This window comes from Hemicordylus capensis, chromosome 5, assembly GCF_027244095.1.
Source record: "Hemicordylus capensis ecotype Gifberg chromosome 5, rHemCap1.1.pri, whole genome shotgun sequence".
NCBI lineage: Eukaryota > Metazoa > Chordata > Lepidosauria > Squamata > Cordylidae > Hemicordylus > Hemicordylus capensis.
Genome location: NC_069661.1, coordinates 9,830,988 through 9,975,166, shown reverse-complemented (window position 1 = coordinate 9,975,166; position 144,179 = coordinate 9,830,988).

Below are 144,179 nucleotides of genomic sequence, written 5' to 3'. Positions count from 1 at the left end.
AAGATGTATAAAGACCAGTGATTTCCAAATCATGTGATGCAAGCAAGACCCAAGCATACCTTGAAAAATTAAACCACTGTGTCAGATGCATCCTCTTCTGTGTGCCCCATAAAAAAGGAAACTAAAAAAAAAAAAGAAAATTAGTCCCATCCTTCCCACCCCCCCTGCCAATATATGGCAATCACATCATTTGGAAAAAGGGAAATTCCAAAGGAGTTGACCTGTTTAGTCTGTTGCAGTGAAGGATGCCAATCTTCTCCAGTTTGACTCACAATTGCTTCAGTTTTTTCAAGCTTTTTTCCTTTGCACTTTTTATTTTTCATTTTTGCAGAAAAGTATAAAAGGAATTTTTTATTACAAAAATTCCGCTTAGAAACAAATACAGTATAACACTTCCATTTTTAAAATTATTACTCCACGTAATCAGTTTCAAATATTTTTAAATACAATTATGAAATTAAAAAATCATAATTGTGTGCTTTATTGTAAACTGCCCAGAGACATAAGTTTGGGGCAGTATATAAATTTATTTATTATTTACTATTTAACATATTTTTATATGGTCCAAAACAATTACAACAAAATTGTTTACAACAAAATAAATGATGACAGAAAAATGTAAAACATTCATTAAAATAAATGACAGCAAAGAAGCTAAGACATTACAACAATTTAAATTTTTAAAACAATGTTTTAAAACAATGTTAAAATTATTTAAACAATATTGAATTAAAAGCCTGGGTAAACAGATTATCTTTAAAGATTTTTTAAAAATTGTCAGAGATGGGGAGGCTCTTATTTCACAGGCAGCAGCGGAGAAGGCCTGTCTCTGAGTAGCCGCCAGACAAGCCAGTGGCAACTGCAGATGGACCTCTCCTGATGATCTGAAATTTGTTAAATAAAATAAAATAAATTATTCAACTTTTCAGGTTTTGTATACACATTTTTTTGGCATCAATAAAATTTTAAAAGGGTCGCCAATGTTCCAGAAAGAAAAATTTATAACTGGGATAAGCAGAGCCTTTTAGTCGGGAAGGGAGCTTGTCCATTACCAGCAATTCTCATGTTGTATCAAACAACATTTAGTTTTTGGAGGGCTCTTCTTCTCCCATTCCTTGGCAATGCAAAATTTTGCTGCCAATAATAGAAGCAGAATCAGTAACTCGCCTAAAGCAGACACTCAAAGTAGGCACCTCAAAGTAGGGCTGTGCAGAAATGGACTTCCATTTGATTCAAACAGGCCTGGTTTGAACAGTTCGAACTTGAACCGGAACGGCTTTTTTAAAAAGGCAGCTGGTCTGAGTTTGAACCAGATACAGAGGCTCTTCTCATGATTGGTGAGAAGAGCCTGGGGAGGGTTAGCGGGGAGAGCGGGCTTAGCCCACTCTCCCTGCACACGAGCAGTCAGTCTGCTCCGGGCAGCAGAACCAGATGCCCACACGACTACCAGCTCTGTTACGGAGCCAGCGGGGGCTGGGAGGATTGGGGGCCGCACGTCCCCCGGAAGCTCCAGCATGCCCTGCATGAATGCGCAGGGCATGCCGGAGAGACCCCCGAGCCAGGAGGCTGTTTTTCAGCCTCCCGGTCGGGGGTTTACTCGTGAGTTGCCGCACCACAGAGCTGCGCCGCAGCAACTCACAATTGAAAAGCTCGGGTTAGCAGAGCACTCACTCCGCTAACCTGGGGTTGGTGGGGGGGTTTGCTTTAGCAGGTGATCCGCTTTCTTGGGCCCAGGCTCGGCTGCGGTGGTTCTCACGGGCATACAAAATCAGGCTAGGCTCCTGTAGCCCAATTTTGTATGACCGTGAAAATAGCCTCCCAGACTGCTTTGACCCCATTTGACCCAGTTTGAGGGCTATGCTTGTAAAGGGGAATGCGAGTGAGGATTCCCCTTTACAAGCAAATGGGTGGGGGAATCCTTTAAAAGTATTCTAAGGGTGGTTGAGGGGGCATAAAGAGGGCATCTTCTCAGTGCCAGCGGCTGCAGTGTGGCAGCTCCTCTAAACCCTGCGGGTGCTCCCCGCAAGCAGCACTTCCCCCCACAGCAGCAGGGTGCATTGTGGGATGTACGAGGACTTCCTCCTCCCAATCCCATGTTGGCGGCCACAGCCACACTGGTCATTTGGGTTCGAGAGAGGCAGCACCCCAGAGGAGCAAAATTGTATGGGGGAAGGTAAGTGGGATTCTGCTCCCCACCCCCAGCTCTCCCCAGCAGTGGTCTCTCTAATTTTCTTCATCTCTGTGCAGAATGAGATTTTGTCTGGGCTGCAGTAGCAAGGCACTGTGTGTGCACCTGCATTCCGAATGGGGCCTTCCTGATTCAACCTGAGTGGGATCTAAATTGAACTGAGCGGACATCCAAAAACTTGTGAGCATGTGCATGTGCGCATGCCTTAGAGGGAACAGTGCTTCCCAGCTCCAACAGTTGTGTGAATGCAGGGCTGTCCTTAGGGCATGGCAAGCCGGGCGACCGCCCCAGGGCCCGCTCTTTTAACCCCCATTACAATTAACTGGAAGGGGGCCCCACACTGGCTGATTTGCCTTGGGCCCTGCACCCTGCCAGGGCTCTCTAAGGACAGCCCTGCATGAATGACACTAGAGCAGCAGGGAAGCAGAGGGATTGGCAACCCCTAAAGTGTAAAAACCTGAACAAATACAGTTTTAAGTTGCTGTTTTTTTAAAGCAGCCACAGATGTCAGAGAACAGACTCCTCGTGGGAGAGCATGATGCACATGATAAAGACTTGCTGGCCCTATACTGCTTCAGAACTGTAAAACTGGGATTCCTTATTAAAACACTCTCCAATTTAACATCTCATTGCACACAGATATGTAGCACATCAAAGAGAATTCTTCGAGCTTAGCCCTCTCTCTGTTTGACTTATTTTCTAAATGCAGAGAATTGTTTTACGTAGCGGAGCTTTACCGGGAGTCAGAGATGCTATTGAGGCTATTCCCACAAGCAGCAAAAATCGGGCTAGCAGAGCCTAGCCCAATTTTTGTGGATCGTGTAAACCATCGGGCTCGCTAGCCCGCTTAGGTAGCCCGCCCCTTAAACCGGGTTCGTGGAGCAAGCGCTCCGCAAACCCGGTCTTTAAAACCATGAGTAGCCGCGGCGCGGCTCTGTGCCACAGCTACTCATGAGTAGACCCCTGACCGGGAGGCTGAATTTTTGCTGATCATGTAAACCAATTGTGTAGCCCGATTTTTGCTGATCATGTAAACCACTGGGCTTGCAGGCGAGCCCGGTAGCTTACAAGCGGATAGCCTGCTAAGGTAGCCCACCCCTTAAACCGGGTTTGTGGAGCAAGCGCTCCGCAAACTCGGTTTTTAAATTGTGAGTAGCCACGGCAGGGCTCTGCGCCATGGCTACTCGTGAGTAGACCCCTGACTGGGAGGCTGAAAAGCAGCCTTCCGGCTCGGGGGTCTCTCTAGCATGCCCTGCGCACTTGCCAGCTCTGTGACAGAGCCAGCAGTCATGTGGGTGGCCACCCAGAGCAGACTGCTGCTCGTGTGCGGGAGAAGTGGGCTTAGCAAACCCCCTAGCAGTTCTTCTCACTAATCGTGAGAAGAGCCTCATTGTCTTTTACCAGGAGTCAGCAATGGTGCCAGGGCTGCTCAACTTTGGCCCTCCTACAGATGTTGGCCTACAACTCCTATAATCCCTGGCTATGGGCCACTGTGGCTGGGGATGATAGGAGCTGTAGTCCAGAAACAGCTGGAGGGCCAAAGTTGAGCAGCCATGGTATAGACTCAGCAATGCTGCAGATTCAGGAGGTTATCTCTGAACCCTGAAAGCCTTTGTAGTAAGACAGTGGTTCTCAGACCTTGGTCCTCAGACACTGGAATATATCTTTCCATTATCCCCATCCACAATGGCCTTTGGGAATGATGGGGGTGGGGGTTGTAGTCCAACAAGATCTTGTGGCCCAGATTTGAGAACCTCCCCGGAAAGGAATGGGATTTTTGGAGTACAGCACAGCAGCCACCACAGACTATTTTGTGAAGAGTAACGGCGGAATGGAAGTCCTCAGGGTGTTGTTATGATGGATTAGTAATTGCAAAGCCCATCAGGAGTCTTGTGAAAGTTGATGCATAAGATATTAAATGGTTAGAGCTGAAGCTCTGAAAAAGCCACACATTTAGCAGCAGCAAATCAAATAAAATAATGTATCGCTCATCCATAAATCTATTTCATCAATGTTGCAGTGCTCGCCCCCTGTAGCACTTTCATTGGCAATCAAAGAAGGTCTATGCAGGTTAAATTGAGTGAGTGGAACATTATTAATTTCCAGGCTTCGACCTTTCACGTTGTTAGATTATTTCAAGCTTGCTTTCTTCATTTCCTTGTCCTCACCTGATGTCTCCTCTACATCTCTGTCCCTCTGAAAAACATGGGGAACTCGACCACATTTCTTTAATTCCAGCTAGGAATATCTCTTGACCACCATGCCTAACAAAGTGCCTAAATCACCCTCAGTGTCAATCCGTTCCACTTATTTGTCCTGACACTTTCTGGGAGATTCTCCTCCATTTCAAATTTGTGCCTCTTCATTATTTCCCAAGCTATCCTTCCAGGCAAGGATGCTGCAACTGTCCAAAATATGAGCAGTGGAGGCTCAAGACCTTTGTGCCCAAGGGTGTTGCAGGGTTGGAACAGGCCCAAGGACAAGTTTTAAAAACTGCCCTGCTCCTGCCTGCCTCTCCTTCCTCAGCCCTGCCCCCATCTCTTTGCCACCGCAGAACTTTAAGGACAAGTGCAATATTGTGTAGCAGCTTAACACAGGAGATGACAATTACAAGAAGCTGAACCCATTCACGGTGTGGTTCCGTCAGGAGTCTCCTCCACATCGCAAGCTTATAGGAGTGGTTTCAGTTCTGACTAATACGGAATGATGACCGGTTGCACACAAGCAAAAATCCAGCAATCACCCACCACATCCTGTTCCAGGTTGGAAGCAAAAGGAATACCTCTCATGTTCTTCACTGGATCTCTCCAGCTACATGGCGTAGGAGAAGGGCAGTGCTCAGGGCCTGAGCAGCTTCATTTGATGCATTCCTCTCTGTGGGAATGGAAAGTGGATCTGCCCCAAAAGAGTGGGGTGGGCTGGTAGATAGTGCCTAATGGGTGGAGGCTACCACCCGTCCCCTCAGAAGTTTTTCTGAAGGGATGTTATTCCCGTATTTTCTGAGATGTGAATTCTCATTCTATGATAGCAAATGAGATTTTTTTTCAATTAAACAACTCTCATGACCCCACTTTCACTTTTTCACACTCTCATTTACTAAGGATATGATGAATGGATCAATCTAGCACACTGCACCTTATGAAGAAAAACCTCAGAAATTCACCAAAATTCAGCCCTCTGCCCAATCACTCTGAAATGGGGGATGGGTGGTAGCCTCCACCCATTAGGCACTATCTACCAGCCCACCCCACTCTTTTGGGGTAGATCCACTTTCTGCCCCCAATCTGCCCCAAAGACACCAAAACTTCAAAAATTCCCAAAAAATCAGACCTCTGCCCAATCCCCCTGAAATTGGGGTGGTAGCCTGCACCCATTAGGCACTACCATCCCACCCCACTCTTTTTCCCCAGATCCCATGCTATGCCCCCGAACTGCCACAAAGTCACTAAAACTTCAAAAATTTCCAAAAAATCGGTCATGAGCCGAATCACCCGAATTTTTCAGCCATGAAATTTGGGTGATTCGGCTCGGCCCCAAAAAATATCGGGGGGCATCGGGGGTGATTTGGTTCAGCCCCGAATCACCTGAAATTGCTCATTTCGGGCACAGATCGATCGCAATTTTTTGCACATCCCTAGCAGCCACGCTCCTTGGCTCAGGGGTCCCTCCAGGATGCACCGCACACTCAGACAGGGCATTCTGGGACTTCCAGGGGCTGAGTGGCCCCTGATCCCTGCAGCCCCTGCCGGCTCCGTGAAGGAACCAGCAGTTGTGTGAGCAGCCGATCTGCCCCCCCCCCCCCGGGCTGCTCTTTGATTGTCTGCAGGGAGAGCGGGCTAAGCCTGCTCTCCCCATAGACCCAACAGAAGCTCTTCTCACAGACTGTGAGAAGAACTTCCATTAGTTTTTCATTGCATCTTTGCCAAGGGGGGAAAATCTTCATTTTTTTTCTTAAAAGGTTTTTTGTCAGAACAATTTATGGGAGTAATGCTAAGGGTCTTTTAAAGCCTGATATTGTTTAGGGCCACAGCATGCCATAATCTGGCCCTGATAAAATAATATGAGGTGATTCTCACAATCAGTGGAAAGGGGGCTAAGGAAGTTTGGCCCGCTTTCCATGGACCATGGGAACCACTGGGCTTGCAGGCGAGCCCGGTTTCCCCAAAGCAGGTAACCCACTTAAATACCCCGCCCCTTAGCCCAGTTTAGCGGAGCGAGCACTCCACTAACCCGGGTTTTCCAATCGTGTATTGCTGTGGCATGGCTCCCTGCCATGGCAACACACAAGGAGACCTCCATCACGAGGCTGCAAGCAGCCTCCTGGGCTTGGGGGTCTCTCGAGCATGCCCCATGCACTCGTGCGGGGCATCCTGGAACTTTCGGGGGCCACACAGCCCCCGCCGGCTCCATGACGGAGCTGGCAGTCATGTGGGCGGCCGATCCACCCGAGGCTGCAGCCTTGATTGTCTGCAGGGAGAGTGGGCTAAGCTGATAGTGAGACTCACCTCTATGTTTTCTGAGTGCCACACTTTTTTTAAAAAAAAGTCCAGAACATGTATCCCCCCCCCCACGCCAAATAGGGACTTTGGTGAGGGTCTGAATGCTTTCATTCAAGTGGGGTTTGGGGGGTCTTTATGCCAAATATCTGACCCACAAATGGGTGATCAGTGCAAGGAAGTGGGTTTTCTTCTTTTTTTGCACTTTATTTTTATTAGTTTTCTACATTACAATGTGACTTTCCATTCATCTTTAAACACAGTTATACTACAACATCCATATTTGCTATGCAAGGAAGCGGGTTTTCAAAAGTGAATTTCTGGAGGTGAAGGAACAACAGGCAGAGAACTGATGTGATGCTAAGCTTAAAGTGGGAGGGTATTTTAGATACAGGATGTGGCAGAACTCCATAGCAACACTTGGACACACACACACACACAGCATTTAGCTTATGATGGGGTGCCATGAAATGAAATAATTCCCCAGTGGTATCTTTTTAAAGAATCTGGCTTGAAGCCCTATTTCTGCATTATCTTAAAGAGAGATTTGTGCTTAGAGTGCAATCCTGATACCAATTTCCTGCATGTAAATTGGAAAAACAGATCTGCCTGGTTTTTTAATTTTCAATCGACACTTTCATTTGGGGATAGGAAATTTTTGCCACTATCAGGACTACAGTCTACAGCCGGTTCTAAACCTGGCGCATGTGATAGGGACTCTATTGCCATCCAGACACATACAGTAGCCATAGCCATGCAGCAAAGTCTAGGGTCTATTCGGGATTAGGCTTCAATCGAGAATGAAGTAACTGTGGGTACAGATATTGGGGCTATTCTCACGAGCAGCAAAAATTGGGCTAGGAGAGCCTAGCCTGATTTTTGCTGCTCATGTAAACCACCGGGCTCGCAGGCAAGCCCAGTGGCTTACAAACGGCTAGCCCGCTTTTGTAGCCCTCCCCTAAGCCTGGGTTTGCAGAGAGAAAAGCCGCCTCCTGGCTCCAGGGGTCTCCCCAGTATGCCCTACGTGCTCATGCATACTGGAGCTTCTGGGGGCCGCATGGCCCCCGAGCTCCCCAGCCCCCACCGGCTCCATTACAGAGCTGGCAATCATCAGCTCCGTCACGGAGCTGGCAATCCCGCTGTGATCGTGAGCAGGGAGAGCGGGCTTAGCCAATGGAGCCCGCAATCGTGTGGGCAGCTGCTGCAGCCGCCCAGAGCAGACTGTCTGCTCATCTGTGGGGAGAGCGGGCTAAGCCCTCTCTCCCCACTAACTCTCCCCAGGCTCTTCTCACTAATTGTGAGAAGAGCCTCATTGTTGGCATGAGTTCTCACAATCATGTTAATGTCGGTAACCCAGACTGAACCTGAATTCAAACGATTGTGTGAAGCAGGTCATTGCTTACTCCTCATTTCCTCTTGCAAGTATCTATGCTTGTTGGCTAGACTAAAAACCAGTTGCATGTGGAGAAAATGCCCTGGAGATTCTGATCAGGATAACATGTGAAAACACTCACTCAGCTGATTTGATCTGTATGAAAGTTTATTGCTCAAATGGTATGAGTTATTCTGAGATCCTTTATCTTTTGAGTTCCTTAAAGAGACAACCCAGGGCTACATTCTTTTATATCTTCTAGTTCTGTCAGGGGATTCTTTGACATTTTCCATTTCTGCAGAGATGCTTTTTCAGCCACAAAAGAATGCAGGTCTTGGCTGTTTCAAGATCGGGTCTTCTTATTTTGTCCTTTTTCTTTCACTTGCTTTCTTTATCACAGCCCACAGATCACATCATTTGGTTACCATGACAGTTTGTAGTACTGAAGCTCTGGTAGCAGAATAGGCTGCAGAATGAAGCTCAGGAACGCCGTCTTCTTGCCAAAAATCCACAAGAACATATACAATGTTATTGAAGCCTCCAGAGGAAACATCATCAGTTGTTTCAGGTTACAGTGCACTAGGAAGAAGTAGATCAAGGTAGACAGCCTACCTTTAAAAAGCATGGATACGTCTATAAATAGCTATGAGTGGATTGTGCACATCAGTGGACTTCGGAAGCTCAGGAGAAACTACATCCCTCAGGCATCCTTGCAGTTCCCAGCTGCCCTGAGCAAGTACCCATCTTTCCCTTTATCTCTCCCTGCCACCCTGTGAAGATTTTGAAAAACCCATGAGATTTTGAAAAAAAATCTCATTTGCTATCATTGAATGAGAATTCACACCTCAGAAAATAAGGGAATAACATCCCTTCAGAAAAACTTCTGAGATGTGAATTCTCATTCAATGATAGCAAATGAGATTTTTTTCAATTAAAGAACTCTCATGACCCCACTTTCACTTTTTTCACACTCTCACTTACTATGAATATTGAATGAATCAATCTACCACACTGCACTTTATGAAGAAAAACCTCAGAAAATCAACAAAATCCAGCCCTCTGACCAATCACTCTGAAATTGGGGATGGGTGGTAGCCTCCACCCATTAGGCACTATCTACCAGCCCACCCCACTCTTTTGGGGTAGATCCACTTTCTGCCCCCAATCTGCCCCAAAGACACCAAAACTTCAAAAATTCCCAAAAAATCAGCCCTCTGCCCAATCCACCTGAAATTGGGGTGTTTGCCTCCACCCTTTAGTCACTACCACTCCACCACACCCTTTTGGGGCAGATACACTTTCTGCCCCCAATCTGCCCCAAAGACACAAAAACTTCAAAAATTCCCAAAAAATCACCCCTTTGTCCAATCCCCCTTAAATTGGGGTGGTAGCCTCCACCCATTAGGCACTACCACCCCACCCCACTCTTTTTGGCCAGATCCCATGCTATGCCCCCAAACTGCCCCAAAGTCACTAAAACTTCAAATATTCCCCAAAAATCAGCCCTTTGCCCAATCCCCCTGAAATTGGGGTGGTAGCTTCCACCAATTGGGCACTACCACCCCACCCCAAAATTTTGCCCCTGGGCCCTTTCCCCCCTGAATAGATTAGGATTCGGATTCGGGTTCAATCTGAATCCGAACCGAATCAAGGGTGATTCGGGTGGCCCATATTCGGGTGGCCCATATTCGGGTGGCCCATAGGGAGCCCCTGGTGGTGCAGTGGTAAAACTGCCACCCTGTAACCAGAAGGTTATAAGTTCGATCCTGACCAGGGGCTCAAGGTTGACTCAGCCTTCCATCCTTCCGAGGTCGGTAAAATGAGTACCCAGAATGTTGGGGGCAATATGCTAAAATCATTGTAAACCGCTTAGATAGCTCCGGCTATAGAGCGGTATATAAATGTAAGTGCTATTGCTATTGCTATTCGGGCACAAAACAGAACAGGGGTGATTCGGTTTGGGTCCCAAACCGAATCACCAAAAATCCGAATTGCACACCCCTAGTAGGGATGCACATGAACCAAGGATCGTGCACTAGTTCAACTATGCGGGGAAAGAAATGACGAGCAGGATCTTTTAAAAAGAGGATAGCAGGTCCTTACCTACCCTCGGCTGCTGCATGCAGCTTCTTGCTGTGACGGCATGTGCAGACACCATGTGCGTGCCAGGGCTGCATGCAAGTTTTGCGGGGCAGCGCCATCACAGCAGGAAGCAACATGTGGTGGCAGAGAGAAGGTAAGGATCTACTTTCCTCTTTTTTAGTGATCACGCTTACAGCTTCCCTCTCCATGGTGCTGAACCTATGCACAACCCTCGGTTCATGCACATCCCCACTAAATTGGAAAGCTCTTCTCACAATCAGTGAGAAGAGCTAATGACGGGTCTGCTGGGAGTGTGGGCTTAGCCCGCTCTCCCCGCAGACGAGCAGCCTCCAAGCCCTGGGTGGATGGATCGGCCAACCACATGACTGCCAGTTCCATCACGGAGCCAGTGGAGGCCGCGGGGATTGGGGCTGCCCGGCCACCAGAAGTTCCAGGATGCCCTGCGTGAGCACACAGACATTCTGGAGAGACCCCCGAGTCTGGGAGGCTGACTGCAGCCTCCCAGTCAGGGGTCTATTTGTGCATTGACACACAAGCAAAAAAATGAGTTAACGAAGCACTCACTGTTAACCTTATTTAAGGGGAGGGGGAATTAGGTGGGCTAGCTGCCTTGGAACTACTGGGCTTACCCACGAGCCCAGTGGTTCCAACAATCAGTAGAAAGCAGGCTAGGTTTCCATAGCCCACTTTCTACAGATTGTGGGAATAGCTTCTGGATCTCTATGGCTGCTTTCTCACAGAGTGAATGCAGCCCACTATGGCTGCATTCTGGTCCTGGTTATCTCCCCTAGCTAAAGGTGGCCTAACCACACATCGGTTTGGCCAGGATTGCCCAGGAAATCTGCATTCTCACAACCAGTTCAGTGAGGCTCAGCAATCCTGGTCAGCTCTTTGACCAGGATTGCCGTGATTGTGAGATCACAGTATATATAAAAGTCACTGCACTTCTCAGTACTAATTGTGGGCAACCACTTTGAGGGGGACGCCACCATATTCTTATCTTGCTTATGAGCTTTCAGAAGCACTCCGACAAACAAGCACTTTTTATTATCTTAGATGCTTCTTCTACAGTGCCACAGAGAGTGAGAAAAGAAAGGCAGACATGGTTGGTGGCTCTTCATATTTTGCACATCATGCTACATCATGCAGTGTCGTATAATGGTGACTTGTCTGTCATTTTTCATTGTTTCGTTGCCTTTAAAAAAGAATGTTTTTCATTCTTATGACAAGGGAGGGAAGCTTGAGCAGGAGACTGAGCTGTAGATTTGCTGCGGAAAGAAAGAAAGAAAGAAAGAAAGAAAGAAAGAAAGAAAGAAAGAAAGAAAGAAAGAAAGAAAGAAAGAAAGAAAGAAAACATGGGTTGGGTGTTATAGTTCTGTGACCTATAGGCCAAAGACTAAAGACTTATAAGCCATGTTGAAAATGTCAATGAGGCAAGTCTCACAATCAGTGAGACCCACCTTAAGGGGGTTTGCGGGGAGAGCGGGTTTAGCCCACTCTCCCTGCAAATGATCACAACTGCAGCCCTGGGCGGCCAGATCAGCCGCCCACACAACTGCCAGCTCCGTCATGGAGCCGGTGGGTTCTGTGGAGATCAGGGGCCACACAGCCCCCGGAAGTTCCAGGATGCCCCACGTGAGTGTGCGGGGCATGCTGGAGAGACGTACTTTGGGAGGTTTGCTGCTGGGAGCCGCATGGCTCCCATTGCAGCTTACGATCAGCCAAAATTGGGCTAGGCTCCCTTAGCCCGATTTCAGCCAATCATGAGAATTGCCTCACTGTCTTTGATGGCAATATTTATGTCACCTTTACATGAACTTGATGTATTCCCATAGCCAATATTGAATGGGAGGGGGCTGCAAATGCCTGGTGCCAAGACTCTCTGGGGCTATTCTTATGATCACAAAAATCGGGCTAGGAAAATCCTAGCCCGATTTTTGTGATTGTAAGAGCCACCGGGCTTGCAGCCGAAGCCGGTGGTTCTGGAGCGGCTAAACCGCTCCTGTAGCCCACCCCTTAGCCCGGGTTTGCAGAGCGAGTACTCCGCAAACCCGGGCTATCTGCTTGTGAGTAGCCACAGCGCAGCTCCGCAGCGTGGCTACTCATGAGTAGACCCCTGGCCGGGAGGCTTAAAAGCAGCCTCCCAGCTCGGGGGTCTCCCCAGTATGCCCTGAGCGCTCACGCAGGGCATACTGTGTCTTCCGGGGCCCGCACGGCCCCCAAGCTCCCCAGCCCCCTCCGGCTCCATCTCAGAGCCGGCCATCATGTGGGCGGCCGATCTGGCCGCCCAGGGCTCCCGTCCCGCTCACTTCCCTAAACCAGGTCTCACAGATTGTGAGACCTGGTCCTCTGTGCATCTCCAGAGCTACCCCTCTCATTTCCCCCGTGCTGGCCATTCGGGCCCACATGTGATCTGTTATATATGAGCTAGAAGCGTGCAACTCTGAGCTGCAACAACTCCATGAGCTTCAAGGTGCACCTTCCAGACTGTAGGAGCTGCTGTGGGTGAGATGTATCAGCTGCTGACCCCCATGGGGCGAGATTCAAGGACCTCTGTATCGGGAGACAGAAACCTCAGTCAGCTGAGCAACCTGAAAGGCCAAATATATACAGCACATGGTTACTTTCCCCAGCCTACCTGAAAGACATCCTATGCTCTTTTGGGCTTCTAGGATGGCCTTCTGATTTGTTGAATATATGACTCCATCTGGGAAATAGCACAACTACATTCTGAATATTGTGTTGGTGACATGGCCAGCAAATGAGACTGTTCCACTGTGATGTTTCTTCTTCACCTTTGCCAATCACTCACCTTGCTAAGGATTGGCTCTTTAGATTTTTACTGTAAGCATCTGCAAGCTCCAATCTACCTAATCCTCAGTCCAGGGCTGTCCTTAATGAGCTCTGGTGTGGTGTGGGGCCTGGGACAAATAAGCCAGTGTGGGGCCCCCTTCCTGTTAATTTTAATGGAGGTTAAAAGAGCGGGGCCTGGGGTGGTCGCCCTGCTTGCCATGCCCTAAAGACATTGCATCAGATCTTGCCACCAGATAACCTAAACCTGCTCCAGCATACCAACCTTGCATATGGATATTACACAAGTAACTACTTCAAGCTGCACCTTGAAGAAGCAAGATAGAAAAAGCATTGACGCTTTTGAACTTTGGTGCTGGAGAAGACTTTTGAGGATACCATGGACCGCCAGGAAAACAAACAAATGATCATAGGACAAATCAATCCAGAATTTTCACTCAAGGCACAAATGGCCAGGCTCAAACTATCATACTTTGTACACAATATGCAACGACCCAGCTCCCTTGAGAAGTCCATAATCCTGGGGAAAGCAGAAGGAAAGAGAAGATGAGGATGACCAGCAGCAAGGTGGGTGGACCCGATTACGACAGCAATGAATGCACCACTGAGCCCTTAAAGGCCAAGTTGAAGACAGATCATCCTGGAGAGAATCTATCTATGTGTTCTCTAAGAGTCGACACCGACTTGACGGCACTTAATCAATCAATCAATCAATCAATCAATCAATCAATCACCACATTACACAAGTAACCTGATTCATTTGGAGAAGGATGCACCTGAAATCACAATCCAAATCCACTCTTGGGCTCTTTTCTGTGATTCCCGAGACATTACACTACCCTGCTTCAAATCACAGCAATTAGGGATGGAAAAGAAACTCCAGCTTGGTAGTGCTGTATATCGCCAACTCCTGCAATGCTCCCTGGAGTATATTCAGTGCTGCAGTGTAAATATTTCAAGCCACAGGGCTCTCGGTTCCTTGGGAGATATTAACAGAAGCCTCACTGCTGGGATGCTATTACTGCCATTATTTCTCTTAGCTGCATCCCATTAACTTGAACAGCTCATCCCATAGCTCTCTTAAGATGTTTGCTGATTGTTCATATTCTATTGCAGTAGCACCTAGGTACATTCATCAAAGGACAATTCATTGCATCTTCTGCCCAGAGATGGACTACGGAAAAACAGAGCGGAAATAATAACAATGATAGAAGAGCAATCCAACTGGATTAGACCAGAGGTCCATCTATTCCAGCATCCCATTTTCCCCACATTCTATTTTCCCCACAGACCTTCAATATGAAGGTCATAGCCTTCTACTGAAGTTTATCCCCAGTAATTGGTCATTAGTGGTACACTGCTTCTGAGCATGGAGGCTCTGCATAGCTATTAGGATTGATAGTCATTGGCAGACCTTCTCCTCCATGAACATGTCAAAGCCCCTTTAAAGCTAGTGGCCATCAGATCATCTTGTGACAGCAAATGCCATACATCAATGAAGTATTAATGTCCCCTGCTAACTAGACAAAGAGACACCTCTCTTTTCTTTATTTAAATGTGGTGATTCTCTTTATTGAGCAGGGGGAGAGCAACTGGCCCTATTCACACCCAGCACAGGATCCCTCCAGTGGCTGTTGCTGGTGTTGATCTTAAGTTTCTTTTTAGATTGCAAGCCCTTTGGGGACAGGGATCCATCTTATTTATTTAATTATTTCTCTATGTAAACCACTTTGGACACTTTTGTTAAAAGGTGGTATATAAATATTTGTTGTTGTTGTATTATATGCAAAAATATTGTCCAAATCAACAGCTGATTTCATTGACAAGAGCTATCCACACGCTATGTTCAACACTCTCTATGGTACACAAGAACAGATCTGTACAATTGTACAGTATACAGAGATATAGATCTGTATATAGATACAGTTATTCACTTGTTACATTGAATACAATTACAGTGCAGCAGTAAGAGGTGCACCTAGATAATTTTGGAGCCTGGACCTAAAGGCCTTCGGAGGCACCCCACTGCAAATTAAGCATCATTTTTTAACACGCAAGTTCTTGAGTGTGCATACCACACCACCCAGGACAGACTAACAATGATTTGGGGGTCCCCAGGGGGAGTGGAGACCCAGGACCTTGGCCGCAAAGTCCAGTGGTAAGAGCACCCCTGACAGCAGTACGCTTCGAGGTTATTCACACGATTGCAGAAAATCAGGATAGCCTCTGCTCGCCTGATTTTCTGCAACTGTGAGAACCACCGGGCTCGGCTGCAAGCCCCGTGGTTCTTGAGTGGGTAACCCTCTCAAGTCGCCTGCCCCTTAAACCGGGTTTGCAGAGCAAGTGCTCTGCAAACCCAGTTTTTTAAAATCATGAGTAGCCATGGCGCAGCTCCGTGCCATGGTTACTCATGAGTAGACCCCCAGCGGGAGGCTGAAAAGCAGCCTCCTGGCTTGGGGGTCTCCCCAGTATGCCCTGTGCACTCGTGCAGGGCGTACTGGAGTTTCTGGGGGCCGCACAGCCCTCGAACACCCCAGCCCCTGCCAGCTCCATCATGGAGCCGGCAATCGTGTGGGTGTCCGATGTGGCTGCCCAGGGCTCCAGCTCTGATCATCCGTGGGGAGAGCGGGCTTAGCCAGCTCTTCCCACTGAGCTCCCCAAACCAGGCCTCATTGATCATGAGACCCGGCTCACCTTATCTGTACTGTGCATTTGAGGACCCTGTACCCAGACTATCTATTAAAATGAATGCAGGTCCAGTCATTTACACAAACACATGTACAAATTGTACAGGCATCTGTACACTTGTAGAACATAATGTGGTCATTTGCACAATCAAATACTGTGTTCTACTCTGTTTGGGAACTGTGTGAGCACTCCGCGAACCTGTTTTTTTAAATCGTGAATAGCCACAGTGTGGCTTCGCGTCGTACCTACTCACTAGTAGACCCCCAGAGGGAAGGCAAAAAGCAGCCTCCCAGCTCCGGGGGTCTCCCCAGAATGCCCTGCACGCTCATGGCCACTGAGCTCCCCAGCCCCCTCCGGCTCTGTCTTGGAGCCGGCAATTGTGTGGGTGGCCGATCTGGCCACCCAGGGCTCCCTCCCCGCTCACCACCCCAAACCGGGTCTCACGGACTGTGAGACCCAGTCCAATCACTTCTACCTTGCTTCCACACAACCAAAAATTGAGAGAACACACACACATTGGGAGGTTTTGATTGTGTGCATGACCTCATTGAGGTTATTCACACACACGTTCAAAACCGGGCTAAGGGAGCCCAGCCTGGTTTTGCACATGTGTGTGATCCACCAGGATCACATCTGATCCCGGCGGCAACATAGCGGCAAGCGGGCTTGTGGAGCCTCCCCTCAAAATGGGATTAGGAGAGTGATCACTCTCCTAACCCCATCTTTCCAATGGCGTGTCAGCCAAGGTTGCTTGCAACTGGCAAACTTGTGGGGGGGGCACCCAATAAAGAACCATGCAGTCATGTGGTACATTACTGAAGCTCCAGGGGCGGGGGGGGGTGCATCCCAGCACCGCAACCCTTGGAACTACCGGCAGGAACAGATGCACATCTGGAGGAAGAACTGCTCATCTGCAGGGAAGCTAGGTTTAACCAACCTTCCCCGCAGCCCACCCTCTAGCCCTTCTCGCTGGTCGTGAGAAGAGGCTCATTATCTTGAATCCAGACTTAGCTATCCATTTTCTAAATTTAAAATCCCAAATAGTTCGAATTCTGATTAAAAAACCCAAACCCCCAGACACTGACATCTCTTACTCAGCCAAACTGTGAGGCGGGTCTCATGATCAGTGAGACCTGCTTTTGCCGGGTTTGCGGGGAGAGTGGGCTAAGCAGACAATTGGGCAGACCTGCCTGGGCAGCTGGATCGGCCAGCCACATGACTGCCGGCTCCGTGACAGAGCCAGCAGGGGCTGGGGAGTTTGCGTGAGCCTGCAGGGCATACTGGGGAGACCCCTGAGCCAGGAGGCAGCTTTTCAGCCTCCTGCCAGGTGTCTACTCATGAGTATCCATGGCGTGCAGCTGCGCCGTGGCTATTCACGATCCACAAAACTGGGTTTGTGGAGTGCTTGCTCCACAAACCCGGTTTAAGGGGCGAGCTACTTGAGCAGGTTACCCGCTCAGGAACCACCGGGCTCGCAGCTGAGCCCGGTGGTTCCCAAAGTGGGACAAAATCGGGCTAGCGGAGGCCAGCCTGCTTTCGTCCCATCATGTGAATAGCCTCTGTGTCAGGTAAACATGTAATGTGGAGATGAGGTGGAACTTTCTCTTGGAACTATTAGAAGCCCGATTGGAAGGGAAGAGTAATGACCTTCAGGAAATATTTGAATGGAAAAGGCAGGTTTCAGGAGCACTGAGGAAGGCAAGATGCAGAGAAAAAAGAGGACTCGAAAAAGAAAAAGGAAATGCCTACGTGGCTGAAACAAAGACAGTCAGGTGACCACCTATTGCACAGAGATACAAAGAGGAACCAGCAGAGAAGATTTAGCAGCAGTCACAGCTTGAGAAGCAATAAGAATATAAAATAACCCAGGGTGTTTGGAGAGAGGAGGTACTGAGAGAGACTAACTTCAGGGTCAACAGCATCACTTCTGTCGCAGAACTGAGAACTCTGCTTCTTGACGAGGGAAGAAGCTTCTTCGGTTGTTAAATTGTTATATTAGTGATAGTAGCACATCGAAATAAGGCCAGGGAGGTGTGAAATTCCCCCTTCCCCCACCCCTTGAGGGATTTTGCTAGTTTCACCAAAACTATTGTAATTCTACTTAAAATGCTTTCTGTTTTGTCAGATGGCCAGATTGCACACAGTCTTAAAGATCTAGAGGAGATTCTCACGATCGGGCAAATTGGGCTAAGAGAGCCTAGCCCACTTTTGCCCCATCGTCTGCTGCCACGGAAGCCACGCAGCTCCCAGCAACAAACCTTCCTAATTCCCCTTCCCCTTAGAAGAGCTTAGCATAGTGAGCGGAGGCAGCTGCCTAGGTTCCTATATTCCTAAGTCCAACATCCATGAGACAAGGCAGCAGATGACTGGGATGCCAGCAAGGTGCCAAGACGCCATTGCCATTGGAGCAGCTCTTGGGGACCAGACTGACCCTTGTGAGGTTTGGAAGGAGCACTCATTGCAAAGCTCTCAAGAAGCATGAGGAGAAAAGAGGAGGCTACTGGCAACCTTCCTTTCACCCTGCCCTCCCATGCAGTTTCAAAGTTTGGAAGGGGGCTGGCCCCGACCAGGTCATGGGGCAACACAGGAGTTTGCACTTCACCTCCAGTGTAACAATAACATGGGCCACCCCTGTCAACATCTGTTTTGAACAATGGTGAGCCACTTTCCCCAGGAAGTACACAAAGCCAACACCCTTTCTGCAAAGTCTGCCTTCCAGTAATTGATCCACAGGATTATGTGGGCAAACAGACCTGGGTCCCCAGGTCCATGCCTAACGGTGCCCCTGTCAGGATAATACTGCCTCTGAACATGCAGGTTCCAACAACAGTTAAGGTTGATAGATCTATCATCCATGAATACATCTAATTCCTTTTAAAAGCCATATAAGCCCGTGGCCATTGCCACATCGCGTGGCAGTGAATTCCATAAGTTAACTAAGAGGCTCTCCACATGAGCAGTGTGGAGAGCCGGAAGGGCTTGTGTGGGAAGAGTGGGCTTGATGAGCATTCTGCCCTCCCTGGGCTGCCAGATTGGCTGCCTACACGATTACAAGCTCCATCACGGAGCCGGTAGGGGTGGTGGGGATTGGGGGCTGTCCGGCCCCCAGAAGTCGCAGTATGCCTTGCACAAGTGCACGGGGCATTCTGGGAATACTCCTGATGCTGGAAGGCCTGTTGTAACCTCTGGGTTGGTGGTCTCCTTGTGAGTCGCCGCTGTGTGGAGCCACATCACAGTGGGGCTATTCAGATGATCAGTAAAAATTGGGCTAGCCTCTGCTAGCCTGATTTTTGCTGATAGTCAGAACCACCGGGCTTACAGCCGGGCCCGGTGGTTCTGGAGCAGTTAACCCGCTCTGGAACCCCTGGTAAAAAGCAGGTTTGCGGAGTGAGCGCTCCGCAAACCTGCTTTTTACAATCGTGAGTAGCCGTGGCATGCCTTTGTGCCGCGCCTACTCATGAGTAGACCCCCAGTTGGGAGGCAAGAAGCTGCCTCCTGGCTCGGGGGTCTCCCCAGGATACCCTGCGCACTCGCACAGGGCATACTGGGGCTTGCGGGGGCTGCGCAACCCTGAGCTCCCCAGCACCCACTGGCTCCGTCTCGGAGCCGGCAATCGCGTGGGCAGCCGATCCGGCTGCCCAGGGCTCCCTCCCCGCTCACCCAAAGAAACCGGGTCTCACGGATCGTGAGACCCGGCTCAGTATCTCACGATCGAGAAAACATGGTTAGCGGAGCGCTCGCCCCACTAACCTCATTTTAGGGGAGGGCTACTTTGGTGGGCTAGCTGCCATTGAACCACTGGGCTCACGTACAAGCCCGGTGGTTCTCACGATGCGGGGGAAACTGGGCTGGGCTCCTTGGAGGAAAAGTGGGATATTCTATATTATTAATTCTTCTAGATGGGCCATGCGCCCTGCGGGGCGGCTGGAAAGCAGTTTGACAGTTGAATTGGGGGTGCTGTGAAGCGGCAGGGAGCTCGGAGGCTGGGGGCAGCTTCGGGAGCTGGACAGTTGGCTCTGAGGGCTAGGGGCGGCAGACGGTTGGCTGAGCTGCGCCGTGAAGCGGCAGGGAGCTCGGAGGCTGTCAGGAGAGAAGGCGACAGTCCCTGGCAGTGGCCGGGGGAAGCAAGGACTGCGAGACAGAGATAGAAAAATGGAGGACAAAGAGCACGAGATGTGCGGGGGGGGATAGACTTGCGGGGAGCGAGCGGGGGTGGCGAGAGTGAGCGAGAGTGTTGCAGGAGTGGTGAGAGACGTGCGGGGGCGAGCGGGGGTGGCGAGAGTGAGCAAGAGCATTGCGGGTTGCAATGCCACAGGCTCAGTGCAAGACCACACAGATGCTCTGTGCAGGGTCAGCTAGTAAAATGTGAAATGAATGAATAGTATGACATGTGTCTGTCAAACTATTCCCCTTAGGGGATAGGGGTGCTATAGGAAGAAGGATTTGAGCTCCCTGCCTGGCATCTCCCAGTCAGGCTGAGCGGGAATCCTGCCTGAGAGCCTTGGGACAGTACTAAGCTGGATGGACTAATGGTCTGACTCAGTGGAAGGCAGCTTCCTATGTTCATATTTTCCCTTGGGCTCATTTGCAAGGTGCCTGCCACTTTAAGGAAGCTCAGTGCTGTTTGCTGGACAGGCTTTCCCCAAGCAAATTTCTGCTGTGCTTTGCAGCTCACTCTGTTATCCAGGCTCTATGGTATCCCGGGGGAGGGAGCCTCAAGCAACGTCCCACGGCGTTCCGTGGCTCCACATGGGCACTGGGAGGGGATAGGCAATCTCCCCTGCTTGCTGAACCTGGTTTTAGAGGAGGGGCTGGGAACTGGGTGACCCTCTTTTGACAGAGCCCTGTTTGAGAGTTTGCTGAGGTTCCACACAGTAGTGCTAACCCCACCTTCAGACCTCAAGCCCTGTTTTTGCTGGTCGTGAGAATAGCTTCTATCTGTTCCGTGAAAAATCACTTCCAAGGCTCAGCTCCAAACTACTGTCAGTCAACTTCACTGAATGACCCCACAGTATAGTGTTACATGAAGGGGTGAAAAATACTTCTCTCTCTACTCTCCTTCAATCATGTTGGGTTACACATTCTTTTAAAACTCCAGGTTTTAAAAGGACAGCACAGACTTTACAAATGTGTCAAATGCTTTGGTGGTTTGGTGGGTTTTTTTTTAAGTTTAGCCTCGGGCGAAAATGATTTTTGTTCCCCTGGACAGGAGGCTAAAACATAGAAATTATTTAAGAGCCAAAAGGTATTGTAAAATTAATAACAACTATGAATAAGTAAAAAACAAAGAGCAATTAAAAAGTAATGCAAGTAAAAGTACTGCAATGCGGAATAATTTAACCTCCATTTCAAGTTGTGGTATGAATTCAGGAATTAAGGATGAATTCAGATCTACCATTTCAAAGGATTGGGTTGGATTAGTCAAAAAGGTGCCAGATAATATACCGTTCAACTAGGCATAATGGCTATTCTATGGTATTAGCTCCAAGCCAAAACATGCCAACACTATGGGGCTATTCTGCCGATCATCAGAACCATCGGGCTTGGCTGCAAGCCCGGTGGTTCTCGAGCGGTTAACCTGTTCCTGTAGCCCTCCCCATAGCCCGGGTTTGCGCTCTCCGCAAACCCAGACTATCTGGTTGTGAGTAGCCGCAACACGGCTCCGCGCCACAGCTACTTGTGAGTAGACCCCCGGAGCGGAAGCGAAAAGCTGCCTCCCGGCTCCGGGGGTCTCCCCAGTATGCCCTGCATGCTCATGTAGGGCATACTGGGGCTTCCGGGGCCATACGGCCCCCGCTCCCCCTGCCCCCGCTGGCTCTGTCACAGAGCTGGCAATCATGTGGGCGGCTGATCCGGCCGCCCACGGCTCCCTCCCTGCTCATCTGCAGGGAAAGCAGGCTTAGCCCACTCTCCCCGCAGTTTTGCAAAAAGCGGGTCTCACGGATCTCTACTGTATGTTTGGGTTCAGTATAGGATCCTCAAATACAGGGAAAGGATGTGAAATAGCAAGTTACTGGCCTGTGCTTTAAATGAGGAGAGCCGATGAATGAGCACCAGTTGGACTAGTTAGCTGGGCAAAATAGCCCCAGCCAGGTGTCTGCACCAGCCAAGAGACAAAATGGCCAGCAGTTTTCTAGCCCTATTTGCTGACCATGAAAGTGTTTCAGCTATTGTGAGTGTGCAGTGATTTTTAGGGTGGATCTATGTCATTGGATCATTTCCAGGCATTTGGGGAAAACAATACATCAGGACCCTATGCTATCCTCACTGCTAAATTCACCTGGATTCCTCCTGGAGCCATGGCAGCAATGCCAGCCATGCCATCGGCCACAGCCTGGTCTGGAGGGCAAAGCTGCCTGGTGTTATCATGAGCTTTGTTTTGCCTACCACCCTCACTACTTTTAGGCCAGGTCTGAAAACCACCAAAAAAGGAAAATGAAAGTAAAACAAAAGGAAAGCGGGAAAGAAAACAAGATGTGGTGACAGTCAACAACCCAGATGGCTTTTAGAGGGGTTTGGATAACTTCATGGAGGAGAGGTCTATCAATGGCTACTAGTCGGAGGGATATAGGTCACCTCCAGCCTCAGAGGCAGGATGCCTCTGAGTACCAGTTGAAGGGGAGTAACAGCAGGAGGGAGGGCACACCCTCAACTCCTGTCTGTGGGCCCCCAATGGCATCTGGTGGGCCACTGTATGAAACAGGATGCTGGACTAGATGGGCCTGGGGCCTGATCCAGCAGGGCTGTTCTTATGTTCTTAAAAAAGAAAAAGCAGCTAGTCCTCCACTGGAACCTCTTCTTCTGGCCTGAATTCTAGACCATCTCCAACTTCCCATCATACTGCAGTAATTGCTTGCCATCCTGGCTAAAGAAGTGCCAGTGCTTTGTGAGATGTCCCAGTGGAGCAGACAAGTTCCCAACTAATGCAACACCAGTATTCATACAAGGGGAGCAAATTTTGAAAATCTTCCTTTCCCCAGAAGTTCTCTGTTACCCAAAGATGTTCTCTTGGTTGCCTCTGGGCTGTGTGGTCACAGGACATATGTTTGGGTGATGCAGGACATATGTTTGGGGGACACAGAGAACTTCCAGGGGAAGGGACTGGGAGGTCATTGGAATCCGTTCTCAAATGCACTGGTGCTGGTGCTGCATTCATCATTTGTGTCGGCAGCCCTGGTACACTTAATGAAGCACCAGTGCTTGGTTAGTCAGGACATTTACCATTGGCCATAAAAAAGTACAGAAATAAAATAGCAATTGGATAATTAGCGCAGATGATTAATCAATTGAAAATGAAAGCCTGACTAGAAAGATGTTTGCATCAGTTGTGTGCATCACCTTTTTGGCGTATCCTGTCATGTCCGAATCCACTCTCCAATTGAGGATAGCTGCAAGCTGAAATGAGCCTCTTTAGAAAGTATCACCAAAGAATTATTACATAAATGTTGGGCTAGTTTTACATGCTGTACAGATGTAGCAGGCACTTTCCATCATGATTATACTGACCAGTGTTTCATTATTGCTCTCTGCGCCACCATTTTTCATCTCAGCAGTTCAATGGCTGGCTTTTTATGAACATAATTTTGTGCACTGCTTCTACACCACCCTGAGCATGGAGAAGTCTTGTTCTGTGACTTAAGTGGTGCAGATACACCTTTTGGTTCATGCTTTGCATTAGATGAGTTGCACTGAAATAATGAGACCTGCCTGATTCCATGGACTGTTACAATTTCAAGAATCAGGCCAGGCATGCCAAAACATTCAGCGAGGTTTGTTAAACACATTTTCAAAGTCCCTGGCCAATTTAAAATTTCATGTTATGGCGGCTCTGCAAAGCTTTGATGGACACAGCGTCATCCAAAATTCATGCCCTTCAGTAGACTTTGCTCCCCACTTGGAAACGTCGAGGATGCCGAGTGAATGTGAATCAACCTCAAGCAATGCAGAAACACACACAACCCTGAGTTCTGAAATGTCTTAACTCTTAACTCTGTATCTCCTAAAGCGTTGAGTCAACCTATGAATGGCAGGTAAGGCTAAAGTTAGGGATCCCCAATCAAGATAGTTCCCCCATTTCTCCTTCTGTCATTGCAAGTTCAGATTCACCACATGCCCTCCATCTTGTTATGAGGAAAAAGAGGTACACTCTGTTTCACCCTGAAGTGTGCATCCGGACCATTTGTTGCCATATTCCATTTAATTATGTACCACTAGTACTAATTTCTGCACACTCACCCTACATGTATGTTTTCTTCTCCCAGACCTGCATGTTCATCACCTCCTAAGTGCTGAATTTGTGCAAGTCACTCAGAACTCACTTATCTTGATAGATGTAATGCCAGCCATCAACTATAATAAGTCTGAAATGAGATTATGCAGTAACCAGCCTCTGTTATCATGAAATAGGAAGGAGTTGCTTGTGCAAGGCTGCAGACAACAGTGGTACAGGTGAACCCATTGTGGGTTTTAACCTGGTGTCATTGTTGGGCAATGGTTTGCTACAGTGTAAGAACCAAGAATCTAGAATGAGAGCCATGAAGGGACTACCTGAGGAACGGTAGGATGCTTCTTTGGTCCTTGTATCAAGGAGGCAATATTTAGACCACTTTTGAAGAAACCTGCATTGGATCCCTCAGAGCTAAGTAATTATAGAGCTGCCTTCAATCTTCCATTTTGGGGCAAGGTGACTGAGAGGGTGGACAGTTATCCCGGGTAAAGGATGCACTTGTGCCCTTAAACATAGCTAGCCCATGGGCTCCCTATGTGTGTTTGCCAGTGAGGCACTGTCAGAAACCACGCAGTTCTCGGCAGTTCTGACGGGCAGCCAAGCCTCTTGGTGGCTTGTGAGAGCAGCCTCTGTATTTATCAAAATCCGAGACTAGGTTTCCCCCTAGATTATTTGATGTTAGAAATCAGGGGGTTATCTTAAACTCAGACAACATGTCTTTTGGGGTACATGTAGGTAGAGCCAGAACCTCTATTTTTAAGGGGGCTCATCTTAAGTTCAGAGTTGACTTGCATTTGAATAAATACATCTAGTCCAGTATTGTCTGCTTTGTCTGGCTTCCTGGGGTTTAGGCAGGATTTTTTTCCCCCAGTCCCACATGGAGATGTCAAGGATTTTATCTGGCCTGTATCTGTGGTGCTGACTCCTCACACGTTTCTGGAAGCATATGTTCTTCAACCCTCCGTTCACCTGGCTGCTTCTCCCACTGCTGAAAGGTTGCTTGTGTGCTCCTCGAGACCTTTCTTGGTTATCATGCTTAGCTTGCAAAGCAATTTGTAGTTTCCCAAATGACTCTTCCACCCATGCTGAGTGTCCATTGGTTCCTTCTGACTTGGTGTGGAGCCATAGCTCAGTGGTAGAGCATCTGTTCCTCATTATCGTGAGACTCTGCCTATGTAAGTTCTTTCCTAACTGCCACTTATCATGTTACTCTGTATGTACTTTGTACTTTCATCACACAGCTACCTTCCATCCTAATTCCCCCTGAATACGTCATAATTTCCATGAAAAAGAGGAATGTCCTTGTGGTAAGGCAATCTGCATCCTATTTGTCTGCCTCCATGTGTGAAGTGTCTGTCAGACCTAGCCCTCTTAGAGCTAGTAGCCAGGTCTACCAGTTCACAGAGGCCAGAGCCACCAGTCTAGGAAAGAAAGCTTGCAGGTAGAAAACTGGCTACATTTGTGCCAGTGGCCAGACCTACCCTAGCATGGACAACCAGGTCTACTCACTGTAAAGGAGGCTCTAGATAGACCTGGACTCCATTGCTCCAGTGGCCAGGTTTACTGAGCAGGTGAGGGGAGGAGTGCCTCAGAACAATAAGTGGACCTGACATGATAGGTTTGGGCCCAGAGTGGACCTCCCAACACTCCAGAGGCTAGGTCTAATGCCACTGTTGGCCCACTCCAACTTGCGTTCATAGACCTGGTCTCTGTCATACCAGCAGCCTGGTCTACTGACACTGTAATAGGTGCCCCAAGCCTAGTCAAGCCTCTGTACTTTCATTTTCATTTTCATTTTTAAGAAAAAGGCAGTGGCAAGTGTGTCATTTCTAACTGAGGCTGATGTGTTAACTTCAAAACGTCTGTTTTAAAGTTTCCCCCCAATGTTTTTTCTAAGGTTTTAATTCTATTTTATGCAATAAAGAAGGTCTGAAGAGGAACAAAGTGGTAGATTTATCATGTATATTGTGTCACCTGTATACCAGTTTATTTATATACCACATTTCAACAAAAGTTCCCAAAGCAGTTTACATAGATATAAATAAATTAATAAAATGGCTCAATTCAGTCTGTTCCATTCATCCCAGAAGGGGCCAGTTCACCCATTAGGCAGGGTGAGTTGCCTTATGTAGATGGGAAGAATTTGAGGAAGGGCTAGGCCTCACCCAGAGCAACTGCTGGGAGGGTGGGCCTTTCCTAAAAAGGGGGAAAGCTCAGGAAAATCAAAACAGAAGGACCAACCCAGAGGATTGGGTGGGAATTACACTCAGCCACCTGGCGAAGAGGATAAAGCTTTGTTCTGTTTGTTCTGTCCCAAGAGTGCCCTGAGGAAGCAGCTGGCTGAGAAGCTGCTGGGGAAATGGGAAGGCCACAGCCTGGAGGTGGAGACAGCAGGAAGATCCCTGCCTGTGAGTAATAAGATGGGGACCAGTTCAGTTAGACGTGTGAGGGAAGTTATGTTCCTTTAATGAATGAATGAATCTCTGACAGGTGCCTTCCTTGTGGGTCTTGGATTTCCTTAAGCAACTGCTTCCCTTCCAGTGAACACAACCTGCAATATATCCTTTGTCACTAAAGCACAACATTATACATTCCATGTTTTCACACAGTCTTTCCACACTTGCTTTCCTGGCTTGCATGGAAGACAAATGGCTTTTACAGCTTCCATGAGGCGACTGCCTTCAATGGATTTATTGGCAGAAGAAGCACACATCAAGAGCTGGAATGAGTAATCCAGGTGTTTCTATGGAAAATAAAACTTATACTGCTACAGTAGTTACAGCAGAGAGTGCCTGATGCTGTCAGCAGATGGATGCCTGTGCAATGGGGGAAGAGTTCTACATTCAAGCTATAAATGCAGAGCAGAAAGGGAAGAGTGACAGCTTTTTTCTTGTATTTGACTGTATTTATTTAAAATGTTTCTACTACCACTTTTCTGTTCTAAACATTTCCAAGGTGGCTTACAGGCAATGACAATAAAAACAGTACAATAAAAAAATATTCCCTCACTCAAAAAAAGAAGAAAAGCCCCAAAACACTGAAACAGCATTGCTGATGATAATAAAGCTAACAGCTTAAAACCCCAAAATAACAGCTTGTCAGCTGAATTAAACCGTCAAAAATGCAAAAACCACCACCTCAGATCAGCCGCCCACAGGATTGCCAGCTCTGTGACGGAGCTGGCGGGGGCTGGGGGGACCGGGGGCCACGTGGCCCCCGGAAGCCCCAGTATGCCCTGTGCGAGCACATGGGGCATACTGGGGAGACCCCCGGAGCCGGGAGGTGGCTTCTCGCCTCCCAGTCGGGGGTCTACTCATGAGTAGCCATGGCCCGGAGCCATGCCGCGGCTACTCACGAGCAAATAGCCTGGGTTTGTAGAGCACTCACTAAGGGGTGGGCTACTTGAGCGGGTTAGCCGCTCAAGTACCACCGGGCTCACTTGCTATCACTATTAATAACACAAGAGGCAAGTAGATTAGACAACAATCCAGAAAAGTCCAATCAAAAATAAATATCAGCTCAGGGGACTAAAGGTCAAGCCCAGCAGGGTAGGATGAATTCCCTGCCTACCTTGTTCAGAAGCTGGGGATCTGGATAGGGCATGCTCATCTTACCTAGCTAGGGCTTGAATGACGATCCAGATCCCTACCTCTGACCTTGTTTTATTCTAACAAAGAATCAGAAATTGGGAGTAGGGATGTGCACAAAATCGGTTTGCCCAGTTCTGTTTGAGTCTGAACCAGCCTCGGAGTGAACCAGGCATGTTCGGTTTGGGTACCCCGAATGAGGGGCCCAGTCTGTTTCAAATACAAACCAGTTTGGGCCCATTTTGAGGGTGCCAGGGACATTTAATTTATTTTTCAAAGTTGGACTAACTACCTCCGAGTGCTTCCATGGCATTGGGGGGTGCTAGTGTGGCCATGGGGGGGGGGATCTAGCAGTCCCCTCTCCCCCCACTGCCCCCCATTCAGGCTGTTTCAGGGCCATTTCATCCCTCACTGATTTCACATTGCCCATTTTGGAGGCCGCCGTGCATGTGTATAGCCTATTTGCATGAGTGCTCCACCTTGGGCCAGCTCGTACATCCCTAATTGCAAGTGCACACCATTTTCCTGCCCTAATTTTAATTGTGTGAACTGCCACATTTATTTATATATACTTCCTGTCATAAAACTCATTCTAAGGCAGTTTACAGAAGTTAATAGAATAAAATTACCAAAAAAATTACATTAAAATGTTAAAATCAATTAAGATCATAAAAAACACGAAAACACCAAAAAGTAGCACCCATAAAAAAGAGAAAGTCAGGGCAGCTAGAAATCAGAGAGATTGGCAGCCCCTTAAAGGGTAAAAACCTGGACAAATAAAAGTTTTAGTTGGTTTTTAAAAGCAGCCACAGATGCCAGAGAACGCCTACCAGGAGAGCATTACAGAGCCAGGGGGCAACAACAGAGAAGGTCCTGTCAATGTCAGCACATGGAGCAAAGCCCCCTCTGATGATGTTGTTGGATGGGCAGAAAGGAGCAGATATTGAGGACCCAAACCATTAAGGGCTTTAAAGGTAATAACCAGCACCTTGAATTTGGATCTGGAAGCAAATTGGCAGCTAGTGCAGTTCTTTCCAAAGAGGTATAATATGTTCTGAAGAAGAGATTCCAGAAAGAACCCTAGTCGATGCATTCTGCACCAACAGCAGTTTCCAAATACCCTTAAATGGGAGCATATCATGCACAAATGATTCCTCCATATTGACAAAGGTGAAGAAATATCTTCTGATTGACCCCAGCTTAGTTCAACACTAAAATGCAAGTAAACACAAACACAGAGGCTGCATCCTCTGTGTGACTGAGTCATACCTTTTGCTCTCCCCAGGCATTTTTCTAGTGCACTACCAATCTGAGCTCTTGTTTGCTGAAGACATTGCACTCAAAGGTGGTAGCAAACACACAGAGGATCTACTAAGTGGCATGAGGAAGTCAGAGGCAATGAGCATCAAAGGCAAAAGAGAAGGGGAGGCGAGAGTGCAAATTTCTACAGAAGGGGGACAATCAAGGAAGAAAGGACCAGCAGCTGAAATAATGCCACTCTGAAGCAGAATGAGTCACTCAGAAATGGGTTTATAATTCAGTTTGTTTGTCTGTCACTCTTCTAAGCATCCAGGAGGAGGAGAACTAGTCTTGCCGTAGCCAGCATGAATGAACTGTTGCCTTTGCTAAGCAGAGTCTGCGTTGGCTTGCATTTGGATAGGTGACTACATATTATTATTTACTTACACAGTCAGAAAGGTGTTATTGACTGGTTTGTTTTAGCTAGACATCGAGTCCTTCCCAAGGACCTGGGATGGCTGAATTATATTATCAATGTTGTTGCTGTTATTATAGATAGTTGCAGAATATAGGCTGTTCCCAGTAAAGTTGCTTTTTGTAATTGGCTATTGGTGATTTCTGTGGCCCCTATGGTGTTGAGCTGCTCTTCAAGGTCTTTTGGAATTTCACCTAGGGCGCCAATTACCACTGGGATTATTTGGGTCTTTTCTGCCACAGCCTTTCAATTTCAATTTGTAGATCTTTGTATCTTGTGATTTTTTTCCTATTTGTTTTCCTTCTATTCTGCTATCCTCTGGTATTGCTATGTCGATTATTTTCACTTGTTTTTCTTTCTTCTCGACTACAATAATATCTGGTGTATTGTGTGGCAGATGTTTGTCTGTTTGTAGCTGGAAGTCCCATAATATTTTTGCATCTTCATTTATGACAACTTTTTCAATTTTATGGTCCCACCAATTTTTGGCTACAGGTAGCTTGTATTTTTTGCAGATGTTCCAGTGTATCATCCCTGCTACCTTGTCATGCCTTTGTTTGTAGTCAGTCTGTGCGATCTTCTTACAACAGCTGATTAGGTGGTCCACTGTTTCATCTGCTTCTTTACCACTTGCTGTTGGTTGTTGTTTTTTCAACTTTTGCTCTTATTGTATTTGTTCTTAGTGCCTGTTCTTGTGCAGCCAGTATTAAATCCTCAGTTTCTTTCTTCAAGTTGCCATTCTTAAGCCATTGCCACGTCTTGGTGATGTCTGATTTTCCACTTATATTGTGCAAATATTGACCATGCAGTGGCTTCTTTTTTTCCATTTTTCTGCTCGGTTCTTGACTTGTTCTTTCTTGTAGGCCTGCTTTGTTTCATTGGTGTTGAATAGTTTCGCATTATTGAACATTTGAAGTGCATCTTCTTCACTGTCCTTGATATATTCTTCAAGGCCTCTTTTCTCCTCCTCTACTGTTTGATGGACTTGCAGCATTCCTCTTCCACCTGAGCTGTGAGGGAGGTATAGCCTATCAACATCACTGCGGGGGTGCAGAGCATGATTGATGGTCATTATTTTCCTGGTTTTACGAGCTAGCGTCTCTAGCTCTGCCTGGATCCAGTCTATTATTCCTGCAGTGTATCTGATAACAGGTATAGCCCAGGTGTTTATGGCTTGTATGGTGTTCCCACCATTGAGTTTGGACTTTAGGATTTTTCTAACTCTCCTGATGTATTCACTTCCAATTTTTCTTTTAACTTCAGTATGTGCGATTTTATCAGCCTGGAGAATAATAATAATAATAATAATTATTATTATTATTATTATTATTATTATTATTATTATTATTATTATTATTATTATTAACAACATTTATAAACTGCCCCATCCAGAGGCTCTGGGCGATGTACAACTAATTTTTAAAAATGTTTAAAACACACTAACTTAAAACAATATAAAAACAATTTTAACACAGTTTAAAGCCAATTAAAATACTTACAAGCAACATAAAAACCTTGGAAAGCAGGCCAAATAAGTAAGTCTTTAGGGCTCTCTTAAAGGCCAACAGCATACCTAAACTGTGGATATCTGCCAGGAGTGCATTCCATAGACCAGGAGCAGCTACAGAGAAGGCCCAGTTCCTAATCACCACCAGACATACTGGTGGTAACTGGAGACAGACCTCTCTAGAAGACCTTAATGAGCGATGAGGATCATACAGAAGAAGGCACTCTCTAAGTAGCCCAAACCCAAGCCATTCAAAGCTTTAAAGGTAATAACCAGCACTTTATATTTTTCACAGAAACTTGGCAGCCAGTGCAACTGTTTGAAAACAGGCATCATATAGTCTCTCCGAGTTGCCAATCTAGCTTCCGTATTTTGAACTAAAGGAAATTGCTACATACAAAGGCAGCCCCACATAGAGCGCATTGCAATAGTCAAGCCTGGAGGTTACCAGATGATGCACCACTGTTTTGAGATCATTCTCTTCAAGGAATGGACACAGCTGTCGAATGAGCCAAAGTTGAAGCAAAGAGCTCCCAGCTATAGCCTCCACCTGATACCAGGGTGAGGAGGCCTGGATCCAAGAGCACTCCCAAGCAACTGACCTGTTCCTTCTGAGGGAGTGTAACACCATCCAACACAGGAAGATCTAACTCATCCCTCAGATTCCAATCCCCCACAATGAGCACCTCTGCCTTGCTTGGATTCAGCTTCAATTTGTTATCCCTCGTCTAGCCCATTACTGTCTGTAGGCAGGCATTTAGGGAGTGAATGCCATTTCATCATGAAGAAGAAGAAGAAGAGGAGGAAGAGGAGGAGGAGAAATAGATTTGGGTGTCATCAGCTTACTGATAACATCCTGCACCAAATCTCCGGATGACCTCACCCAGCGGTTTCATATAAATGTTAAAAAGCATTGGTGACAGAATGGAGACCTGAGGGACTCTATATTAGCTCCCATTTCGAAGAGGCACCATCATCAAGCTTCACCATCTGGAATCTGCCTGAAAGATGGGAGCAGAACCACTGCAAAGTAGTGTATCCTATCCCCAACTCCCCCAGCCAATCCAGAAGGATACCATGGTCACCAAGAGATCCAAAATAATCAGCAGAGTCACACTCCCTCTGTCAATTCCCTGGTACAGGTCATCCATCAGGCCGACCAAGGCAGACTCAACACCATAGCCTGCTCAAAAGCAAGTTTGAAATGGGTCTAGATAATCGGTTTCCTCCAAAACTGCCTGGAACTGGTTAGCCACCACTCTCTCAATACCTTACCCAACCATGGGAGATTGGAGACCGGCCTATAACTATCCACCACTGAGGGATCTAGGAAAGGCTTCTTAAGAAATGGTCTAATTATTGCCTCCTTCCTTCAAACAAGGAGGCTTCCTACCCTCCCTCAGTGATGAGTTAATGATATTAACTAGGCCATCTCCAATGAATTCCCTTCTAGAGAGAAGCAGCCAAGTTGGGCAAGGATCCAGAGAGCAAGTGGCAGGCCGCACCACCCCAAGCAGCTTGTTCATATCCTCAGGCATCACAGATTGAAACTGATCCAATCTAATACTGCAAGAGGGATTGCTAGACACTCACTTCATAGGCTTTGCAGAAACAGTTGCATCCAAGTTGGCCCGAATACTGTAGATATTGTCCACAAAGAACCCATTTAAAGCATCACAATAGAACAAAGTCTCTGGGGACTGGTTTGAAATGGAAGGAGCCTGAATCAAACTCCTCACAACCTGGGCAGCTCTGCTGAACATCAATCTGCAGAAGCAATGCGTGGAGACCAGAATTGGTTTTTTGCCACACGCACCAGCTCCACATAAACCTTCAAATGGGCGCTATGCTGTGTCCTGTCAATTCTGAACTGAGTTCTCCTCAACTTGCTCTCCAGTGGCCTTCCTTGCTGCTTTCATATAAGTGCTGTAAGATATTCCTCCTGGGGGACAGGGGCGTAACTATAATAGGGCAAGGGGAGACAGTTGTCTGGGGGCTCACTGCCTTGGGGGCCCCCTGAGGCAAGTCACATGACTGACTCCTCCAGCCGCACACCCGCCTGGGCTTCCTTCAGTTGTATTCATCCTCCGAAATTGATGTGAGTGTTAAGACCTGGAGCTACCAGAACAGCATGTCTTTCTCTAGTACCTTTAAATGACTTGCATCATCCACAATTTACAAAAACTTTTTAAAAATAATTGAGGATTATGTTCTATTGTGGCACATAGGTGTGTGTGTATATGTATATGTATTTGTAATTATATATATATAATTTACAAAACCTTTTTGTTACCACTATTCAGCCTCATTTAAGATTTCTTTACTTCATGAGCTGAGCTTCAGTGAGGGGGCGGCCATTTTAAAATCTTGTCTCTGGACCCACTCCAACCTTGCTACGCCCCTGCTGGGCGATGAGGCCATAGCTCAGTGGAAGAGTATCTGCTCCGCATGCTGAAAAACCCTGGTTCAATTTCTGGCATCTCCAGGGAGGGCAAGGAAAGATTCTTGCCTGAAACCTTTAAGAGGGGCTTAGATAAATTCATGGAGGGCAAGTCTATCAATGGCTACTAATCTGAGGGCTATAGGCCAACCTAAGGGGGAAAATGCCTCTAAATACCAGTTGCAGGGGAGCAACAGCAGGAGAGAGGGCATGCCCTCACCTCTTGCTCGTGGGCTTCTCAGGGGCATTTGGTGGGCCACTGTATGAAACAGGATGCTGGACTAGATGGGCCTTGGGTCTGATCCAGCAGGGCTGTTCTTAAGTAACCTTGGAGAGCTGCTGCCAGTCAGTGTAGACAATACTAAGCTATATGGGCAAAAGATCTGGCTCAGTATAAGGCATCTTCCTATGTTCCAGTGCTATCTGGGCTCTGGAGAGAGGGCTGTTTGGGGCTTCTGCACACCTAAAAGGCAGCCTTGGGGCCTTTGCAGAGATGGGCTGTTGCAAATTCTCCTTAAAACAGTGCAGAGGCACTTGCTTCACACTACTGCCATTGTTGTCAGAACGTTGGCCCCTACATTTTGCTTGACTTTATAGCTTTGTAATGAAAAAATGTGCAGGCAATATTTGTCGGGGAACATGGGGGCTAGAACTGAGAAGCTTTGGCTCTGTGTGCCATTTCCCTGTCTGGTAAACCACCAATCCTATAGTCTGAAGCATAGTTCTGGATAAGTGGGGTCACCAACCTTTGGTTCCATGGCCCTAGCCAGTGGGCCTTCCCAAACAGTAAGGCCTATAAGACTAGGGTCCTATTGGGCTAGGACCTTGCCTGGCCAGAGTTTTCTCCAGCCTCCACTCTGGGCCTTATGCCCATGTACATTAAGGTATAAGAGAGTTGCTTTAGGCCAGGGGTTCTCAATCTTGGGCCACCAGATGTAGTTGGACCTCGACTCCCATCATCCCCAGCCACACTGCTTTTAAAAACCACGAGTTTGTAGAAATTTGAGCCTGGAATTACACTTTGTATTATTGTTCTGCATTTTTTCACCAGAGAAAAAAGAAGATGGGACTACATTGAGGCTGTTCTTATGATCAGTCAAAACCAGGCTAAGGAAGCCAAGCCTTAGCTGATCATAACAATCCCTGGGATTGCACCCAATCCCAGCGGCACTTCCACAGCAAACTTGCCAAAGAGGCCAGCCTCAGGAGTGAGAGCTCCTTCAGCCCCATTTTCCAGACCGTCTGCCAGCCCCGGCTGCTTGCAGCTGGGCCTGGGAGAATGTGGGGCTCCTGTCACCGGGGGCATACCCAGAATGCACCATGCCCACGCAGTGCATCATGGGATTTCTGGGGGCTAGGACAATGCATCCCAGCCCCTGACATTCCGCACTGCCTGAGGCCGCAGAAGATCATCAGAAGATCATCAGGGTCCAAGCACCCAGCTCCTTCAATGGATCATCTGTGGAGATGGTAAGGTTAGTGAACCTTCCTCCCTGCCCTTCCCTGCCCTTCCTTCCCTGCCATTCCTCCATGCCCTTCCTCCCGCCAGCCCTTCTCATGGATTGTGAGAAAGGGCTCGTGTTCTAGGAAACAGGGAGGCTATTCACATGCACAGCAGAAACCAGGCTAAGGGAGCCCAGCCCAGTTTCTGCTGTGCATGAGAACTATCGGGAGCCGTGTGGCTCCAGCTGGCAGTACGGTGGTGAGCCCTCATAGTCGCTCGCACTAAACCAAGGTTTGTGGTGCAAGCACGCCAAAACACTGGGTTAAATGATCATGTGTTGGCCACGACTGCTTGCAACCATGATGGGCACACTTGGGGTAGGGATGGGGGGGGGTGTAGGCGGGGATCCCAGAAATGCATCATGCACTCACGGGACACATTACTGGGACTTTGGGGGTGGGGTGCCGCACGGTGCCTCTTCCCTGCTCCCGACCCCTGGAGCTACCGGGTGAGCAACGGTAGGGTGTGGGCAGTCTGCAGAAGAGCTGGCGCTCATCTGGGTGGGCAATCGCCCCACCCAGGGAATGGTAAGGAATCAGCAGTGGGGAGGGTCAGGAAAACCTACTCTCCCCAAAGACCTTGAGGAAGCTCTTCTCACTGATTGTGAAAACAGCTTGAATAACTAGAAACTTCCTCCTAGGAAATACATTGTGAAATGTCACTTGATTTTCCATGCTTCAGAAAACCATCAATATATTTACCAATAGTCTCACTTTCTTATCTCGATCTCAGCTCTATCTGCATCCTATCAATCAACTTGCCTTTCCCCTAGGTACGGGGTTCCCAAGGTTGTATCCCCAGTTGTCCTTAGAGTGCAACTTCCATCATCCCCAGCCCTAAGGCTGAAGGGCATTGTCCAACAACATTGTCCCGCAACATCTGAGGACCCAATTTTGGGATCCCCTGCACTAAAGAAAGGGTCAAAGACTGCCTTAACCAACATAGAAGGAAAGCTCCATAAATGGACTGTTGGCATACAGAGATAAACAACAACATGCCCAGATGTTCCATTCCAATTTCACCCCCTGGGGGGGAAGGACTGGCCTTTCCCTGGTTTCAAATAGCTTCCATATCTGTCAGTGCAAAGAATGTAGGGTAAATTCCAATGAGAAAGAAAAATGGGAGACATCTGAAAAAGCCAACCAGGCTGCACAAAAAGCAGAGTGATGAGCTGAAAATAAAAAAGGACACCCACAAGAAATTGAAAGGAGGACAAGTCTGCTAGGATGAATACAGATGAGTAGGGCAGACTTGGAGGACAGTGTCCAGAAAACAAAAGCTCAGGATAAGCAGAGGCTGGCAACAAAAAGACTTTCTCAGGTGAGTTCAGAGGAAGGAAGGAAATGGTAGGCTTGCTGCTCAGAAAGGATGGTGAAATATTTACAGGTGAGAAAGCAATAGTGGAACTCTTCAATTTTTATTTGGCCCCACCTTCTCCCCAAAGGAAAACTGTGTCCAGCTTCACAAACAAAGCATGAATTTTGGGAGGACTGCAGTTCAAGATTGCTTGGTCTTTGCTCATTGCCTCGTTGAGGCTCTCCACATGAGCAGCCGGATGAGGTTTGGCAGGGTTATCAGATCAAGACTGCTCTCCCTGTACAAGAGTGTCTAGCCTGCCCTGGGTGGCTGGATCAGCCACCCAGACAATTACCAGCTCTATCACGGAGCCTGTAAGGGCATGGATCGGGGGCCACTCTGCTAACCTTGTTTAATGGGGGGGGGCAATTAGGCGGGTTAGCCACCAGAAGCCACACAGCTCCCGGCGGTTCCTGCAGTCATGAGAATAGCCTCAATCACTTCTACCCTGGTTTCCCTCCTACCTTGCCTCCACACAACTGAAAACTGGGAGCATACACAGCTCCCAGACCCGGGTAGAACATCGTTTTTGATTGTGTGAATGGCCTCATTTTGGATATTCACTAATCACTCAACAGAAAGAGTCAACTACAAATATTAGTGTGTGGAAAAGTATGTGAACCCTGCATTCAGGGACTGGTGGCATCTCCTTAAGCAGCAAGAACTGCATCAAAACATTTCTGGTAACTGGTGATCAGTCTTTCTCATTCTTGGAGGAATCTTGATGCATTCTTCCATACAAAACTTTCAGCTCTGTGACATTTGAGGGCTTCCTTGCATGCACAGCTCGCTTCAGATCTTGCCAGAACATTTCAACCCCTGAATGCAGGATTCCCATACTTTCCCCCACACTGATATTTGTTGTTGACTTTCTGTTGAGTGAATATTCAAAATACAGCCTTTTTGCCTGAGTTAGTCACTGAGGTTGCCTTTCTCTCTTATTATTGTTTAGCTTAGGTTCTAATCATCTTTTGAATAAGAATTATGCTAACATACAGACCATCCTAGGCAGTTCAAAAATTTTCCAAGGCTATTCACACGATGGGACGAAATCAGGCTAGCTTCTGCTAGCTCGATTTCATCCCATTGTGAGAACCACTGGGCTCGACTGCGAGCCCGGTAATTCTTAAGCAGGTCATCCGCTTAAGTAGCCCTCCCCTAAGCCTGGGTTAGTGGAGTGAGCGCTCCACTAACCCAGGCTTCCCGATCATGAGTTGCCATGGCGCGGCTCTGCACTGCGGCTACACATGAGTAGATCCCCAGCCAGGAGGCTGAAAAGCAGCCTCCCGGCTTGGGAGTCTCTCCAGCATGCTCTGCATGCTTGTGCAGGGCATGCTGGAGGTTCTGGGGGCCACGCGGCCACCGGACCCCCCAGCCCTGGCCGGCTCCGTAATGGAGCCGGCAGTTGTGTGGGTGGCTGCTGTGGCCGCCCAGAGCAGATTGCTGCTTGTGTGCGGGGAGAGCGGGCTAAGCCTGCTCTCCCCGCACACCCCCTAGAGGCTCTTCTCACTAATCATGAGAAGAGCCTCTCCCTCTGCACAGCACCTGTGCACTGGGGACCTGCATTTGGCAGCACTTTACTTCCTGCTATTACATCTGAACCCACCCAAAAAGAACTTGCTGATAGTACAACTTCTGTCTATCATCTCTGAGATCTTGATACAGATTTTCTAGAGTTTCATGTTCAGGTTCTGCCTTCTGCAGTCATCAAGACTGCTGTCCTTCCTGCTAGAATACTCCTTGTCCTCTGAGTCCAGTACAAGCCCCGGTGTGGAGTAACCTGTGATTAACTCAGAACATTCTGAAATGCTGGCTCAGATCTAGGAAATCATCACAACCATTCACAAACCATCACAGTTGTGTGAGGGGTTTTTTGCTTGCTTGCTTTTGCTTTTTACTTTCTGTGCACAGATGTTGCCTTCTTTTTCCAGGCCAGCATCAAATTGAGAAAAGTATCCCCATAAGGAGGTAAAACGTGGCTCACAACAACCCCACTGCACCTTGTATTGTGCGCAGAATTAAGTCTACATTTCTTGCAAAGCCATTCCCTCCTGTCATAGGAACCCCACAAAATGCTTCCTCAAAGGAGATCATTGTGGATTTGAGACCCCCTGCATTGTTTAGCATCATGGCTGATCTGGTCCTGTTGTTCTCTCTTTGTTATTTTCCTAAGCCACCTCCTCTCCCCACCCTTTTCCACCTGCAGCTTCATAAATTTCCAGATTAGCTCTTTAAGATTAAAAACAGCCCCGCAACACTGAATTGTCTTTCAGAGTAATTACCTCATTTGGTTTAAATTAGCTCTGCGCGAAGTTTCACCCCTGACTTGTGTTTATGAGGGAAGTGTGAAATTATTCAATTTGAATGGCAGCAGAAAAGATAACACGGATGCAGTTTATGACTCAAAGTTTCCACTCATTTGATTCAGGAGATAATTCCTAGCTCCGCTACCTGTGGAAAGAATAGCAGAGCAACAGGATGCTTAAGATGCAGTCCTCACACCTTTCACAACAGGTTGAAGATTCGCTTATTATTATCCTCTTCTTTGATTCTCATTGTTAAAGCAATTAAGGAATCAGGAAGCATATTAGTTTAACCCCAGGAAAGCTCCTTATACGTATTAAGAGCTGAAAGATAGCCAGTGACTGGTGCACTAATGAATGATTATTAGGGAAGCGTAGGGGAAGTTGACATAAACCTTTCTGCACATGAATATCAAGTTAGCTGGAGGTTTGGATGACACAGATAGCTGTGTGGGGCCAAGAGAACTAGGCTAAAGGCCCTTGATGAGCTCTCTCACTCTCTCTCTCTCTCTCTCTCTCTCCCCATTCAGGCATAGCAGAATGAGGCAGCCCACCTGCTTATGAGTGCTAGGAGATATGATCATGTGACACCTCTCTTGCGATCGCTGCACTGGTTACCTATTTGCTTCCGGGTCCAATTCAAAGTGCTGGTTCTCACCTTTAAACCCCTTCAGGGCTTAGCATCTGCTTACCTGCAGGACCGCCTCTCCCGGCCAGTTCTGTCCCATCCTGTGAGATCTTCTCAGGTTGTCCTTCTTTCGGTCCCTGGTCCCAGAGAGGTCTGTAGTACTAGGGCCCATGGAAGGGCTTTCTCTGTTGAGGCCCCTTCATTTTGGAATTCTCTTTCCCCCCAGATTCAGACTGCCTCCTCCCTTTCAGGCTTTAAAACCTTATTGAAGACATTTCTTTTCCGCCAGGTGTTTGCCCTTTACCTACCTACCTACCTACCTACCTACCTATCTCTTTTTTTAAAAAATAAATAAATCTTGGATGCTGTTCTTGTCTGTACATTGAGTCTGTAGATTGGGCTGTATATTAAATCTCTTAATCAATCAATCAATCAATCAATGGGACCAAAGCTCAGTTAAACAAACCTGTGGTTAATTTCTGAACCCAAGAATCATGCCGCAGACAACTGAGCAACTCCAGTTTCGTTACCTCTGTCTGCTGGCCAGAATAACCCTTCCCTCCTCCTAGTCCACCAAGGCTCCATCCCAGCAATCTCCATTCCGCTTGCATTGCCAGACTGTGGGCATTGTGTCAGTGTGTCAGTCACCCAGCAGCTATTGGCCACAATATGAGAAGGGGCGTGATCTGTGGAATCGTGTCTTCTAGGCATTGCTCACCTGCCATTGGCAGGGACACATTAAGAACTAATACATATTGGGGCCATTCACACGATTAGCAACAATCGGGCTAGGAGAGCCTAGCCCGATGTTTGCTATGCATGAGAACCACCAGGCTTGGCTATGAGCCCAGTGGTTCCAGAGCGGGTAACCCACTCGGGAACCCCTGGTAAAAAACCAGGTTTGCAGAGCGAGCGCTCTGCAAACCTGTTTTTTAGAATCATGAGTAGCTGTGGCGTGGCTTTGCGTTGTGCCTACTCACAAATAGACCCCCGGCTTGGAGTCTTAGAAGCAACTCCCCAGTATGCCCTGCGCACTTGCCGTTCATACTGGGGCTTGCCGCACGGCCCCCGGGCTCCCCAGCCCCCATCGGCTCCGTCTCGGAGCTAGCAATCTTGTGGGTGGCCGATCTGGCCCCGCTCACCCGAAGAAAGCAGGTCTCATGGATCGTGAGACCCGGCTCATAAATTCTTTCCAGCTACTCTTTATAGCAGCCATGCTTATGGACAATTAGTGATACTCCAGGATGGCAAGGAGCTCTTCAGATGGAAAGGGAATCTTGGGGGAGAAACACAGAAGACTCACTGAGAAATGGGAAGGAGCGGGGTGGATGAGAGAAGGGACAGTTCAGTTGAGTTTATGCCATGACATAGCTGCACAACTACTACCACTGTAAAAGGCAGATCTCATGCACCGTAATAGTAGTACGGAAAGATGGTGCCTGGCAAAGCCAGGTGAGCATCACTTTCGGTCAAATGATTAATCTGGATTCAACACACCCTAGTTTAAAGATCAGGGGGCTTGATGGAATTAGTGCAGGCTCCTTGGATTTGAAAGGGCAGTTGTCAAAACTCCTCTCTGCAGGAATTGTGGTGCACACTGCTACCCAAACATTGGAAAGGAGACTACAACCAGCAAGTGGAATCTCCCTAGGGGAAATTCCCTTGCAGCATTGCTGCACATATGTTCTAATATGGATGGTTTGATAGTTGGCCCCCTCCCTCCCTCCATTCCTCCCCTGAGAAGAGAGAATTGGGCCCCTCTCTCCCCACCTATACTGGTGAAAAGTAGACTTAACCTGGGGGTCCTACCCACATCTGCTGAGGACTCCTTTTTGCACACACATACACCCATTCATTGGAGCTATTCACATGATCAGGCAAAATCAGGCTAGGGATGCCTAGCCCAATTTTGCCTGATCATGGGAGCCACCAGGTTCACAGGCAAGCCCGGTGGCTCTGGCTCCCAGGCGGTTAACCCCGCCTAAGTAGCCCTCCCCTAAAACCAGGTTTGTGGAGCGAGCGCTCCTCAAACCCTTTTTTTTTTTATTTTGAGTAGCTGCACCGTGACTCCTCATGAGTAGACCCCTGGAGGGGAGGAGAAAAGCCGCCTCCCGGCTCCAGGGGTCGCGCCAGCATGCCCTGCATGCTTGCGCAGGGCATGCTGGAGCTACCAGGGGCTGATCAGCCCACACTCCCCCCAGCCCCTGCCGGCTCCTTCACAGAGCCGCCAATCATGTGGGTGGCCAATCTGGCCACCCAGGGCTCCCTCCCTGATCGTCTGCGGGGAGGGCGGGCTTATCCCGCTCTCCCTGCTCTGCTGCACAAACCGGGTCTCACTGATTGTGAGACCCGGCTCATTGTTGGAATAAAAAGAGAGGAAAGGGCTCCTCAGTCCCTGGAAGGGAAAAGGAATAAAGAGAAAGGAGCACTTGATAAATTACCTTTCCAGTTTATGGGGTTGCAATAAGATCTTGGGAGCATAGGTGAAGTACAGCTGGCCTGCAAATCTTGAGGATGACTCCAGAAGATTGCATGCCCAATTCAACAGCGGGGCCACCTTATTTAGGAGAATGTTTCCTTGGTGGCAACAGATTGTACTGCATCGTTCTGGGTGGCCTCTTAAAAATAGGGTTAGGCGATACCTTGAGGAATGCATGGCCAACACTGCCATTGATGATGGGTGCCAGACCAAGCAGTAATTTGTTACCTGTGCACTTGCACTTTAAGCACACATGTCACATTCAACCATGCTAGACACACACACCCTGCTCTCCTGCTGTCTCTGGCTTTTCCTCCCAGCCTTTTCTTGTTCAAGAACATGTCAGATCCAAAGCAAGAAGGGGGAAGCAGGCCTATCCTGATCTGGCTTTATGCCTTTAATGCAGGAACTCTGGGGATACAGCATTCCTGTTGCCAAGCAGAGGTAGGAAGAGTGAGGTGATGGCTTTATAGGTAATCACCAGCATTTTATATTTTGCCCAGAAACATATGGATTTAGATACTTAACAATATGTTTGTTTTAGAATTTTAGTACAAGTTGCTAGCATTGTCCTCCTTTATGGCCCAGCAACAAGCCCACAAGTATATGCATCTTATCCCTATATACATCCATGTCAATCAATGGTGCTCTTACCCCTGGACTTTGGGGCTGAGGTCCAGGGCCTCCAGACCCCTGGGGGCCCCCAAATCCTCTTTAGGTTGTCCCAGGTGCTGCAGTCACTCTTGGCCTGGATTGCACCAGGGAGCCAAGTGTGATTATGACCTTTGCCAGGTGCTTTAGAGACAGAAGGGAGAGTGGGGAAAGAAATATGTGAGATCGGAATATGTTAAGATGTTGTTGTTGTTATTTCTTGTTTACACAGTCAGACAGGTGTTATTGACTGGTTTGTTTTATGCAGGCATCGAGTCCTTCCCAAGGACCTGGGATGGCTGATTTTTTAAATCAATATTGCTGTTATTATTATAGATATCGTCGCAGAATATAGGCTGTTCTCTGTCTCTGTGATGTGTGTGCGCGCACAAAGGACTCCTGGGAGTTTTTTCAAGCAACGTCGGGGAAGGGGCGGCAGGGAGGTGTCCTGCCGCCCCAATTACTCTTAGGATTACGGCGACAGAGCGGGAAAGCGGTGGGAGGGGTAAGTAAACCCTCCTGCCGCTCTTAAAAGGTACCCCCCCTACACCCGAACCGGACCGCCCAGGTTCGGACCGGTCCGGACCGGTCTGGAGGCTTTTTTAATGGCCTCCGGACCGGTCCGGGCCCATCTCTATTGCTGTGTCAATTATTTTAATTATTGTTACTACTATTATTTCTTGTTCACACAGTCAGACAGGTGTTATTGACTGGTTTGTTTTATCCAGACATCGAGTCCTTCCCAAGGACCTGGGAGAGCTGAATTTTATTGTCAATTTTGTTGCTGTTGTTTTAGATATCGTCGCAGAATATAGGCTGTTCCTAGTAAAGCTGCTTTTTGTAATTGCCTGGTGGTGATTTCTGTGGCCCCTATGGTGTTGAGGTGCTCTTCAAGGTCTCTTGGAACTGCACCCAGGGTGCCAATTACCACGGGGATTATGGGATTATTTTGGTCTTTTTCTACCACAGCCTTTCAATTTCAATTTGTAGATCTTTGTATTTTGTTATTTTTTCTATTTCTTTTTCTTCTGTTCTGCTATCCCCTGGTATTGCTATGTCGATTATTTTAACTTGTTTTTCTTTCTTCTCGACTACAGTTATATCTAGTGTACTGTGTGGCAGATGTTTGTCTGTTTGTAGTCGGAAGTCCCATAATATTTTTGCATCTTCATTTTCTACAACTTTTTCAATTTTATGGTCCCACCAATTTTTGGCTACGGGTAGCTTGTATTTTATGCAGATGTTCCAGTGTATCATCCCTGCTACCTTGTCATGCCTTTGTTTGTAGTCAGACTACTACTACTGCTGCTACTACTACTACTACTATTATTATTATTATTATTTATATTTATAAACTGCCCCATCCAGAGGCTCTGGGCGGTGTACAACAAATTCAAAAAACATACAAACACACAATTCAAAACACAGTGCTAAAAACAATATAAAAATGAATCAAAAACAATTAAAACCATTTAAAACCAATTAAAATACTTTTTTAAAAGTTGTGTGTTGAAATGTTTCTGCTACTGAATATTTGCATAAATATACCCACATGTTAAAAATACTGATTGTCATGGGGTGTGTCTGTGTGCGGAGTGGGGATGATGCTTAACTTGCAGCAGGAGTGGGGTCTCTAGTGGATATTGGGGCGGGGTGTGTGTGTCTCCAAAAGCCTTTCGGTTCAGGTTCCTTAAGGGCACTGCCTATGCATGAACTCTAAGGTTGCAATCCTAAATACTCTTATTGGGGAGTAAGGGGAGCCTATTGAACACAAGCTTACTTTCAGATGAGCTGGGGTTGTAACTCAGTGGCAGAGCACCTACCTTGCATGCAGAAGGTCCCAGGTTCAATCCCCAGCATCTCTAGGAAGGACAGGGGATTCCTGTCTGGAACCCAGGAGAGCCATGGCCCATCAGTGACTACAATACTGAGCTATATTACAAGTTAAGGTGCCCGTCTTAACTTCCGTGTCATATATGCTGTAAAGACTTTGTACAGTCTGGTATATGATGACGGCTTTAGAAATGAGGCTCCATGGCACCCACACTTTGCCCTGATTAGTGGTGTATCAGGCAGACATTCATCGGGGGCATCTTGAGGAAATGATTAGGGAAACTACACCTGTTAAATTTCTGTCTGGATGCATCCTTCCCCAGCCCAGTATCCAACTGAAAGACTAAGGCAAAGTGTGGGTGCATGGAGTTGCATTTCTAAAGCCGACATCATATACCAGACTGTACAAAGTCTTTACAGCTTTAATAATAATAATAATAATAATAATAATAATAATAATAATAATTCGATTTCTATACCGCCCTTCCAAAAATGGCTCGGGGTGGTTTACATAGATAAATAATAAATAACTAAGATGGATCCCTGTCCCCAAAGGGCTCAAATCTAAAAGAAACATAAGACAGAAACCAACAACAGTCACTGGAAGTACTGTGCTGGGGGTCGATAGGGCCAGTTACTCTCCCCCTTCTAAATAAAGAGAATCACCATGGTAAAAGGTGCCTCTTTGCCAAGTTAGCAGGGGGTGGCATGGAAGTTAAGATGGGCACCTTAACTTGCAATTTCCATTCTTTTTAGGGCACGAGCGAAAATGTAAAGCATCTTAACTCTCATCTTAAATGGAAGGTTTGGGGATGATTGAATTTCCAGGCATTTTAAAAAGGGAAATCTGATTAGACACTATGGAGACACAACCAACGCATACCAATGTGCTGCTCCAAGCACAGCCCTAGGGACTGCAGAGATGACAACCTGACAACAGAAACTAGAAGAGCCTGAACAGACTGTGAAAAATACGAAGGACACAATCATTTCATTTAGCAGCATTACTGGTGGCATATTGGGAAACCAAAGGGAAAGTACTGTGAGCAGTGAGCAAAGGGGGAGGATGTGGTCAGCAAAGGGCGGGGCAGGGGAGGTGCTCCATATTTTGCACCTGGGCCACCTGCAACCTGACTATGCTACTGAACCTGCCGAGGGCTATCCAATGACCATCATGACAATCATGCCAGACTTAGACATACACAGCCAGACACAGGCACACACAGGCACACACAGACACATACAGAGAGAGAGAGAGAGAGAGAGAGAGAGAGAGAGAGAGAGAGAGAGAGAGAGACTCACCTGCTCTGCTGTGTGCCTTGCCTTGGCCCAGGTCCCAGAAAGCCAGCATTCCCTGATGGTTGCCCTGCCCCCAGCTCAAATGGCCTCTGCGCATGTGCAGAGTCCACACATGTGCAGAAGCCATCTCAGTCCTGGAGGCTGGGAACAGTAGCATGCCAGGGCCAGGGACCAGGATGAGGCACATGCCCAAATGGGTTAGGGGCCCATGCCAGAATGGAGCAGTGGGTGTGAGCGTTACCTGCTGGCTGCCCCACACCCAGGGCTCAGATGGCCGTTGCACATATGTGGAGTCTACACATGCACGGAAGCCATCTGAGCCCTTGGGGCAGAGGCTGGGGCAGCCAGCAGAGAACGCTGGCTTGCCGGGGTGAGGGGTGAGGGCAAGGCATGTGCCAGAATGAGTGAAGAGCACCTGCCAAAATGGTGCAGCAAGTGGAAGCGGCAGGGGTGTAACAATAGGGGGGCAGGCAGGGCACGTGCCCTGGGTGCCACCCCGGCGGGCCTTGTGGGGGGGCACCAAAAAGTGGCTTCCCCCCACCCCCCTGGATCGCCCGCCGAGTGTGGCGGCGTGCGTGCAGCGGCGATTTGGCGGTGGCGGGCGGCAGCGGCAATGGGCTGTAGCGCGGCCCGAGTGGCGGCAGATCGCCCGCCGAGGAGTGCAGGCAGAGCGACGCCGAGCCTGCCTTCTGGCCCGGCATCACTTCCCAACTTTTCACAGAATGAACTGCGCAGGCATGCCTGCGCAGTTGGGAAGCAACGCCGGGCCAGAAGACAGGCTCGGCATCGCTCTGCCTGCACTCCTCGGCAGGTGATCCGCCGCCGCCTCTCGGGCCACGCTACAGCCCATCGCCGCCAGCCGCCAGCCACCACCACACTCGGCGGGCCACGGGCGACCCGCCACCGCCGCCTGCCGCTGCCAAATCGCCGCAGCCTGCCACTGCCGAATCACCACCACCGCCGGCAATCTGCCACCTGGGGGGCGCAGCCGCGCCCTCACAGGTATGTGGGGGCCGGGGGCGGGGGGCCGGGGGGCTCCATTTCAGGGCCAGAGCTTGCCCTGGGCGCCATTTCCCCCAGATACGCCACTGGGAAAGTGGTGAGCAGGAGTTGGTCAGGGCAGCTGGAGTCAGCCGCCATGTTTATTGTGGGCAGCTCAGTGGGCTCAGTACATGGCAGTTTCCTATGTTCCTATGTTCCTAACCCCTGCCGCAAAACCAGGTTTGCAGAGCGAGTGCTCCGCAAACCTGGTTTTTAGAATCCTGAGTCGCCGTGCTGCAGCTTCGCGCCACATCTACTCATGAGTAGACCCCCAGAGGAGAGGCAAAAAGCTGCTTCCTTGCTCCTGGGGTATCCCCAGTATGCCCTGCGTGATTGCGTAGGGCATACTGGGGCTCCCGGGGGTCACATGGCCCCCGAGCTCCCCAGGCTCCGCCGGCTCCGGCTCAGAGCTGGCAATTGTGTGGGGGCCCGATCCGGCCACCCAGGGCTCCCTTCCTGCTTGTGAGCGGTGGGGGCGGGCTTAACCCCCTCTTCCTGCTCACTGCCCCAAACCGGCTCTCACGGATCGTGAGACCCAGTCCAGTATTAGCAATAAAAATGCATTTTCTGCTTCTTAAAACCCAGCTTTGAGTTTCAATTGTAAAATAACAATCAATTGGGTCTCGGGGTATCCTGGCACTTTTCTGGCATGCAGTCTAAAAGCTGAAACTATGCAAATGGACTACAACATCCTTTAAATAGCACTCCCTCAGTCTGGAAATGTGTCGTCAACCCTTTAAACTGCATTTCAAAAGACAAAGAACTTTAAACTTCTCCATCTAAGCCATTTCCCAACAGATCTTTACCAGATTTGCATGGGAGGTCTCACCTAGTGAATATGTGCAGATGGCCAGGCAGATCATTTTGATTTTATAAGGAACTGAATGCTCAGGGCTTTGCTTATAATGGTGGAACATTGAAAACACTCTCCAGCTTCAGGATACTGGCACAATTGTGCCAGTATAATGTTTTGAACCATTAATAACCTATTATAGGGCAACTATATTTTCCTAATGTCTCTGTAACAAAAAACCAAAAAACACCTTTGTCACTTTTAGATCACTGGAGAGAAGGCGATTGCAGAATAAATGAATGCAACATACCAGCTGGCAGTAAAGAGCTCTTGGCAATGTAGAACAGCACAAGGGGATCTTTGATGTGAGAGTAAGAGTGCTATAAGAATGTCCTTATTTTCATCTGGAGTGTATGCTGGGACGTTGCACTGACAATGGTGAATCACCTGTGCTGACCTGATCTATAGCAATTTCATCTACTCAAAAAGTAATATCCCCCACCGGCCGAATCATTGGATTTGAGATGGGTGGGAAGTCTTCTGATCCAACCCCTGCTCAATCCAGGGAATTGCTATAGCATCCCTGAGAGCATCCAGGCTCTACCTGAAAACCTCTAATGGTAGAGAGCCCATCACTGCCCTGTTCTTTGTTACACATTGGGGCTGTTCCCACGACCAGGCGAAATCGGGCTAGCCAATTTATGGAGCAAACGCTCTGCAAACCTGGTTTTTCTAATCGTGAGTTGCTGCGGTGTGGCTCTGTGCTGCAGCAACTCACGACTAGACCGCCGACCGGAAGGCTTAAAAGCAGCCTCCCAGCTCGGGAGTCTCTCCAGTATGCCATGCACACTCGCACAGGGCATACTGGAGCTTGCAGGGGCTGCACGGTCCCCGATCCTCGCAGCCCACACCGGCTCTGTAACGGAGCTGGCAGTCATGTGGGCGGCGGATCTGGCTGCCCAGGGCTACTGCCCTGATCATCTGTGCGGAGAGCGGGCTTAGCCCACTCTCCCCACAAACCCTATGGAGGTGAGTCTCCTTGATTGTGAGACCTGCCTCATTCTATACCTTATGATAAAGGTAAAAGGTAAATTGTGCCGTCAAGTGGATTTCGACTCCTGGCACCCACAGAGCCCTGGGGTTTTCTTTGGTAGAATACAGGAGGGGTTTACCATTGCCTCCTCCCGTGCAGTCTGAGATAATGCCTTTCAGCATCTTCCTGTATCGCTGCTGCCCGTTATAGTAGCAGTGGGGATTTGAACTGGCAACCTTCTGCTTGTTAGTCAAGCATTTCCCCACTGCGCCACTTAAGGGGACACACCTCATGATACCAAAATGGTATTTAATGGTTGACCTGCATGTATGAAGGATTTTGCATTATTTTCTGTACTTCTTCCTTTTTCTGCCTCTTTTGAGCTGTGTATTGTATTTGGTTGTAATGCCTTTTGCTTCTAAACAATAAATTATTCACTTATTTATGAGGGAAATTGTTCCATTGCAGAACTATTCTTACGGAAAGGAAGATGTTCCAGAAGGATACCGTGGTTGATGGTATCAAACAGCTGCAAAGAGGTCCTATTAGAACTGTCATGCACTACAGCGGTGGAATACAATTTATTGGACTGTTATTGGACTACAACTCTAATCATCCCTGATTATTGGCCACTGTGGCTGGGTTTATTGGGAGTTGTAGTTCAAGAATAGAATCATAGGCCAAAAGTCTGCACCCCTTTGCTCAAGCGATCAAAGCAGTTTCATTCCTGCAATAAGGCTAGAAGGTAGTCTGCAATGGGTCCAGAAAATCAGTTCCATCTAGGAATCTCAGCATTTGGGTTCTTGCTACAGCCTTTGCCCAAGAATGGCAAACTAGAGACTGGCTAGTAGTTGTCCAAGATTTCTTCATTGAGGGAGAGCATGCATGGCACAGCTGCTAAAAAGAGTCAAAGAATTCAAGATAGCAGTAGCAGATTCACAATTTAGTCGATGCTCTTAAACAGATCCCCTCAGTTCTCTTCTGCACCAGAATTGCTAGCCTAATTATGTAGGCAGCAGGGTAATCATACAATGCAAGCCATAGGAAAATAAAAATGCTGCAGTATCGCATGGCCTCAGCTACCTGAATGAAACTGCCATATATGGACATAGGAGGACGTATTCTACCTGTCTGCCCCTACCATAGTTCTATGGTGTGCTGTCACTTGATTTCCTTGTACATGGCACTGGACTCCCATTGGTATATAACCTGCACTTTCCCCTATCTCTGTCTGTGGTGTGCTGTACAACCTCTATTTAATTTATCCAACACTTCCAACTGTAACTGTTAGTTTATTGAGAACATTTGTCTTGCTCCTCCTCGCCTTTTGTGACAGCTAGTAACAAACTACCCCTCAATACTACTTAGAAAAGCAAGGTAACTCTTTACCAACCTCTTTGATAGTGGACGGGTGTGGCCACACCAAGAGTACTGCACACAATTCTGGTCACTGTATCTTAAGAAGGACATTGTAGAACTGGAAGAGGTGCAGGAGAGGGCAACCAAGATGATCAGGAGCCTAGAGCACCTTTCTTATGAGGCAAGGCTGCAACACCTGGGGCTTTTTAGTTTAGAAAAAAAGACGACTGCAGGGAGACATGGTTGAGGTCTAAAAAATCATGCATGGTGTGGAGAAAGTGGATAGAGAGATATTCTTCTCCCTCTCACATAACACTAGAACCAGGGGTCATCCCATGAAATTGATTGCCGGGAAATTTAGGACCAGCAAATGGAGGCTCTTTTTCACACAATGCATTAATCAATGTGTGGAATTCTCTGCCACAAGATGTAGTGACAGCCAACAATCTGGATGGCTTTAAGAGGAGTTTGGATAACTTCATGGAGGAGAGGTCTATCATCGTCTACTAGTCGGAGGGCTAAAGGCCACCTCCAGCCTCAGAGGCAGGATGCCTCTGAGTACCAGTTGCAGGGGAGTAACAGCAGGAGAGCGGGCATGCCCTCAACTCCTGCCTGTGGCTTCCGGCGGCATCTGGTGGGCCACTGTGTGAAACAGGATGCTGGACTAGATGGGCCTGGGGCCTGATCCAGCAGGGCTGTTCTTATGAGGTGGGCCCTGAAGCTAATAAAGGCTGCAGATCCTTGCGGTGTTTTCTTTTACTTCTCACTCTCCATGATGCACATCTATAAGCTTATATGAACAGATGGAGCAGCCTCATACTGAGTCAGACCATCGGTCCATCTAGTTTAAGTTTGTCTACAATCCTGGCAGTGGTTCTCCAGAGTGTGATGGGTCTTTCCCAGCCCTGCCTGCAGATGCAGAGAATTGAACCTGGGCCCTTCTGTGTGTAAAGGATGAGCTGCTGTGTGCTATAGTTCAATGCTTTTGTAAACAAACAAACAAACGGCGTGTAGGTGTGCAATGCTGGGTTTCCAGCCCTATTTCCTGTTGTGGAAACAGGCTGGAAATGTATAGGGGGAGTGAAACGCACATGAGTTGATGTATTTTTCTTAATGAAACTCGAAGTGTCTAATGAGTATCTAGGTGAGTTATGTGCACTGCAGCAAATCCTTGTCTGAGCCCTCCTGATTTATGAGGTTGTCTCTTGGCAGGTATGCTTTAAAGTATAATCTTGCTTGGGAGCTGGGTGAACTCTCCTTCCTATCTTCCTTTCGCTGATGGTTGTTTACTGCAGCATATTTTTTGATGTCTGATTTGCAACCACCATATTTTTTAGCCTGTTCGGGAATATGTCCTCTCTCCTTTTTTTTTAATACTGTAAGATATGAATCTTAACGGACTCCCCATAAAGGGGTCACTGATTATCGCAAATTGCTACAAGCCACAATGGGCAGTTTGCTCAACATCAAGAGAAGGAGGAGAGCTGGTCTTGTGGTAGCGAGCATGAATTATCCCCTTTGCTAAGCAGGGTCTGCATTGGTTTGCATTTAGATGGGAGACTACATGTGAGCGCTGTGAGATTGTTTTGGGATGGGGCCATGGCTCAGTGGAAGAGCATCTAGGTTCCAGGTTCCCTCCATAGCATCTCCAGGTGGGACTGGAAGAGACTCTTGCCTGTAACCTTGGAGAACCACTGCCAGTCAGTGTAAGCAATATTGAGCTGGATAGATTGATGGTCTGACTCAGTAATGAGGTAGCTTCCTATGTTCCTGTGTTAGAGGGAATCTTTTGTAAATATAGCCTGCTATGACATGGGAGAAGCCCACTCCAGTTCTGTGCCCCAGGTACTCTCAGATAATTAGCCTACCAAAGCAGACTTAGATGTGAGCAGATGAGGCTCCTTTATACTTAGAAAGGCTGTGACAATCTGGGAATTCCAGTTCCAGCATGGGCAGTATAGTTCTGCTTGTGCAGACTATTATTCCAAGCTTCCTTTCTGTACAATTGTATCCAATTGACTTTCCACTGGGTGGTGGGGATTCAAGCAAGTCTGCATGCACAAACTCTTATTGAAGCTATCTGGGCATTTAAGAACTAAACCAATAGAGAGTAGATGCATTTCAATCTGTTTTATGATTTATGACACATATTCAGTGTATGCCTGCAGCCCTTAAAAGCGGCGGGCGGGTGGGTGGTTCATTTCTGCCCTCACCGTAGGAACAGAGGTCGATATACTGCACAAGAGTACATGAGCCTAGTAACACTGCCTGTGTGCCATTCATGGTGCATAAGAGTAAGGCCGTTGGAAATAATGAGCGTACTCATTTGTGATGCAATTGACACAAGGCTTCAGCTCCAATTCAAAGGGACCTCTCAGATTGGACTGGACTGAGCCAGATCACCCCTGAAATACCAAGATAAATCAAGGTCCCCTGGAAGCACTGAGGTGAGCTACAGATCAGGGGCGTAGCAAGGTTGGAGTGGGCCCAGAGATAAGATTTTAAAATGCACCCCCACCACTGAAGCTCAGCTCATCAAGTAAAGAAATCTTAAATGATATATACATTTTCCTAGCAAAAAGCATAGGAAAATGTATATATCGATATATAAGATATATCGATATATATCTCTTATGTGCCATGATAGAATATCATCCTAAATTATTTTTTAAAAGGTTGTGTAAATTGTGGACGATGATGCAAGTCATTTAATGGTACTAGAGAAAGACATGCTGTTCTGGTAGCTCCAGGTCTTAACACTCACATCAATTTCGAAGGATGAATACAACTGAAGGAAGCCTGGGCAGGTGTGCAGTTGGGGGAGTAAGTCATGTGAATTGCCTCTGCCCCCCCCCCCCGAGGCTGTGGGCCCCCAGACAACTGTCTCCCCTTGCCCTATTATAGTTACTCCCCTGCTACAGATCTAATCCAGGCTGCATTGCATAGTCCTGCAATCTCACCCTTTTCTGTCTGCTCAAAATAACCATAGATCTCTGAGATTTTAAATAAACATCTTTTCTCCTATCTTTTAATTAGAGATGCCAGGGCCTGAACCTGGGGTCTTGTATATGTTCTGCTATTAACTCCCTCCCAGATTAAGAGGACATCCATTGTGAAATGGTTGTCTTCTGTGCAACAGGTAGGAAAGCTAAATTCAGCAGCATATCTGTGCCTAGGAAGTACAGTGTCGCCCTTCTCATGTGGCTGTCACTAATCGAAGATACATTTTGAATGGACTTGCTTTTTAGGACAATTTCTGCCTCCCCAAATAGTGGTTCCCCACCCCCATTATTGATCTGAAGTCAGTTCAATAAAACCAAGGGAAGAACTGAGCGTTATGTCTTTAACAAATGTTCTTTCCTGATGTTTTCAATTTGGCTTTGCTGTTGCATTAGGAAACCAGACATTTTTGAGATTGAACTCTCCTCTATGACAAAGGAGCGAGTCCTTAATGGACTCCAGCTACAAGATGTAACAACTAGTCAAAGGAAATTACAGGACCCGTTGAGTCTAACCAGTTACAGAAGCTATTTTGCAACTTAACGGAGGCATTCACCTCTTGGACTGAGTGATCCTTCATTGGTGAAACATGTAGAGATTGCATAAATGGGAAACATATATTTTAAAGGGAAATAAAAATAGGAGCAGAAATACACATGGCCTAGCCAGAGTCATCAGAAGGCAAAACTATACAAAACGTTTGGCTTGACAAATTATAAATCATTGCAGAATTCTAGTGGGTGTTTCAGCTGAACAATTCCCAATGAAAAAAAGAATGGGGGATAGGGCTGTAGCTCAGTGGTAAAGCATTTTCTTTGCATGCAGAAAAAAACCCAGGTTTAATTCTTGGCATCTCCAGGTAGGGCTGGGAAAGACTCCTGCCGGAAACCACAAATAGCTGCTCTCAGTTAGACAATACTGAGCTAGATGGACCAATGGTCTGGTGTACGACAAAGCAGCTTCCGATGTTCCTAAAGCAAGCACAATGTCTTCTCTGCTGTTATGGACCACTGGAGCCAGCTGACACAGCCACTTGCCTTCACTGCGGCTTCTATTTTTAAAAATCTTCATTTTTCCCCTTTAAGTTCTTCAAAATCCCCAGAAGCATGGTGCATTATGGGTGTGTAGTTCATTAAGGGATGCAGCTTCAATTGCATCCTTTAAAAGAACTGTAATTCCCACAATCCACTGAGCTGGCTGGGGTCCTAAGGATCATTTGAAACAGAAGCTGCAGTGAAGGTAAGTGCCTGGCTCCAGTCTCCAGGTGAGTATTGGGCTGCTCTCCTCAGGCCTAGGTAAGGGAGGGGAATGGGGAGGGGGGGGGAAGGGGTGGGAGATGGGGAGAAGGCAGTGGGGTGGGGTGGGGTGGGGTGGGGTGGGGTGGGGGAGTCCCCCCGGGCATGCTGGAATTCCAAAAGAGTTCTGCAATGACAGAAGGGAAAATATTTTTGGAGTTCCAACTGTCCAATTGAACTCCCTGCTTCTGGGAAGTAAGTGGGGATGGTGGAAAGGGTGTGGTCCAGATCATGAGAGGGTCTTAAGCTACAGGGAGGGCACTAGATCTCCATGCATTCCCTTTGGCATCATCTGAAGCACCCTGTAACCCAGAGGCCTTACTGATTCAGAACTTGTCTATTAAAAACTGACTCACTTTAGACATTTGGGGACATCATCTGAATCCATTTTCATGTATTAATTCTGAAATGGGGTACCAACACTTCACTAGCTCCAGCTCCCATCCCATAGGAGAATTAAGCTTAAGGGGATTCCTGATACTTGCTTGAAAGGATTGGTTGCTGTGGCCATGTCCCTTTTAGTGTGCATTGTCCCCCATCAATGATCTGGGCATGCCAAAGCTTCAAGGTAGAGCCACTTTGCATAAAAGGACTAGATAACACAGCACAGAGCAATATGTGCATCTAATTATGAGGTAGGAAGATGGACAAATGACTGTCCTATTAATATTCTATGGGGCGTTGAGGGTCAGTAAAGGTTTGATAGGCAACTAATGAATTTCAGAGAGCTCAAAAGGAGCATCTTTTTGTTTGTTTGTTAATTCCTCTGCTTCATGTATGGGTTACATTTATGAGTCTCATAACCAGGGCTCAAGTCAACCCCCTCCTAATGTCATCAGAATGAATGAGAGCTGTAAATATTTAAGCTTTCCCCCATTGATAGCCTGAATGGACTTTGTATTGACATTAGCATTTTGATGGGGCTCAGGGGCACTTTGGATCGCTGGCTGATCACTAGGCAAATGTCCTTTCCATTCAATGCTTACAACTTGTGCGTTCTGATAAGAATTGAACAGTGTGGTGAACATCCAGAAATCTCTCCAGTTTTGCAAGTTTTGAAGTGGAAATTGTAATTCCCATGCCATTTGGAATTTGATGTATTTTAAAGAGCCAAGCTAGATGTTCCGGTAAATGCATGGCTACTACAGAGCTGCTCAGAAAATTCTCCTAGAAGCCATTTGGACAAATGATTAAGGGTCAGAAGGGGGAAACAAAACAGGAAATTTCAGGAAGTGGGCAAGCAATTCTTTTAGAGTTTTAAGAGAAGCAGCTTGTTGTTTGGCGGCAGAACAAGTAATGTTGTTTTTCTTCTTTTCAGATTGGCCCTATTCGCATGTAATATGGAACCAGAGTTTCAGAGGCCAGAGGTTTCCCTGCCGTTACATCTGAATACATGGAACTCTGATCCTATTTGTCTAGTGACCCGAGGTTGCACTCTGCAGACTCTAATTTGACCCCTCAGTTTGTAGTGGGTATCGCTGCTCATAACCATGGTTCCTGTCTGGGAGCATGATGTATGAATACAATCTTGGAGGCTGCATTTGCTCTAACCAGAGTCAGAGATGCACCTAGGTAATTTTGGAGCTTGGACCTAAAGGCTTTTGGAGGCCCCCCCTCCCCTGAAAATTAAGCATCATCATGATCTGCCGGGCAACCACACCATCTGGGAAAGACTAAAGAGGATTTGGGGGGCCCCAAGGGCTGTGGAGGCCCTGGAATTTGGCCCTGGAGTCCAGGGGTAAGAGCACCTCTGATCGGAGTTGAGGCTGAAATATTCTCTCTCCCTCTGGGCATGATTGGTTGTAAAGGCTTTCCTTCATGCAAGAAGGAAGACTGAACAGCCAGTTCGCCCTCCTCTATGAAGTCTCCCTGACTGCAGAGAGCCCACTCTCCATTTCATCCAGATGCAGACAGGAGGGATGGTGGTCTCCATTGGACCCACAGTTCTGCATTAATGTGAATATGGCCTTTATGTTGTGCCTTCATAGGCAGTAGAAGAGCTGTTTGTTTGTTTGTTTGTATTGTTTGTTTGTTTAAACTTCTTATATACCACCTCCTCCAAAGACTCTAGGAAGTGAACAACAGAAATACCAACAACAATCAATTTAAAAATATATATTAAAGAGCAAACCCCTGGCAAAACAGGTGTGTCTTGAGGGCATTAAAAGCAGCCAGGGATGGGGCTGAATGAATCTTGGGGGGGGGATAGTGTTCCAAAGAAGAGGGGTGGCCACAGAGAAGGCCCTCCTATGGGCTCAGGAACCACACACTACACCAGGGCCCCAGATACTAAGGAGGGCCAGCTGAAAAGATCTCAAAGGACAGGACACAACTGGTGGAGAGAAGAGATCCTGGAGATATACAGGTGCTAAGCCCATAAGGGTTTTGTAGGTGAGAGTTAGCACCTTGAATTGGACCCAGAAGCAAACAGGCAACCAGTGCAGTGACTGTAAGAGAGGTGTGACTCTATCAAATCTATGGCCACCCATGAGGAGGTGGGCTGCTGCATTCTGAACTAGCTGAAGCTTCCGAATCATTTTCAAAGGCAACCCTAGATAGAGCGCATTATAGTAATCCAAACGAGAGGTAACAAAGGCATGAGTTACTGTTGCCAGGGCCTGCTGGCCGAGGAAAGGACGTAACTGGTGAACCAGCCAAAGCTGAGCAAAGGCACCCCTGGCCATGGCCTCCACCTGCTGTTCAAGCAGTAGCCGCAAGTCCAGGAGGACCCCCAGATCACAAACTGTCTCTCTCATGGGAAGCACAACCCCGTCAAGAGATAAACTCACACACGGCAATTGGCCAGACTGCAAACTGAACAAGAGCAACTCATTCTTGAAGGGGTGGAGCCTGAGCTTGTTCTGGCCCATCCAGGTCCCAACAGCCTCTAGGCACTGAGCCAGCACATGGACGGCATCACCTATTTGGCCAGGGGTAGAGATATAAAGCAGAATATCATCAGCATATTGATGAAAACTTACCTCAAACCAATGGAGGACCAAGCCCAGTGGCTTCATGTAGATGTTAAAGAGAATGGGAGCACGGACCGAGCCCTGTGGAATGCCACAAGAAAGAGGCCAGGGTGCAGAACACTCACCCCCAATTGAAACCAACTGGAATCGCCCAGTGAGGTAGGACTGGAACCACTGAAGAACAGTGCCCCCAAGACCCAGCCCACTTGAGCACTCCAGGAGGAGAGCATGGTCAATGGTATCGAAGGCCACTGAGAGATCAAGGAGAACCAAGAGAGGTGCGCTTCCTACATCAAGGTTACGATACAGGTCATCCAACAGGGTGACCAATGCCATTTCAGTGCTGTGCTGAGGCCTAAAACATGACTGGCAAGGATCCAGGAAATCAGTCTCCTCCAGTACTCTCATCAACTGAGCACAAACCACCTTCTCCAAATCCTTTTGGGATGTTCTGAGCCTATTGGTAGAAGTTTACTGGCTTCTTCTGGCTGCCATTTTTGTTCCCACAGTGCCCCTGGAACTACATCATTATGTAGCACCATTCCAAGAAGGGGACTTCTGGGGGACAAGATTGTGGGCAGCAGCCAGACTAAGTTAGTCGAACTAACTTGTCTCGTTGATTTCAATGATGTTTAGTCATGCTTAACAAGACTGGACATTGCCCACTGATTGGAAGGGGATGACCACAAAGAAACAGTCCTGTTTCTGCTGCTACATGCAAAGGCAAAGCATAGACCAAAAAGACATTCCAGTGCCCTAAAATAAAACCATAAAATAGGATCCCCCCCCCAAAAAATGAAAGGTATAGTTACTATCACCACAGCTGGTGGCAATCTGTCTGCTACAAAATATTAAGAATGTTGTGTGTCCACTGCCTTAAAATGTCAAATGTCCCTCCCATATTGACCACCTCAGAATGGAACCCATTCAGATTTGCAAGGAGTCCGTGGCAGTTCTGTGTTTCCTAGGAATTCCCAATGAAGAAGGCAGAAGGCACAATCCAAGACAATTGGATAACATTGCAGTGTACAACTACAAGTCAACACAACATTTTTGCAGCTGTCCTTAAGAGATAGATCCTGGAAAATATCAGATCCTGCTTTATTATTTAAGGACTCAGTTGTGGCTTTGGCTCCGTTGGTGCAACACTGGTCTTCCCCAGGAGCTATCTTGGGTTCTGAAGAGCCTACTAGATTCTGCTACCAGCTGCCAATGCTGAGTGACTCCTTTTGAAATTCATTTCCCTCCAGGTTTTGTTTGTTTGCTCATAAGCTCACACCCTAGCTTGAATACATTTCTGTCATTTAACCTAGATGGACAGCTATTCCCAGGAATACGAAAAAAATATGAAATATTGGCTGAGTGAATTCCACTTGCATATTTTTTTGTGTAATGAACTTTATTACCTGTGTGGATCCCATCAAGCATGCGTTATTTAATGCCAATACATTACTTGATTATCTTCTCCTCTTATCTCTGCAATCTTCATGCAATCCATTTCTAACCTGGAGTGGGAAAGGACAGAGAGAAAGAGAGGAAGCCAAAATCTCATGACGTTTCCCTAATGATGAACCTTGCAGCTGATTTGTTATTAGCAACAATTGACAACATTTATTACTGCCCCAATACATTCCCCCATTAACTTCTCTGCAGACTCGCTCGTATTAGATGCTGCAGTTCATAAATCAATCCCAGTAAGAATGAAAGCTCATCACTTCTCCAGAACACTAAACCTACTATCAGCAGAACAAACAATTGATATTTATTAGCAACAATTGCTTGCACTTAATCCTTCGAAGTTCCACCAAGGTCCACCGCCAAGTGCCTGAAGTTGTGTACACTGTGATTATCTAATATGAGTACAAGTGGACTCCATTATCCATGGTCTCGTGGATCTGTGGGTGGGTCTAAGAGATTATTTATTTTTATTTGTGTTTTTTGCAAAATTCACCTATTCTTGGGTGGCTGGACATGAGTTTCAATGTCATTTTCTGCTTGCCATTCTGCAGCACAGAGCCATTTTGTGGCTCTTTTTTAAAAAAAACTGAGATTTTTGGCAAAAATTCAAGGATTTGGAGGATTTGCAGGTTTTGGCAGGCCTTGCTGGAGAGCTGGAGGCCTGGAGAGCAAAGTACTGTGCTTTATTCCCTTTACTTCTGCTTTTTGGGCCCTTTTAAAAGGAATCTCTATGGATTCCTATAGGGGTAAGGTTCAGTTATTTGCCCTTTCCATATTCACACCTATAGGCAAGAATGGAACATGTATGAATAATGAGAGCCACCTATACTGCAGTATTCATGGCTTCCAGTGCCTCTTTCCTAAGCTCTGAAGCCCTGACAGTGACCCACATTATCTGCTGCAGTGAGAGAAGCAGGATAGATATCCGCCAGCCCATTCTTGAAGCAGGTTGACTTCAGATGACAAACATAGGCATAGTTCTGACATAGCAAAGATTTGTCGTATTTTACCAAAGGGCCAGTTTACAGAACCAGGCTAATTTGCTGTTTATCCATGATTATACACCCAGTGTGCTCCACACCCATGAGATGTTGTAACAGCCAACAACCTGGATGGCTTTAAGAGAAGTTTGGATAACTTCATGGAGGAGGAGTACATCGACTACTAGTCGGAGGGCTACAGGCCACCTCCAGCCTCAGAGACAGGATGCCTCTGAGTACCAGCTGCGGGGGAGTAACAGCAGGAGAGAGGGCATGCCCTCAACTACTGCCTGTAGGCTTCCAGTAGCATCTGGAGGTCCACTGTGTGAAACAGGGTGCTGGATTAGATGGGCCTGATCCAGCAGGTCTGTTCTTATGTTCTTAATTTTCTTTTGTGAGTGGAAATCCTCGTTAAATCCTTCTAAAATGATCATGTGCTGTGCAGAAGGCTCTCCATAGCTAGCCCTGAATTGATCCTAGATCAGAAATCGCAGATAGTTTACACCAGCCAACATGGCACACGATCATTTCCAGGTAAGTTAACTAACATCTCCACTCGCAGATGAACAACCATTGATAGGCTGCCACAGGCAAGTTATTCTGGATAACCAGTGAGTTAGCCTGATTTTTGGTCATGTGAACCAGCCCAAAATATAAACAATCCCAGCTGATTAGCCTCCTCTTCCACCAGCATTGGGGACAAATCATTTCAAGATTATGCAGAGCATTTACATTTCAGACAGGCTGCAATGCAAGGTGGCTAGGTTGCCTGAGGCCTAGTAGGTGGAGCTGGGCAGCTCTGTGGTGTTCCCTGTCAAAGCAGGGGGTGGGGCCTGCAGGCATTTAGTGATTTTATTGAAAGCTATCATCTTCCCGCTGATCCCCAGTGCAGAATTATTGCCCTTGGCTTTTCCCTATTTGTTTTGAAAACCTAATACATCATTTTGCATGCATGGGAAGAAAAAGAAAGAAACAGAGCATGGGTGAACATGCTGGGGGAAATGAGGGTTGTTTAAATTTTGCACTGAGAAACAAAGGCTGGAAGTGGAATCTGTGGGGGAAAGTTTTCCCTCTTGTTTCTTACAAATGTGAAATGAGGCTGGTACAGACAGTCCTGCATCATGTGATAAGGGAGGGGTTGTGCTGAGAAAGACCCCATTATGTGATTGGTGGTGGTATAAAAACAACCCTGATGGATTAGGCACATCTAGTCCAGCATCCTGTTTCACACAGTAGCCAGGGGCAGATCCACCATTAGGCAAATGGGTTCAAAGAACCTGGGCCCCTGACAATCAGGGGCCGCACCTTGCAGCCCCGACACAACCTTGCATCTGATGTCAAATCGGGGGGGGGGCGTTATTTCACTCCAGACTGGGCCACACGGCTCCATTTGGAAATGAAATCAACCCACACCGCATTGGCAGCGCAGGCTAGAGCGACTCTCCCTGCCTTGAAAGGCACAAGGAGCCACTCCATCCGTTTGGGATGGAGATTGGCCCGTGCTGCATTGGCAGCATGGCCAGAATGGCTTTCCCTGCCTTTAAAGGCAGGGAGAGTCACTCCGGCCCATGCTGCCCAATGAAGCATGGGCCAATCTCCCTTCAAAATGGGGCCACGTGGTGATGGACCTCTCCAGATGACCTCAACGATTGATGGGGATCATACCAAAGAAGGTGCTCTCTAAGGTAGCCTGGACCCAAGCCGTTCGGAGCTTAAAAGGTAATAACGAGCATTTTGTATTTTGCCTGGAAACATATCGGCAGCCAGTGCAGCTGTTCTAAGAGAGAAATAATATGGTCTCTCTGGATAACCCCAGAGACCAATCTGGCTGCCGCATTTTGAACTAACTGAAGTTTCCAAACTACTTACAAAGGCAGCCCCACATAGAGCACATTGCAGTAGTAGAGCTTGGAGGCTACCAGCTGATGCATCACTGTTTTGAGATCATTCTCTTCAAGGAATGGACACAGCTGTCAAATCAGCTGAAGCTCATAGAAAACACTCCTGGCCATAGCCTCCACCTGAGAAACCATGTTGAGGCCTGGATCCAAGAGCACTCCCAAGCTGCGCACTTGCTCCTTCTGGGGGAGTTTAACCCCATACAGCACAGGAAGATCTAACTCATCCCTTAAATTCCGATCCCCCACAATGAGCACCTCCGTCTTGCTTGGATTCAGCTTAAATTCGTTATCCCTCATCCAGCCCATTACTGGCTGTAGGCAGGCATTTAGGGAGTGAATGCCATAGGGTGGCGCATTTTGTATTTTTTCTGTTTTAATTTGTACCAAATCCAAATCAAGCTCATTTTGTATTTTGTCCCAAATTAAGCCTTCCGAATCACCCCAGTTTTGTTTTGTATCTGAATCCGAATTAATTCAGATTAAAAAATGGGTCATATGGTCAAAAGAGTGGGTGGGATTATAGTGCCCAATGAGTGGAAGCTATCAAAAAAATTTCAAAGGAATTGGGCAAACTGCTGATTTTTGGTGAATTTTTGAAATTTACTGTCTTTCAGATTTTCCCCATAGGGTATAATGGAGGTTTCCAGAGAAGTATAGCTTTACACGTGGGGAGGATGGGTGGCTCAGAGTGGAGTGTGGTTGGTGGTAGTGCCCTGTTGGTACAAGGAAGCTACCACAATTTTTTCAGAGGAATTTGGCAAAGGGCTGATTTTTAAAGAATTAATGAAGTTAGGTGTCTTTCAGATTTTCCTTGTAGGGTATAATGGAGGTTCCCGCAGTCCCATAACTCCACTTGAGGGGCACTGGAGTGGCCCAGAGCAAGTGGCAGTGTAGTGCACATAGGGTACCAACCAACCACATGGGTTGCCAACCCATGAAGTACAAGGTTTTGTTGTTCTAGAGGTGTTCTGAGAGTAGATTCTCTAGTAGCATATGAGAGTGAATTCATGGTTTTTCATTAAAAATCTCATTTGCTACTAGAGAATCTAAACTCAACACCTCAGAAACAACAAAGCCCAGTACCCCAATGGGTGAGCAATCCAGGGGGTGGTTGGCACCCTCTGTGCACTACACCACCACTTGCTTCGGGCCATCCCAATGCCCACCAGGTGGAGTTATGGGGCTTCTGAAACCTCCATTATTCCCTATGGGGGAAAATCTTAAAGACACATAAACCTCAAAAATTCCTAAGGAATCAGCCCTTTGCCCTATTTGGAATCTGGGTGCACCACCCTTGGAGCACTGCCACCCAACCCACTGTTTTGCCCCTGAAGCCCCACATAAACAAGTTGAAAGAGTGAAGAGAATGATGAATAACAATGACACTTAATTTTTTGGCACAGTTATTTAAGAATTTTGCAGCGGATGGGGCCTGTCCCTGTGGCACTAGCACAGCAGCACAACCCATTTGTGGATTCAAGCAATCTTTCAATAAAAACACTCCCTCCCCATGGAACAGTGACCACAGGTCATTTGAGATAGCAAGATAGACCAATGAACTGCCTTGGTACTATGGAACAGCTTCAAATGTTCATTTAACTGAACTGGAGTGAGCCGTAGCCCAAACAAATCAGCCTACTGTTCAGAATTGTTGAGATTTATCATCACTGCATTTAAGAAAGTGCAAATCCATGGATCATGGTTACTAGAAAGAGAGAAGCAACTAAGATTCCTGGGGATGTCAATAGATTGACAGGGGTATTCCCCACCCCCCTCCTTTTGTCTCCTGTAGTCCCATGTGAATGACCTGTCCCTGCAATGGCAAAAGTTGTGAACCACTGGCTTAGACATCATGTCCCACCAAATTACATTGTGGCCTAAATTACATTAGACTGCTCAACTTGGGCAACAAAACTTAGACACCACTATAACTCATAAAAATCAGAAGAAAAACAAAATAGTTCTTCACAAAAGACCCCTGAACAAGTCAAGAGATTCTTTCTAAACCCTTGGAAAGAAAAATCTGTGTAATTTCAGAACTTTCCTAACCAGCTTCCTGAAAACCTTCTCCGCACAATTTATATCATGGCTTTTAGCAAGAGCTTTAGAATTGCACTGAGTTCCCAAAGATATTTGGGTATTTCTGTCTCAAAATGCTGTCTTCCAAATCCCTTTGCAAGGTCAGTTTGCATTTCAATCACACTGAATACAACACATACTTAACTAAACCATTCATGCTAACAACTTTTTGCATATCTTATCTTCTGCTAATCACTCAGTGCCTCAGCTAGAGTGGAGAGAGTCAGATAAGTCAAATTCAATTGCAATGCTTTCCCAAAGAACAAAGCATTCTGTCCGAAACACAGTCATTTCTATTTGGAAACAAAAATCTGTTTTTTAATTCTTGATTTTGTTTTGGTTACAAAACCTCCAAAAATGCCATTTTCGAGCACAAAACATTTTGTACCCGAATCAAAATGCACAAGCCTAGAATGCCATTTCCTGATGATGATGATGATGATGATGATGATGATTGATGAAGAAGATAAGGAGAAATAGATTTGGGCACCGTCAGCATACTGATAACACCCTGCACCAAATCTCCTGATGACCTTACCCAGTGGTTTCATGTAAATATTAAAAAGCATTGGTGACAGATTGGAGCCCTGAGGGACTCCATATAATAGCTCCCATTTTAAAGAGGAACTGTCACCAAGCTCCACCATCTGGAATTTGCCTGAGAGATAGGAGCAGAACCACTGCAAAGCAGTGCCTCCTATCCCCAATTCCCCCAGGCGATCCAGAAGGATACCATGGTCGATGGTATCGAATGCCGCTGAGAGATCCAAAAAACCCAACAGAGTTACGCTCCTTCTGTTGATTCCCTGGTAAAGGTCATCCAGCACGCCGACCAAGACAAATTCAACCCCATAACCTGCTCTAAAGCCAGTTTGAAATGAGTCTAGATAGTCGGTTTCCTCCCCAACCGCCTGGAGCTGGTTGGACACCACCCTCTCAATCACCTTACCCAATCATGGGAGATTGGAGACGGCCTATAACTATCCATCACTGAGGGATCTAGGGAAGGCTTCTTAAGAAATGGCCTAATCATTGCCTCCTTCAAACAAGGAGGCATCCTACCCTCTCTCAGCGATGAGTTAATGATATTAACTAAGCCATGCCCGAAAATCTCCTTGCTAGATAGAAGCAGCCAAGTTGAGCAAGGATCCAGAGAACAAGTGGTAGGCTGCCCCGCCCCAAGCAGTTTGTCCACATCATCAGCATCACAGATTGAAACTGATCCAATCTAATACTGCAAGAGGGATTGCTGGATACCACCTTAACAGACTCTGCAGAAACAGTGGAGTCCAAGTTGGCCTGAATACAGGAGATTTTGTCCACAAATAACCCATTAAAAGCATCACAGCAGAACAAAGTCCCCGGGGATTAGTTTGAATTGGAAGGAGCCTGAATCAAACGCCTCACAACCCAGGACAGTTCTGCCGGACACGAACCCACAGAAGCAATGTGCGTGGACCAGAATTGGTTTTTTGCCGCACGCACCACCTCCACATAAACCTTCAAGTGGGCTCTATCCTGTGTCCTGTCACATTCAAGCCGAGTTCTCCTCCATTTGTGCTCCAGTCACTTACCTTTACCTGCTCCTTTACCACTTTAGCTTTACCTGTTCCATTCGACATTGATTAAAATATTCTAAACCACAACCCTTATATTTGCTAGTATTGTTGTCCAATATCCCCTTTGGAATTATTAAAGCGATTACCTTGCATCTATGCTTCCCTTCAGCATTGAGGTGCCATCCAGCAACAATCATGTCTTTTCCTAAAGATGGGAAATTGGATTTTTGAAATGTCAGGCAAATGACCTGCATTGGTGTTTCTGAAGCACACATGCAAAAAGTGGCCTTTGAACGATGTCATTCCTTCATCTCCCCTGCACCAGCGCCATTAATATCGAGCAAGAATCGTGAGTGGCCTTTTAGGTGCTGGATGCCTGTCAGAACATCGAAGGGGATTTTTAAAAAGTCATTTTGAATTGCAGCTCTAATCTCATCACTAGGGAACCATAGGTAGCTGCTGAAGACAGCAATTCCTAGGGGGTACTACTCTGTTGAGACAGCAGTAGATGGGAGGGATAGTAGAGGAGCAGCTGGTGGTTAAAGAATGAAAACAGGAAGATCAGCCATGCCAGTCAGAGGTGGTTCATGAAATGTGTCTGGGTGTAAAGGAATACACATCAGGGCTTGACTCAGCCAGAATGGGTCAACACCTGATGCACACAGAGGCCATTCACACAATCAAAAACTGAGGTCATTCACACAAGTGGAGACTGTGTTCCAGCAGGGATTGGGAGCTATGTGTGCTCCCAATTTTCAGTTGTGTGGAGGCAAGGTAGGAGGGAAACCTGGGTAGCTTTTCCTCCTACCTTGCCTCCACACAATCACTTGTTTCCACACAACCAAAAACTGGAAGCACCCACAGCTCCCAAGGCCAGGTAGAACACAGTTTTCACTTGTGTGAATGAACTCACAGTCTACATTTTGAGTGTAAATTCCAATGAGTGGTGGTCCTTTAATTAGGCAAGTTGAAGTAGTCACCTCAAGTTTCCAATTACTGGGGTGCCAGTGGAGTGGCAATCCCCCCCCCCGCTGCCTCCCCTGCCTCCTTTTGCTTCTCAATATCTGCTGCTAACAACCACCACTCAGAAAAGAGCTTCTCTGAGACAGCCCACCTCCTCTTCCTCCTCCTGACACAGCATGCTACCTACTATCACTCTTTCATACTACTACCAAGCTAGTTATGAAAAGGGGAATGCTTTACAGAGAGTCTAGTAAACTATTAGTATTGTCATTAACTCTTATTAACTAAAATATAATTAACTACAAATATTGCTTATATTGCACTTTTCAACAAAAAGTGGTTTACATTAGGCCTGTACAAATTCAGATTGATAAAATTGGACATGGTCTGCTTTTACCTAAAATGGAGGGGTTTGGAGAATTGAAACATGTGGTTCCTCCAGCTCAAGATATGGAAGGAACCTGAAATTGGCACTGCAGGCAATCACATAATCTTGGATTGTTGGAAGCTTTTGGAGCCAAAAGTATGCCCCTTCTCTGCACTCCCTGCCAGGCCCAGGATGCTATCCTAGCTTGCCTGCCTTGCCCTCAGAGAAGCAAGTCTTCTCTGTGTCATCCATTTTGCAGCCTGGAATGAACCAGAGATTTGTGAAGAGCGTGGCTTCAGACTGTTGGAGCTACAACTCTGGCTAGGGGTGAGTCCGAACCGGTCCGGCGGCCATTCTAAGGAATGGCCGAACTGCCGGACCGGTTCGGCCCTTGCTGGTTCGGGTCCAGGTGGGGGGTATAACTTTAAGGGCGGGAGGGCTTTCTTACCCCTCCCGCCTCTTCACCCCCTCCAGCGCCCATATTTAACCAAATAACGGGGCGCTGGAAACCAGCCGCCCCCGCCGCCCCCGCCCCCCCCAGCAGATCCACATAGAAAGGTGCCCATACCCCTGCCGCCGTCGCCCGCCCGCCCTCCTTCCCTCCCAGCTGCCCGCCCACCCAAATCCTTACCCAAGGCTGCAGGAGTAAACGAGAGGAGCTCCCGGACAGAGCTCCTCTCGTTAGAAAGGCCTGATGCAGAATGAAGGCGCTTTGCGCGCGCGCGCGAGCGCATGTGCGCACCGCAAAGGACGCCGGAGGCCCGGTCTACCCGCCGGGAAAAGGCCGGGTAGACCGGGCCTCCGGCGATCGGAGCTCCTCTCGTTTACTCCTGCAGCCTTGGGTAAGGATTTGGGCGGGCGGGCAGCTGGGAGGGAGGGCGGGCAGCTGGGAGGGAGGGCAGGCTCTGCTGGGGGGGGCGGGGGAGGCGGGGGCGGCTGGTTTCCAGCGCCCCATTATTTGGTTAAATACAGGTGCTGGAGGGGGTGAAGAGGCGGGAGGGGTAAGAAAGCCCCCCCGCCCTAAAAGAAAGGGCCCCCCTTCGGTGCTGGTCCGGACTGGTCCGGACCGTGCACATCTCTAACTCTGGCAGCATCGGCTCTCAGCTGCAATGTCTCATAGTGACCACTAGGGGTTTTTTTAGTGTCATGGATAAAAGTGCTGAACTCCTCCCCTCTTTGTTCTTCCAGTGTTAATCTCCATTTTTGTCTCTCCAGAGATGGCTGTTTCAAACTTAAAGAACTGTCTCCAGACCTCTTGCTTGGCTGAATTCTCCCCAAACTGACTTTGCTCTGTTAATGGGAGTTGATCTGCCATTCTTCTCCCTACACAGACAACACACACAGTGACACACTACAGGGTGAGCAGCACTTGGTTTGGCAAGCCAAACTTGGTTACATGCCTTGGTTTGATACTCTAGCCACCTTCAGACATAACCCAGAACTGCAGGTCCAACTGATCTGCTGTTCCACGCCCCCCTCTCCCAACCACATTAGTGAGACTTCAGAGAGGCAAGGGAGCTGGCTGTATGGGGTTCCTTCTTGAAAGAAGGTCAGCTCACACAGCCAATCAGGCTGGAGTGAGGGAGGAGCTTCCTCCCACAACCCCAGTTCCATGGGGCCAAAACCGTAGTACCAGTGTGTGGTTGTAATTCTGGTGCCGCAAAACTGGAGTTGAAGGTGTCCAAACTCCACTCTGAACTGAAGGTTTGGAGTGGAGTTTGAAGAGGGAAACCATGGGTCCCTTTTCACCTTTAACTCTGGTTTCCCGAATCTGGACATGCAGCTAAGGAAACCAGTGGTGAAGGGACCCCCAGTTTCCTATTATGTCCAGATTTGGCCGGTGAGTGAACCTCCAATTTCTGCCTTGGCAAAGTTTCAGATAGTCACAGACAAGTTACAAGGTTACTGACTTTGCACATAGATACTGCCTTAGGTGTGAGCCCACCCTGTGAGTCAGGATCTCCTTGGTTTGAATCTTGCCTCTACCACAAGCTCACTAAAGGTTCTTCGGCAACCTTCTCAGTCTCCAAACTGCAATATGGGGATAATAACACTGCCCTACCTTACAGGGTTGATGTAAGGCAGGGGTTCCCATCCTGTGGTACTCCAGATGTTGCTGAATTACAACTCCCAGCATCCCCAGCCACAATAAATTGTAGTTGGGAATGATGGGAGTTATAGTTCAGCAACATCGGGAGTACCACAGGTTGAAAAGCCCTGTTGTAAAGGTTACAGAACAAATGTCAACTCTGATTATTTAGAAGTACTTGATAAATTCTCTTACTGAGCTACTCTGTTAGCATTGCTTGGCAGGATAGTCTTTGGATCTCTTTCCACTTTACAATTATTTGAAAAGGCTTCAGACTGGTCCCAATGAGATGGATTTCAAAATTAATGCAATAATTTAGGTGAAATGTGTGTATTGACTTGAATTTGCAGCTAGATTTTTCCCCCTACTGAAAGGAGGTGGAGGCAGGGGGCTAAAAGGCATTGGTTTGGGTCCCTGCTCATTAATTGTTATGTTGAAAGTGCTGAAGCTGCAAGTATGTAACTTATTCTCTTAACAGCCTTTTTGGTCATGGGCATTAATTTGCTTTTATAGCTATTTATTTTTCTGAATGGTTACAAAGGGAATGCTATTTGCCAGACAGTTTAATGCTAGACTTGTGTGTTTACATTTTTCAGAATGCGGGAAATGCAATGCAGAGTAAAAAAGTGGGTGGAGGGGGGGCGTATCTCATGGGAGGGAAATGAATTTTGGTTCTCTTTGTTCCCAACACCAGGACTATATATTTTTCTTTCACTGGATGCCTTTGGCTGCCTTGGCTCATGTTCAGTAGCTGCAATGATTTCTCCTTCAAGGGCCATCTTTCATTTGGTGGTTTAAGAAAGCATTCCCTCCTAGATTATCATCTTGGCCCCATTCAAGCCATTGAATTAGCTTGTGGGCTGAGAGTTATCAACTTTTCACCAGCTCCAGCTCTTATGCCTTTAACAGTAGCTTAATGTGCAAACATTCGCTATCAGCAAAGGTGAGCTTAATGTTCTCAACTGAACCAAATGGGGGGGAAGAGGAATCAAATGGGGTGGGGTGGAGGATCTTACACCACTCCCACAATGTACCTGTTTTGAGTGACTTTAATCTGTTTTGTAGTGATTTTCTCCCTGTGGTTGTAGGCTGGTGGCCAGCATCTTTCCCCCACATCTTTCCCCCTCTGAGAATGATGCTCAGGGAAGACATTTTCACATGATCATGTGAAGGTGGGTAGAAGGGCAGGAGAGCTCTTACCTCTCTCATGACAACCAGAGGACCAGAACCTCTGTTTGCATTCAGCACCCAGATGAACGAGGCAGCGGCCATCTGAAGAGCGGCCAACCCTCATTATATTGCCAGCTGTCCTCTGATTGGCTGAGAAGGGCAAGAGGCATGTCCAGACCTATTGAAGGCATTGTGGGGTAAGGACAATAGAGCATGCTTTGCAGAATGTCACATTTAGAAATGAAAGCCCGTGTAGTAACAGCGCTCTATTGTTTTAATGGCTGCTGGGTCCTGGGAACAGCTTTAAATGGCAGCTGAAAACAAAGTGGCAACCACACATGCTCAAATGGCCTCTGTGAGCCTGGTATGGCCTAGGGCCTCACAGAGGCCATTTGAGCATGCACAGTGGCCATTTTGTTTTCAGCATTTTTTAAAAAAATAATTTAAAAATGGTGCCCCCCTTCAAGTGGCGCCTGGGGCACATGCCCTGCCCTACCTAGATACGCCCCTGGTTGGTGGGATTCCTGTGGATCCACATGAGTTTGAATAGCTGGGTGTTACTACATCCTACCTTGAAATTGATGGTTGTGAGAACAGCCCCATAGTGTTGCTGTGCTGAGGGCTTCTGAGGGGTGGGGATGATGGCATGCAACCATTATTATTTCTGCTCCTCCGCTAACCTTAGCAAGCATTTCCCCCTCTTGGGCTGCACTTCAGGCCAAGCCCAAGTTATATCAAGAAGAGTGAATTGCAATGACGCTTGCCATTTTTGAACTTTTGGTATGGTTGCACAGCCGCGGGGACATATTTTCAGCTGCCACATAATGTTTCCAGGGGAAGGGGAGATGGTTGAAATCCCACCCCCATTGATCTGGAACATTAATCTGGAACATTTTAGAAACACAGGTGGTTCTCTTGTAGCACTGATTTTAGGTCTGTCTGTCTGTCAACCACAGATTTAGTAGAGAGAAGTCCCAGAATGCATAGAGGCTATTCCGACGAGCAGGCAAAATCAGGCTAGGAGAGCCTAGCCCGATTTCACCTGACTGTGTGAACCACCGGGCTCGCAGGTGAGCTCGGTGGCCTGCAGGTGATTAACTCGCCAAAGTAACCCTCCCCTTAAATGGGGTTTGCAGAGCGAGCGCTCTGCAAACCTGTTTCTTTTTGCTCATGAGTTGCCGCAGTGTGGCTTTGGGCTGTGGCTACTCATGAGTAGACCCCCGACCGGGAGGCTGAAAAGCAGCCTCCCAGCTTAGGGGTCTCTCCAACATGCTCTGCATGCTCGTGCAGGGCATGCTGGAGCTTCCAGGGGCCGTGTGGCCCCTGAACTCCCCAGCCCCAGCTGGCTCCATGACAGAGCTGGCAGTTGTGTGGGCAGCTGCTGCGGCTGCCCAGAGCAGACTGCTGCTTGTCTGTGGGGAGAGCGGGCTAAGCCCACTCTCCCCGCAAAAATGCTAGAGGCTCTTCTCAGTAATCATGAGAAAAGCCTCATAGACTCTAAGCTCTTTCAAATGATTGTAAGGGGGTGGGCTGGAGGGGAGGCATGCTCCTCAAAGGCAGAATGCCTCTGAGGACCACTTGCAGGGGAGTAATGGCAGGAGAGAGGGCATGCCCTCAACTCCTGCCTGTAGGCTTCCAGTGGCATCTGGTGGACCACTGTGTGAAACAGGATGCTGGACTAGATGGGCCCTGGGCTTGATCCAGCAGGGCTGTTCTTATGTTCTTATAGCAATAGCAATAGCACTTACATTTATATACCGCTTTATAGCCGGAGCTCTCTAAGCGGTTTACAATGATTTAGCATATTGCCCCCAACATTCTGGGTACTCATTTTACCGACCTCGGAAGGATGGAAGGCTGAGTCAACCTTGAGCCCCTGGTCAGGATGGAACTTGTAACCTTCTGGTTACAGGGCGGCAGTTTTACCACTGCGCCACCAGGGGCTCTTATGTTCCTTCCTCATGCTTCTCACATGACCCAAGTCTCGGGTTTATTTACCCAACCACCACACAGTTGGGCTGCTGAGTGCTCCTGGAGAGGGAATAAAATTAGGTGGGTTCTCCAGTATCCCACAATGCATTATGGGAGCAACGGAGAGGCAGTCTTCAATATTGTAGCAGCTCCACTCAGCCTGGCCCTGCTTTACACAGGGCTGTATGGTCCAGACAGACAGCAACCTCTGGAGCTGCTTCAAAAACCAGATTGTCCATGCAGATGACCAAATGTCAAGGTGGGAGAAGAGTAATTTTCCTCCTACATCAGTTTGGACCTGGGTAACAAAGCCAGGTTATCCAGGTCCAAATGGAGCAGATTTGAGGGTGCATCCCATGTGTTCAGACGGCCCGGGAAAAATGGGTTTCCTCTCTACAAAGGCCAAAAAAAAAAAAAAAAAAAGGTAGGAAGAGCTCCCAAGGTGCTGATATGTTTGCTCAATGTGTTTTTATTAGTACACTTTTATAAAATTGGCTCAATGTTGCCTTATGCATTTTGAAGCAGTGCTCTTCTTCAGAGGCAAATCTTGGGTAGATAAAATTATTCACAACTGCAGAAAAACAAACATTGTGAATAATTTTATCTACCCAAGAATCACCTCTGAAGTGGAGCACTGCCTCAAACTGTGTAAGGCAACACGGAGCCAATTTTATAAAAGTGTACTAATAAAAACACATTGAGCAAACCTATCAGCACCTTGGGAGATACCACCACCACCACCTTTTGCTTTTGATTTGTTGAAGCTGTGTCATTTTTCTCTTCCTCCCGACTTGTTTGCTTTTCTCTCTACAACCCAGCTTTTCTGGTTGTGAGAACAGCCTGTTTACTTTGCCTGGTAAATAAGGCCAGAGCATAAGAAAATCCCTTCCACTTGTCCATAAGATTTCTCATTAAGAGAAATTCAAAAGAAGTCGAGGCAGGGTCATTTTTCACAGTTCTGTCTCTGCCTTTCCCAGCATCCTCCAGGCAAGGGTAGCTTCCTTGGAAGTTGGCTAAAGTGCAGTAGGAACTTTGTGACTCATAAAGAAAAGTAATTCAGAGAACTAGTTGAAAGTCTTTTTATATTACTGCAATGCCACGAGTCTCCTTTTCTTTTTTTATCCTCTTTTAAGACTATTATGCCCCTCATTTTCAGACTGCTCCTCCCGGTCCTTCTAGAAATTGAATAATAATTTAATGTTTCCCAATTTAAACAAGTAAGAGCTCCAATCAAGGGATTAGGAGTCTGGCATTATTACGAATAGAAGTAAGAGCAGGTTTACTGTTAAACTACTCTTTACCCATCAAGCTATTGTTACAGAAAGGAAAGCTGTTAATGAGGCTTCTTCTCGTCGCTTTTTGTAGCAAGAATGTGTTGGAGAACCTTTGGAGAGGAAAAGGGAGGAAAATCCTCTTTTAATATTTGTGACTTCATTATGAGAAGGATGAAAATTGCTGGTCCCCAGGATCATTTTCAACATAACAGCAGAAGGAAAAAACACTCTCCTTTTAATCTTGAGATGTTAAAAGAAGTTTAGCAAGCTGAAAACTTAAGACAAAAAGAACCACCAAGCAAAACAGAGAACAGATCGTTGAGTGAGATTTTTTGTGCTCTTTTAAAATGTAATTTTGAAATGACATCTGCATATAAGCAGTGCACATTTGAGATGGGAAAATTAAACACAATCCTGTTGGAGCTAGGACCCTGGCAGCATCAGCTCTCAGGTCTCATACTAACCCCTGTTGGTGGGGTTAGGGTAATGGATAAAAGTGCTGGACTCTTCTCTTTGTTCTTCCATTGTTAATCTCCATTTTGTCTCTCCAGAGATGTCTGTTTGTTTTTGTCTCTCTCTTTAGTCATGAGCTATACAGCTGAAATAAGCTGCAGGCCTTTTCACATTTGTCTGTAACTTTTTCTTTAAATAAATCCTTGTAGTTCTTCAATACTGAAGAACTGTCTCAGGACCTCTTGCTTTGCTGCTTTCTCACCAAATTGGTTTTGCTTTGCTACTTGGGGACTGAACTGCCCTTCTTCCCCTACAAAGGTTTATGGGCCCAGAAGCCAGTACATAAAAGAGAAAAGTCTAGGGAGATAAATAGAAAGCAAAGCAAAGAGAAAGGCTTTGAAAATGGAGACAGCACAAGGATTCCAGATGATTGAGAAGTTGCAAGGAACTGCGTATGAGCTCTGGTCTTTCAGGATAGAGATGCTCCTCAAGAGTTATGGACTTGGTAGTGTTCTGCACACCCAGCATCCTGCAGATGCAGGAAAGGAGCAGAAAGAATGGGACAGAGCAGATGAAAAGGCATCAGGAAATATTTGTGTGGTGGTGAGTGGCCCATCTTAGTGCATCTAAGAGGCAACAATAATGCAAAGAATATGTGGGGAAACTCTGAAGAGATTATATAAAAAGAAGTCTCTGGTTTCCAAAATGCAGCTAATAGGAAAAACTGAGCAATAAAAGACTAAGAGAAGGAGAAAGTCTGTCCAAGTACATAAATGAAATGTTAGAAATATCTAGACAACTGCAAGCTCAAGAAGTATTTATGCCAGATACAGTTTTGTTGGGATTGCTGTTGAATAGTTTGCCACATTACTTTGATAGTGTGACTAATGCCTTGGAAGTCAAGGAGGATGCAGACTTACAATTTGTAATTAACCACCTAGAGGACTTCAATTTGCACAGAAGGGATGATAGGCAACCAAAGGAAAGTGAAGAAAAAGCGTTTAGAACTTTGCAAAGAAATAAGAAATGCTTTATTTGTGGAAGCCGCAAATGCTTGCCAAATAAGTTTCCCAAGAATAAAGGGTTTGCAGCCAAAAGGCAAGAAAAACAAAGTTACAATGAGAGTGAGTAATCAGAGAACACAGAGGACAGAACTTACAAGCAATCAGGGACTAAAGCTAATAAGCAAAATATATACCTTGCAAGGACAAATAAAGTTCTGGAAGCTAAGTCTGAAAAACGCAGCTGTGGCATCTGCATTGACTCAGGTGCTACAAGCAACCTGATTAGAGAAAGGGATATAAATCTTACAGGAAGGCACTGTTTCATTATTCATGAACAGAAATTGCTTATGAAAGCAGTTTTGCAAGAGAATGGCTTGTCTGAAGAAGAATGTGTGATTGAAAAGGCCAAATCTGTGAAAGAATGCGCACACAAAGGATGTCTGAATTTCTGGCACAGAAGGTTAGGCTGTAGAGATGCCAAAATGATATGTCAGGCCAAAAAAATGGATTTGGTAAAAGGCTGCCCTGCAGCAATGAATCAAAGTGTGCATGCTGTATAAGAACAAAGGCAACACAGCCCGCTTTTCTTTCACGCAAAGAAAGAGAAACACAGCATCCTTGGGATCGGATTTATAGTGATGTTTGTGGACCTATGCAAGTTAATACATTAGAAGGGAATAAATATGTTCTTACTTTCACTGATGACTATTCTGGATACACGTATACATACCTGTTCAGTAAAAAGGGACAAGTACAAGAAAGACTAAAATAATATGCTGCAAGAGTGAGCAACAAGTTTTGGAGAAAGCCACATCCTCTGAACATAAGAACATAAGAACAGCCCTGCTGGATCAGGCCCATGGCCCATCTAGTCCAGCATCCTGTTTCACACAGTGGCCCACCAGATGTCACTGGAAGCCTACAGGCAGGAGTTGAGGGCATGCCCTCTCTCCTGCCATTACTCCCCTGCAACTGGTACTCAGAGGCACCCTGCCTTTGAGGCTGGAGGTGGCCCACAGCCCTATGACTAGTAGCCCTATGCACTGACAATGGTGGCGAGTACACTGGAAATGATGTCAGAAGATTCCTAAAGGAGGAGGGCATTGGACATCAAAAGACTTCCTTATACTTCACGGGGAAATGGAGTGGCAGAACGAAAGAACCATTCTCTTATGGAAATGACCAAATGCATGCTTGCAGATGCTGGTTTGGCTACTAATTTTGAGGAGAGACAATGATGACTGCTACTTACCTGCAAACCAGGTTGCCAAAAAAGGCCACAGGAGCACTGCCACATGAGTTATGGCATGGCAACAAGCCCACTTTGAGTCATATAAGAGTATTTTGATCTAAAGCATACACCTATACGCCCAAAGGACCAAACTCAACTGTAGACCTGAGGAAGGAATACTTGTTGACTATTCCATAAGATGTAAAGGATATAGGATTTTAGATCTTGCCACAGAAACAATTAAAATATGCAATGTAGCATACTTTAGTGAAAATGAAAAAACCAACCACTAGTGAAATGTCAAACTTTGAGCCCAATTTTCAGTTGGAGAACGAATCAAGGCTATATGACCAAAGGGAAGGATCCACTGTAAGTTTTACACCTGGAGCGATTCAGCAGAAGAGGATGTTGATGCTGAACGAAGGTTGTGTGTGACATTCAACACAACAAAATAAAGGAGTTCTGCCTAAGAAACTTTCTTACATTGCAAAGGGAGAAAGGTTTCAAGAACCAAGCACGTGGAAAAAAATAAAAAACTCACCTGCAACTGAAGCACAAAATTGAAAAGAGGCTGTGAAAGAAGAAATGGAATCACTGCACAAAATAACAACACATGGACACTTACAGAACTACCTGAGAGAATAAAGGCTGTGGGGTGCAAGTGGATTTTTAAAATTAAGCAAAATGCAGTAGGAGATGTCCAGCATTACAAAGCGAGACAGGTGGCAAGGGATTCATGCAAATATATGGGGTAGATTATATTTGCTCTCGTTGTAAAACATACCTCAGAAAGGACACTCCTAAACATTGCAGCAGCAAAGAAAATGCAAGTGGATCACATAGATGTGAAAACTGCTATTCTTAATGGAGACATCAAACATGGAGCAGCCTCGAGGATTTGTAGAACCTAGTAAAGAAAAACCTGTATGTGAGCTTCAGAAAAGTATTTATAGACTAAAGCAGGCTGCAAGAGCCTGGAATGTCAAATTAAACCAATTACTAATCAATGAGGGATTTACCCAAAGGAAGGCTGACCCTTGCCTGTACTTGAGACTCAAAGACAATAAATGGACCTATATACTTACTTTCATTGGTGATCTGATACTTTGTTATGAAAATAGAAAGGACAGCCTTGAAATAATAAAGCACCTGAATAGAAGTAAAAGAACTTGGGCCTGTTTCAGACTATCTTGGAAAACATATAGAGAGAGAAGAGGATGGAAGCTATTTGCTTAACCAAAAACAGAAAATAAATTATTTACTAGAGTATTTGGGACTTACCCAGGCCAAAGAACTGAGTACACCTATGGAAACCGGTTTCCTAACACAGAAGGAGGAGAGTGAACTTCTGCCAGACAACCATGAGTACAGGACAGCAACTGGAAAATGTTTATATGTAGCTATGATAACAAGACTGGATATAGTAGTAGACCCAAATTACTAGGTTATATGGATGCAGACTGGGCTGAAGATCAAACAGACCAGAAGTCAACCAGCAGTTATGTATTCTTTTATGATGATGGAGCAGTCAGCTGGCATAGCTGCAAGCAATCAATAGTTGCTCTCTCATCTACTGAGGCACAATATGTATTTGCCACTCAAGCATGTCAAGAGGTGGTGTGGCTGCACAAGCTAATGTTGGGTTTCAACATAGACGAACCAAAACCCACTGAGATGTTTGAGGATAATCAAAGCTGCATCCAAATCTAACAAATAGAGAAGATTAAATTTAGAACAAACCACATTGAAACCAAATGTCATTATGTGTGGGATGCACAAGAAAATGGACTTGTAAAATTGAGGTTTTGACAAGTGAACAAATGGTAGCAGATGTGATAACTAAGCTGTTGCCCAGGGATTGTTTCAAAACCTTGAGAGAGAAGTGGGACTTATAGACAGCAGCACGAGCTGATGAGAAGGAGTGTTGGAGCTAGAACCCTGGCAGCATCAGATCTCAGCTGCACTGTCTCACCATCTCACTGGGGGGTGGGGTTGGATAAAAGTGCTGGACTCCTCCCCTCTTTGTTCTTCCAGTGTTACTCTCCATTTCGTTTCTCCAGAGATGTCTGTTTGTTTTAGTCTCTCTCCCCTTTCAGCCTTAAGCTCTGCCTTCCTATCCTTTTGTAACTTCTAAAAAAATCCTTGAAGAACTGTCTCAAGACCTCTTGCTTGCTGGCTTTCTCACCAAACTAGATTTGCTCTGCTATTTGGAGAATGAACTGCCATTCTTCCTATACAATTCTCTCCCCCATGAGGATTTTTTTTTGTTCCCCAAAAGGAGCTGGGGAGAAGGAAGATAAATTTGAGAAGGAAGATAAACAAACAAACAAACAAACAAACAAACAAACAAACAAACAAGCTTTGTGGTTGTCCTGCAACTTGATGTTGCAGAGCAAGCTCAACCTTAATGAGCTTAAGTGCCCAGTAGTGTTTCATCCATCACCTCCTTGTAATGTTGGCCACATTTGAATGTAATGCAGAACCAAAGTTGAAGGGGTCAGATCTTACCAGACCATTATGTCCAAACGTAGGCCAGCCTCTCAGAACTCCGGTTGTGCTTGGAGAGCGACCCAACTTTCTGCTCTTTGAACAGCAATTTTTACCCTTGTGTTGTAGTGAGTTTCTCCTCTCTAACCAAATTTTAAAGCAGCCTGTGTTACATCTGAATGTGGAAACGCAGGCTGTGTTAACTCAAATTGGAGTTGAGGGAGGAAGCTCCTTTCTCCCTCTGGCTGTCATTGGCTGTGCAGGCTGTCCTTCATGAAAGAAGGAAGCCTGTACGTCCAGTTCCCTCTCTTCTCTGCAGTCTCGCTAGCTGAAGAGAGGGTGCTCTGCAAATTCGGAGAGGAGAGCAGGGGTGGTGGGGAGCAGAACTGTTGGTCCATTGAGCTCGCGGTTCTGCATTACATATGAATGCAGCCATTGTCTATAATTGCTGTTTATACTAAAACAAATATTTGGGGTATTGCCAATCCCTATTGCAATGCATGGGGAACTGAAAGTATTATGACTTATGGTGCTGGGGGTGAAAGAGAATGCACACAATTTTGTAATCATTCTTTATACTTATAGATGCTTAAAGGAGAACTTGCACCTTGTGGGAAAGGAACACTTGTGGGAAAGGAACACAGAGGAAAGGAACACTTGTGGGAAAGGAACACAGAGGCTGAAAACATGATAAGGCTGTTCACACGGACGGTAAGAAGATAGGACAAGAGACAATACCGAGCTTTGGAAGCAATGTGCACTGACAATTTTCTATCATGTGCTCACAAACAACTATGTAGAATGAGTGGGGAGTGATTGTCTGTGAGATAGGAGGTGGATTGGATGGCATTTTAACAAGGTAGGAGGGAAAGCCTAGTGTCTATGTCACAGATTATAAACATCCCCCCTCCCCATTTTTTGCAAGTACACAATCAAAAATCTGGGGTGTGCACAGTTCCTGAAACTGGGTAGGAATCTTATCCTGCTCTCTTACTGATTGTGAGTAGTGCCTTAAAACCTTTTCTGTGCTAGTAATTCTAATACCATGATGGGGTGTGTGATGAGTAAGAGGTTAAGGGAGCCTGAGCCTGGTTGCTGGAGTAGATTACATCATGGTCTCGGTAGATGACATCATGGCCACATACCAAACCCTGTGATTGGGTGTAGTCTTCCACAGGGAGCCAATTGAATTGGGAGTGGACTTTCCCCTCTCTTTTGGAAAGAGGGGTTTCTGTTCTAATGTGTGTGTGTCTTCAGCATTTTTGAGAGTTGGGAAGTTGGGAAGGAGTTGGGAAGGAAGTTGGGAAGGAGTCTGGAGAAGGTGGGGGAAGTGCCTCTCGGTCTCTCTTCCAAGAACCTTGCTCAGCTTGAGCTGAGGAGATTGCTTGGAGGTCTTTGGAACATAACAGCCCTAAGGACACAGGATAAATGGTATTGCAGGGACAAAATGTTATTCAGACAGGAGAGCTGGTCTTATGGTAGCAAGCATGACTTGTCCCCTTAGCTGAGCAGGGTCCGCCCTGGTTGCATTTGAATGGGAGAATACTTGTGAGCACTGTAAGATATTCCCCTTAGAGGATGGAGCCATTCTGGGAAGAGTATATAGGTTCCAAGTCCCCTCTCTGGCAGCATCTCCAAGATAGGGCTGAGAGAGATTCCTATTGCAACCTGAGAGAAGCCACTGCCAGTCTGTGTAGACAATGAGCCGGGTCTCACGATTGGTGAGACCCAGTTTAGCAGGGTGTGCAGGGCATGCTGGCAAGACCCCTGGAGCCGGGAGGTGGCTTTTCGCCTCCCCTCCGGGGGTCTCCTCATGAGTAGGTGCAGCGTGAAGCCGCACCGTGGCTACTCACAATGATCAAAACCAGGTTTGTGGAGCACCCGCTCTGCAAACCTGGTTTAAGGGCAGGGGTACTTAGGCAGGTTACCCACCTCGGAACCACTGGGCTCACAGCCGAGCCCAGTGGTTCACATGATGGGGCAAAATCGGGCTAGCCTCCACTAGCCCGATTTTCCCCCTTCATGTGAATAGCCTCTTTATTTAGCTAGATAGACCAAAGATGGTTTGACTTGGTATATGGCATCTTCCTATGTTCCTCTGACAGTACTTGTAGTTAGTTTGTGTTAGTCTGTTCTTTTATTTTTGTTGCCTGAGTGTGTTAACAAGGCTGAAGCCTTTTCCCCTATTATTTACCCTTTGCTCTAATCCATATCTCTTTATAACAATAAAGCTTTTTTTTTTTAGTTTGTTAATATTTTTTTCTGAGTGCTCAGTGTGGAAAGGAAGGCCCCCAGTCACATGCCTCTCTAGCACTGGGCAAGAAGAACCCCAATTTGCTAATAGTATATCCCAAGGGATCAATTCGGAGAAACTGTGACTGGGTATCCTGTTTGATCCAGTTTAGTCAACCCTAAGGGGAAAGGATCAGTAAACCCTTCCCAGGGTTATGAACAGGTAGTGGCAGCAGTATACCAGTCATGGCCCACACAGAAACCCTGGGGTGGGGTGGGGTTGAACAACCTAAAAGCCATCGAGACTATTCCCATGATCCCTGGAAAGTGGGCTAAGGGAGCTTAGGCAACTTTCCAGGCATTGTGGGAACCACTAGGTGGCTAACCTGCTTAATTCCCCCTCCCCTTAAATGAGGTTAATGGAGCGAACTCTCTGTTATCCTCATTTGGTTGCTCGTGTGTTGCCACAGCATGTAGAGCCCAGACTGGGGTCTCTCCAGGATTCCCCCTGCGCTTGCTTGGGGCATCCTGGAACTTCTGGGGGTCATGCGGCCCCCGATCCCTACAGCTCCCACCGGCTTCGTAATGGAGCCAGCAGTCATGTGGGTGGCCGATCCAGCTGCCCAGGGCTGCCTTTTGATCGTCTGCGGGGAGAGCAGGCTAAGCCCACTCTCCCCACAGACCCAGAAGAAACTCTTCTCACTGATCGTGAGAAGAGCTTCATTCTCTACAGGGTGTCGGGTACCCCATAAAAAGTTGGATAGTAAAATCAAGTATTGCTTTCTTTACTTTGCATTTGGTGTCATGGCTGCTGCTTAGTGGAAGAGAATGATGGCATGTTGTGATGTGACTGTGGGAGGGAAGAACTATGGAACAGAGGGAGAGGGAGGAATTACATGGGTAGCTACCTGTTTGGGTGAGAATTGTGTGTATGTACAATAACATCTAGTTTGACATTTGCAAAATGCCAGAGATATGTCAAAGTGCAGCCCCAGCAGCCAGAATCTAGCACCTCGTTGCCTGTTCCTCTAGCATTCTGCCTCTTCTGCCACCTTGGCAGACCAAACATTGGAGTGAAAGGGTATCCCTTAGTTCACAATAATTGTCAGCTGACTACACAGACCTATCCTCATTCACATGAACCTACAAAGCTCTTTCCTCAGAGTTTGCACATCAGCCTGTGCAACTTGTTACATAAGGAGGTTATGCACACAAGCAGCCTACCCAGGTTAGGAAAGATCTACCTGGGTAGGGCTGCTCATGTTCAATGCCAGAATCCTGGCCGATCCTGGCACTGCCTCCCCCACAAGCCTGAGTGTTGTACCTGGGCTTTTACCTGGGTTAAAGGGCACAAGCATGCCCTTTACCCCATTTAAGGGGCCATGTGTATGGTTGGACTGCACACAATATGAGTATACACAGAGTCGGGCTTCTAGAGTGCCCAACTCCTGGTGGAATCCTCCAGTGCACCACACTTGTCACATGGTGTGTTGTGGGATTCCTGGAGGCCAGGACAAGTTCCAGCCTCCAGAGATCTGCACTGCTCCATACAGCACAGATCATGTGGGCATGTGGCAGTGCATCAACAGGACCTTCAAGGATCACCTGGTGGGGAGGTAGGTTCAACCCTGCCTCCCCTGTCATATCTATGGCCTTAAGCTGTAACAGATTGCTAGTGCTCCACCCCACTGCCTTCCAGAATTTGACCTGCCTTCCAGCTCTCACTACAGCCCTATTTCTTGCCCCTCATACCCTTATCTCAGTCTTGACTTCAGTGCTTTGGACTACACCCTTGACTCTGCATCCAATAACTTATACCAGGCCCCAGATGAGGGCTACGTAGGAGACCCATGATTGGATGTAATTTCCTCTCTCCTAAAAGCTGTCATGGGGTGTCCCAGTATGGATCACAGGCATGAGGTGAAAGAAAGAGAGTCTCTTAGGGGGCAATTTGGATTAAGGCTGCTGTGTGGGAGGAAAAGGACCACCCCATGCCATGCCTTTAGACTTCCTCATGCCACAGACTCAGCCCAAATTAGGAAAAGCAGCTGCTTTTAGAAGAGTATTATTATTATTTATTGTTATTTACATTTTATACCCCACTCTTCCTCCAAGGAGCCCAGAGTGGTGTACTACATACTTAAGTTGTGCCTAACAACAGCCCTGTGAAGTAGGTTAGGCTGAGAGAGAAGTGACTGGCCCAGAGTCACACAGCAAGTATCATGGCTGAATGGGGATTGGAACTCGGGTCTCCCCAGTCCTAGTCCAGCACTCTAACCACTATACCACGAATATGACAGTGAATCATGGACCTCCAATTTAATATCTAGTTATGGCTTTCAGAATAAGTAGGGACTTTGAACTGGAGGCTACTAGGAGACAACTGGGCTTCCTTATTCTCTCTCTCTCTCTCTCTCTGTTTGTTTCCTGGAGACTTTAGCTTTAACAGAAACTAACTCATCCCTAAGAGGTGCTGAAATGTCCACATCTGAGCCATTTCTGGAGGTGCTCAAGCTGATGGCGATTCTGCGAGCAGATATCTCATTCAAGCAACTTTGGGTCAAAATCTTTGCATCTTGATCTAATCCTTCTGAAACTCCATGGACAGTTCTGCTTTTTTAAATGGTTGGCAATATGCAAAATTCATAGCCAAAGAATGAAACACAGTGAGGTCGTTCACACGACTGTGGCAGTGGCAAGGAGGGAGGGAGAGAGGGGGAAGATAGGGTTGGACCTACCTTCTCCCCAGATGATCCACAGAGTAACTGAGCTGCATGGCTCGCATGTCTACATGACGGGCACCACCACAAGCTGTGCGGTATCCTGGAGGACAGGAAAATGAGTCCTGGCCTCCAGTATCCCACAATGCACTGTGTGATGAGTTTGGTGCATTTGGAGACTCCCCTGTGAATTGGGCACTGTAGGCTGTGTGCAGCATGAGCACACACACGTCCCTGGCCATGGGGATGAGGGAACACCCTCTAACCCTTGTTAGGGGCCGGAGTTAAAAGTCAGGCATGCGGCAGAGTCAGCACCGGGATCTGCCTTGATCCCAGCGCTGAACGTGAGCAGTCCAAGCCAGGTTCAGTGTAAAAGAACAGCCTCTGCTTGGTGAGACCAAGGGTCTGCCTCCAGTCTAGCATTCTGTCTCTGATAGTGGCCAAGCAGATGCCATTGGATGTTCACCCACACAGCAAGGTGCAGATAAGCAAAGAGAGAACATTCCTTTTGGCTACAGATTATATAAGAAGCTGCCTTATACCAAGTCAAACAATTGATCCATTGCTCAGTATTGTCAGGGTTTCAGATGGATTATTCTCAGCCCTGCCCAGAGATACCATGAATTGAACCTGGGACCTTTTGCATGCATTGCTGATTCTCTTCCACTGAGCTACGTTCCTTCTCCAGGTAACTAATACAGGATCACACCAGCTCTTACAACAGCAATAGCTTCTTTCAGCCTCTCCCAATGGCCATTGAGAATGTATGATGGCTAATTAATCACTTTAGGGTTAGCATCTTTGAAAATGGAGACCAGTGCTCTCTCAGCTTAAGGAAAACAAAACAGAAGGCAAAGATAAATACTTTGTTATTGTCAAGCTATGCTCGGGGATGGCTGCTAGTCTTGCCTGCGGCTACTAAACAAAACAAGGAGCCAGCATATAACTCAGGGAGGTTGTGAAGGAGGGGGAAAACAATCAAGCACATGAAAACATCTGGCTAGGAGTAGGGAGGAGCAGTAGGGAACACGGTTTAATGGGCGAAACATCTGGGAAATGAGGAGTGCACAACAGAAATGTTAATGAACCAAATTGGAAACAAATGGAATGTATCCATATTGCTCTCATTTAGGGTTAATTCATTTAGAGTTGCCAGAGAATGTCACACCAGGGTGGGGGGGGGTCATATTGCCCTCCGACTTAGGAAGCAAAATGTCTTGGACTGCCCTGGCCCACATTCTAGGAGGAAAGAGCCCTTAATGAAATTAACACACCTCATCCCCTGACTTCCCCAAGTTTGGCCAAATCATACTCCCACAAAAGGGTTATTCACATGTGCAGCCCAGCCTGGGCTAGACTGCACATGTGAAGTGCCAGGATCAATCCCAATGACAGAGCTGCCCCCATGCCAACCCAAGTTTTTAACCCACCATTTAGCCAAGGTTAAGCAAACCTATGGTTCTCTTAACCTCGGCTTCCAATCATCTGGGTGACTGCTGCCAGGTTAAACGGCTTCTCCCCGTCCAACCACCATTTCTGCCAGTGAGTTGGAGGGAAGGTGCAGCTTTGCGAAGTGTGGCTGCTGCTCTAACAAAAGCAGCCGCCACACTTATCCAATCAATTGGTTTGTATAAGGTTTGTATATTGTCCATCCCCTTCCTAATGATACAAAAGTATAAGGTTTGTATATATTCAACCCCCTTCCTAATGATCCCTAGAATGGAATTGGCCTTTTTCACAGCTGCTGCACATTGAGTCGACACTTTCAATGAGCTGTCCACCATGACCCCAAGATCCCTCTCCTGGTCAGTCACCAACTGCTCAGATCCCTTCAGCGTATACTTGAAGTTGGGTTTTTTTGTCCCAATGTGCATCACTTTACACTTGCTAACACTGAAGTGCTTTTGCCACTTTGTCACCCACTCCCCTAGTTTGGAGAGATCCTTTTTGAGCTGCTCACAATCCATTTTGGATTTCACTACCTGAAAGAGTTTGGTATCATCTGCAAATTTGGCCACCTCACTGCTTACCCTTGCTTCTAGATCATTTATGAATAAATTCAAAAGCACCGGTCCCAGTACAGATTCCTGGGGGAACCCACTTCTTACTTCTGTCCATTGCGAAAACTCTCCATTTATATCTACTTCATGTCTATACTGGCCTGGGTCATGCAGAGGCCAATTGCACCGACGCGGTGGCCTCCGAAATGTCTGCTGCGCCGGAGAAGAAGGCCCAAACAGACCAAAGAGTGGGCTGGTCTAGACGTGAAGGGAGGCCAGCCGGGGGAGGGGGAACCTCCGTGGACCCCCCCTGCCTCCAACAACTCCTCTGGACCAACCCCCTCCCACCACAACCGAACCAAACCGAGTTTCGTGGGGGTGCCGAACTGAACTGGCCTAGTCCGGGTCCAGTCCAGACTCGAACCGGACCAGATTATCTGGTTTGGTGCACACCCCTAGCGTCTCCCTCTGCCACACCACTGTTCATGTGAGTGTCTGGTGCAGTAGAGGGGGGGACAGTGGCTGCTCATCTTTCAGTGAAGGCAGGTGATCTCCTGCCTTCCACTCAGACTGTCTGCCCTCCCCAGGAAGGTCATGTTCACGACTACAAAGTCTTTTAAAAACTACAGGAATTGAGACACAAGGTAAGGAGGTTGACTCCTCTCTGGACTCTTGTCATTCATGTTGGTGTATGCAACAGCTGCAGCCTAGCTTGCTGTATAGTTTGCATGTAATCTACTATGAAGCCAGAGGGGGGACTATTGTTTCCTCTATTTTGTTTGGGCTAGCTAGATGTTTCTATTCTCCTTCCTGTTCCTGTTTGTTCCTGTTCCTTTGTGTGAGTCAGAATGTTCTGTACTGATCTCTGAGTGCCTTTGTCTCACAAGTAAAGATATCTTAAACCTTTCGGTGGTGTTTGCTTTGTAAACCACACAGACAGAACACACTCCGCAACAATTCAATCAATCTCAATCCCTATCAGAAGCTACTGTGCTCAGCCAGAGGTTGCTAGTTGCCCTGGGCTCTACCCACATACCAGTGTTTTCAACTGCAACAAACAAACAAACAAACAAACACTCAAGACAGTTAAGTCTTGGCTTCTTCCACCGCTTCTTCATTCTGTCATTTTATGCTCCCCTGCCCCAATAGTGCAAATGTAGAGTCCAGTTTCCTACAGTACACTGTGGCCAATGAAAAGAGTGCTGAAGTCATGGGTGATAGAAATTGTGACTGCATTTTTCATGATCTGTAAAGATAGAGCATGAATCTGTAAAGGTAGAGCATGGAAGGTAGAGCCAGAGAGGAGAGCTAGTTTTGTGGTAGCAAGCATGACTTGTCCCTTTAGCTAAGCAGGGTCTGCACTGGTTGCATATGAAGGGGAGACTTGATGTGTGAGCACTGGAAGATATTCCCTTCAGGGGATGGAGCCTCTCTGGGATGAGCAGAAGGGTCTAATTTCCCTCCCTGGCAGCATCTCCAAGATAGGGCTGGGACAGATTCCTACCTGCAACCTTGGAAAAGCCGTTGCCAGACTGTGAAGACAATACTGAGCTAGATAGGACCAATGGTCTGACTCAGTATATGGACGCTTCCTATGCTCCTATGGATCTCTGGGCCTCAGCCTGGCACATCCAGTAACAATGCATTATAAACATGCAAAGTTGTATTATACTGAGCTATCCATTGGTCTTATTTTTTAGCCTACTTTCTTGTAGGCTTATGAGATCACCCAGTAGTGTGTGTGTGTCCGTCCGTGTGTCCCTCCACTATCAACTTGGCAACTCCTGAACCAATATGAACCATACTAGGTACAGTTGTAGGGATATGTAGGGACACCTCAATGGTGTGCCCAAATGGAGTGGTGTATGATGATGTCATCCACTCCATTAAAATGGCAGCTATGTGAACATCTGAGGAGCAAGCGGCCTAATTTGTGAACTGCGTAACCCATTTGAACCAAATTGGGTACAGTTGCAGTGAGTGACACACAGGGGCACCTCAATGGCATAGTCTATGATGATGTCATCCACTCCAATTCAAGATGGCGGACCTGTAAACTTTTGAGTTGCATTTTGGCTAATTTGTAAACTGTTTAACCAATTTGAACCAAATTTGGTACAGCTGTAGGGACACATAGAGACACCTCAGTGGTGTAGATTGTGATGATGTCATCCACCCCAATCCAAGATGATGGTTGCATGAACCTTTGATGCCCAAGTGCACTAATTTGTGGATTGTCTAACCAGTGTTCCCTCTAACAGAGACTCCCAGATGTTGTTGACTAAAACTCCCAGAATTCCCAGCAAAGGCCACTGCAACCGGGGATGCTGGGAATTGTAGTGAACAACATCTAGGTATCCCTGATAGAGGGAACAACGTATCTAACCCAAAAGAGCCAGTGTGGTTTAGTGGTTAGAGTGCTGGACTAGGACCGGGGAGACCAGAGTTCAAGTCCCCATTCAGCCATGATACTAGCTGGGTGACTCTGGGCCAGTCACTTCTCTCTCAGCCTAGCCTACTTCACAGGGTTGTTGTGAGGAGAAACTCAAGTATGTAGTACACTGCTCTGGGCTCCTTGGAGGAAGAGCCGGATATAAATGTAAAATAAAATTTAAAAAAAATTAAAAATGTGTTCCTGGTATTGTTTTCTCCAAGAAGCAAGGGATTTCAGACAGAGATCTTTCCTTATATCCAGTGTAGATAGCTACCTCTGCTGAAGTACATATGTGCTTATTGCTTTATCCTCTGCTTTTTATCCTGTTGCCATCTGCGTTCTTTCTCTCTGCTTAATTGTCTTTCATAGTTACCGGTCTCATCCTTTCCCCACTCTTGATTTGGCTGGTGAGGTATTCCTATTCGCCATTCCAAATCCAAAGCAAACTGATAGGGAGAGGGGGAATGCTGAAAGGTTCTTAACTAGACTGTTGTAATCACTCTTCTGAACTTCTGAGTTTAATTGGGCTATAACTGGCCCTGGATCTTTGTTGTAAATGCATGATGGGAAAGCAAGCATGGGAAACCCATTGCCTGGTTTACAAGATATTTATGATGTTTTGCTTGGAGGATTTCTCCTACCTGCTGCATTTGGTTTATATTTATATAATATTTGTCCATTGTAACAGATCATGAAGATAATCAGGACTATGTATCTGTATGTCTGTCTCTGTGTATATATAATGTATATCATGGATCTTCCATTGAGTATGCATCCTATCAAGATGTGTTAAATCCTAAGCCAGTGGAGTTCCACCCCATCACTCAGCCTAAACTGCTTGGATAAATCCCATTTACTCGGTCTGAGCTCCTTGGAGGAAGGAGAGATAGCAATGAGAAAAAGAATCCACTTCTCTCAATATTCCTACAGGTATTTGGCCTGAGCAGGACTCTCTAAAATCATCTCAAAACCCACTGCAAAACGTGTCTTGTCCTACTTTCAGAAAAGTATTAGTGGAAAGAACCACTCTTGCATAGCAAAACTTCTGGTGTCAAAACACGTTTTTAAGGCAAATGGTTCATTGTCAAAACATGGTAGTGTGAAAAAAATTCAGTGTCAAAACAGCTTTATCCTCAAAATAATTCGACGTCAGCCATTACAGACTGTTAATTAGTTTAACAACTTGCAAGATGCTATAAATTTCAGGGCATGGCTGCAGAGGTAACCTGTATGCTCCCCTGAGTATGCCTCATTCTGCTATGTCAAACTTTCAGTTTAGACTCTTATTGCTTGTGATTCCAGTGGTAACTACTGGAGGTTGAGAGTTGGGGGTGAATCTGGTTGGGACATTATGTTGAATACTTATACAGTGTGTGTACACAGGTACAGTTATCCACATGTTATTCTGAACACAGGTACAGCAGTACACTTCTTATGTGTACTATGCATTTGGGGGACCTGTACCTAGATTCACCTCTAAAATGGATACAGGTATACTCATTCACACAAATATGTATTCATTTATTTATTATTTACATTTACATGTAAATGCCCATACAGACATCTGTACACCCATACAACATAATGTTTGAATAGAAACATAAGAACAGCCCTGCTGGATCAGGCCCCCTAGGGCTTCTGTCTCTTGATTCAGCAGATTCCTTAGATGGGACATCATCCTGGGGCACGGTCTCAGGTGCTTTGTCTACCCATGGTTCTTTCTGGTTCATTCTGGGGTTCATGGTGTGGTCCTTTTCTGATGAGGAGATATCTGGAAACTGGGAGGTCCTGAAAAGATAAAATTTTTATCTTTATCTTTAAGCTGGTGACCCACTTAAGAACCACTGGGATCGCAGCTGAGCCCGGTGGTTCTCATGATGGGAGAAAATTGGGCTAGCCTCCGCTAGGCCAATTTTCTCCCATTGTGTGAATAGCCTCTTTGTCTCCTGCAACTTCTTTTAAACTCTTCACTATGGACTTGTTGTGTTAATGAAACTGCTCTTGGGTGATTGGCGAACACCCCAAAATCTACCTTTGGGCTTGTGTGGGGAAAATTAGCTCAGAAAGGAACAGTGCCACATTAGATTTTAATTTGTGCAAAGCTATGGACTCAGAAAATGACTGGATTGAGACAAGATTAAAGTTTCGAAATCAGAAGAGGATGTTTATTGTAGGGAGGAGTAGAGAGGAGAGAAAAGTGTGGGTAAAGCAATATCACTCTCAAAAACACATTTAACTGCAATGAGGCATTTTAGCTCAGAGTCCTAATTGTGTAAGCTCCCAGGCGGGCAAGAGAAAGAGGCTTTTTAGAGAAGGAAGTGGTTGGATCAAAAAGGGGGTAGAGATAGACTTTGGGCCCAAGGCGGGGTGAAGGCTCATATCACCTGGTCTTGATGAAGGGCTCCCAGGACCATCTCATTCCTCAGCAGGGGCGGCTCATGAACTCACCTACAGCAGGGGGGGGGCTTCTTTAACTGTAAATGGAGCCGGTGCTCCATGCCACCCAGCAGCCCCCGTGGCGGGGAATCGCCTCCGCCACTCACCTGGCCGCTGGTGGGGGTTCGCCTCCGTGGGATCCAGGTGAGTGGTGGAGGCAATTCCCTGCCATGGGGGCTTCTGGGCGGCATGGAGCACTGGCTCCGTTTACAGTTAAAGAAGCCGCCTGCCGCCCCTCCCCCCTGAGCCATGTTCACAAGCCGCGCCTGCTCCTTACGAACAGGTTGGGCCAAATTGGACGCAAGAAGGTTGGAGAGATTAGTCGGTAGTAAATCCCAGAGGGTGCTTTCTCCTTGGACCCCGCTTCCCATGGTAATGAGGAACACTGGGCAGATCAGGCTGAGCAAGAGATCAGGCTGAGCAAGAGAGTTAATCTGGAGAGTGGCACAAAGTACTGAACACTGCCTTCTGTTAGACAGCAAATCATCCAAAAAGCTGATGGAGTAGGTGATGGAGTCCCAAGTGTAGCAGACAAGAGAGCATGCGTATCCCACGGAGCACACTGGATCATGTAATTGAGACTCCATTTACATATCCTGGTGGCAAATTCCAATTGACCATTGCTGCCTGACAGGTGTGTTGGGAGGGATCCCATTGTTGCTTATCTTCCTTCTTGAGTACAGCAATGTGGGAACTGTGATGCCAAGGCTTTTGTCATGAAAACAGAGTGCATAGACATGAGAAGGGGCATCTGCATAAGCGGAAAGGTCCAGTAACCTAATCAGAACTTTCAGGGGTGCAGCTTTTAGGTTCGTATCACGTGCTCAACTTACTTTGGGATTGGGGAAGATTTACCTCCACAAGCCTTATCTATGTTTATTTATTTATTTATTATTTATTTAATGCATTTTTATACCACCCTAACCCAAGGTCTCAGGGCGGTTCACAACAAATAAAAACCGTAAAATATTAAAAACAAAAACAGAAAATCTAAAAGCAAAAAATTTAAAACACAGTTTAAAATTTTAAAACAATATTCTAAAAACACCACTAAAACAATCAAAACAATATCAGTTAAAAGCCTGGGTGAACAAATGTGTCTTTAAAGACTTTTTTAAAGTTGTCAGAGATGGGGAGGCTCTTATTTCACTAGGGAGCACATTCCAAAGCCTCGGGGCAGCAACGGAGAAGGCCCGACCCTGAGTAGCCACCAGACGAGCCGGTGGCAAATGCAGAAAGACCTCTCTTGATGATCTCAATGGGCGGTGGGGTTCATAATGAAGAAGATGTTCTCATAAATACCCAGGGCCCAAGCTTTTTAGGGCTTTGTAGGTTATGACCAACACCTTGTATTTTGCCCGGAAACATTTTGGCAGCCAGTGTAACTCTTTCAATACGGGAGTAATATGGTCTCTCCTAGATGACCCAGAGACCAGCCTGGCTGCCACATTCTGGACCAACTGTAGTTTCCAGCTATGTACAAGGGCAGCCCCACATACAGCGCACTGCAGTAATACAGTCTGGAGGTTACCAGCAGATGTACCACTGTTTTGAGGTCATCTATCTCAAGAAACAGACGCAGCTGGAGTATCAGCCGAAGCTGATAAAAGGCACTTCCCCAACCTGGGATACCAAGGCACTGATAGAAGGCACTGCCTCAACCTGCGACACCAAGGAGAGACTTGGATCCAGAAGCACCCCTAGACTGTGTACCTGTTCCTTCTGGGGAAGTGTGACCCCATCCAGAACAGGCAGATCAAAATAGTGTCTCGAATTCCGACCCTGCACAATGAGTACCTCCGTCTTATCTGGATTCAGTCTCAGTTTGTTATCTCTCATCCAGCCCATTACTGCCTCCAGGCAGGCATTTAGGGAGGTTATGCCCTTTTCTGATGATGCTGACATGAAGAAATAGATTTGGGTGTCATCAGCATACTGATAGCACCCTGCACCAAATCTCCTGATGATCTCTCCTAGCGGTTTCATGTAGATGTTACACAACATCGGAGACAATACAGAGCCCTGAGGGACACCATACAAAAGTTCAGATTTTGAAGAACAGTCTCCAAGGGACACCATCTGGAACCTGCCCGAGAGGCAGGATTGGAACCACTGCAAAGCAGTGCCTCCCACCCCCATCCCCCTCAGATGCTCCAGAAGGATACTATGGTTGATAGTACTGAAAGCCGCCGAGAGGTCCAAAAGGACCAACAGAGTCACACTTCCTCTGTCAATTGCCAATTGGAGATCATCCATCAGGCCAACCAAGGCAGTCTCCACCCCATAGCCAGCCCGGAAGCCAGTTTGAAATGGATCTAGATAATCAGTTTCCTCCAAGACTGTCTGGAGCTGGGAGTCCACCACCCTCTCAATTACCTTGCCCAGCCACGGAAGGATGGAGAAAGGCCTGTAACTACTCAGCTCTAAGGGATCCAAGGTAGGCTTCTTTAGAAGTGGTCTAATAATTGCCTCCTTAAGACTAGGAGGCATCCTACCTTCCCTCAGAGATGCATTTATGATCTCTACCAGGCCTTCTACAACAACCGCCCTGCCAGATAGTATAAGCCATGTCAGGCAAGGGTCAAGAGGACAGGTGGTGGACCGCACCATTCCAATCAGTTTGTCCACATCTTCAGGAGTCACAAACTGGAACTGATCCAACCTAACCACATAAGAGGAGTTGCTGGTTACCTCCACATCAGATACTGAAGTAAGTGTGGAGATGAAATCCAAGTTGGCCTGAATATGAGAGATTTTTTCCACAAATAATTCATTAATAGGGATGTGCAAAACGTTTTGGGCACAGAACAATCTGTGCCCGAAACAGCAAATTTCGGGTGATAAAGGGGCCGAACCGAATCACCCATGAAAAGATCCAAGAAATTTTGGGCACGAGCCGAATCACCCGAATTTTGGGCCCAAAAATTCGGGTGATTCGGACCTCCATTTTTTTGCCTTCTCCCCTCCCCCCCCATTTTCAGCTATGACGTCTATTTGAATTTCCCGCCTTTTTGCACCCCATTGACTTCAATGCAAAAAGGTTGGATGTGACGTCTGTTCGAATTTCAGGTGCCAGCGACAAAATAGTGGGGTGGGGTGGTAGGCCTAATGGGTGGAGGTTACCACCCCAATTGCAGAGGGATTGGGCAAAGGGCTCATTTTTGGTGAATTTCTGAAGTTTTAGTGTCTTTGGGGCAGATGGGGGCATAACGTGGGATCTGTGCCAAAAGGGTGGGGTGGGGTGGTATTGGCTAATGGGTGGAGGATACCAACCCAATTGCAGAGTGATTGGGCAAAGGGCTCATTTTTGGTGAATTTCTGAAGTTTTAGTGTCTTTGGGGCAGATGGGGGCATAACGTGGGATCTGTGCCAAAAGGGTGGGGTGGGGTGGTATTGCCTAATGGGTGGAGGATACCAACCCAATTGCAGAGTGATTGGGCAGAGGGCTGATTTTTGGTGAATTTCTGAAGTTTACGTGTCTTTAAAGTTTTCCCTGTGAAGGTTGTATTGCTTCACGTCGGGGGTAAAGGGGTGTCCTAGAGCGGGGTGGGGTTGGTGGTAGTGCCAGGTTGGGGCAAGGAAGCTACCTGAATTTTTTCAAAGGATTTGGGTAGAGGGATGATTTTTGGTTAATTGTTGAAGTTTACGCGTCTTTAAGGTTTTTCCTCATAATAAGTTATAATGGAGCTTTCAGCAGCCCCATAAGTGCACTTGGGGGGTGCTGCGGTGGCCCAGAGCAAGTGGTGGTGTAGTGCACATACGGTGCCAACCACCCCCATGGGTTTCTAACCCATGGGGTACAGGGTTCTGTTGTTTCTGAGGTGTTCTGAGTGTGGATTCTATGATAGCAAATGAGATTTTCAATTAGACACCATGAATCCACTCTAATTTGCTATCATAGAATCCACACTTAGAAAACCTCAGAAACAACAGAACCCTGTACCCCATGGGTTAGAAACCCATGGGGGTGGTTGGCACCCTATGTGCACTACACCACGAGGGGGCAACGACTTGGCATTTGGCCTGACCCAGGCAATCCTATTGGTTGCTGGATCTCTTTCCCTGATCTGAGTTGCTGGCTGAGGGTTGAGAAGAGGTACTCCTGGGGCGCTTGTCCTTGGGTTTTAACTCTGCAAGGCATTTTAGAAGAACATCAGTGGACTGTATATTATATTTATTCATGTCTTCTTCTTGCTGCAACAATTTCATCCATGCCAAGTTACTCAGCATAGCGTCTGAGTTCCGTTCAGCATCCCAGCATGGCTGGCTGCCTCCGCAGTCCTGGCCATTTTGGCATACAGCTGGGCAGGAGTTAAAGGGTTTCTTAAGCAGTTGCTTCTATTTGGGGGATTTATGTTATCTGGGGTTGTGGATGAATGGCTTCCAAAATTATTCCAAGTCACTGCCTGCCCATGTGGCCATGGGTTTTTCCTTTTGAAAAATCCAGTGTCCCACAAAATCTTCCCTGCTTCCCTAACTTTGGCCCCGAAATGGGTCCACAGACTGGGCTGCAGCAGCCCCATGATTGACCTCATTTATTATTTATCTTATTTGTTTTATTTTATTTATTTATTACATTTATGTTCTGCTCTTCCTCCAAGGAGCCCAGAGCAGTGTACAAAGTTAAGTTTCTCTTCACAACAACCCTGTGAAGAGAGAAGTGAATGGCCCAGAGTGGCCCAGCACGTATCATGGCTGAATGGGGATTTGAACCCGGGTCTCCCCAGTCCTAGTCCAGCACTCTGACCACTACACCACATTTAAAGACTGTTTGGAAAACCTCAAGGTTTACTACACGGTACATGGGCCTGTTTGGCATGTGAACCATGGCTAAGGAACCATGAAGGATAGCTAATAGCTGTTTATGAGTGATGTAAAGATCTGGGAGTTCTGTAAGGCTTTGTTTTTCTGTGAAATAGAGTCCTAACGTGTTGGAAATTCTCTGTGGTGAGAGAATCCCTTTCTCATTATAGTAGAGTGCACAGAGGCACAACACAGCGGATTTAGTTAGGCATGCGTGTATGCTGAGAGTAAAGTAACTTGGAGTCAATTCATAGTTTCAAATCAATATATAAGGCATTTAAGGAACTCCATTCTAGATAGGAAAGTGAGAAGTTAGGATCTCTAATCTATCTATCTAGCTGGATGCAGATGGATTCTGCATCTTCTCTGCACACATGGTGCAGGGAGAGGAGCTTGCCATGTTGCAAGGTAGAAGGGCAGGTAGGGAAGAGAGCAGAGGAAGGAAGTTAGTCCCTGAGAGTAGCAATCTACATATCAAAGGGATAGTGTCAGAGCAGTGGAGAAGGGATGACCAATGTCTTGACCCTCTAGCCCTCTGACTCACTAGTCTGTCCTCCACTGTCTGAGACGAGACAGCGTGAAGTCCTTAACTTCCAACATAACATACAGCTCCAAGCTAGACTCATCTGGATGTAAGACTTGTAAGGCATCCACCATCCATGGCTTGAAATCAAAATCAGTTTTGGAACAGGCCTACACCCATGCTTAAGGCAAACAAGTCTGAGGAGTTAGCTGCTAGACTGGCCACTTGATCCATATCTACCCCTCAGGTGTTGGGGTGGGTAGTAACGAATCTAGCAATCAATGCCACTGCTGTGACCCAGTTTAAGGGACCGAGGGAGACTGCAGTGGCCATAGCCTCTGCAGGCATCCAGAGCCAGAGGGTGACAACATCCTTAATGGTGGGAGCTGCTCCCCCAATGGCAGGAGATGCAAAATCCCAAGTGGGAGGTGGCTAATCCCAAATTGTGTGGAGCTAGGTTGCGGGGCTAGGAGAGGCTTCTATGATACTGTGTGTGTCAGGCCAGTGTTTCTCTCACAAAGCCTGCAAGGCTAATGCTCTAAGGGTGGAGAGAACAAACAGCAAACAAAACACATTCAGTGAAGCTTAGAAATGATGCAGGAGCTGACAGAACAGCTCAGTTGGCCAACTTGCTTAAACTAAACAATACATTCTCTCTAGGCACATTATGAAATGGCACATAGCGGGCATCAGAATTTAGTTTCAGGTTGATTACAAAAGGAAAGAGAAAAAGAAATCATAGGCAAAGAAATTATGATTTCTCCAAAACTTGTGTTGTCAGTTTTTTGGATTCTTGCCAATTTCCAGTTAAGGATCTTGGCGTACTGTCCACCAGATCTGTTAGCAGACCTCCACCAGATCTGTTACCAGAATTGCCCGAGAGTGCTGGCTAGATGTTCCGTCTGTACTTTTGGCTTGGTGTGGGGAATTAGCTTGGCTAGAGGGAGCAGTTTAGTTCCAGTATCAAATTTGAGCAAGTCTGGTGTCTTGGAAAAGAGGAGGAGGCAGAAATACAGTTCAAAAGTTTTATTAAGGGTAAAAATGGGGGCACAGAAGGTAAATGTTTAGTTAGGCAAGGCAATAAATGTCAGCTGATATTCTAGATGGAAGTATGGCTGGCAGTAATTTAGCTTGAAGTCCTAATTAGAGATCGATTGGCTTGACTGAAGTGCTTAGACCAGGGCCTGGCTTAAAGCTTGTGGTGGAAAGTGTTTGAAAAAGGAGAGGCTGGAAAGGGGGGGGGAGGGTTAGAAGGGCAAGAGGTTAGTTCATCTATCCTTCCCAGTTAAATTGGTGCATTCGTTGCCCATTGGCAGAAGTCTCCTCCTGAGGAACAGGCAGAAAGGCAGGGAAGAAGATTGAGGAGTAAAGGGCTACAACTCACTGGAATGAGAGTCCGAAGGATAGTTATCCAAACAGATTCCGAGGGCATGTGCTTTGGCCAGAGGTAGATATACCTCAGAACCTGCCCTGAGGTGGTTTCCAAGCCATCCTATCCACCCTGAAGGTGGCAGATTCCATGAACAATGAAGAAGTGATTTGCTGCGTGGCTTTATTTATTTATTTATTTATTTATTTATTTATTTATTTATTTAAAATATTTCTATACCGCCCAAAACCTATTACTTTGAGTGTAAATTGCCCAACAAAGGGAAAGGGTAAAGTTATCTAGATGTGTTGCTTGTGTCCAATAGAGCTGAGCTGGATTGACTATCTGAAGAACAGGATGCCTCGTTCCAGCTGTATAGATTACACAGTTTCAAAGCGCTCATTTCCCTGAGTCCTTGCCAGCTAAATTGTTAATTTAGAATGGGTTAGAAAATGTTCTGATTATCTGTGTGCCTCTCAAGGAGTGCTTCACCTTTATCTCTTGTGAAAGGGAGGATTCCTTCCCTGATTGATTTCTCCTTTGGAATGGAGTCTACTTGCCTGCTACTGCCTTCTCTCTGAATGAGAGGGGTGGGAGTGTCCAATTCATTCTTCACTATTCTGAACTTGGGGCATGTCAAGTGCTCCAAGTGCATGCACACTGTCCACAGAGGCCTTCAAAATGGCCACTGTGCGCATGTAGAGGGCAAGAAAGTCCTGTAAATGGGCCAAACCATCCCTTAAAAAACCAGGGGCAGGCTGGCAGGGAGAGCAGAGACCATTGGAGACCCCCCCCCCAGCCACGGCAGCACCCCCCCACAGAGGCCACCCGTAAGTTTAAAACATTTTTTTCACTTCTCGAACCACCATCCCTTTGAGCCGGGCCCAAACCGGTTTGGCCTCAAGCCGAACTGGGGCCCGGCTCGACATGCACGGAACTGAACCAGGCTCAGTTTGCTTTGAGTCCTGTTCTATTCAAACTGAAGCAGTCTTCGCTGTTCTGTGCATTCCCCTGTCAGGCTGTATAGCCTTCCAAAGCAATATAGTTAGATGGGTCCCTTCTGGACTACCCCAAAATCTGGCTGTCTGGCAACAACCTTGGTATGGGATGGCAACCTGAACCTATCTCAGCAACCCCTAATTCCCACAAGGGCATCATTGCTGTTTACAAACTGGTTGCTGGTTGAAGAGGGGATAGTGATAACTTCTCCATCACCTACATTATGATGCCTTCACTAAAGACAAACAAAGCCAACTGAAGAGAGAGTAATGATGTAAATGGCAAAGGGGTGGTTTGAATCTGTCAAAAATGTCCCCAAATTACAGTGAGTAATTTCGATTCAGAACTTACTTTTAAAAAATCATTCCAATACATCTGGCAGGTGGCAGGAGTTGTGTGTTAAAGAAAACAACATGGTGATTCTTCGCATATTGAGAAGTGTGTGTGTGTCTCTCTGTGTGTGTGTGTAAGTAAAACTCTGGTGACTGCAGCTATCTTGGGGTTTTCAACAGAATCATCAAAAATTATCCCAAATTGCAAGGCCTTTATGGGTTGGGAAGAGGATGAAAAGAATTCTGAAACTGCAGGATTTGTTTCAACTCAATGCTGCTCATGAAAATTTTCCCAGCAGAATTATATATTCACAGCAAACCTTCATGGATTTTATACATATATGCATATCCACATGAGCTCTAGCTTATCTGAACTACTATTTGTTCATAGGATTTGGGGGTGCCTATCATTCTAACACATTTGCATCTGCTGCTCTGGAGGTTTCTAAAATTTCCCAGACTTTGATGATAGCAAAAGTAAATTAGATCAGTTCCAGCTTTTGTTTTATCTTCCACCACTAACAGCTGATTGGCACATGACCTTGAAGTCAGGTTATACAGTCTATTGTCTAGTCTGTACAGCAGCCAGGTTTACAAAATTTTTGCTAAAAAAAGAAAAAAAGAATTTGACTGAAGTGACCTGGGTTTGAATTTCCAATCAGCCTTGAAACTCACTCGCCATGAAACCAGAGTTCAAGCAATCAATCATCTTTATTATGGTCATAGACCAGCATAAAGTACAGTGGGTGCAAAGTATAATGCATAATGATATGTTAAAGGACCTAAGGAAACATTAAAATGCATGTAAATGCATAAAAGGACATATAGCATAAAATAGCACAAAAAGACATACAAGATATAAAGCTATAAAAGGCATAAAAAAGGATAAAAGACACACAAATGTGTAATTGCATGAAAGCCTAAGTGATAAATACAGCAAGACTAGATAACTATATAAAAATCGATATGTCGGTGATGCAATGCACATATTAACTCCAACTCTCAACAAAAAGACCTTTTTATTGCGCAAAAAAGGAGAAAACGTAAAAGTTTTTCTTTTTTAGTGCAATGAAAGGTATTTTGTGGAGATTTGTAGCTATACAATTATATATAAAAAGTGCAAAGCTATAGTGCAAAAAATGGGAGGAGCATAAGTCTTTCAGATGGTGCGCTGTGTTGAATCAACACATTGTAGTACTCCTGGGGTCACTGGAAATCAGGGTTCTCCTCTCCCACAATTCCCTGTGCTGGCAGATCTGCATACAGTGCTATGCCGGACCAAACCCAGGAATTTTGAATGGGTTTTAAGATCCCTCTACACACCTAGTGATCCCCCCATTTGTGCACATGGCTAGGCTCTGTCACATGGAGCATCAAAATCTCCTTTGGGTGTGTGCAAGGTTTCATGGGGGGGGGGGTTGCAGTGCTTCTGTATCTTTTACCATGGAGGATTGGGGGGGGGGCACACAAGCAGGGACCCCTTTGCTGAGTTAGTTCAACTCATGAGTGTGGAGTCCAAAGGGACTCCTATGGTCCTCCCCAGTAGACTGGTCCTTTGAGCAGGAGTGTGATTTGGTCTGCATGGACTGCTTTCCCAGGACAATCCCTCACAAGAGCATCCTAGGTCACAGCAGGAGAGACACACACCCCCACTCCTCCTCCTAGGAAGTCTACAAGCTCCCTTCCCTTTCCTGAGTAACAGCGAAATAGTGCCCCCCAACCCCCGAAATCATGTTTGTGTGGGACTATTTTGGTGTTGAGCTCTTTGGATGGCGGTAGTGCCATTGCTGTCTGAAGAAGTGCTGGCTTTATTTATCTATTTGTCTATTTATCTATTGGTCTATTTAACTATATATCTATTTATCTGTGTATTTATTTGAAATATTTCTGTACCACCCCAAACTTGCATCGCTGGGCGGTTTACAATTAAAATCATTTAAATATTAAAATCATTACCATTAAAATCATTTAAAACCCAACATTGAAAGTACTGCAACTATAATTCAAAGGGAGTTAAATGAGTTTCCCATGCCGTAGGCGGGTGGAACACTCCAAAAATGCACGACTGCACTCAGTATGCCCCCTTTATGATTGTAGCCAATTGTGGCCACTCTGCTGACGTGCTGACGCTTTGCCCACAGTCTGGCCATGGAGCTTGCTGGGATCAACTTCGGCAGGTCAAGCAGCAGTGGCTGTCCTCCACTGAAACCAGAGGTTGCCGGACTACAGTTGGACCAATGACTGCGGTCTGATTTATGGCTTGAAACTGAAACCACGGGTTCCCCAACCTCCGGTTTCATGTTACGTCTGAATTCAGACTCTATTTTTCAGTGTAATCTACCTTGAAGGGTTGTTGTGAGGATAAAATGAGTAACCATCATGTACCTTGACCCAAGCTTATTGACGGAGAGATATAAACAAGACTAAGATGTGCAGAGGAGCATGAAAGTTGGACTCGCTACCTTACACACTGTGCAGTGCTCAGGTGCACAAGAGCATTCTTCTGCACATACAAACATTGCACCAATTCAGTTGAGCAACAGCACAGTCATCATTTCCAATGGCCATACTGTTTCACAACTCTGCACAATTTTTGTGCTGGCACAAGAGCGCTCTTGAACAACTGCATGAAGGTTACTTTGCAACAGGCACATAATATTGTGCAGAATGTCAACCAGTAGCTTCCATATTGTGCACAGAAGCTTTAACTTGGACAAGGACGTATGTGACTGGGAATGGGCAGAATGAGCAGAAAGTCCTTTTTTCACACTGCTGTCAAATTGACTCTCAAATTGACCAGCATCCTCCTGATGGCCCTCAGGTTTTCCCATAAATGCCCCTTGAAAATAATGTTATGTGATGACATACTTTGGGGGGAAATGAACAGCTACAGGTTGAGTATCCCTTATCCAGACATCCGAAATCCAGAATGCTGCAAAATCTGGACACCATGCTGTAACAAATACAACAAACAAAACGCCTCAGCTCACTCACTCACAGATTCCTAACTTTGCTGCTTTTAAACATACAGTCAAAACTTACTTATTTCAGAAGGCTGTTAGTGACAGGGGTTTTGTCTGTAATTCTCTCTATTTGTGGCTCTGTTTTTATTGTGAAGCTTTTTAACGTTTTTGATGCAAATATTCCAAAATCCGGAAAAATCCAAAACCTGGAACACTTCTGGTCCCAAGCAGACCGGATAAGGGGTACTCAACCTGTACTGCCAAGACTTATGCTTGTTCCACCATGGGTAAGCCCCCTCCAAAGCTTTCACCCTAAATTGCCCCCCCAACGCCATGAATTTCAGTGTTCAAAATGGATGGGGGGCATTTCAGCTCATCTTCAACTGGACCCCACTCATATATTCTGTCAACCCCTTTTTGGTTTTGCATGCGTTGATCCAATTCATATTCTGGATTCTACACACAGTGCAGGAAAGCACAGACTCAAACTGACTCCTGTGTCCACAGCCTAGGACCTTGAATGGAATAGATTTAAGATTAAAAGCCTAACCTACTTCACAGGGTTGTTGTGAGGAGAAATCTAAGTGTGTAGTGCACCACTCTGGGCTCCTTGGAGGCAGAGTGGGAAATAAAACGGCTTGGGCCCGGGGTATTTGAGGGACCGCCTGCTCCCAAGGGTTGCTGCCCGCTTGACAAGGACATCTGAGGGGGCCCTGCTCCAGGTGCCGACAATGAGAGAGGCCCGGCTGTCGTGCACTTGTGACAGGGCCTTCTCTGTTGCTGCTCCTAGACTCTGGAATGCTCTCCTAGTGGCCATTTGCTCCTCGGATTCCATCACGGCTTTTAGAAAGCTTGTAAAGACTTGGCTTTTTACCCAGGCTTTTACATAATCGTTTTTACTGCTGCTTCTGGGTGTTTTTATTTGTTGTATTGTTTTATGCCTGTTTTTATATGTTTTTATACTTTTAGCATGATATTTTTATTGTGTTTTTATTGTATGTTTTTAACTTTTGTAAACCGCCTTGGGGCTATCTTTTAATGAAAGGCGGTATAAAAATGCAAAAATAAATAAATATAAAATAAAAATAAAAATGTAAATAAATAAATAAAAATAAATAAGTGTAGACAGTTCTGGATGGAAGGGCATGTTCAGCATAAAAATATCTCTGTACAGCATCCATTGAATAACTAACTAACTAACTAACTAAAGGAATACGTTGAATCGAATAATCAAAAATAAATAATTGAATAAATTGAATTGAAATAAATTGAATAAATAAATAAATAAATAAATAAATAATAAAAATGTCACAAATATCCTTGTGCAATATTTATTTATTCGATCTATGTACCACTTTTCATTAAACTAATCCCAAACCAGTTTGTTTGTTTATTGGTGTTATTTATGCTGCTGCTTAACTCTGGTAGGTTTTTTAGTGTTTTGTTCTCAGTTTTTAGCTTTCTGTGAATAACGTCTAATTCCAAACTTTTAAATTTTGTCATTTTAAATGTGGTTTTAATCTGGTCTTTTAACGTGTTTAACTTTATTAATGTTTTCCTTTACATTGTATGTGTTTTGTTGATGTTGTGAGCACACCCAAGAAGTAGTATACTGGCAAGGTATAATATCTTTAATAGTAATAACAATAACGATAGTAATAAATAATAAATATGCATTGCCCTCACTTCAGGACTAGTTCTCATCACACAAAGGATGCCAATAGGGGTGCCAATGTCCAAAGGAAGGTGAAAGACATTTTCAAATGGAATAAATTAATGAAAAATCAGCTTTTCCGTGCATCTCATTCAATTTAAAGCCATAGTGCCTGGCCCATTGAGTTAATACAGTCACATTTAAATGGATTGGGTGTATTTCATTTCCTTTTCATTCCCAAGGCATCATGACAATCCACACTCATTTTTGTATGCTGATGGTCACTGTTCTTCTCAATGTGTGACAGATACATTATTGAGCAGGAAGCAGAAGAGTGAGGTCAAAATAATGGTTTTGACATGGTGGACAAAGAAATGTCCCAGCTTGCCATGAATTGCCAGACCCTTCATGTTGAAATGCTCACATGTAGCCACTTCTAGGAGCTGCTTTATTTGCTTTGACAGTGGTGCGGAGGAGAGTTTGATGAAAATGAAATTGTGTTAATTTGCATGGATCAAGATGCCTTTGCGTGGCCAATGTCTCTTACAGAATTTGTGTTTAAGCCTTTCATGCTCCTCATTTCACATTGCCTTTCAAATGAGAGAGAGCTCATTTGTCTCAGACAAAATGTCTCAGAGAGATCTCCTTTTAAAGAAGATGGATAATTACGATAGCTGATGAGAGAGCATTGAATTGCTTCCATATGTAATCAAAATAAACAAGATTATCTGCAATGGATCCCAGAGGGTTAGGGATGGACAGAAGTCTCCCAACCCTGTACACAGGAGGAGAGCTGGTCTTGCAGTAGCAAGCATGAATTTTTTCCCTTTGCTAAGAAAAGTCTGACTTGATTTGCATCTGGATGGGAGACTACATGCAAGCACTGTAAGATATCCCCCGAGGGGATGGGGCCATAGCTGCGTGGTAGAGCATCTGCATGCTTACGTGCAGAAGGTCCTAGTCCAATCCCTGGCAGCCTTTCCTCTCCAGGCAGGGTTGGGAGAGACTCCAGCCCAAAATCTTGGAGAACCTCTGCCAGCCAGTGTAGACAGTACTAAGCTAAATGGGCCAATGGTCTGACCTGTTATAAGGCAGCTTCCTATGTTTCTTTGTGTGAGAGGGGAAAATTAGTCCAGTTTGGCTTAGAATGGATGGGTGGAGAAATGGTACCTCTAGATCAGGGCTGCTCAACTTTGGCCCTTCTTCAGAAGTTGGCCTATAGTCACCATAATCCCCGGCTATTGGACACTGTGGTTGGGGATTATGGGAACTGTAGTCCAAGAACAGCTGGTGGTCTTAAGTTGAACAGACCTGCTCTAGATATTACCCCTACTGACTCACCTACTTCTAGATGCACCAGGGTCTCAAAGAGCTCCATAACTCACAGTCTGTACCACAATGATAGTTCACAGGGGAGAATGTTTGGCAGACCTGAGCCTTTCCAATCCTCTGCATCCACATGACAGTGTCAGGAAGGGAGGTTGTAGCCAGCCCACCCAGGAAGAATCAAGTGATCTGGGGGGCCAATAGGGGAGGGACTATGTAGCTCAGTGGTAGAACACATTCCCTGCATGCAAAAGGTCCAAGCTTCAATCCCTGCCAACATCTTCAGGTAAGGCTAAGAAAGACCTCATCTGAGACCCTGGAGAACCACTGCAGTCCGTGTAGACAAGACTGGGCTAGATGGTCCCGTAGTCTGACTTTATGAAAGGCAATTTCATATGTCCATATCCTTGTTAGTCGTATATAAGAACTCCCCTGGGCTTAGCACCCCAATCGAAGATTCCTCTCTGTGGAAGAGGTCCTAAACAGACTGACCTAGATCCACACCTTTGGATCATTGTCTGTCTGTCTTAGAACTTGATTGCTGGCCTGTTTGACCACACCACCTCAAACCCCTCTTCTCACCACTGTACCCCCCCCCCAAACCTCATAAGCTTCTCTTCTTCTCTTTTCACTTGGGAAGGGAGGGTCCAAAATACTATTTGGGTTTCTGTGTGCATTCTTTGCAAGAACTCACAAAACTTTCCAGAATGCACAAGGAATTCTTGCAAATCCCCAGATGGATGTGAGTTGTGTAGTGTGGAAAGGCGAAGTTGTTCACCCACACCTTCTCATTTCCTGACAACAAGTTAGCAAGAGGAAGACACAGACACTGTATCTCAATTAATTTCCAATGGAAAAGTATATTCAATTTAAGCATGGAATCCCATAAGCCTTGATAGTCATAGCAGTGATGGGATGAATATCCTTTTAGTGCTCTGAAATGTACAACATATTTTGGTTTATTTGCATGGATGCTTCCAAGTATGCCAGGCTTGGCTGCTTTCTGTGATATTTTGTCATATCACAAATAATTCATTCAGAGGGGCAATCAAGAGGTCTTAGTGGTCTTATGACAATGTAAATTATGAAAGCAACAATTAAAATGTCAAGAAGAAAGCAACCCATCAGCATGGGCTTGATGCAGCATGGAGCAAAGCAACCCATCAGCATGGACTTATAGAGTTCATGCAATGTCGTGGAGGCCTTTGGGGAAGCTGGATAGCGAACGCACACAGGGCCATTCTAGAAGTTTCCTCCAGCTCTTTCTTCTGTCCTTAGAAATACTTTAGCTGCCTGCTGTATTCTAACTAGTAACCTACTATGTATTGTTGATTCAAAGTTTGTCCCAGTGGGGATCCAGTAGAGAAGGAGAAGGAGAAAATGGAGTTGTTTCTGAATAAACTTTTAGTTAAATACATAAAATTTCTTTGTGTCCATGAAGGAAGCAGGTACAAAACATTTGGCAGTGAGATGTTTACCCAGATAAGTGTGTGAGCCTGCAAAGCTTGTGAATGTCCTTATCATCACTAGCAATAGCAATAGCAATAGCACTTACATTTATATACCGCTCTATAGCCGGAGCTCTCTAAGCGGTTTACAATGATTTAGCATATTGCCCCCAATAGGATGGAAGGCTGAGTCAACCTTGAGCCCCTGGTCAGGATCAAACTTGTAACCTTCTGGTTACAGGGCGGCAGTTTTACCACTGCGCCACCAGGGGCTCTACATTCCTGAACTGCTTTCTACTATCACTGCTGCTGATTGTTTCTCCGGCTTCCTGAACTGCACAACTCCTGAAGGTACTTTTTCCTTTTCAGTCCTGGACTCTGTAGTTCTTTGGATGCCACTGCAGCGTGGCTCAGATCCCACCACTACCTTTTATTTTGTCCACCCCAGGAGAACCTGCTCTTTCATGGAAACAATGGAGGTCCTGTTTTTGCAATTATGTCCTCACTAGAGACCCCTGATTTTACTCCAGGAAAGCAGAAGGCTATATTGCTTCATTGCCTAGTCCCTGCAGGCCAGAGAATATTTCATCATTTGCCCTTTCTGCCAACTTAGAAGAGGATTCCAATTCTTATGAAGCTGCTCTTCAAGGCTTAGATGATCATTTCAACCCTTTGTATGTGATTGCTGAACATTACAAGTTCTATTCTAGATCCCAACTGCCTGGTGAATGTATTGATCAGCATGTCACAGCATGGCGTGCCTTGAGTGTAACCTATGAATTTGCCATCTCATTCTGAGGATGCAGAGATTCGTAACTGGGTAAGGGAGAAGAAACAAATACAAATGTATGTGGATCAGAAACAGTGCGAAAACTACAAAACAGCTAACATTTCAGTTGGGGAATAGGAACATAGGAAGCTTCCATATACTGAGTCAGACCATAGGTCTTGCTCAGTATTGTCTTCACAGACTGGCAGCGGCTTCTCCAAGGTTGCAGGCAGGAATCTCTCTCAGCTCTATCTTGGAGATGCTGCCAGGGAGGGAACTTGAAACCTTCTGCTCTTCCCAGAGTGGCTCCATCCCCTGAGGGGAATATCTGACAGTGCTCATACATCAAGTCTCCCATTCAGATGCAACCAGGGCAGATCCTGCATAGCCAAGGGGATAAGTCATGCTTGCTACCATAGGACCAGCTCTCCTCTCCATTTTGTTAGAGTAGGGCTGCCTTATTAAGTGAGAAAGGGATGTTCCTGATATTCTGGACCAAAACAAATGATCAAAATCTGAGGATATTCTATCATATTGGGTGATGGAAAGAAATTGATCAGAGAATTGATCATGAGGTTAATTGGAGGAGAGGTCTGTCATCAGCTACTAGTCGGAAGGCTACAGGCCACCTCCAGCCTCAAAGGCAGGATGCATCTGAGTACCAGTTGCAGGGGAGTAATGGCAGGAGAGAGGGCACACCCTCAACTCCTGCCTGTAGGCTTCCACGGCATCTGGTGGGCCACTGTGCAAAACAGGATGCTGGATGGGCCTTGGGCCTGATCCAGCAGGGCTGTTCTTATGTTCTTAAACTTTCCAGCAAGCATACTATGTGAAAAGTGGGAAATGAGTCTGGTCTCGAAAGAGGAACTGGAGAGAACTTTGCACTTCCCTCCAGTTCTGACCTCACAGAGGAGGCTGATGAAAGTGATGGACAATCCTCTGCACCACTAAAAAATGTCACTAACAGCTCCTGTGTCAGAGAACCCAAGAATTGGGAGAAGTGTGCATGACAGGAGAGACCACCTAAAAATATTCAAGACTTTGTCACTGAGGCTGTTCTCACAAGCAGTGAAGAGCAGGCTAAGGCAGTCAAGCCCACACCTGGCTGCTCATGAGGAACAGCGGGAGGTACGCAGCTGCCGCCATGGCAAAACCTGCCTGCGGAGCCCTCCTGCAAAATGAGGTTAATGAGTGCAAGCGCTCTCTTTACCTCATTATTTTGGTCATCTGCCTACCCGGCTGCTTGGGTCCCCGGCCGGTGTTGGAAAAATCCCCAAAATGCACTGTGTACTAGGGCAGTGCATTAGGGGAGTTTCAGGTGGCAAGGCACCACTTCCCATCCCCTGCCCCTCCATGCTGCAGGCAGCTACTGGCAACTGCCCAGGAAGATAAGCGGGACCGTCTGCAGGGAGGTGAGTGCTAGCAGCCTCCCTCCCCACCTTCCCTTGAGTGATCGTGAGAAAGGCCTCTGCTTGTGAGAAAGAACTTATTGAGCCGGGTCTCACGATCAGTGAGACCCGGTTTAGTACGGAGAGAGCAGGCTAAGCTCATGATTGGGGACGGAGCCCTGGGCGGCTGGATCAGCTGCCCACATGATTGCCAGCTCCGTGACAGCCGGTGGGGGCTGGGGAGCTTGGGGGCCGCGTAGCCCCTGGAAGCTCCAGTATGCCCTGCGCGAGTGCTCAGGGCATACTGGGGAAACCCCCAGAGCTGGGAGGCAGCTTTTCACTTCCCCCCGGGGGTCTACTCACGAGTAGCCACGGTGTGCAGAGCCGCACCATGGCTACTCACGATCAGATAGCCCAGGTTTGTGGAGCTCTTGCTCCGCAAACCCCGGCTAAGGGGAGGAGTACTTGAGCCCGTTATGCACTCTAGAACCACCAAGCTCACAGCCGAGCCCGGTGGTTCTCACGATCAGCAAAAACTGGGCTAGGCTTTCCTAGCCTGATTTTTGCTGATTGTGAGAATAGCCCCATAGATTTTTAAATTAATTCAATTCTGGCTGTTATAAAGGGAAGAGATGTGTTATATTCTATCCAGTAATCTTTTGTGTTTGTCAATTGAAATTCAGGATGGAAGTGGTGATTGATTGCTAGCATTGGCTGCCTTTTGTTCTTCTTAACAATGACACACCTTTATGGGCAGTGGTACAAGAGCAGTATTGGAAGCACTGGCTCTTTGGTGGGAACTCTTTGGTGGCAAATGGGGTGTCCCCCCCATTTTTGTCTTAACGAATGTTTTACTTTGTTTTTATTCTGTTGTAAACCACCCAGAGACATAAGTTTTAGGCAGTATAAAAATGTTTTAATAAATAAATAAAAATAAATGAACTTGGGACCAGGCCTTCTCTGTGGCTGCTCCGGGACTTTGGAATATGCTCTCTGCTGAAATAAGAGCATCTCCTTCTCTGTTTGTTTTCAGGAAGACCCTCAAAACTCACCTGTTCTCACAGGCTTTTAATTAGAATTAATTTTAATAATATGGTTTAATAGCGGTTTTATGTTACTGTTTTCATTTCTGCTTTTATGCTATTATTTTAATTGTTTTGTATTTCAATTTGTGCTGATTTTTAAAATACTATTTTAAATGTTGTACAATGCCTAGAGAAGTACATATCAGGTGGTATAAAACTGTGGTAGGTAGGCAAATGAATGAATGAATGAATGAATGAATGAATGTTGTTTTTCCCAGAATAGTCTGGGGATGATTCAATATAGCCTCATTACAAGGGGGCTTCTGGTTCTGGTTTCAGGAACCAGGTATTTGGCCACTGTGGCTGGGAATGATGCGAGTTGTAGTCCAACAACATCTGGGAACTCAAGGTTAAGAACCCCCACCTCTACACCAGTAGACCAGAAAGTGTCAGGTGGTATGTCTTGACCTTATGAAATCTCCTTGGTCAAGCTTTCTTGCTGGCCTGAGCAACCTGGAGACACTGTTTTTGAATACAGACTTCCTTCAAATAAACTCCAAGGAACTGGGTCTGACACTTGATTTGCCCTTACAGTAAGCAAATGTTTTCTTTTCCTTCATTTCTAAAACATGAATTGTTTTAAAATATCTAAGGGGGGAAATGATCCAAAAATACCTCTCCAATCTGGTTAGTGAGCAGTACATACAGAGGTGCAGCTAGGTAATTTTGGAGCCTTACCTAATGAGCTTACAGGGCCCCCTGCAAAATAAGTATCTATATCTATCTATCTATCTATCTATCTATCTATCTATCTATCTATCTATCTATCTATCTATCCACAAACATTTCGCCACAAACCCACACATCTGGGTCAGAGTGTATTTGCCAAACAAGTTGTTCTAGTAAGAACTAATCTGCCTACTTTCCTTTTACTATCCCTACAACTGGACTAAATTTGGTCCAAATCAGTTAGGCAGATCACAAGTTAGCCCACTTGGACCTCAAATGCTCATGCGTCCGTCATCCTGGATTGGAGTGGATGACATCATCACAAACTATGCATTTGAGGCTTCCCTATGTGTCCCTACAGCTGTAGCAAATCTTGTTCCAATTGGTTAGGTGGTTCACAAGTTAGTTTACTAGCACCTCAAAAGTTCACATGCCCGTCATCTTGAATTGGGATGGATGACATCATCACAAGCTATGTCATTGAGGTGTCCCTATGTGACCCTATAACTATACCCAAATTGGATCACATTGGTCCAGGCATTGTGAGGTTGATGGGCAGGGGGACAGACACACAGATGGACACACTCACACAATGCCAGGTGATCTCATAAGCCTACCAGAAAGTTGTCCAAAAACACTACACGTGCCCCAGTGTATTCACATAGCGTCTTAGCCATTCACAAACTAACTGGGACACAACACATGTCCCTTGCTCCACATTTCAAATACAAAACCAACTTCCACATTTAATGCAATCATAGGAGGAAAACAAATTGTTCTAGTAAGAACTAATATGTATAATTTCATTTTACTATCCCTACAACTGGACTAGATTTGGTCCACATTGGTTAGGCAGTTTTCAAGTTAGCTCACTTGTGCCCCCAAACTCACTTGCACCTCAAAAGTTCACAGGTCTGCCATCTTGAATCAGGTGGATGACATAATTACAAATTATGCCCTTTAGCGGTGTGCATGGAACTGCGGAGGTGCTGTCTGACACTGGGGGAGGTCTCCCTTTAAGGGCAGGGGAGGGTGCACATACCTCCCTGCTGCCCCTTCCTCTGTCATTGCCCGGAAATCGGCAGAAGTATGGGCTGCGCATGTGCTCACCGCGTGCACACCGCATATGTCACACGTCACACGTGCAAGTCACTTGTGTGACGTGCACACGCGACGTGCGACATGCATGGCGGGCACACACATATGGCGGCAGACACACGCACAACCCATACTTCTGTCGATTTCCGGGCAATAACAGGGGAAGGGGTGGCAGGGAGGTAGAAAGGCAGCAGGAGGGGTAAGTGCACCCTCCCCAGCCTTTAAAGGGAGAGACACACACACCCCAGCATTGAACAGAACCTCTGCAGTTCCAGGCACACCACTAGACTCAAGGGCATAATTTGTCATTATGTCATCCACCGGGATTCAAGATGGCAGACCTGTGAACTTTTGAGGTGCAAGTGAGAACTGATTTGGACCAAATTTATTCCAGTTGTAGGGACACATAGGGACACCTCAAGTGCATAGTTTGTGATGATGTCATGGAGGATGACATCATCACAAACTATGCCATTGTGTTGTCCTCACTACAACTGTACCAAATTTGGTTCAAATTTGTAGACAGTCTACAAGTCAGCCCACTTGCACGTCAAATGTTCACACGTTCACTATCTTGAATTGGGGTGGATGACATCATCACAAACTATGTAATTGTGCCATCCCTATTTGTCCCTACATCTGTACCAAATTTGGTTCAAATAAGTTAGGCGGTTCACAAGTTAGCCCACTTACGTCTCAAAGGTTTACTCATCTGCTATCTTGAAACTAAGCCATTGAGGTGTCTCTATGTGTCCATACAATTGTGCCTAAATTGGTTCATATTGGTCCAGGCATTGCGGAGTTGATGTGGGGCACGCACACACACACACGAATGGACACACAGATGGACACAGAGACAGACACACAGGTGGAATGCCGATTGATCTCATAAGCCTACTGGAAAGTAGGCTAAAAATTAAAAACCATAACACGTGCCTCTTGCTTCACAGTTCTCATGCAGACCTTTTGGATCACAAACAAGCTTAGGCATAGTGCATTTGTAAAAAAATGTTTATTCAGATGTAACAGTTAGTTCCACTTTCACTAGATGTTAAGTACTTTATAGATTGAGAGAACTCTTTCTGGCAGCTTAACTACAGTAGGGGAAATCATTAAAAATCATAGGATTGGCCAATTTTCTTGAAATAAAAATATATAGAATCCTGCCATCTTGGACTACATGTGTGCCCAGTTTCAGAACTCGAAGGGTTGGAGTGGGGGCATGTTGCCTATGAATGCAAAGGGCAGATTCCTCCACATGGGAATGGAATAAAGGTCTGGGGCGGGGTGGGCCAGATCCAGACATTTTTGTGATTTTCTTCCATAAAACATAGGCCTTTGACTTTTTGGAAGTTTTTTTTTTAAAAAAATTCTAAAAGTCATTAAAAATTAATGGATTGACTGATCTACTTCAAAATAAATACAGAGTCCTGATAACCTGTCTTACATTTGTGCCAAATTTCAGAACTCGAGGGCTAGCCATTCTGGAAATATAAAATCAATCCTCTTTTCCCTTGGGGAAAATCATGGGGCCCTCTAGGAGAGGGCCCCATGTTCCCCCATGTCCATGCCTAACAGCATCCCTGAGCACATACTCCAGTTTTTAATAAATAGGAATAAATTTCTCCCACAACTTACTTGTAATGAGTTTCATTTGTTTCTCCTATACATGTCATTAGCAAACTTGTCCATTTCCATGATCTCCAGAGCGAACAAGCTTTCCATTATTCTGTTCTGATCCAGTAAAGAAGATCCTTGTGCACTGTATGCACAGATCAAATGCAAATCCACATTGCAATGTGCATCCAAAGCTAGATAAGCATTGCAATGTTGAAACAGCCAAGACATTTACAGGAAGCCAAATATTTTATTTTAATTTTTTTTTTATCTGGCAAGGTTCCATGGGAGTAGTGGTTCTGCATATATTTCATCTGAAATTAAATTTGAAGAAAACTTGGAGGTACCTTCTCAGGCAAACCAGCAGAGGGAAGGCAAAAGGGAAGACAAAATTAGGCTTGTGAAATTGTTCAGCAGAGGCTGGAGTCTGTGCATCTCTGGCACTTGCACCCAGTCCTAGGAGGTCTTATGGTGGTTCTCCAGTAAATGGTATTAGGCTGTAAGCCAGTGGAGATGTTGCTTGGAGTGTTATGCTGTCTGACTGTCCCTAAGTGTCTGTTTTGATGCACTGTATTCAGTTGTCACAGTTCACTCTGACTTCATCTGAAGAAGTCGGTCTACAGCTGAAAGGAATCGGTTGTTCTAAGGAGAGAGTTCTATAGACGCACGCCTACATGTCACAGAAGCCAAAGTGGAGTTGAAGCTTACTATGTTGCCAAGGTTACCCATCCATTGAATGTGTCATTCTTGGCAAGTTACCACTATAATCAGTGCATTAGCATGTTGCAGGAGATAAAAGATCAACAGAGACTGTCACCGATATAAGATCCATGTGTCAGCAAAGGGAAAATCTAAATGAAAATGGTGCCAGATTAGTCCAGAAGCCCGGGGCGTGGGGAGGGGAGAGATGGATATTGTATAATCATGCGGTCAGATCAATATCAATCTGCAGGATTCATTTACTATCATTTAGACAAGCTGTTTGTGACCCTCTCTAAATAAATTAATAAGTCTCGATTTGCATTGATTTCCTGATGCATCAAGGCCTTCAAAGCAATAATGGAAGATGGAACAAAGGGAAGGGCTGGAAAAACAGAGTGCAAATAAATGTATGAGGTATAAGAGGCAGGAGTGGAGAGGGAAGAATCTTATGCTTGATTGGAGGAGAGCCAGTTTAAACTCCCTGTTCGAATACGGATGTAATGTTGGAAGGTACATTAGTTATCCTGCCTTTTTCCAAAGAGCTTAGGGTAGTGGTGTATTGGGTTCCCTCTTCTTTATCTTCACAACTACTACCGTGAATATTTATATGACATTTTTCAAACAAAGTTCTCAAAGCGGTTTACCTAGAAAATAAATAAATAAATCAGATGGATCCCCTGTCCCCAAATGGCTCACAATCTAAAAAGAAACACAAAGTAGACACCACCAGCAGCCACTGGAGAGATGCTAGGCTGGAGTTGGGTAGGGCCAGACACTCTCCCCTTGCAAAATATTAAAAATATATCACTTAAAAGGCGCCTCTTTGCTCAGCAGGGTTAGTAACAACCCTATGGGGTAGGCTAGATCCAAGCCCAAGGGGTACGTTTCCTGGCTGTATGAGAAACAAATTTCTCTTAATTTTCTATCCTGGATCTAATTAAGTCAATTCAAATCAGTGCATTACTGTGACCTACTTATGAAACATGGCAAACTTCTCCCCCCCTAAATTCTCTATTATGTTGGCCATTCAGATAACCAAACTAGATTGCATTAATAAGTTGGCTTGGGGGCTCTTCACACGACCACATGTGCATGGGATTGGAGGGAGGGGGGAAGGCAGGGTTCAACCTACCTTCCCCCAGCTCTGAGCCCCAGCTGTGCACAACCCGCACATCCACACAAGTTCTGCCGAGTCATCCGTGCTGGTCCCGGGGTGGGCGGGATTGCTGAGGATGGGGAGGTCTAGGGATCGATCAACTGGGGGAAAATTTGGCATGCAGTGTACTTCATGTGCCATGGCAGTTAGGAGTGGCTTGGGCCAGGCATGAGTCACCTACTGTTTAAGAAGTGTGCACACCATAATGGCACCCATCTGAAAACCATCACTCCCGACCCCCACTGCAAGTATCAATAGAGAGGAATCCAGTTCTAAATATTTACAGATGTGATACATTGTCAATATGAATAAAAACAGCAAGCCGACTTATTAAAGCCTGCCTCCCATATCTGAATTGCCAGCAGAAGAGTGAATGCGGAGGGGAGAAATTGGCCGTGTTTCAAAAGTAGGTCACAGGAATGAATTGATCTGAATTGACTTGATTAGATCTAGGATGGAAGATTAAGAGCGACTTTATCTTCTGGGTGCTTCTGGAAAAATAGCATTAGCTGATTAAAGAGTGCAGACTATTCCGGGAGAATGGGGGGAGTGAGGAGGGGATTATTAGTTGGGACTTGTAACCTCTGTTTGTTCCAAAGAGATGGGATGGAGAGGAGGCACAAAACTGTATATGGGTGATTGGGAATAGATATATGAACAAATCACAATTATTCCTTGCACAACAAAAGTGAACCAAATAAGGGGTGATTTTTATTAATAATAGCAATAGCACTTACATTTATATACCGCTCTATAGCCGAAGCTCTCTAAGCGGTTTACAATGATTTAGCATATTGCCCCCAACATTCTGGGTACTCATTTTACCGACCTCAGAAGGATGGAAGGCTGAGTCAACCTTGAGCCCCTGGTCAGGATCGAACTTGTAACCTTCTGGTTACAGGGCGGCAGTTTTACCACTGCGCCACCAGGGGCTCATAATAATATCTTTGAACTGCCTGAAAAGCACCCCCTTCGACTGCTGGCTTCTAGTGCTATATCTTGATATAAAAGCCAATCCTTAAAATTCCATCATGCTCCACTATAAGCAAAGCAGACTTGAGGATAAGGCTGCTAGATAGGAGTAGGCTTGACACCCAGTGGCTGGAGTCACTGGAAGAGAGAACAGGTTGAGGCTTCATCTTTGTGTCTCTTGGTTTACCCTTTACGTTTTCTTGTGAAAGTAAGTGGTTGGTGCTCATTCCTCTGGGGAAGGGGAAAGCAATGCAGCCTACCAAGTTGAGAACATTGGAACACAGGAAGCTGCCATTGGTCTAGCTAGCTCAGTATTGTCTTCACAGACTGGCAGCGGCTTCTCCAAGGTTGCAGGCAGGAATCTCTCTCAGCCCTATCTTGGAGACGCCAGGGAGGGAACGACACCTAGATGCTCTTTCCCAGAGCAGCTCCATCCCCTAAGGGGATATCTTACAATGCTCACATGTGGTCTCCCATTCAAATGCAACTGTGGCAGACCCTGCTTAGCTAATGGGACAAGTTAGGCTTGCTACCACAAGACCAGCTCTCCTCTCCTACAGATTATTTGAATGAATGTGGACCATATGAGTCCACAATTCCCAAGTCAAAAATATATTCAGCTGGACTCCTCAACTCATTAATAAAACTGCACCTTAGGCCCTATTCAGACATTACACTGTACAATTGTACAGATATCTGTACATCTGTACTTGTTTTTGTGTGAAAGTTTCATTTAAAAATTGAACCTGGGCACAGGCCCCTCAAATGCATGGTACAGATAGGAAGTGCACTATTGTACCTGTGTTCAGCATAATGTGTGAATAACTGTACCTGTGTACAGATCTGTACCTATGCGCACTGTGCACTTCTTGTATAAGTGTTGAGCACAATATCTAAATAGGGCGTAAATATTATAAGCCACCCAGTTTTTAAACAAATTATCACAGGGAACTCTTTGGCCTTTCAGTGTAAAGGGCATGAATCCCCCTACCTGCTCAACCAGTTTTCAGTGGCAGCTAGCAGTTACCACTAGGAAGTACTACTCTGGAGTATTCTGCTTGTGGGAAACCAGCCAGGGGGACCATGCATGCAGCAACACTCTCTAGAGTGTACAAATCCCATTCCACCAAAGGGTCTTGCTTCGGTTGATCGATCTCTCTTGCTGAAGAAGTATCCAGCACAAATAGTACGCCTAATGAGGAAAGAGGCACTATACCTCTCAGACTGATACAATTTTATATATTACATTATACCTATTAAACAGGAACAGCGGTGAGTATGATATGCGGTAGGAACAGAAACTTCCTGGCCTGGTTTATTGATATTATAATGGTTTCCTGGGCAGATTTGCAGTCCTCGTTTCCCACAATATTGGTATGAATGCTATCCATTTTGAAAATGGCCTGGAATGTAGAGGTGCTTGTGCTAGAAGGTGATAACGTTTCGCAGATTGCTTTAGACAGATCTGGAATCAAGTTGCCAATATTAATGCCATTTACCAAGCTTGTTAGTGTGCCTACTGTAACTTTACCCCATGTTTTGTGGACTGGTACATGCAGAATGATATGCTGAGGTCCTTAAAATCTACATTCTCTCTCTCTCTCTCTCTCTCTCTCTCCCCTTTTTAAAAGTAGATTAGCTGCAGCAAGAGGGCCCCCAAAGTAGGTTTCGGGGACCTCGTGGTGCAGGGGGCACCACGGGGGGGCCCTCACAGTATGTGTGTGTGTGAGGGTGACTTGCAGAAGGGCTGGTCTGGGCACCAACATTGTCTAGGTACACCCCTAAGCGGTAGTGGCAGTGAAGCTTCTGACAGTGATTGGCTCAGCTGCCTGCCTGTCAGAGAAGGGCTGAGCAGTGTTGAGAGGGGCCTCAGGCTGCCACAGGAGGGGGGGAGAAGAGAATAAAAGAAGCAGAACCCTTAGAAAGCAAGCTTGCCTCTACCACCTTATTCCCTCTCACTTACAGATAAGAGGGAGGCTTATGAATGCTGACATCTGGGTCAGGAGAAGGCACTCATGGCACTGGGGCCCTTCTGGCACCACTTTACACTGTGTTGACTGGGCAGATCAAGATGCTGAGCTATGGGAGAGCCAGAATAGATGGAGGCCCCGACACACAGATATTTTCAGGAACCTTAGAGACAAAAATTGGGTATAGGTGAGCAATATTTGTGTGTTTATTTGTTCCTTATTCATGCCAATTTGGGAGTGAAAGTAACAAAAGCAACATCCTCCCAAGCAGAACAGAATGCAACTTAATCAAAATACAACTTCAGTCAAATTTATTGACATTTCTCCACTTCCCCCGGACAATTCTGAATCTCAAGGGCCAGTGGCCGCCATACTGCACAGCACACCACGGATGCCGGGAGCACCACAGGAGCACTCATAAAACTGTGTTGATGCCGTTGCACAAGAGTGTTCTTGTGCAAATACATGAGATTGTGCACACAAAGTAGCATGATGGATGGCCACTGGAAATAATGGCCATCAACTGCCTCATGTTTTTGGTGCCATTTTGTGCATTTGCACTAGCGCACTTGTGCGCAACAGCATCGGCACAGTTACACACCAAAGTTCCTGCACTACAGTCTGCTTACAATGCCCACAGCATGCTGCACAGTACTGTAATTCTTACATTTCTCTGGGGCAGAAGCAACAGATTGATACCCCAATGATGGGAGGAAAAGCTACTGAGCACACTGAAGCTTTGAGATCCCTACTTAGCACTCCCCACCTCCAGTTCTGAAATTTTCAGGCCTACACTCCCACTCCCAACAATGATCAGGCCTGATCTCTCTCTCTCTCTCTCTCTCTCTCTCTCTCTCTCTCTCTCTCTCTCTCTCTCTCTCACACACACACACACACACACACACAAACTCTGCTGAAACCATACCGAAGCCAGAATCTACTGAATTGTAACGGTGTGTCAGATTGAATAATTTCCACAGTTGCATCATGAAATCACAAAAAGTGAATGTATTTGGATGCTTCATTTGAAAAAGAAGGTCACAGGAGATGCTACGAGGCATGGTCTCATACAGATGAAATGCATGAATCCCTGTGAACAATACCTGTCTTAGGTGGGGAAAGTCACATTCATCTGACGTTTTTCTCCCTCTGGGAATTGCTTGAAGACTCTGCAACCAGTCAGATAATCTGAAGAAGAAACTACATTATGGGAATTCAACCAGGACACAGATCAACCATCTAGTAAACCCAAACAAAAATTCTGCCCTTACTTTGTGATGTGCAGCAATGAATATCAGTAACCCGTGGAATCTTCCAAGCTTAATCTTAAACTTCCACCCATTCAGGTAGATTATTTCCTTCTTAAATTAGTGGCATGGGGCACAGTCATGCATTCTCTGTATAGTTGTGGTCAGGGTGTGCAAGCCTCCACTGTGACAGGTGCATTGAATGACCATCGTATGGCAACCTGAGGTCCTCTGTACCTCCCATGGGGCATGTAGTCTCCTAAACTTTGTGCACACATGCTGTGCCCACCAGGAACAAGACCATTCACTGCTGCCTTATGACCTTCATTTCAAGGGCAGAGAAGAAGTGGGGTTAGGAACATAGGAAGCTGTCATATACTGCGTCAAACCATTGGTCTATCTAGTTCAGTATTGTCTTCACAGACTGGCAGCAGCTTCTCCAAGGCTGCAGGCAGAAATCTCTCTCAATCCTATCTTGGAGAAGCCAGGGAGGGAACTTGAAACCATCTGCTCTTCCCAGAGCAGCTCCATCTCCTGAGGGAAGTATCTTAGAGTGCTCACACTTCTAATCTCCCATTCATATGCAACCAGGGCGGACCCTGCTTAGCTAAGGGGACAAGTCATGCTTGCTACCACAAGACCAGCTCTCCTCCCTAGGTAAAGTTGTGCCATTGAGTCAGTGTTGACTCCTGGAGACCACAGAGCCCTTTGGTTGTCTTTGGTAGAATACAGGAGGGGCTTAACATTGCCATCTCTGACGCAGTATGAGATGATGCCTTTCACCATCTTCCTATATTGCTGCTGCCCGTTATAGGTGTTTCCCATATGGGTGCACCTGTTGCAACTCCAGCCCTAATCCAACTCCTTTTCCAGCTCATATCTTCAGCCTCGGCAGAGATGAAATCAAATCATTTCACTCCATTCAGTCAGTTTCTAATGCAGATAATCCCAACATTAGAGCCAGCTCAAGCAGACATATTGTCTGCCGTGAATTCATTGAGATTGCACAGCATCCCTCCAGTGGCTGTCGCTGGTGTCTATCTTATGTTTCTTTTTGGACTGTGAGCCCATCTTACTTATTCATTCATTCATTCATTCATTCATTCATTCATTCATTCATTATTTCTCTATGTCCACCGCTTTTTCAAGAAAAGTTCTCACCTTTTCTTGAAAAGTGGTATATAAATAGTAGTAGTAGTAGTAGTAGTAGTTGTTGTTGTTGTATGGATGGAAAAACAGAAGGGGGGGTGATGAAGCAGGGAGACATTGGATGACCCAGCCTATTCCACTTCAAGACCTTTCCTTTCCCTTCAAGACCTTTCACTATGTGTGGAGCTCCCACACCCTGCTGTCTTCATACAAAGAGCAGGACTGCACGCCTAGTCTCCAGGTTTCTCTGTGCTGAACTCCTGTCTTGACTGCTGTGCCTACAAAGCACAACTCCCTTGTTCATCATTGAAGCTGTGAATGAAAATAGATGACAACCCTGGTAAGCATGGAGTCAATGTGTCCCAGTGAATCTGGAAATACTACCTATGGACTGATGGGATTACAAGGCTACCTTTTCGAAACACGTGCACCTTCTGAAAGAGAAGTACATAAGACCGGCCCTGCTGAATCAGCCCCAAGGCCCATCTAGTCCAGCATCTTGTTTCACACAGTGGCCCACCAAATGCCACTGGAAGCCTACAGGAAGGAGCTGAGGGCATGCCCTCTCCTGCTGTTACTCCCCTTCAACTGGTACTCACAGGCATCCTGCCTTTGAGGCTGGAGGTGGCCTGTAGCCCTCCGACTAGCAGCCATTGATAGACCTCTCCACCATGAAGTTATCCAAACCCCTCTTAAAGTCATCCAAGTTGTTGGCTGTCACCACATCTTGTGGCAAAGAATTCCACAAGTGGATTATGCATTGTGTGAAAAGGTACTTCTGTTTGTTGGTCCTAAATTTCCTGGCAATCAATTTCATGGGATGACCCCTGGTTCTAGTGTTATGTGAGAGGGAGAAGAATTTCTCTCTATCCACTTTCTCCACACCATGCATGATTTCATAGACCTCTATCATGTCTCCCCGCAGTCGACTTTTTTCTAAACTAAATAGCCCCAGGTGTTGTAGTCTTGCCTCATAAGAAAGGTGCTCTAGGCCCCTGATCATCTTGGTTGCCCTCTTCTGCACCTTTTCCAGTTCTACAATGCCCTTTTTTAGATGTGGTGACCAGAATTGTCCGCAGTACTCCAGATGTGGCAAGGCCAGAGTCTCTTCACGCTGCACAGTAAAAGCAGCAAGAGACATTGGGGTGATATGCTGTGCAGTGAGTCCATTTGTGAGCAGCTAGCATGTTTCTGATATTGTGCAATCTCTTCACATTTCTGTAAATCTCTGTGAGCAAAAGCAACACATCCCCTTAACTGAGAGTGGTTTACTGCTCCAGAAAGGATTTCTCTTTCATCACAGAGCTGGAACAAACCCCTTTGCCTAGCATCGTGTCAGAGCAGTGTATACAGTTCTAGCATGGCTTAGATTGCCCCACACTCTTTTGTCTTCTGACACCATGTGACTATGGATGGGGCCATAGTTCAGTGGAAGAGCATCCACTTGGCATGCAGAAGGTCCCAAGTTCAATCCCTGGCATCTCCAGGTAGGACTGGCGAGACTCCTGCCTGTAACCTTGGAGAACCACTACAAGTCAGTATAGACAATACTTGAGCTACAACAGATGCACTAATGGTCTAACTCAGTATAAGGAAGCTTTTTCTGTTCCTGTGGATTGACTACTTTGGTCATCTGGATCAAGAGCTCTGCTGTTCATTTCTCTCAACTGTGCTCATGGCTTACTGTGGAATGGATTTAACTTGTCAAGCCAGCATGGGGATGCAGATAGCCCTAGGGGGTGGTGTGGGCGGCGAGGGAGTCAAAGAACCAACATTGATTTAAAGATCTATAATAGGTTTTTGTTGTTGTTGTTTTTAAGTCCAAGGAAGTGGATAAGAAATATTGAGTTGTCTACTGATCAGCGCACATTAAAGTAGCCCAGCTCTTTGGTCAAATAGAGTCGGGAGTTTTGTTACCTCCTCTTATTCAGCCCCCTGGGCAAGATAGGCTGCTGTATCTGTGGCATACCGAAGAGATGGGCTGGCTGTTTTCAGGAATTATTGGTGAATCTCAGCAGTCCATCTTGCCAAGTCCTAACAATCAGGAGCACACATCCCAAGGATTTTGCTCTGGACTAATAGCTCAGAAAGCCTGCTAAGCAGACTAACTACTAATGCTGTCTATAATTCTATTAATGCGAATGCTGTTTGTACTGTGTTGATAATTTTCTCTCATTTAGCTTTGTTCGGTGCTTCATCTTCCACCTGTACGATCTCATTAAACAAAATGAAAACAGTGGGAATTATGGCTTACTGACAAGCAAATGGCATGTGAGCTTGCACTTGGGTTTGGCCCGGGTTTGGCCCTGGAAAGCTGACCTGTTCTTGAATGCTGCAGACAAGCAATGCTCTTTAACTTAAGAACATAAGAACATAAGAAGAGCCCTGCTGGATCAGGCCCAAGGCCCATCTAGTCCAGCATCCTGTTTCAACAAGTGGCCCACCGAATGCCTCTGGAAAGCCCACCAGCAAGAGTTGAGGGCATGCCCTCTCTCCTGCTGTTACTCCCTGTAACTGGTACTCAGAGGCATCCTGCCTCTGAGGCTGGAGTTGGCCTATAGCCCTCTGTTTGTTGGTCCTAAATTTCCGGGCAAATCAATTTCATGGGATGACCCCTGGTTCTAGTGTTATGTGAGAGGGAGAAAAATTTCTCTCTATCCACTTTCTCCACACCATGCATGATTTCATAGACCTCTAACATGTCTCCCCGCAGCCATCTTTTTTCTAACCTAAAAAGCCCCAGGTGTTGTAGCCTTGCCTCATAAGAAAGGTGCTATAGGGCCCTGATCCTCTTGGTTGCCCTCTTCTGCACCTTTTCCAGTTCTACAATGTCGTTTTTTAGATGTGGTGACCAGAGTTGTATGCAATACTCCAAGTGTTGTCTCACCATAGTCCAGGGCATTAGTCCCAGACTCAGCATTCCTGAAAGTCCTTGGCCCAGCTGTTTCCCTTCATTCTCCTCCAAAAGTGGTAGAAGGTATGATCAGCATTCCTGGAGGGCTCCTGGAAACACCAGAAGAGTGTCAAAGATCTCTAATCCAGGGGTTCTCAAACTTGATTCCCCACATGTTGTTGGACTACAACTCCCATAATCCCCAGTAGCCATTGGCCATTGTGACTGGGGGATGATGGGAGCTGTGGTTCAACAGCATTTGGGGACCCAAGTTTAAGAACTCCTATTCTAACCCTGGCATGGCTGTCATATCTGTATGGTAGGCCCTAGAGGTCCCTTCTCTCCTAAATCCCCAATTTGCTCTTCACCAAATCTACAGTTTGGATTCATCTTTGGATATCAAACTGGGATCTCATTAATTATTATTAATTATTTCCCTTATTCTTATAATTTCTGGGACACAGTTGGATGAGTCTGGCCATCAGTACTTGTAACAACACATTAAGGTGGGTCAGTAGTATGAGCCCCAAATAGCAGGTAGGACTGAGACTGCATGGTTGTGAGTACATGCAAGACATGAGTGAGTGCCAGGCATGTACTAGTTCACAGCTCAGTGCTAGGGATGTGCACGAATCGTGATTCAAAGAGTAGTTTGTAACACATCCCTGGCGCCTTTAAAATGGGGAGAGCAGGGCCATACCTGCAATGGTGGCATGCATATGGCCTCTGCGCATGTGCTGTGGCCATGTATGTGGGTCATGCTGACAACACAAATGACTGCAGTGCATGCATGGTCAACATGCGATGACTGCTGGGGAGAGCACTGCTGACATGCTGGAGGAGTTGCACTGCCCAAACTTGAAGCTGCGGGCAAGTGGCGGAGGACCAGATATGGACCTGCTCTCCACCTTTTCAAGGTGCCAAGGATGTGTTAGGATGTGCTAGGCTACAGCATCTGGGGCTCTTTACCTTGGAAAAGAGGCAACTCAGGGCAGACATGGTGTATAAAAATATGCATGGAGTGGAGAGGGTGGGCAGAGAGAAATTTCTTTCTCACACAACACTAGAACCAGAGGTCAAGAAATTTAGGACTGACATGAGGAAGCAATTTTTCACACAGTGCAGTAGCTGTAGGCCACCTCCAGCCTCAGAGGTGGGATGTTTCTCAGTACCAGTTGCAGGGCAGCAACAGCAAAAGCCCTCACCTCTTTCCTGTGGGCTCCCCAGAGGCATCTGGTGGGCCACTGTGTGAAACAGAAGGCGGGACTAGATGGGCCTCCTTGGGCCTGATCCAGCAGGGCTGTTCTTATGTTCGTAAGTGCATGATACCTCAGTTGGCTAGAAGATTGCCAGGACCACACCATGCCCAGAATCAGAGGAGATATCAGAAGAGGAAGAGGACCCTGCAACTGCCCCAGAACATATTGGGAGGTGACTTACTCTGAGGCTGCCACTCTGTAAGATACCCACATGGGGAGACTGCAGAATCAGGGGCTCTGAACGGGACACACACCTGCATTCTGTGGCTGTCATGACCTTCATCCCAGGAACAGACAGTGATGCACCTCATCTGAAAACTAAACCAGAAGGTGCTCTCCTAATGATATTCACTGACATACTGCCTTCTGTCTCTGAATCCTGTTTAGGGGGAGGAAGAACGAAAAGATGCATGTTCCGGATCAGACCCTTCTGTCACTCCGGGAAGGGGTGGATCAGCAGGACCAGTTATAAAACTGCTTCAGTGCTGGCTTGTCTGTTGCCTGTGCAATGTCAACTCCTACTTAGCTCCTCGTGATCTTGCCTGGCAGTTTGGATAGACAACTCTCTGGCTAACTCAGTACACCTTGCCTTGAGCCTGCTCTTGTCCCTTTTGCCTTGCTGAGCAACTCTCAACCTCAGCACTGCAATCGAGAATTTAGCAAAGCCACTCAGGGCTGGTGGGATATGTACGCTAATTTTTCTAAATGGCTCTCTTCCGGGGATCCACAAATTTAGGCTTACTTCACTAGCCATACAATCTTTGTGTTCTCCACCAAACCCCTTTCTACCATCAGATTCCTTTCTGGCACACAAGTAGAGGGTTTAGGAAAGACCAGCGGTGATCTTAGGACCAGACTTCCAGAATGAAGTCCGGTCCTCAGCACCAGGAAGAGGCCTCAAAATATCCTGGGGGGCCTCCCCAGAAGCCCCCTGCTGACACCAGCACCAATCTTTCTCGGTTTCACCTCCATGTGCACAGCCAAGGGGAGCGGGGTGGGTGAGAACCAAGCAGGCCTCCCCCATGGCAGCAGCAGCTGGTGGGCCGGGCCGGGCCTGACCGAGCATAAGCAAGATGCCTCCACATGCCTCTGTGTGTGTGTGTGTGTGTGTGTGTGTGTGTGTGTGCGCGCACACACAAACTATTCAGGCCAGGGCTCCCAAAATGCCTAGATGTGCCACTGGGAAAGACATGGCTCTTCTGTCATTTGCACTGGGGGATGGTGCTGGAAAGAAACAGTGGAAGTCCTCTCCCATTACTCAGAAGCAGGGATATGCATGAATTGCGATTTGAAGCATGATTCACAACACATCCCCAGCACCTTTAAAATAGATGAGAGCAGCTGCATAGGAACATAGGAAGCTGCCATAGACTGAGTCAGACCATTGGTCCATCTTGCTCATTATTGTCCACCCAGACTGGCAGCAGCTTCTCCAAGGTTGCAGGCAGGAATCTCTCTCAGCCCTATCTTGGAGATGCTGCCAGGGAGGGAACTTGGAACCTTCTGCCCTTCTCTGAGCGGCTCCATCCCCTGAGGGGAATATCTTACCGTGCTCACACTTCTAGTCTCCCATTGATATGAAACCAGGGTGGACCCTGCTTAGCTAAGGGGATAAGTCATGCTTGCTACCACAAGACCAGCTCTCCTGCTCCTCAGCTGCTCACCATTTCCTGTATCGGTGGTGCTTCTCCAGCTAACATAGCACACCAGCACTGCTCTCCAATGGCCTCATGCATCGCCAGTACGCACATGGCCTCCACACATGAGCAGTGGCCATTTGCATGGACAGCAACCATACTGACTACGCAAATAACCACTGCGCATGCGCGGAGGCCCTATGTGTGTCGCCATCATGAGAGGACAGCTTGGGAGAGTGCCGCCAGCACGCAATGATAGCTGGGTGAGCCCCACTGATACAGGAAGTGGTGGTTAGTGGTGGACCAGCAGGTATGCACCTGCTCTTCTCCGTGGTAAAGGTGCCAGGGATGTACTGTGAATCATGATTCAAATCGCAATTTGTGCACATTCCTACCCAGACGGGATTCTTCCTGTTTCTTACCTTCTCAAAAAATGGCAGTGGAAATGAGATCTCTGGGGAGGAGAGCTGTTTGGTGCTGGATGTCCTGCATGCCAAAGGCGCCTCACCACAGGTGAGCTGGCAAGTGGAATTGTAGAAACGAATTCAGTTCCCTCTTGTGCTTTCACCTCTGCATCCACATCCGCATGTGCACATGAACAGTGTGAGAAAGGCTCAAAGGTAATTTTGATAAAAAACCTGTGTCTGCAGGCCCCTTAAGGCAGCATCAACTCATTAACTGTAACACGATACGTTGACTTGCATCCACATCCTTTGAGAAGGCGCCCCAGATCCTTAAAGCGCCATATTGCTAAACATTTGTGCAGTGCAAATTGTCAGGGAAATTGCAGACTTTCTTTGCAGCCATGAAAATAGATCTTTACATTCCTTTCGAGGAAAGTGCCATTACGGCACCTGTCTAGCTTCCATCTGTGAGGAACATGTCCCTGAGAACATAGCAGCGAGTTCCAGCAAGAGATCACAATAGAGATAAATATTTACACACAGAGTACATTGTTCAGGGTGGTTTCCATGAATTTAGTTGATGTCTGTGTTTATGCCATCTGCCCTCATAAAACAAACTTAAAGTAAAGTAAAGTGTGCCATCAAGTCAGTGCCGACTCCTGGAGACCACAGAGCCCTGTGGTTGTCTTTGGTAGAATACAGGAGGGGTTGACCATTGCCATCTCCCATGCAGTATGAAATGATGCCTTTCAGCATCTTTCCTATATCACTGCTGCCCAATCTAGGTGTTGCCCATAGTCTGGGAAACATGGGAGCCAGCATAGTGTAGTGGTTAGAGTGTTGGACTAGGACTGGGAAGACCCAATTTCGAATCCCCATTCAACCATGAAACTCACTGTGAGGTCCAGGTCAGTCATGTATCTCTCAGCCTAACCTACCTCACAGGGCTGTTGTGAGAATATAAGCATGTACACCGCTCTGAGCTCTTCCGAGGAAGAGTGGTATATAAATGTAATAAATAAATAAATAAATACATACATACATACATACATACATACATACATACATACATACATACCAGCAGGAATTCGAACTGGCAGCCTCTGGCTTGCTAGTGAAGTCATTTCCCCACTGCGCCAACTTACGTTGTTTTATTTTGTTTGGTTTCTTCCATTCCACCCTGTCCCCACATTAATGAGAGCCACACTACCTGCAGGCTGGCTATTCATCAGGTCGAGCTATATGGGCTACACCTCCCTGGTCCATTAGGATGAGCCACCACTGGAGGAGGAGCATAGGAAGCTGCCATATACTGAGTCAGACCATTGGTCCATCTTGCTCAGTATTGTCTGCACAGACCGGCAGTGGCTTCTCCAAGGCTGCAGGCAGGAGTCTCTCTCAGCCCTATCTGGAGATGCTGCCAGGGAGGGAACTTGGAACCTTTTCTGCATGCAGATACTCTTCCTGGAGTGGCCCCATCCCCTGAGGGGAATCTCTTACAGTGCTCACATGTGTCATCTGCCATTCAAATGCAAACTAGGGCAGACCCTTCTTAGAAAAGGGACAATCCCGGCTTATGACCACAAGGCCAGCTCTCTTCCCCACCAGCTTCTGATCTTCTAGAATGAGAGCTTTAAAGTATGGGCCAACAGATCATATAGTAGTTGCTCTAAAGGCAACTAGTGGATTGCTTCTCCATTTAAGTACCACGTACTGCGCGTAGAGTGAACTGGGAATGAGAGTAACCCTGCCTCTCCAGGGTGTAGGGGAGTTTTACTCTCAATTGACTTAAGGCGGCAGCTCAGAGTGAAGCTTAAGACCATCTCATACTTTTGCATTTGACACTCACTGCCCAAGAGGACTGCAGGCTCAAAGCTTCCAGCCCGCTCATCAGCCGATCTGTGCTCCTAACAATGACTGGGGCTCCTCCATGCAACTGACTCACTGTGACCTACTCCCATCATTCCCTATGGGAGTTGGTTGCAGCTGCTTTCATGCAATTTGTCAGTCATTGCCGGGAGTCCAGACAGACAGGTGAGTGGAGCGGAAGCATCAAGCCCACAATCCTCTTGGGTGCATGGTTCACTGCACAGAACGTAAGCCATGATTTGAAGTAATGATATGAAGATGCAGTGTCTTGTTCCCAGTATGGAACCGTTAAGCAGGTTTTCTAGAGATTGCGGCAAAGCCTTAGCTTAAGTGACTTGAAAGGGGATGAGACAAACCAAAAGAGGTCTGTCCAAAGCCACTGGTAATATTCCATTTATTTATTTATTTATTTAACCTCTACCGCCCAAACTTTCATCTCTGGGTGGCTAACATAAAACAATTCAAATCAAATCTCTTTATTTCGGTCAGCGACCAGCATGAGAGTAAAACAAATGTAGAAGAGAAGACAATCAAACTTCTACTACAAACAATAAAACCAAATAAATTTTAAAAAGTCCTCCTGAACATAGAACATAAAACAATTAAAACACATATAAAAAGTTAAAACAATGCAACAATTTAAAATCAGCCATAAAATTAAAAACAGACAGTCTAAAAAGCTGGGAAAGCTTGTGTGAAAAGATGGGTTTTCAAATGTTTTTTTAAAAATTGCCAGAGATGGGGAGGATCGTATCTCAGCAGGGAGCACATTCCACAATCTTGGAGCAGCGACCGAGAAGGCCCGTCTCTGTGTAGCCACCAAACGAGTTGGCGGTAACTGGAGATGGAGCTCCTCAGATGACCTCAATGGGCGATGGGGCTCATAGTGAAGAAGACGCTCCCTTAAATACCCAGGGCCTAAGCCATTTAGGGCTTTATAACTAGCACTTTGTATTTTGCCTGGAAACCTATTGGCAGCTAATATGAAATATCCGTGTCCAGGTGTAGGGTTGGAACCAAAATGTCTCCAGAATGGAATTCAACTGACAATTTTGAGTTCCTCCAAGGAGAAACTCTGGAGAATTTTATCAGATAATTTCTTCACAACTCTCCAGAGGCAGCATGTCACTGTATACCAGCTCTTGTGGTTCTTGTGGTAGCAAGCAATAAGAAAGGGCTTTTGCCTTCACTTATTTACCACATTGCAGACCTCTTTTCCTCCATGATGGAGCTGAAGGTGGCATACATGGGCTTCCCAAAGAGCCTCCTATCCGGACTTAGACCTGCAGACTTAGCCGCAGCAGTTGAAATTCCCCACAGTTCTTTGAAAACAGAAGGAGCTCTGTGGGGATGCAAAGAGTTTGGATCGGGTTGTGTTTCTTCATTCTTCCATAGCCAAGCAAGCAGTGGCTGAGGGTGCAGGGAATGATTTTCACTACTTTCCTTTCCACTTCATCCAAAATGACTATTCATTTTCAGGAGTGTGTCCCTGAAGGTTGTGAAACCCTCAGGGACACATCCCTGCCAACAACTAGTCCTTTAGGAGGGAGGGGAAAGGAGAGAAAATCTCTCCCACTCCCACCAGGGCTTCTGGGCTGTGGAAGAAGGAAGAAACACAACTAGTTTCCATACTAGATTGAGCCTTTCATCTGTCATAAAATATAATACTGTTTGTTTCACATGATAGGATTACTGCTTTAATGGCTTTCGTTATGCTCAACCTGTCCTGTCATTTTCTAAAATGTAAATCTCTTTATGTATAAAGCACACACTTGTCAGTGATGGAGTTCAAATGTTTTGCTACATTCTTGCCCTCCTGGACCATAAATATATTTAAAGTACATCTATCTGCATTTGTCTTATATTCTTTCCCTTGCAGGGTTGTTGTAGTTTTTTTAGTGGCCACATTCTCATGTAACACAGAGAATCTGCTCCCCACCCACCCCCACCACTCTTCTGTCCAAATCTGAATGTAGCATAGTGCACAGAGACTACGGGGGGGCTGTCTTTGTGGGCATCGTTCTTTCATGAAGGACAACCCACACAGCTAATGACACCTGTAGAAAGGAGAGAGCTTCTTCCCTCAACTCTGGTTTGAGGAAACACAGCCTATGCTTCTGAATGTGGATGTAAACCAGGCTGCATTAAACCTCAGGTTGGAGTGGCAAAACTCACTATAACTTGAGGGCACAAATTGGAGTTTGGTTGCTTTCTTCACAGGACCGGAGTTCCAAGGGGCTGTCCTGCATTTGGATATAATGGTCAGGCAACCTCTGGCCCCTTCAACTGCAGGTCCGCATTATGTGCGAATGCAGCCAGTGTGTTTCCCATTAGCAATGAGTCTCATGGGTCTGGAAATGTCAACCAATATTACTTTTTTATTATTAATAATATTTTTCCAGACAGGATGAACAATTTTAACAAACCTACATTATTATAAAGAAACATAACTGAATAAAAATTGCATCTTTCAACATAGTACCGTATAATATTTCTCTCTCTCAACTTTATATAGTTTTCTCTCTCTTAATTTTACATAGCTCTGTCAACTTTATATATTCTCTCTCTCTCAACTTTTATATAGTTTATATAGGAGTGCTGGTCTTGGGGCAGCAAGCATCAATTGTCCCCTTTGCTCTGTAAGATATTCCCCTTAGGGGATGGGCCAAAATTGAGTGGAAGAGCATTAAGTCCCAGGTTCATTCCCTGGCCTCTACAGGTAGAGCTGGGTGAGAACCTTGCCTGAAATTTTGGAGAGCCACTGCCAGTCAGTGTTGACACTACTGAGGTAGATGGACCAATGGTCTGACTCAGTCTAAGGCAGCTTCCTATGTTCCTATGAGTATAATCAATCCCTTAGAGGGTTTTTTAATTGTTGCAAACTGTTTTAACTGTTGTAAATGTTCTCCAGGTTATTTTAACTGTTTGAATGTTTTAACTGTTAATTAGTTTTATGCTGTTTTATAGTTTTGATTTTAATGGTTAATTGATTTAAAGGGTGTGTTTTTTAAAATGTAAACTGCCCTGAGTCATTTTTGGAAGGGTGGTATATAAATTGAATAAATAAATAAATAATGAATAAATAATGCACTGTCAAACCAACTGTAGTAAATGTGAGAGAATTTGAAAGAATTTTTAAAACATTAGCAACATTTTTAAGAAAGGAGCTTTCTCTCGAAAGTCCCCATCAAATTTAGCAAAATACCCATAGAACTTCCAAATAAAGCTAGAATAAATACCATATGATTAACTTAGAACAACGGTCCCCAACTTCAAGTCCCCAGATACTATTAGACTATTAGACTAGAACCCCCATTTGGCCTTCAGGCATTGTGGTTGGGTGTGGTGGGAGTAGTAGTCCAACAGTTTCTGGAGATCCAAGATTGGGAACCCCTGGGTTAGGATTTTGATCATTGCTCTTGTCCCAGCATGCATGTTTGAAGAAGGCTGATGATCAAAAAGAAACAACCTGCTGGTAAATTGGGAGTTGACAGTGACCTTCCTGCTGGGACGTGGGCCTCATCATTCATCCTATGATGCTGACCCTGACACTGCCCTGACTTGGGGTTATGCTATGATTATTGGTGACTGGGATTCTGTGAATCTTGAGTGATGTTGCTTTGGCACGATCATCACTGCCGATGTGCAGAATGCTGAAAACCTAGAAGTTCAGCCCAAGATATTATCTAGAGACATGAGGTTGAGTTCAAAAAACAAATAAAAGTTTATCAAGAAACTAAAACATCACATTCTGAGAGATCTCCATTGAACAACATACCCAAACAGGCACTAGCCTTCAGCAACTGAACAGTTCTAAATGAGTCTCAATGGACCAAGACACATCTATTAACATGATTCATTATGGCTCTAGTGGCCAGAAGAGGTTACTGTGGTGCTATGAGCAATGCTTAGAATTCTCACTTCTAACTTGCCCTCCCCTGGATTGAGCCAGTTCCCATTGAATTAAATGGGGCATATTCCCAGGAAGGAGGGTACTGAATGCTGGCTTTGTCCCCCCTTGGAAAATATCCCGTGGGTGCCAAAAGGGGATGGATAGTAGGGATTGCACAAATCGGTGTTTTTATTCATGTCCAAATCTACTCCCCCAAATTACCCCAGATTCTATTTGTGTTTGCTTCAATTCAATTTTGATTCAGACTGATTTGGACCACTTAACAAGGTCCTAGGTGCACCAAATATGGGTGATGGGTAGGTCCCCATGGGTGCCACCTACCACTCAGATTTCAAGGTAGTGGGACACTTGGTTGACTTTTAATGGTGGTTTTTTTCTTTTTTAGTTTTTACTGATTTTGAACATTTCTGCCATAGGAAACAATGGGGATTTGAAGTTGCCATAGCCTAATCCTAACAGATCACCAACTTTCATTTTGTTTTTGTTTTTAAAAGCTAAGCTCTAGCCCTTGTAGAAGTGGACTTATGGAGCAAAATGTGTGGTCACTATTTTTCAAGTGTTTGGATTCTTTCGTGTATAACATTTCCTCATAATGAATCCCTATGAGGATTCATTATACACCTTCATTTCTTCTGTTCATTTTTACTATAATAGGACAGTGCCAACTGTCAACTGTAGTTTCAACTACCCCCCCCCACACACACTGGAGTACTCAGTTTATTTTTTAGGTATTTTTGAAGTGTTTGGATTCTTTGGTATCTTCATTACACGCCTTCATTTCTTCTGTTAATTTTGACCCCACTGCTTTGCAGGTGGGGGTGGGGAATTAGTGACATCCCATGTTCAAACTGCCCCCCAACCCACAAGCCACTGGGTACTGTTATTATTTTAGGAATTTTTGAGGTGTTTACACTCTTTGGTGTGTAATGAATCCTTATAGGGATTCATTATGAGGAAAGGTTATTAGACACCAAAGAGCCTAAACACCTAGAACATAAACTGAGTAGAACCCCACTGCCTTGCGGGTGGGAGCGGGGTGTAGTTCGCACATAGCAGTTGACAGCTGGCACTGTCAAAAAGACAGTCAAAATGAATAGAAGAAATGTAGGTGTGTAATGAATCCTAGTAGGGATTCATTGAGGGAAATTTATTATACGCCAAAAAATACAAACACGTGAAAAATAGAGACCACACATTTTGCTCCATATGTCCACTTCTACAAGGGCTAGTGCTTAGATTTTTTTTTTAACTGAAAGCTATGAATCTGGGGGAATTAATAGGAGGGATCCAAATCTTGAATTGATTCAAATCAAATCAGGCATGATTCGATTTGTACCAGAATCTATCAAATGGACCACAGGGGAGATTTGTTTTGTCTCCAAATCACCTGAATCAGCTAGATTCGAGTACAAATCAATTTGTACCCAATCAGTTTGCACATCCCTAGTGGATAGCAAAACCAGAAAGGGACTAGGCAGTTGTGGCAGCATCCGCCTCCTTTCCCACTTCCACCAGAAATTTAAAAGGCCTGTGTCTTTGAGCACATCGAGACAGCAATAAAAGTGCTGAGACAGCACTTTTCCAAGCATGATTTTACTCTCCTTCCACTCACACCAGTATGCTTCCGAAGTCTTAGCAGTGGGGATCCACACCCTATCCTACATGAACTGTCAGATCCTAGCACGATTTTCTTAGTGCCATTTTCTGGCTAGTTCTTGCTTTCCATGAAGGCCTGATTTCTCCATTCCTGGCAAATGGTGGTTCTTCATAGAAAGCAAGAGCTGGCTAGCAGGTGCTGCTGAGAAAATTGCACTGGGATCCAACTGTCCATACGACAGCGAATGACATACAGAGCAAGGATGTACAGGTGCAGTGGGAGAGCAGCCTAACAGAACTTCCCGACTAACTAGGTGTAGTACTGCAAGTGTGGAAGTGGTAATTTTGATATCCTCTCCCTTCCCAGGAAGCCCTCTGTGCCACCTGAGAATATGTCCCTGAGGGTTGCACAGCCCTCAGGTACATATTTTTGGGTGGCACAGAAGGCATCCTAGGGAAGGGGCACTTGTGCATGCTTGCTCTGTATGTCAGCCAATGCATGGATTTCCACTGTCGGAAATTACAGAAGCCAACTGGTGTGTGTGGAAAGAGTGGAAAGCCAAGTATGGAAAAGCGATGCTCCAGCACTTTTTATTGATGTCTGGAAGTGTTCTAGGCTCCCTGATGGGCTATCCTCTGCCTTTGAAATCTTACCATTTGCCTTCTTCAGTCAAAACTTGAACTGTACTTTGCCCCTCACCTTCCCTCCTGCCGACTTGTCTGATGGCTGGCTCTGATACTGCTTCCACGGGGAATGCCAATCTACAACTGAACTACTGCTCAGCATAACAGTGTTGTAAATTATTTTTGCAAAGAATGGATTTGTATATGCAAAACTTCGATTCTAAGCAATTGACCTTTTCTAATATGGTTGGAAAATACTGGCCTACTCTTAATTGTACAATATTTAAATCACAAAGAAAATTATTTATTTCTTCCTTTGAAGCATTTGCAACTTCTGAGCACTACTAAATGAAAGACTTACTTTGCAATATATTTCTTTTTTACTTTTATATGGCTGTTCTCCCCTCTTAGGGCAGGGGAGAACCTTTCCCCATCTGCTTGGTTAGTAAGAAAACAGTTTTATAAATGCAAATTAATTTGGCATTCATATAAAATCCGATGTCATTTCTTTAAAGATCTTGAGAATTAAAAATAGCTAGAAATGATGGAAATGTATTTGCATGTCTCAGAGCAATGTATTTCATTAATAATGGGCAAATGTATGAGCCAAAATAAACAGGACTAGCTCAGTGGTCCAGACAGTCGACATTGCTCATGCTTTGCTTCACGTTGTCACTTCCATCACTCAATGGAATTGAGCATATGTTCATGATGTATCCACTTCAGAATTCAAGCTGGATGATCCATTCAAAAAGATAATATGGATTTTTTTTTAAAGAGATTCCTTGGATCCTCAGGTGTTGTACTGCAACTCTCATAAATCCCCAGTGAAAATGTAAATCCATAAAATGGTGCCTCCTAACCCCATCCTGACCAAGTGACCAAGAAGGCAACCATGGTTGATGATACTGAAAGCCACTGACAGGTCCTGCAGAACCAAAAGGGGCATACTCCTTGCAGCACTTGGAGTAGATCAGCTACCAGGGTAGCCAGCAGTTTCTGTCCTTAAACTAGATTAGAATCCAGATTGAAATGGATGGAGATAACTGATGGAGGACACAGTGGGAATGGCTGATCTTACATTTCCCCACTCCAAAGGGGATCCCTTCCCAACCTAAATACACATGGGCTTTCCAGAGTCTATCAGAGGTATCGAAGAAGCTCTTCAATAACCTTAGCATCTCCTAAGACTAGAGTTTCTTCTGGAGAACCTCAGCACCTACACTGTTCCCACAAGGTTCCAGAGCAGAGTCGGCCCTACCATGCAGCTGGGGTGAAGTGAGCTGCTTCAGCAGATTCTGAGCTGTCCTTCATGACTATCGCCTTGATTCTGGTAGCAGCATAATTTTAGCCCAACACTATGGGCAGCACTCTCTTCTTCTCTCCTTATGTTGTAGTTGCAGCAATGGTGGCAGCCGTTTCATCCTCCCCCCCCCCTCTCTCTCACCCAACGAGGCAGGTTAGGTTAAGAGAGAGTGACTTGTTTAAGCCCACCTGGTGAGCATTATGGCTGACTGAGGAGGACATCTAATTTTCTGGCCTGGCTTACTCATGAAGTTCCAGTCATGAAGTAATGAGTGTCTGTGAAAACTTGCATGTGTGCTTCTCAGTAGAGTTAGTTAATATACTCAGCTGCTAAAATCTCATCAAGTGCACTAGAATCAAGTGAGAGAGATCTATGGAAGTACATGCATGTGTGAACTAGTTCTTGATGACTATCATCAACTGAAGTTGTTAACTGACACCGCTGAAAATGCCTAGACTGTGTTTGAAGTGATGTGAGATGATATTTATTCCTTTGTTTCATTTTCTTTCTTCCACCACATCACTTAAGTTGGTGTTCAGAGGGCTTCCAAGGGGTCCCCCATCCTTGGACCAAACCAGACCTGTTTAGCTTTGTCATGCTTGCTGCATGTGCCTCTGACCAGACCATGATCAAGGATCATCTTCCATGGTTTGAAAGCTTAAACTGTGGCCTGATACCTGAGATGGCTCATGGATACAAAGAAGGCATCCCTTGATGTTGCAGAAATCAGGTTCATTCATGTGTGAACCAGCATCAAGTGCACATTAATCAAGTATGGAGAAATCAAGCAATTGACAGGTGCAAGTCAATCAGGCCTCCCACACTCTCTTCCCTGCCCTGCATTGGCTCCCTGACTTTTCCAGCTGTTCATTCTCCTTTAGTGGAGTACAATCGAATGTCTTTGGGGAAGCATAGCTCATCTTACCTTTCAGACACAGGTTTTCAAGGGCAGCTCCATGTAGACCACCTTACACAATTTCAGCCACTCACTGCTTCTCCCACAGTGCCCTCGTTAAAATGAAGAGCCGTTTGTCTTTTTGTTATGTTGCTCTGCTGCTTCAAAGAACCTGGAGTGTGCTGATGAAGATGGTCCGTGTTCCCGTATTGACTGCAAGGTCAGAAAAACTCCTCGTTCAATTCCAGATGGAGAAAGCAGATGTCAAGGCAGGCCGTGTGTGTGTGTGTGTGTGTGTGTGTAAGTGGGGTGGACCCAGCAGATGGAAGCATTAAGGATTTCCCACACAAAACTGTGTGATTCTTCTGGGTATATTGCAGCTGTGGCATCTTATCTCCAATCATTCTTGTAAACTTTAAATAGGTTACTTTAGTCATTCTCCCCCCCGCCCCCCACACACACACCCTTAACCATGGCTGTCTGTGTAATCTCAGAGAATAAACTGTCTATCCTGCTCGAGTACTTTGTCAACTCTCTTGGTAATATTAGGATTAAAGTTGAGGAAATTAAAGAGATTGTGGCGTTTAAGGAAGTTTGCCATCTGTAAAATCGGAGACTAGTCATGCTAATCAGCCCCATGAGTTAATTGGATTTTGGAATGGGTTGGAATGAGAATGTCAGAAGCAGATTAAATTCAGGCTTCATAAGACTACACATTAATTCTGTTCAATTTACCTAATAATTTAGGATTGCTTCCTCACAGGAAAAGAGAGAGAGAGAAGGATATGAAGCAAACAGGGGATTGCAACATATTGTTCATGACACCTGTAAAGTTGAGTTTTGCATTGCAACGTTCCCTTTCTGCCTTGGAAGGCACAGCTACAGTGGCCAGTTGAAAAGCTGGCAATTCTACAGGCTCTGCGGGTCAAATACTGGGGGTCCACTCAACACAGGAGAGTGCTCACAGTGACATCCTAACTCTGCATCCAAGGGGTTCAGGAGATTAGCTGGGAACGTGCAGCGACCTACTAAACAAGAAGAGTCCCTGTCTGCACAACTGGTTTAATGTCAATTTGATGCATCCCAGTTACCTCACCTGCATGCCTTCCTTCGTCCCAAGGACATCTTTGCTCTCAGAGACTTCTCCACATACAGCTCAGATAGGACGTTCCTTCACCCATTTTGGACACTCTTCTCTGAATCGCCCTGTTATCTTCACAAGGACTGGTGATGACCCATCATGCAGGGTCCCCAAGTAACCATTCCCATAGCCCTAAAACTGCAGACAATGTGCTTTCTCGCAATCAGTGAAAATGGCTTGGAAGTGGGTGTTGGGGAAGGCAGCAGAAGCACTCCTTCCCCACAGTCAACCCAGCTGATGGGGCTGGGAAATTTGGGCCACATGATCCCGCATGCCCAGACAGTCCTCTGTTCCCCCTGGCAGCATGGAGGTGAGGGGGTCAGGATGTGTCATCCAGAACTCCCACAATGCACTGCATGAGTGTGGAGTGCATTGTGGGGATACCCCCAGTGATGGATGGACAATTAAATAAATGGGGCCCACCATTTTAAAAATGGGGCTAAGGGAGCGCTCGCTCCTTCATCTTCATTTAGGCGGCAGGTTCCACAAAGGAGTTAGGTGGCTCTGGCCCACCAGGATGGGGCCCGATCTGGGTGCTTCTCATGTGCAGCCTAAACCAGGCTGGGTGCCCCAAGCCTGGTTTAGGCTGTGTGTCAGAATAGCCTCAATATCTGCCTGTAGCTGGAAGAGTGTTGCTTCTTCTTCATCATACACAAGTCATTTGGCGATTCCCCCTGCCTATGATGCCTCCTCTTACATAGGATCATAGGAAGCTGCCATCTACTGAGTCAGACCATTGGTCTATCTAGCTCAGTCTTGTCTACACAGACTGGCAGCAGCTTCTGCAAGGTTGCAGGCGGGAATCTCTCTCAGCCCTATCTTGGAGATGCTGCCAGGGAGGGAACTCGAAACCTTCTGCTCTTCCCAGAGTGGCTCCATCCCCTGAGGGGCATAACTTGCAGTGCCCACACATGTGGTCTCCCATTCAAATGCAACCAGGGTAGACCCTGCTTAGCTAAGGGGGCAAGTCATGCCTGCTACCAGCAGACCAGCTCTCCTCCTCCTCTTCTTATAGATAGAGCAGTATCTCATACTGGGGCAAAAAAATCCCAACTTCACAAATACACTGATGGGGTCTGAGCTGTCGGTGACTGACCAAGAGAGAGATCTTGGGGTCATGGTGGACAGCTCATTGAATGTCGACTCCGTGAACGGCAGCTGTGGGGGAAAAGCAAATACCATGCTACGGATCATTAGGAAGGGGATTGAAAACACAAATGCTAATATTATAATGCCCTTCTACAAATCTATGGTGTGTACTGGAGTACCGAGTACAGAAAAGTACTGCATGCAGTTCTGGTCACCAAGAGGGCAATCAAGATGATCAGGGGCCTGGAGCAGCTTCCTTATGAGGCAAGGCTACAACACCTGGGGCTTTTTGGTTAGGAAAAGAGACAACTATGGGGAGACATGCTAGGATATAAAATTATTCATGGAGTAGAGGGAGTGGACAGAGAGAGATTTTTCTCCCACTGTCCTAACACTAGAACCAGGGATCATCCCATGAAACTGAAGGCCAGGAAATGTAGGGCCGACAAAAGGTCCACTGTTTCACACAGTGCATTATTAATCTATGGAATTCTCTGCCACGGGATGTGGTGATGTTCCTTCCACTTCAGTCTTCTCTTTTCTAATATATCAGTTTCCTTCAACCTTGCCTTCCAGATGCCTAACCATGTTTATTGCCTTCCTCTGAACCCATTTCAGTTTGTCTATATCATTTTAAAAATGCAGTTCCCAAAACTGGGCACAATATTCCAAATGAGATCTTATTAGTGCAGAATAAAGTGGGAAATATTGTACTGTAGCAACGTCTGATTTACTGAGTGCCATCATCCTGCACACTATGTGATCCCTGATTGGCTGGGATCACTATTCCCAGGATGGACAAGGCCCAGTTTTTGTTTTCTTTTTTTAATGGTGCCGATGCAACCACCACTCAAATAATGAACCAACAGCAAACAAGGACTTATTTGCCCACACATTGAAACAGGCATATCTATGGTGCAACCCTAAATTAAATGCTTCCAGTTCCTTTCTTTTCTTTTCTTTTCTTTTCTTTTCTTTTCTTTTCTTTTCTTTTCTTTTCAGTCAGTCAAGAGTCCATCAGATATAGTTTATATTTATAATTCCACATTAACATTATTTATGGTGCATTTTCATAGGGATACTCAACACGCAAAAGTAATAGGAATCATTTTGTTTTATAGAGCAACGGAACTATAAAAGTACAACATACGAAAAAGAGAAAAAAGAATCCCAACCCATCAGATTCATATGGATGCAATCCAGCCAAAACCTTCCCCATCCCTTTCCCCCTCCGCAATTGCCTAATTACAAACAGTAAATCAGAAGCAGGGATGGAGGAAAATATAGATCAGTTCGTGAAAGGGAGGGGGGGGAAGGAATCTTAAAAACAAGGTTATCAATCCAGTCAGGCAAGCTTCCTAACACTGGAGCTGCATTTAAAATTAACTCTTGTAAATTAACCAGCCCAAGTAAACGCTGACAGGATCTTATCACTGTAATACACAATAAAGCCTTCATTATTAAAATTCTACTTAAAAATAAAAAGCAGAGCGCCAGATAAGGCAGACGTGAATGATCATTCAGCATTAATCCTAATGACAACCAGTTCCATTTTGCTATTGAAGTTCCCTTCAGCCTGCACTTTCATTTCAAAAGAACAACATGCCTTAATCAATCACATTTACTCCCACTATAATTTAAATGTGTGGCCCTGTTATTTATCTATAAATAGGCTACCAGCAACCATTCGTTTCTTCGCCTCAACTCTGTGGCCTTTGAAAAGATATGCACACAGGGAAGTTGGAGACCGTTACGTCTTCCTTTACAACTACATATTTCCTGGGTCCCCACTGGCCTACACCAGAGAAACGCTGGTCTTGGACACCCCACACACCAAACCAAACACACATGCGAGAAGAGAACTATTTAAGAGTCTGAGGCCTCCCTGTCTCTCTCAGTCAATTAACTTGCTCTCCCTTGCTAACACATGCTAACTTGGCAAAGAGGCACCTTTTAACATGCTGAGCTGATTCTCTTTATTTAGCAAGGGGAGAGTAACTGGCCGTCTCCAGCCCCAGCACAGGACCTCCAGTGACTGTTGCTGGTGTCTAGCTTATGTTTCTTTTAGATTGTGAGCCCTTAGGGGACAGGGAGCCATCTTATTTATTTGTTATTTCTCTGTGTAAACCGCCCTGAGCCATTTTTGGAAGGGCGGTATAGAAAATGAATGAATGAATGAATGAATGAATGATGGCATAATCATGGAACCAAGTGATCTAGACAGCCACATGTTCAAATTGTGGACACAAATCAACACTGTTGAGATCAAAATTTGGTTTCATGAAAAGGATTAGTATAGTTAGGGAGAACGGCTGAAAAAGATGGCATAAACCTTAGCAAAACAAAGTAATACTTCACTATTTGGCTTGGCAAAAAACCAAGGAGCATTTAAATATACAGCAGGGACATTCTCACGACACGAGCCACCTGGCTTACCCATCGTAGGCTGGCGATTGTCTGTGCGATCACTGCCGGGTAGCTGGGCTTCCCCAGCCTGCCACAATTTTTGGCAGCAAGCCAGGGGGAAAGAGTGATCGTGCAGAGCAGAGCAGCCGCAGTACTAAGAGCAGCCTCTCTGCTACTCACGCACTGCCTTCTGGGTCCATGGAGGACCCAGGGAGGCTTTGAGTGATGCTGCTGGTGTTCTGCCGTTTGCCACCCCACAAACAGCAGAGGTTTAGGAAACCTCCGGATCATCTAAGAGCCTGTCTCCCTGCCCTCCCTCCCCACCACCTGGGTAAGAGGTCATGTGAGCAACCTTAGTTATAATTATATTTGTTCAAAGTCAAATATCCTGGAGAGGAGAGCTGGTCTTGTGGTAGCAAGCATGACTTGTCCCCATAGCTAGGCAGGGTCTGCCTTGGTTGCATCTGAATGGGAGACTTGATGTGTGATCACTGTAAGATATTCCCCTGAAGGGATGGAGCCACTCTGGGAAGAGCAGAAGGTTCCAAGATCCCTCACTGGCAGCACCTCCAAGATAGGGCTGAGAGGGATTCCTGCCTGCAACCTTGCAGAAGCTGTTGCCAGTCTGTGAAGACAATACTGAGCTAGATAGACCAATGGTCTGACTCAGTATATGGCAGCTTCCTATGTTCCTAAAGTCCTGTATATGAGAAGTATAATAGAGTTTAAAATGGTGTGGACTGTTTATTCCGTAGGCCAACACTATGCCCTAGAGTGGCTTCAGGAAACACAGGCATCAGGTAGAAGCGAGAGAGAGAGAGAGAGAGAGAGAGAGAGAGGTGTGGAGTGACCCTGCCTCCTCTTAAGCCTAACACCCAAGATTAGATTACAAGAAGAGCCATGCTGAATGAGGCCAAGGCCAACTTTGTCCCAACTCCTGCTTCCCACAGTAGCCAATCCAAATGTCTAGGAGAAGCCCACGGACAGCCTCTGCCCTTTGGGGGTGTTATGTCTGTGAACCTGGAGGTAGTACAAAACCATGATGACTAGAAAACATTGATATACTAGTCCTCCATGAATGTGGACAAGCCATCTGAAAAAATTGTCCAAAATTGACTCTTTGGAAGTATCCCTGAAATTATCTTTGACTTTCAGTTTCTCCTTGGGAGAAATCCTGAAAGGTTCTCTGGATTTCATCAAAGAGAAATATAGGAACATAGGAAGCTGCCATATACGGAGTCAGACCCTTGGTCCGTCTAGCTCAGTATTGTCTTCACAGACTGGCAGTGGCTTCTCCAAGGTTGCAGGCAGGAGTCTCTCTCAGCCCTGTCTTGGAGATGCTGCCAGGGAGCGAACTTGGAACCTAGATGCTCTTCCCAGAGTGGCTCCATCTCCTAAGGGGAATATCTTATAGTGCTCACACTTCTAGTCTCCCTTTCATATGTAACCAGGGCGGACCTTGCTTAGCTAAGGGGACAAGTCATGCTTGCTACTACAAGACCAGCTCTCTAGCTCTCTGGAAATTTCAGTTCCAGCCATTAAACCCCTTTTAAAGCCAACTAACCTAGTGATCATCACAATATCTTGTGGCAGTGAATTTCATAGATGAATTATCCCTACTTTGTAACATACATTCTAACTAAGACGCTATTCAAATGTGCAGGTAAAACCGGGCTAAGGAAATCCCAACCCGGTTTTGCATGTGACTGTGCGCCACTGGGATCAGGTACAATCCTGGCGGCGGCACAGCAGCAAACCCGCCTATAGAGCCACCCTCCAAAACAAGTTTAGGGGAGCAAACACTCTTCTAACCCCATTTCTATGATCATCTGCCAACCGTGGATGCTTACAGACAGCAAGATTCTCGATCAGCTCCTAGGAGGGAAGGGGTGATCCCCATAATGCACTGTGTAATTACACGGTGCATTATGGGAGCTCCAGGAGGTGGGGCAATGCAGGGTGATGCATCCAGCACCCTGACTCTCGGATCTACTGGCAGCAGCTAATAATAATCTGGGTGAGCAATACACCCTCCCAGAGGGAAGCACCGGATCATCTGTGGTGAGATAAGGTTTTTAAGGCCTCCTCCTAGCTAGCCCTCTTACCCTTTCTCACAGCTCATGAGAAAGGGCTCTACGTTTCTATTAGCAGGATTTAAAATAACCTCCATGCGCTTTGGAGAGATTTGGCCCTCTTGAATTTCCCTTTCAGCTTCTTCTTTTTTTACTTCCCTCATTTGGGTGGAAAAAAGAGATTGTGGAAAGGGTGATCATCCTACTTTCATGATGTGGGCTGATTACAATATTACATGGCAGAGAGATTGAAAAGCAAGTGCTTGTGAAAAGCCAACCAGGAAATCAGATTCAAAAATGAGTTTTCCATCTCTCATGCTAATTTAAATGAATAGTTGCAGGAAGAATGTCTATTTATTATTATTTATTTACATAGTCAGACAGGTGTTATTGACTGGTTTGTTTTATCCAGACATCGAGTCCTTCCCAAGGACCTGGGATGGCTGAATTTTATTGTCAGTTGTTAAAGATATCGTCGCAGAATATAGGCTGTTCCCTGTAAAGCTGCTTTTTGTAATTGCCTGGTGGTGATTTCTGTGGCCCCTATGGAGTTGAGGTGCTCTTCAAGGTCTTTTGGGACTGCACCCAGGGCGCCAATTACCACTGGGATTATTTGGGTCTTCTTCTGCCACAGCCTTTCAATTTCAATTTGTAGATCTTTGTATTTGGTGATTTTTTCTATTTCTTTTTCTTCTATTCTGCTATCCCCTGGTATTGCTATGTCGATTATTTTGACTTGTTTTTCTTTCTTCTCGACTACAGTTATATCTGGTATATTGTGTGGCAGATGTTTGTCTGTTTGTAGTTGGAAGTCCCATAATATTTTTACATCTTCATTTTCTTCAACTTTTTCAATTTTATGGTCCCACCAATGTTTGGCTACAGGTAGCTTGTATTTTTTGCAGATGTTCCAGTGTATCATCCCTGCTACCTTGTCATGCCTTTGTTTGTAGTCAGTCTGTGCAATCGTTTTACAACAGCTGATTAGGTGGTCCACTGTTTCATCTGCTTCTTTACAAAGGCGGCACTTGCTGTTTGTGGTGGATTTTTCGACTTTGACTCTTATTGCATTTGTTCTTAGTGCCTGTTCTTGTGCAGCCAGTATTAAACCCTCTGTTTCTTTCTTCAAGTTGCCATTCCTAAGCCATTGCCAGGTCTTGGTGATGTCTGATTTTCCACTTATATTGTGCAAATATTGACCATGCATTGGCTTCTTTTTCCATTTTTCTGCTCGGTTCTTGACTTGTTCTTTCTTGTAGGCCTGCTTTGTTTCATTGGTGTTGAATAGTTCCATGTTATTGACCATCTGAAGTGCATCTTCTTCACTGTACTTTATATATTCTTCAAGGCCTCTTTTCTCCTCCTCTACTGTTTGATGGACTTGCAGCATTCCTCTTCCACCTGAGCTGCGAGGGAGGTAGAGCCTATCTAAATCACTGCGGGGGTGCAGAGCATGATTGATGGTCATGATTTTCCTGGTCTTACGATCTAGCGTCTCTAGCTCTGCCTGGGTCCAGTCTATTATTCCTGCAGTGTATCTGATAACAGGTATAGCCCAGGTGTTTATGGCTTGTATGGTGTTCCCGCCATTGAGTTTGGACTTGGGGATTTTTCAAACTCTCCTGATGTATTCACTTCCAATTTTTCTTTTAACTTCAGTGTGTGCGATGTTATCAGCCTGGAGAATGCCCAAGTATTTGTAATGTTATTTCTCTTCTAGGTTCTTGATCTTGCTTCCATTGGGCAGTTCTATTCCTTCTGTTTTTCTTATTTTCCCTCTGTTCATTATTAATGCAGCACACTTGTCCGTCCAAACTCCATAGCTATATCGCTACTGAATATACGGACAGTGTTTAGCAGTGATTCGATTTCTGACTGGGACTTTCCATACAACTTCAGATCGTCCATGTACAGCAGATGGTTGATTTAACTTGTTGTTTTAGATGTTTGGTATCCGAGGCCTGTTTTGTTTAGTATTTGTGAAAGTGGGGTCATGGCAATTACAAACAACAGAGGGGGTAGTGAGTCCCCTTGGAAAATGCCTCTTCTAATGCTAACCTGTCCAACTGTCTCGCCATTGATTGTTAACTGTGTACTCCACATGCTCATTGCTTTTTAAATAAATATCTGAATGTTTTTGCTGACACCAGTTGTTTCGAAACATTTTAGTATCCATATGTGAGGCAATGAATCGAAGGCTTTCTTGTAGTCAATCCATGCAACACTTAGATTGGTTTTTCTTCTCTTGCAATTTTCTTAAATCATTTTGTCAATCAGCAGCTGGTCTTTTGTGCCTCTGGTGTTCGGACAATTTCCTTTCTGTTCAACTGGAAGCTTTTTGTTAGTTAA